The sequence below is a fragment of the Puntigrus tetrazona genome, chromosome 12 (assembly GCF_018831695.1).
Source record: "Puntigrus tetrazona isolate hp1 chromosome 12, ASM1883169v1, whole genome shotgun sequence".
NCBI lineage: Eukaryota > Metazoa > Chordata > Actinopteri > Cypriniformes > Cyprinidae > Puntigrus > Puntigrus tetrazona.
The window spans coordinates 6,159,245-6,302,493 of record NC_056710.1 but is presented as its reverse complement, the minus strand read 5'-3'; the positions used below and the strand labels follow the sequence as shown (position 1 = coordinate 6,302,493).

The window sequence follows — 143,249 nt, the reverse complement described above, 5'->3', positions numbered from 1 at the left end:
GTTGTTGCACATAAATGAACAAGCGCAAATCAAACACCATTAAGCAGGAAGAAAATATAAAATAATATGTAAAAGCAGTAGGCGCTATAATGATGGGCATTAACATGTGAATGTCGCCAGACCAGTACTGATCTATCATATCAAAATTTGGTAAAAATTAGGTATCACAATATTTCAGTAGTTTTAAATAACTTTAAATCAGCATGTACTAAATATCAAGTATAGACTATGATTATAACCTTCAAATATTGGCCTTTAGATGTATTCAGACCAGTAATCTTTCCAAATTTGAAGTTTATTTATGAATTGGACATTAAGTAAAACATGTCAACATAACCATTTCTGTGGCCAACTGGTGGGAATTTATCTTATCAAGGCTTTGTAGACTGATCAAATAAAATATTGATGTCATTAAATCTCAGAAAGGAGATTCATTACAGAGCAAAAAATACCTGGTACCAGGTGAATTAATATATGAACTGTGTGTATATATATATATATACATATATATAATGAATAACAAGCATGTAAGATCTCTCTTCAAATTAGAGTCTTATTAAACTTCTATGTTTCACTGAAACACTGAATTTTGACAAATGCTGTCAGTTGTATCCTTCAAAACTGTAGATCTTGCAATTAGCATTACAAAGGCCTTTAGTGTATGACCAAGTTTGGTGTTAAATCTGAATAAATCTCTAGGAGTTTATTTAAAGTATGAAACCGTGAGGTTATTCCATTTTTTCTAACATAAACACAGCAAAATGTTTTCATGTTCAGGGTTATGGTGTGGATATAAATTTTACTGTATTAAATTATTGAGAGTATATCATGTAGAATAAATTATATAAAACAATATTACCTAATCAAGAAATACCCATTAGTAGTTTATTTAAATGTTTTATTATTTTAATTAATTTAATGGCCAGTCTTTACAGTCTTAAAATATTTCTTAACCTATCAGTCAGAAAAAAACATTGCAGCTTGCAGTTCAAGCTATCAAGTGCCGTTGCACGTTAGGTTCCTTAATGTGTAACATGTCAACAAAGTTGGTAGGTATTATATGTAATCCCTCAGTGTGTTTCAATTCCATGACGTAGCTAACTCTGAAATTCATTTTCAGCACTTTCTGCTACCAGTTGTTGTGGTGCTATAGATTGCCTTCCCTGGGAGTCTATCATGCAATCCTGACAGCCACATCTAAGAAACAAACTCATGAGTTGAACAAAATCAGATATGTATATAGATGTTATTAGACACTTCCTGTTTTCTCATTTTCACCATTAATTTAATAATAAGGATGCATACATGCTACACAGGAAAGCTCCTCTAAAATACAAAGAATGATTTTTATCTGCAACATCCTTCCATGCAGTTCCCAAACGAATAGCTGATATGTCTTCCATATATACTAAAGAAAATGACAACAATAATTTTCTGTTGACATGTATAGATCACTTGATAAATATGCATATATTTAAAAACAGTAGAAGTGGCTAAGGCTTGTAAATCCATATTAAAGAGGTAGAGTACCACAAATTACAAACAGATAAAAAAGAAAGAGTTTTTAACAAGCATTTCCAATACATAATAAAAAGTACAACATCATACAAATTTTAACATGGACTACAGAACTTAAAGCATGTGTGTAGAATGCTTTCACCGTACCTATAAGACAAAATGTTTAGGTATTTAGCAGCTACAAGTCAGGCCATGCATTCAATGCTAGACCCTCACAGATGAATTTCAATTGCAACATGGAGCATCAAGATGAGTGTTGGAGTTGTGTATTGACATTATGCAACTTTGACCCATTCAGTTCAGCTTCCATCTGGTATAACAATTCTTCTAGGTCATGGCCTGGCCTCATAATATCTTAGACTGATTATGGGCGCCGGGAGATTTTGTAGGAATGAAGATTCTGACACACAAAAGATATGTGACTAAAGTAAATAACTTATGTAGCGAACATGTCTGAAGTCTTTGTTTGCCAGTTGTAATTATCTCACCTGTCCTTTCCTCTATAAATAAAGTTGTAGGAATTATGAAATGGTGCATTGCACTTCAATCTGCACCGCTTGGCCTGGTCCCCTTCTGTCTGTATCGCTGGTGGATGTGTACCCTTGGTTCAAGTAGCTGGAAACACAGCCCGATAAAACCACAAAAGTGAAATCAATCTGTTTATTCAAACAAATGCTCAAAAACATCAAGTCTATCTTCAACACATATAAAGGAGAAAAATAAGGTGCACGAAGCAATATAGCAAAACCAAAAGGAAAAACAGTAGAATGAGGGCCTTGTGAAGCCTTAAGATACATCTTTCTATCTAGCTGAAATGTCTCCATTGCCTTCAAAGGCGTCTCCGTCACCATTTAGGTCAGGTTCATACACACACACATAGTGAGAAGCGCAATGTTCCCTCAGTGACTTGCGATCCCAGGCACAGAGCAAGGAAGGAAATGAAATCTGCTTTTCTCCTGCTGCAACCAACAAGCGCCAATCAACCGCAAGCTAAAATCCAAAAACTTGTCTTATGTTTGTGCGCCTTAGGTTGATCCTTCCTGAAGCAAGGGGCGTTTGAGTGAAATAGTCTCCACATTTACTTGGTCCTTCGAGCCCGGATCCCAACAGGACAGAGCGGAGAGGAAGGGACGAAGAGGGAGCTGAGAGGAATAGTCTCTGTTGAGACAGGCAATAGCCGCCTGACAAATCCACCTGCGTGAATTCGAGAGAGCCGGTGAATGTTTATCTGGAAAAATCAACTCTCCGGGCGGCTGTCTGACGGGAGGCCGTTGGAGGACGCAACTCAACACACTGTTCAGGTGATATACGATGTGGCCTGCATGAACATTCAAGTGTGTGTGTGTGGCTACAGTATAATAGATACCAGCTCAGGTTCGTAACCATTGATTACCATGTTGAGGTGAAGGATCTGTATCGACTCCTGGAGACTCAGTGATTAAGTACTAGCTCAAGTGTACGGCCGGTGATTTACCTGTTTCCAGGTAAAGGATCTGTACCGACTCCTGGAGGCCTCAGTGATTAAGTACTAGCCTACAGTGTGCAATCGTGATTTCTGCTGTTTAGATCAAAGGATCTGTGCACGTCTAGACTCAGTGATTAAGTACTAACAGTGTACGTCAGTGATTTCACCTGTTTAGGTAAGGATCTGTGCCGACTCAGTAATTAGATTTGAATGAAGGATCTATCAAACCAATTGTCCTGGGACATTGGAGGCTAGAGATTAGAACCAGGGAGCTCTAGTGTGCATTCAAAGTTATTTTTAAACGTGCAGGAGTATGAATGGTATGAATGTGTTGTATGAATGTCATTGTGAATCATTAGAGATTTTATGAGGTGAATAAGTTTGTTATTGTTTGAGAATGCTGACTGATATTTCTCACTAGAAGAGTTTGTATTATTCAAACATGAAATTATATATTGGAGTTTTAGTCAAAATTGAAAAGTTGGTCTGTTCAGACAGCTGTATCTGAATTAAATTACAAAAACAAATAATAAATAAAATAAATTTGACTTATCCTTGCCAGAAAAAGGTTGATGTGTTGAAACTTGCAATTGATTGAGGCAGTGAAGTGGCAAGAGCAGCCGATAAAGACAAGCCCGAGAGTAGAAGAGAAGAAAGACAGAAACAAAAAATTGGTTGCAGTGCAGAGAAGAAGAAGACCCAGCAGATTATGTTTGGGAGACCAGCATTGTATCGGCAAGAAAGGTTAGGCGCAGAAAGAGCAGCCAAGGCCAGGAGATACTTCTGTAGCTCAGCAGGAGCCAGAGAGGCAGACAACAAAGCAGAAGTGCAGACACGAGAAAGAAAAAAAAAAAACATGGCCATCGAATGTTGAATTAGTCCCCCTTACTCTGAAAAATGCCGCATGCAAACAATCTCTCTGTTAGTGAGGAACGAATCAGGGCCCTGGTCAAGAGAGTCAGTGCATGTTACGATCTTTTCTTTCGTCGTTGAAAATCACTAATGTTATTAATCTTTTGGTTTCAATTATAGTACCCATTATGCTCCATAAATTTATCAATACTCCAGTCCTTACGTGATTTTAGTTATATTTAGCAAATGTAGCTGCCTGATCCCTCTAGTTAATGATTAAATTTGGATCATTAATTAACTATAATATTTCCTAGTTTTGACTTATCGTTAGATTGAGTCTGGGTGTAGAGACCTTGTTGCTTCAGAACAGACTCATGATACATCTGGGCTGTATTCCAGGTCTTAGTCGAGCTACCCGTGAATCGCCTTAATGCAGCCATCTCGATACTGGAACTCAAAAAGTGTAATTTTTATCGCGTTCCTAAGTAATAGCATGCTAAGCCAGTTTAGTAGCCAGACGTCAAGATCTCAAGCGGCGCTCCATCCATCGATCGTTGATATCACGAACTAGCACCTCTATGGCTCTCTCCGACCACCACGGAGAGAGGCTCCTGCCGGAATACTGATCACTGACCATTTCCCACAATCCCGTGCTAGCCAGGCTGATTAGAGCCACCAGGTATTCCGCATTACTCAGCCTTTGCAATGAACTCCTCGATCACTCATGCGAAGTCTTGTTTATCTACAGCAATTCGGCGTTATTCTTGTGTTGTTTACCTGTTTTACTGATGTAGATCTTAGCGCAGCATTGATCTACTCCGATCACAGCATTCTCTTGGATGAACTAAGAAAACTATGTTGTCATTGGAGAGCGCCTTAGCGTGTTTACATCATATCTATCTGACCAGCTATCAGTTTGTGGCATTAAATGAGAAATTGTCATATCGATCAAGTGAAATGTGGAGTTCCTCAGGAAGCAGTCACTAGTACCGTTACTTACTTCCAACCGGCCACATGTGTACCTCTGGGAGATATTGCTCAGGAGTCTTGGTGTTAGCTTTCACTGCTATGCTGATGATACTCAACTCTATATTTCAGCGCAGCCTGTTGATACACCAAATTGAGAATCTAACAGAATGCATAGTCGATATAAAAGCTGGATGATGAGTAACTTCTTAATGTTAAATTCTGGAAAAAAACAGAGGTGCTAATAATTGGACCTAAAAACCCCACATATAATAATCTAGAACACAGCCTATCATACGATGGCTGCTCTGTTAATTCTTCATCATCAGTTAGGAACCTGGGTGTGCTGTTTGACCGCAATCTTTCCTTTGAAAATCATGTTTCTAGCATCTGTAAAACTGCGTTTTCCATCTTAAAAATATATATCTAAATTCTGACCTATGCTTTCAACCTCTATGCAAAATATTGAATTCATGCGTTTATGACCTCAAAGTTAGATTATTGCAATGCTTTATTGGTGTGGTTGTTCTGCACAATAAACAAACTTCAGCTAGTCCAAACGCAGCAGCCAGAGTCACTTACTAGAACTAGGAAGTGTGGTCATATTAAGCCCAGTTCTGTCAACACTGCACTGGCTCCTATCAAACATCGAATAGATTTTAAATCCCTGTAATTACCTATAAAGCCCTGAATGGTTTTTGGCTCCTCAATACTTGAGCGAGCTCTTATCACGATATAGTCCTGCCTGCGTCCGCTCTGCGTTCTCAAAACTCTGGCCATTTGAGTAATACCTGAGTATCAAAAAATCAACTCTTGAGCGGCCAGATCATTTCCTATCTAGCACTAAACTCTGGAACAATCTCCTAACTCTGTTGAGAAGCAGACACGCTCTGCCAGTTTAAATCTAGATTAAGGCACATCTTTTAACAGCCTACACATGCCACACCACCTTACACCTTTATTATTCAAATCCGTTAAAGGATTTTTAGGCTACGTACTTAGATTTGCTGGAACCCGGAACACTACTCCTAAAATCTGATGTAGCCTTGTGACATCGTAAAAGAAATAACATCACGCTAATATTAGTCCTGTTTCTTTCTCAATCTGTTTTCACAGTTTGTATCAAGACTAGATAGTGGATCGCACCGCAGAGATTATGTTCATCAGAGACCAGAAAACTAGATGCGCCGTCGACAGATCACCAGATCCTGATGCACACACACACACGCACACACTAAGTCATTTTACACTATCTGACACAGCTGCGTTTAAGAATTGAACTGGAGGTTAAGTGCAGGTCGTCAGTCAGGAGGACGACCCCAACTGAGTCTAGTTTCTCCCAAAGGTTTTCTGCCTCCATTCTCTTTGCATGCATGTGGGTTTTGTTTCCTTACCGCTGTATAGCCTCTGGCTTTGGCAGGTTGGGGACACTTAACTTCTAGTGACTATCGTTGAATTGTGGACTACAGAACCCGTCTCTGCATTTAATAAGTGGTCACTCTGAGTCATTATACATCCCTGTCATTGCCACTGTACGGTGCTTTGATGCAACCTGTGTTGTTAAAGCGCTATATAAATAAAATGATTGATTGATTGATTGATGAGGCAAGTCACTAGAGGAATTCCTTGGAAATCACCATAAAATTGGATATTCTCGAAACGCGCGCGGCAAGTACCCGATTCCTCTCAATATCCTGTCCATTCCTGCACGAACCCGTACAGATCAGCTCAACTCACCTTGACATTTCTGGAGAGGAGACAGAAGAATGCGTGAGCAGTTATGTCTCTATTGTGGTCAAACGGCACTTCCGAGTTCTACTGCCTACCGTCCCCGCCAGCGTAACCTTAATACTCTTCCGGTGAAGGATGCCACACTCATCAGATGCTTTTGAATCAATATTTCAGTTGATGAATTAAACTATGGATTACTACAACAGCTCTTATTGATTCAGGGCTGGCTAGTAATTTTATTGACCAAACCTTTGCAGAATCTAACAAATCTCTCATTCCTGTGAGCAACAGCAGTAGCGTGGTGAATGGGCCAATAAACCGGACCTGAACTATTTCTTCCGTCGCAACCTCACTAACACTACAACAGAGCCCTCCATTGAATCCATACGCCTCTTGCAATCCTCTCTAAACATCACACCCTCATCCCATAGGACTACCCTGGCCAGGACTCACAGCCTATATCCTGGACTGATGCCCAAATAACACGCTGGTCTTATATTACTGCCATAGCCACTATCTTCAGCACCCGTGCACAATCTCCCTCCAAACCACTTCCGCTGTGGTGCATCATTTACCTGAACTTCCACTTTGAATATCAAGATTTGTGCCATTTTAGTGAAAAAGAACGCTAATTACCACCTCTGTCCATACGATTCATACATCGATCTCATGCCGGGTAGCGTTCCTCAGCGCGGTGTAAATCTTTCCTCTTTCTGGCGAATGGAGAGCAATGAGATCTCATCGAGGAGAGGAATTGGCCAAAGTTCATCCGTCCCACTCGTCACCAGCGTCTGCGGGTTTTCGCCGTCAGAAGAAGGATGGAAACCCGGCCTTGCATTGATTACGCAGTCTGAGCGAGGTCGCACTATCAAATACCGTTCATCCGCTGCTCTCGTGCACCAGCCTCTGGGAACAATCCGTGAGCTGGTTTTCCACTAAATTGGACCCTCAAGTGCATATAACCTAATCCGTATCAGAAGAGATGAATGAAGACTATTTCTCCCGCACATCTGAGCACTATAGATATCTTGTTATGCGTTAAGACGCAAACGATCCTTCTGTCTTTCAGGCATTTTGCAAATGAGAGTATTGAACATGTTGCACCAATTCCTCATTGTTTATATGGATGACATCTAGTGTACTCTGATAGCTTTGATTCTCATGTCACTCAGTCAGAGCAGTCCTTCAGCGGCAATTGACAATCAATATGCGTAAACCCTTCAAATGTAAGATTCCATGGGACCCTGGGTGGCTTATCATAGGAGTACATTATCCCAGTTCTGGCCAGGGTGTGATGGGCGAACACAAAGTCAAGCGGTGGAAGTGGGTGGCACGTGCCTTCACTATAGTCAAGAGAGTTACAGCGTTTTCTGGAAAGCCTTCTCTAATTTTTATAAGTAGATTTCTATCCACTGTTTGAAATATCTCAGCCCCACTTACTCACCTCTTTGGTTAAAAGAAATTCTCATAGCCTATAAATTGGTCACTGTATCCAGGCATTTGATCAGCTCAAAAGAAAGGTTCAAATCCGCTCAATACTTCATCACCCAGATCCCAGCAGGTTTGTAGTTGAGATGAGGCATCTAATGTGGGCATCGGCGCCATCCTGTCTCTCAGCGTCACGAACGTAGCCAAAGCTCTTCCCCTGTGCTTACTTCTCCCTGAAGCTCAACTCAGCCCGAGCGCCAACTCGACGTGGGGACAGAGAAGCTCGCTATGAAATCAGCCCTTCCCGAGGGTCGCCGGCACTGGCTAGAGGAACCAACTACCATTCACCATACTCACCGATCACCGTAGTCTCGAATACATCAATCATGAAAGCGTCTAAACTCGAGATGCGACCAGGTGGTCTCTGATGTCTCTCGGTTTTGATTTTAAAGTTACTTACACGCCCAGGTCAAAAAATACCAGCGGATGCTTTATCCAGGCAGTTGAGCATCCCTCAAGAGTTCTCTCATGAACCATCCGTCAGCCGCATTGTCCAGTCAGTGGGATATTATGGGCCGAGATCACAGAGGCTCAGCTTTCCGAACATTTCTTCGAGCACCTCGATGAACTTATGTGCCCCAAGCATTCGCGATAAGGTTTGCATTGGGTTCGCCAGTACCCTGGCGCCAGTCATCCAGGCATCACAGCCACCCTGCAGCTGAGGTGCTTAACAATTCTAATTGGCCCATATACGTTCAGACCTGTCCACTCGTCAGCAGTGTGAGACATGCAATATCATAGGGCCTCCCATCAACGCCCAGCAGGACTCCATGCAACCACTACCCCATGCAGACGACCTTGGTCTCACACATAGCTATAGATTTCATGGCTGATCTACCAGTCTCAACTCCTTTGCAGGTGCTCACGGTCGTAGATCAGTTCTCCAAGTCAGCACAGATTCCCTTTGATTGCGAAACTACCCAGCCTGAAACCATGAAGTCCTTCTACAACAGGTATTGCTTTATGGAACACCAGTATGATGTCTGTCGCGGCCCACAATTCACCTCTAGAGTCTGGTAGCTTTCTGATACAACTCAGCATCAACATAAGTCTAGCGAGTTATCTTACCCTCAATCCAGTCCAAGCGAACGTCTAGACCAAGAACTGTCCCTGCCAATTCCTCGAGAAGTTATGCCATAACTTAATAACATGACTGGGTAAACTCTTTGGTCTGGGCTGGTATGCCACAGAACTCTTTAAGGAAACAAATCACTGGGCTAACTCCCTTTCAATGTCGTTCTGGAGCACCAACCTCCTTTATTTCCCTGGTCTGGGAGAACCCTCCACACCACCGCAGTCAACTCGTAGTTCTAAAGTGAGGTCTGGAACTCCACCCGTCCATCTCTCAGGAGCTGTCAAAGGTTCCAAGCTCAGGCTGATCGTCATCGCGAGATACTGAGTACTCACCTGGTGGCCAAGTTTTGGCTATCAACCCGAGACCTCCGCCAGTCCAAAGGTACGTAGGTCCTTCAGGTGCATCAAACAAGTTACACCAGTTTCCCTGCCCGTCTTGACTTACCTGCTAATTACCGCATTGCCTCTACCTTCCCATGTCTCACTTAGCCAAACCGCGGTGGTCAGGAGGAGAGAGGGACCAGAGGAGGAGGATTGCTACCAGCGTGCCCCTCCGTAATCGCCGGCGGCGAAGCCTACCAGGATAGAAATCCTGGATTCGACACGAGACAGGAAATTGCAGTACCTCATCGACCTAGAAGCTGGACCCGGAAAGAGTCTTGGATGCCTGCCGAGACATTCGACCAGCTCTCACTACACTTTCCACCATGTCCCATCCCGACAAACCTCTGCTCCCCCAGACCCAGTGGGAATAAGGCGTGGAGTCACCCCCTACGCCGGGCCGCTCGCAGGTGGCTCTCTCACGAACAGCACCTGTGGCTCTCTCGACCACCACGGAGAGCTCTCACAGAATATGATCACTAAGACTGCATTTCCCACAGCCGTGCCTTAGGCTGATTCGAGCCTGGGTGTTCGCATTACTCAGCCTTCCTGTGAAACTCCCTCACGATCACTCCATCGAAGTCTTGTTTGTATCTACAGCAGCTTAATTCCGACGTTGTCTTGTGTTGTTTACCTACTATTGCCGACCTAGACCTTATTAGATTCCTGTAGATTGATATCACTGCCTACCGACCTTCTGCCTGTTATTATTGTTTTACATCTCTAAGTTACTCAACCTGTGTGTATGGGTTTGCTCTGTTGACCCTGCCTGCCCGACCTGGTAAAACTCCGATGCATAAATGGATCACCTGTCTTTGTGGCGTCATTACAGTTGATCCCAACTCACCCCTACTTATACATGGCAATGGAAAGCCTCAAGTGTATTAGCCTACCACTAGAAAAATTATTTCCAGACCAATATTATAAGTTAACCAAGATAAACATTTATTTTTGCCAGGCAGAACAGTTTCAAATTGGTATAGTTGATGACATTTACTGTAATTAAGCAGTACAATAACACAAATCAAAATAAAACAAACTTAAAAGGTCAGTATACCTGAGTCTTCTAAAATTACATAGTATGAGTATGTGAGACCTACACCACATTGCAGGCAATCTGGCTACTGAATCGTGCCTTACTGTGTTTTGTCACTTTCCTTATATAACAGACCAGACAAAGATGCAAATGTAATTGTAAAAACACTGGTGTTTAGGTTTCCCGATGCTCAGTGTCTCACATCTGGCTGGGCTGCGTTCAGTGACCAAAGGACACACCTTCTTCCCAACAGGAACTACAGTTCTACCAAGTTTAATCTTTCATAATGTAAGTGATTACTGTAGAGTCAAGAATCAATTTACCAATCCTTTTTGAGACCTTTCAAGTGGATAAACTGAAAGTGAAGACAATAGGTTCCATAAGACACATAGTCATAATACTTTCTTATTGAACTTTAAACCTGTTTGAAGTCTTTTGGGCAGGAAGGAGGAGGCAGAGGAGCAGAGGTGAGGTGTCTGCAAACACAGCAGAAGTGGTGTTACTCTCTTTTTGAAGTTCTTTGTTCCTTTGGATATCCTTCTCGAATCAGTCTTAATGGCCATTTACAGGTTTGATTCACCTCAACACATTGGTAAGAAAGTAGGGTGGAAGAGGGTGTAAAAAAGACCTCTTAGACTCATCACACTTTCCATCAGAGTTAGATTCTATTTTTTCCAGCCATCAGTGGCTAATCACAATCGGGTGTAGGGACTGATTGCAATAGATACCTTCATTAACCATCACCATGGTCAGCCAATGAAAGATGCATTGGGGACTTGGTCCACATATCCAAATACCACTGCATTGTTAGAGTATTTTAACCAGCGATACTTATGTATCATTTAGATAGCCCAGAAGTTGATAAAGTTGCAAGATTAAACTGCCAAATACAAATATGGCCAAGTTAGGGGTGATTTCACTGGTCTAGATAAGAAAATAATGATCCGTTAGCTCATGATGCATGACATTGCAGAAGGGCAATGTAACTTGTAGCAAATTAGAAGACACCCTTAGAACACGCCCCAGATTACTCTAAACAGCCCAGTATAAACAGAAAGATGGAGAAGAGAAAGATGTACAAGTAGAATACAGAGCACGTCTGAAACATTTTTGGAATTAACATTGGGCTCCCGGTATAAATGCAAATGATGCTGATGCATACCAACAGCAACCAGCATGGTCACTCCTTTCAGGATTTAGACCCCAGTTTGGCAGACTACGTAAAAAAATATAATATAAGCTGGTCCTGTTCAGTAAATAGCATAATAGTTATGCCAGACATGAACAAATTGTTGAAAAGTAAAAAAGAAAAAGCAGACAGGCCCATACTACTGCTTTACTGCATCACGCCTCTCTGAGGCATGACCTCGGCAGATGCAGACACATTCTGCAAGCTAATCAGAGTGGGGGCTTTCCACAGCTAAGGAGGATTGATTCAATCCACAGTGGTAAGTTGCTGATTATTCCAAACCATTTTAAATCAGACAGTGGAGCTGTAAAGACAAATTTATGACGTCAGTCTTGCACAGAGTCAGGGGCAGGAGCAAACCAGTAGCTTACTTTCTCTAAGAGGCTGGATCAGTGGGCCCATGCACTCCCACTTGCGTGAGAGCTGTATGTGCAGCAGCCTAGCAGTCAGACCTCAGCTCAAGTAGTGTTATTTCATCAACTCCCATTATTAGTCCCACCACTCCAGTCGAAGCTAGCACTATTAGCTGAAACAAAATGTCATTCCCTATGCCACCAAAGACATTTTAAGCCTGTCATATCTGTTTTAATGTCACAGCCACATCTCTATCAAAAGATGTACAGCATTAGGCTCCCATCTTCTCTGTTGCCAACTTATGACTGACTGCACCACACTGTTGTATTAGCTGGGAACAGAATTGCAAACCTGGGCTGACCAAGAAAGATGTTCCATTACTTCAAAGGGAGGGAACACTGTTTATCAGATGGTTCATGCTCTAAAAATAGTAGTGAAAATCAATGTGGTTATGCTGTTGTCTCAGAAAAGAGATAGTGACTGCAGGGGCTCCCTCACATTGCCTCAGCCCAGGCAGCCTTCGAGTTATAAGCGTTAACAAAAGCGTGCAAGAAAAGCGTCACAATCTACAGATGGCCAATATGCATTTCCTACCTTCATCATTTTTGCCCAGCACAATGAGCTGAGGGGGCATGAACACTGCTAGTGGTCAAACATAAAACATGCATAATATCTGGGTTATTGTGTGTAAATGTTTTCAGCATAGCACACTAAAAGTACTGACCAGTGTCACTTGCAGTACAAAGGCAGACAGAAGCAGCTAAACAAGCTGCACAGAAGAGAAGTTAGATATATGTAAATGCTCAAATTAACATCATTAGGGAAACTCATTAGACGTGTCAGTGATATCAGACGTACAAAAACAATGCATTTTAGACATAAAACATTTTAGTAAATCTTCTTTGGTCTGCTGTAGCCATAACTGCTGAACAACTGCAGACCCTCACAGAGTCCATTTCCCTAAGCCAGACTACTGTACTGGTTATCATGGATTTATTGGACTGACACCTTGCCAGCATGAAATCCACAAATGCTGTTTGGTGTACACAGTAGATCCATTCTCAAATGGGTTGAAATAGTGCCAAATAAACATGCTGATGCACTAACGGTGGCTAAAGCTGTGTAAAATGTCAGTCCCAGAACATGGGTACCTCAGAGACTGTACGGTGATAATGGATACATTTTGCCAGATGATGTAGTCACTCAGATCCATTAATTTGGCACATAGAGCTTAAAAACCATTGTTCTTATGCGCCCTGCTGTTGCCAGGTTGAGAAAGCAATGGAACAGATGACAGAAATTGCCTGAATGTGACTTTCAGTCCAAAATGTATATGTGGGATGCGCCCAATGACAAAGAGGCTAACACCTTTTTGAGAATACTGTATGGTAGATACATTTCTCGTTTGCCATATGTGATGATGTGTGTGAGAAACCACAGGCAACATGCGCTATGAGATGGATAAGACAAGATATTTGAAATTGATGTTGTGAGTGCTGGAAATGATCTGCCAGATATACCTCTATCCACAGATTCCTCAAAGATGAGCAGGCGACAACATCTGATCAAAGTTATCAAGCGAAAGGAACTAATTAAATCAGTAAAGTGGAAGGACCATTCACCGTTATCTTACCACACCACTGCAGTTAAGATCGCTGGGAGATCTGCGTTGATCCCACCAAAGCTAAATGTTCCTGGCTACTAACACCTTAGGAGGTGCCTGAGTGAGGTGGAGATTGGCAGTATCTCATTGGAACTACTATTCTTGTTTGATAGTTTTAATGACATTGTTGTCTCATATATCAATATGGTTTAGAAGAACTTCTGTGTGTGTAAGGTAAAGAGTTTGGCAACATGCTCACAAAGGACAGGACACTGTCAGAGCCAAACACAACCTTGAACCCTTGCCTGAACTCACTCTCCCAAGCGAATTCCATCTAAATGATATCTAATCAGGATCAAGCTCCCACAAGAAAGGAATGTGCCCCTGTTGTAGCTTATTTTATGGGGGTTGCTTTATCTTTATGTATAAATAAAGATGTGTGAGGGCTGTTTCAGAAGCCAAACTGAAGAGAGCTGAAACAGTTTACTTCCCTTACCAAACTGGGTAACTACACATTCAGAACAAATTCTAAATGTCTGTTATTAGAGTTGTCTTCGGGCAGGTAAAGAACGCCAAGGGCATCCAGACAACAGTATCAAGAACCATGACTGCAGAAGAAATCAGCTAATCACCACTCCCAGCTATGGCGCCCTTAATGAGGCGGGAGATGATGGGCTGGGTTCTGGATCTGGAGTGGGGCTGGTGTCATTGTCGCTCCAGCGCAACGGTCATTCTGACGGAGTACGCAACACCAGCACCACTTGATGTATGCCCGACGGCCGCTCTCTCGAGGAGCCGCTCCCGGACAGCTAGCCTGATTGGAGATGTTTAGTCCGCGATAAATTCCGCCTGAAGCTGTCGGAATGGCAGGAGTCGATTGGCGAGGAGCGAGGAAGTCAGCAGGAGAAGGTTCGGGTCATCTTGAGAATCCATGGCAAAATACAAAAAACAAAGGAGAAAGCAGTGGAGAAGCAGTTGGTCGGCATTAGTCTGCAGGAGCGTGTAAGTGTATTTGTTTGTAGTCCCTAATCTTATTATGTGGCCAGCAGTCTGCATTGCTGGATTTGGCTGTATTGTTTTACAAATGTCAGCGAAGTCATTGTCGTGTCACGTAGTTGTGTCGAGAAGTGTAAATGCAAGTTCGGTTATAAAAATAGTGTTACACGCGGCTTGTGTCGCATGTCCCCATGCGGTGAAGACCTCGTAAGATGTGAAGACCGGCGAGTGTAAAGACCAGTGACTCTACCTGTGCGGCTCCACAGGCACAGATACCAGCTAAACACTTGCATATACAGGTACCGTATTTTATTGCCGTTTCTATTTGAGCTTTCCCTATTCCTCTTTAAATTCTTCACTGTTGTGTCTCTATTTCACCTATATTACAATGTCTTTCAACATCCTAGCCTCATTACTAGCACTTCCTGTCGGCGTCATGGGAGCGCAACTAATAACATGCATGCTGTTCCTTACGTTACCACATCCACACTCTTTCTCCATGACCTTTGGAATTTACCAGTCTGCTCTTAAAAAGGGCCTGGCTTCATCTGTCATCACAGAACATTCCAATCTAAGTATTCTAGCACTTACAGCCTAGTTAAACAGGACACTGTCACTCAGCTGCCTCGCTATAACCATCACTCACTCATTCCCCTCGCACTGGGAGGGGTGGAGTCTAGTCTGCTCATATCAAGAATTGGAAGCACAATGATAAGACCCTCAATACAAACTCCTCTTTGAATCTGTATTACTGTCCACCCACCTTTTAAAAATTCACTGATTGATGTATACCCCCAGGGCACCTCGGTAACCGTTGTGGCTTGGTTTGTGCTGCTCTCTACTTTTCCAGGATAGCATTCCTCTGGTACTGCTAGGAGATTTCCAACATCCATGTAGATAAGAGTCTGGCCTGCGACCCACAGTCTATTGCGTCTTTCCAAGTCCTCAGCCGTGTATCCCCACCACTGTACGCACAAATCAGGTAATCAGTTGGACCTCATCTACACCAAAACTGCTCTACTCATCCATGCCCAGAGTAACACCTGCACATCTGGCCACTTCCCGTTGATCAACACCACCCCTAACCTCTTCAACACCAACAACAAACCTCCTCTAAGTCACTTTTGTGACGTCCTTATTACGCTCTAAATCGCCTATCTTTCCTCTAACGGTGTCCACTGTCACTCCCTCCTCCCCTAACCAGTTATCTTTGCTAGATGTTAACACCACTACAATACCCTCACTCCACGCTAACATCCTGCTGGACTCTTTCTGTCCTCTAACAACCAAACCTGCCCGACCAACTCCCTCTGCCCCTAGTTATCCCAGTGTTCTGCCTCGTAGACATGCGCTCCCAAACTAGAAACTGCAGAAAGAAAATGGTAGTAAAACCAAGGATCATCGGATCTGTTTTATCATTCTTCTCCTCATTTCTATTAATACTCTCCACTGCTAAACATAACTATTACCAAACAAGGTGCTGCTCCTCTGACTCTCTTTAAAACTGTTCTCTGCTCTTCTCACACACCTGTCCCCCACCATAAATCATCTAACCTCTAAGTGATTTGCTCGTTTTTCATTAACAAAACCCACTAAGATCAGCAATCAATTTCCTACCAACTCCTCTTACACATCAAACACAGCTACCCCAACACATTTCTCACTTTTCCCTCCTCTGACAGAGGTATCAAATCGTCCATTATACAGTGCTGTATGCCCTTTAGATCCCATCCCTACTAACATCTTTCAGACTATCACTCCCTCAAATCCTCCACACACTCTACCCATTTATCAACAGCTCTATCTACATGCCCTCAGCTTTTAGGAGGCCGTGTTGCCCACTCTCCTTAAAGCTGCACTTGACCCTGAGCTCATTAGAAATGACAGCCTGTATCCTCTCCTCCAGTCATGGCTAAGACACTGGGCGTGTCTTCTTAAAATCTCCTCCCATCTCTCACAAAACAATCTCACTGGACAGCAGCTCAATCCAGGTTTCGGCAGCGCCTCCCTAAAACCACTTCTATCTGTCATTGGGGCACTGAGAGGCAGTCAAGGCACAATCAAAATCTTCAGTGCTTATCCTGTTGGACCTGTCATGCTGCTTTGACACTGTAAAGCCACCAACATTCTCCTATCAACCCCTCAGGCAGATGGGTCATCTCTCGAACAATATCCAGGTGGTTTTGAGTCCTACCTCTAGTGTAGATCTTTCGGGAGTATCATGGAGGGCGATGTCTCAGAATCTCACATCACCTCCTGCTGGAGTGCCTCAGGAGGGCTCAGTACTTGGGCCACTGCTTTTTCCATCTACATGGCATCTGCTGGAGTTCTGTCATTTCAGAGCATACAGTTCTCATTATCACTGCTACATTGGCGACCATCCGCTCCATCTCCACTTTCAACCAGACTTGTCCACTGTTTCTGCCGTATTTCTTGGTGCACTAAACGATGTATCTCAGTCTGGACAGAGGATCATCACCTGCAGTTAAACCTCCCCCAAAAACAGAGCTCCTCGTTTTTGGCCCGATCCCAACATACAGCACAACCTATCTTTCAGCTAAACCGGCTGCTGTAATACTCCCGTCTAGATCAACGGAACCTTAGGTGATCATTGGCGACCATCTACTTTACTGAGCACATTTTCAAGAAACTGCTCCAATCCTTGTAGGTTGTGCTGTACAACGCATCAGGAACATCAGACCCGTGCTTATCAGAACCATATGCTACACAGATCCTTGCTCCAGCCACTGGTCACTGAGTAGACTTTTCCTCTTCAGATGGTCAGGAATGCGAAAGCGGCGAAGGGTGGTCTTCAGCGAACATCCAAGGAGGGCCCGCGTACACCCCTCTTCATTAGTTTACACTGGCTTCCTATAGATGCCCGCATCAAATTCAAATCCTGATGCAGGCCTGCAGGACAATCACTGAAACAAGCTCCCTCGTACTTACGCTTACTGGGTGAATCATGTATTTCCCTCCGGAAATTTACTAAGCTCTTTCAAACAGAAGGTATCTTGCAGTGCCTTCACAAAAAGGTGCAAAATCACTCTTAACGCTGCCTTCACCTGTGATCTGTTCCTCGCTAGTGGAACGATCTGCTCTAGGTTGCCACTAGGGCAGCACCAGTCACTAGCCAATCTTCAAAAGCCAACTCAAAACTCATCTCTTTTTACACATCGGCCCAACGGCCAGTGGCACTCTCTTCTTTGCTCCTGCTCCTTCCTATCAATTTTGTTTAAAAAAAAAAAAAAAAGCTCCAGCGCCTGGTTAGTAGGAACAAGACCCCACTCCAGAGCACTTGTCTTTTCTGCCCTTTTGCTTGATATTAATTTGCTTCTATGTGCCTACCTCATTTGTATCGTCGCTTTGGATAAAGGCGTCTGCTAAGCGACCTAAGCGACTAAATGAAATCCGCCATTTACTGTTTGGTCTGATCGTGCTGTCATACTATGATGGTTTTGCCGTTGAGAGAGCACTCAGAACTTCCGAAATAAGCCATGGAGTTAATCCAAACGGGCAAAAAATAAATATACAAGGCAGGCAGGACAAAAAAACATGTAAAGGGACATATCGACAGATCCACCACGAGAACTCAAAGCACAGGACTAAATACACAAGAAATTGGCTAAGAATTAACACGACACGGCTGAAGACAATAATACAATTAACATGCTAAGAAGGCCAGGGCACACAGGGCATAATGGCGCGAGACAAAAACAATAATAACAGAGTCAGAGGCGTGACAACACCAAAGGGATCGTCATAAATCCTGCTGTATTCCACAGACACCTAATACAGTTTTAAAAACAAATCGTAATAGTTTGTGTATCACGTCTCACCTGGACTGTGTTATTGTTTTACCTGTCTCGTGCCATGTGCTCTCACTGTGCCCTACCTTCCACTTCATGTTAATTGTATAATTGTCTTCACCTGCTCCTGTTAGGATTTAGTCAATCTCCTCGTGTATTTAGTCCTGTGTTTTTGGAGTTCACGGCGTGGTCCGATGCGCCGATGTCGCTTACGTGGTTTTGTCTGCCTGCCTGCCTGCCTGTTTATATATTTTGCCCATTGAGAAAGATTAAATCCGTTTAAGTTTATTTCTCTTCTCAGTGCTCCTTTGCGTCAAACCACCCTGACGTGACATTGTGTATTTACAGTCCTTGCGGTATTATAATACATGCTACAGTTCTTACAGTATTATAATACACTAACAGTGTGTCTTTAATACTTACAGATCACATATAACATTACCACAACTGAACCAGCAAATAAAGTTAATAATTCTTATAAATAGAAAAATTACAAAAACCATCTAGTAATTATAGCTGACTGTAGAGAAAAAAAACGTGGAAAATATTTGTAGGAACAAAACGGAATGCAAGTGACTAATAATTACATGAAAACAATGTCAATTACACATAAAATACATCAGGATTTTATGTAATCTATGATTCACAATTCTAATCTTTGAGAATTTCAACATAAAGTGGGAAATAAGTAAAGTATCTTACCTGTGTCTGTGTCTCAACACAAAACAAACTGCACAAAATGGCATTAATCAGAAGACAACAATGTGCGTTCTAACTGCATGTGCAGATATATGTCAACGTCAAGGTAATGCAGGAGCAACATAATTTTAATTTGTTCATGTAATGTCAATGAATTGTGTCAAAGAAAGAAAAAAAGAAAAAATACTAGTAGTTTCCACGCTGTTAGAGACGGAGACCATACTAGAGAGCTGGCCCATCTTACCCGATGGCAGGGCACCTGGCTGCCGCCAACACCATTCAGTGAATCAGGGACCGCTTTCACTGGCCCGGCCTGGAGCCAGAAGTCAAGTGATCAGAGCTCCTCCCCTAGTCCGCTAATGCTGCCACTGCCCATCATTGACAGTGCCCTTCAAGAGCACAGCATCGGGATGGACCATGTGGGAGCCACTGCCCAGTCTCCCGGAGATATGGAGACACATCCTGGTGGTTGCTGACTACGACACCTGGTACCCTGAAGCAGTCCCGCTCACGTAAAGCCAAGTCCATCGCCCATGAGTTGTTACTGCTGTTCCAGCTGAGTTGGCATCCCCAGGAGAGGTTGGCATCCCCTTTATATTCAGCTAAGGGCTGACCTCAGCCGGCTGCTGGGAGTGAAGCAGCTCCGGGACAACAGCGTACCACCCACATACTGTGCGTCCATAACACATGGGGATCTCAGCGATCCCCTATCTCCTATGTTCGCCATCTGGGAGGTGCCACAAGGCATCAACGGACCATTTGAGCAAAGCCCAGCAGTGCCACTATAATCGGGCGCCCAGCCCACAAAGTTCCATCCTAGGGCTGGTCATGGTCCTCGTCCCCAACTGCGGCCTGCATGTTCCTCGCCACCTGGCAGAGGCCCATACAAGCGTTATTGAGCGAGATTCCCTTTATACCACCTAATGCCTATGGCAGCCAGGCGAAGAAGAGCCGACAAGATCTACCACGTCAGTCTGCTCAAAAAGTGGGTCGTGACCATGGTTGCTGTGCTCCGCCACACTCCGAACCTGTGGTTGCTTGGACATCAACCACACATCCTGTCGGCTGCCTAGAAAGAGGAACTCCACTGTTCTCTCCTCCTTCGGGTGGACCAACAGGGGTGGAGCCACGACATCCGGACAACCCCAGGAGTCATTGTCCCGGCAGTGCCCTACCATGTCCCAGAGGCTCAATGGCAGGCTATAGAGGACGAGATCCAGCAAATGCTGAAGTTGGGGAGTGCGCAGCACCTGCCTTAGCAGCCCATGGTCACAGCCTCATTTTTGATGGAGTTTGATGATGAGAGCACTTTGAAACACCGATTCACCGCCTTCTCACCACTTCCCAGTATTGTTTGTCAAATAAATCCACCCTCTGGGTCTTTATTTTTGAGCTCTCCCTTATCGTGTAATTCTTCACCCCTGTCACAATAGATATATATTATATTATATTATTTTATATTATATAGAGCAGTGGTCATTAACATGCAGACTACAGCCTGAGACCCAGAAACTGTCCCATCACAGACCCCAGGCCTACAGCTTTTGTAGTCTCTACAGTAGTGATTGTGGGCTCGTCAGTTGGCAGACTCGGTCTAAATCTTCAAAGGCTTTTGACATAATAAATAAATATTTAACACTAATTTCTAAGTTTATATCAAGCACATCGAGGTCAGCTCCGTTTGACAGATGAACATTGAGGTGAAAATCTATGGTATTTTCAAAATTAGGAAAGTTGACTTCCTTAAAAGACTGGTTCCTTAAAATCACTTAAATATTACAAAATTGCTTATTATGGTTTCAGGAGGTCTTAAATGTAGGGAAAGGCAAGAGTGCAATAAAATTTAAAAAGCCTATTCATTGGTTGGAAGTGTCTACTTTTAATTGCAGTAAGTCATGTTGAAAATAAATATTCTGTAATAATTTCAGTATGAAAATAACACCATGTCAGTTTCTTTGTCTGACTTAATTATTTTTTAATAATGCCAAGCCCACTTCAAACTTTCTATGAAACCCTTCTCTGTGTTTACAAAATTGCATACTGTATGTATATACTGTATATATATATATATATATATATAACCATATATATATATATATATATATATATATATATATATATATATATATGTTATATATCACATACATACTATATCTAATATATACACTTATAATAGAAGCAGACTCACACGGGAGGTGGAGTAAAGTGATAACAAAGTTTATTTGCACAGATAAGCATGAAAAGGCAGAGGATCCGGGTGTGTATATATAGTCCTTTGAAGAGGTTTTAGCTGGACCGCTGTGATTGGGTGGTGACAGAACCTGGCAGACCCGTGTCAATGGATCCATGTTAGATGCCAGTGTTAATAAGACCAGACTCTCTCAGTAGTCTCACTATAGTCAGAGTATCCTTTTTTGCACCATCCGTGCTAATTCAACATTAACATTAATCCTTTATTCATAAAACATCATAACACCAGAATTTTAACAGTGATTTTGCTGTATGTATTTGCTGTGTTTTTGCCAATGTGTGACATTTAAGATTTTTGTTTGTGTGTCATTACAGATATCTTTTACAATTTTTTTCTTAAAAGATTTCTTATTAGACCAAATATAACTGCAGATGTAATAGTTATCATTCTGACTATTCAATGTATAATCATGACTCTTATGCATACTGTTAATTTAGTACTTATTATAAACATTTTTCTTTAAATTGCAGATATATTTGTAATTTGGCTTTTACTTAAAGTCAAGTAGTGCCAGTTGTATTAAATGCTAAAACGACTTACCATACATTTCGTCAAGCGAAGAGGGTGAAACAGTAGGGGAGCAGCAAACACTGCGTACCTGCTCTGTCAATCGGAATAAGTACAACTGTTAATAATATTAAGTCGAAAGTAAAAAGTTTGAATTCGCGGCGGTTTCCAGCAACTTCTTCATAACATTGTATGTGGCTGCTCTCTTTTTTACTTTTAACGGGCTTTATGTTTAGCTGAAGTTGGCGTGAGCGTCAAATATGGAATGGTGAGTCATGCGCTACTTTTCCACAAAACGTTGGCACGAGGACCTACAATAACGCAACACATTTCATTGGTAGACCAATAACTATTTATACAAAACACACTAATCAAAGGCTTGATATAGCCGAGACGACGCTTACATCGCGTAAAACAGTCTCATGAAACGTAATTTGGGAGATGCATGTCATGTTATGTTACATAAAGCATTTTAACAGACTTATGGGACTTTGAAAAGCCAAATAAAAGAAATTATTTTTGGCATTTAAAAATGAATAAGAACTGAAAAATACAATAAACTATTTTAATAAGTGAGGCTATGCAAACTATTGGAACTATTTTAAGTTAAGGACAGCGTTATTTGTCCACATTTAACTAGGCTGTTTACAAAGCTAAAAATAAATGGTCTTAATACAAGATGAAAATCTGTTTTGGCATTTCTAAATGATGACAGCAAAATGTTGCACCACTGACTGTAGAATTATCTTGCCGAGTCATCCAAAATGATCTCTTGTCGAGAACAGCAAAGAGTTAAAACCGTTGACCTGCCATTTATACCATGCATGTAAAAATTATAAATAATATTCGTCCAATTACTTACACTTTGACGTGAAAGAATCTGCAGTGACACATGCTTTAATATGCAAATAGGGAAAACTTACATCACACTGTCATACTAGGACATATATGGATATTTAAAAAAAAAAAAAACGATTAGCCTATTATTAATTAATTGCTATATATATTTACTGTATTTACATTAAAGTCATATTTAGTAAAAAATAAATAAAACAAGAAACCAAAATTTAAGAATGCAAAGTAAAATTATTTTGCACAAAATGTTTAAATTGGTTTCAAGATAACAATGATCACACATCAAAAACAATAAGTACAAATAAAATATTTAATAACACATATAAAAAAGTATGAATAAAAACTTTAATCACATTTAAAATTATACTGCACAATCCAATCAATCAATCAATCAATCAATCAATCATTTTTATTTATATGAAGCTTTTTTAACAACATAGGTTTGTATCAAAGCACTGTATGTGTATAAAGTTGAAGAATACAATGACAGGGATGTACATTGATGAGTAGTGAACAATTTATTATTAAATTACAGAAGAGTAATAATCACTAGAAGTTAAGTGTCCCCAACAAAGCAAGCCAGAGGCACGGACAAGGGAACAAAACCCCATCCATATATAATGGAGAAAAAAACTAACCTGAGAGAAACCAGACTCGAGTTGGGGCCAGTTAAGCCTCTGACCGGACACGCAGCACTTAACTGATTAAATTTTAAACGCAGCTGTGTCAGATAGTGTAAATGACTTAGTGTGTGTTTGTGTGTGCATCAGGATCTGGTGATCAGTCCACAGGCGCATCTAGGTGTTTCGTCTCTGAGTGAACATAATCTCTGGGTGCTGATCCATTATCTAGTCTGGATACAAACTGTGATTCTCAGATTGAAAGAAACAGGACTAATATTAGCGTAGATGCCATTCTTTTTACGATGTCACAAGTACATTGTATTTTAGGAGTGAGTGTTCCCGGTTCCAGCGAAATAATGCAGCCTAAAAAATCCTTTAACAATTTGAATAATAAAAGAGTGTGTCGGTGTAATTGTTATGTTTAGCTAGAGTTAAAAAGATGTGTCTTTAATCTAGAGTGTGTCTGCTTCCGAACAGAGTTAGGGAGATTGTTCCAGAGTTTAGGTGCTAGATAGGAGAAGGATCTGCCACGCCCTCCAGTTGATTTTGATATTCTAGGTATTGCTCAAATGGCCAGAAGTTTTGAGAATGCAGCGGACAGGCAGGACTATAATGTGATAAGAGCTCACTCAAGTATTGAGGAGCTAAATCATTCAGGGCTTTATAGGTAATTAATAAGATTTTAAAATATATCCTATGTTTGATAGGGAGCCAGTGCAGTGTTGACAGAACCGGGCTAATATGATCATACTTCCTAGTTCTAGTAAGGACTCTAGCTGCTTAGCGTTGCCGGACTATCTGAAGTTTGTTTATCAAGTAGTGCGAACAACCACCAATAAAAGCATTACAATAATCTAACCTTGGCGTCAGAAACACGTGAATTAATATTTCTGCATTAGAGGTTGAAAGCATAGGTCGTAATTTAGATTTTTAAGATGAAAAACGCAGTTTTACAGCTGCTGAAACAAGGTTTTCAAAGGAAAGATTGCTGTCAAACAGCACACTGAGGTTCCTAACTGATGATGAAGAAATTAACAGGCAGCCATCAAGTATTAGACTGCGTTCTAGAATATTATATGTGGGGTTTTAGGTCCAATTATTAGCACCTCTGTTTTTCAGGATTTAACATTAAGAGTTACTCATCATCCCAGCTTTTTATACATCGACTATGCATTCTGTTAGATTCTCAATTTGGTGTGTATTAGCAGGCTGCGCTGGAATATAAATCTGAGTATCATCAGCATAGCAGCTAAAGCTTACACCATGTCTCTGATAATGTCTTCCAGAGGTAACATGTATGGGTTGAAAAGTAACTGTCCTAGCACTGAGCCTTGAGGAACTCCATATTTCACTTTTAGGTGATATGATACCTCCTCATTTAGTGCTACAAACTGATAGCAGTCAGATAGATATGATTTAAACGATGCTAAGGCGCTTTCTCTAATGCCAACATAGTTTTCTAGTCTATACAAAGAGAATGTTGTGATCGATAGTATCGAATGCTGCGCTAAGATCTAATAGCACTAATAACGAGATAAAACCACAATCTGATGATGAGAGCTAGGTCATTGTAACTCTAAAAGAGCAGTAAATTCTTTAATGAAATCTGTATTGTGCCTGGTGGCCTGTATACAGTAGCCAGTACAAACATTACAGGGAATTTATCACTAGCACATGATTCTATAGATAATGTTATATACCTTTTCAAAACTTCAAATGAGTTATACTTAAAAGCCTGCCCTCTGAGAAGTACTAAGAATGTTTTTATAAATTGCAGCACCTCCCCCTTTACCTTTTAAACGTGGCTCATTTTTATAGCAATAATTTTGGGGTAGATTCATTTGAAGTAATGTATTCAACTGGTTTTAGCCAGTTTTCTGTCAAACAGAGCAAGGTTCTGATCTTTGATCAAATCCATATATATAAAGTGTTTTTGTGAAAGTGATCTAATATTCAGCGAGCCAAGTTTTATTGTTTGCTTATTTGTATTATAGGTCATTTTTTTGTTGAACATTAATTAAATTATTGCTTTTAATTTGGTTTGGACGTTTGTGTTGAGAATTAACTGCCTTCTGTGGCGTGAGGCAGCTGCAGACAGTCAGTTTAGCGGAGTCTGTCTGCTTCTGACCCTAGGCACTAGTTGGTCAAGTTGGAGCTCTAAGACTATATGCCATATTTCTAGATAGAAGAGTGCACCACCCAGGAGGGATAAGGACCATCTCTTTTCAACAGGTCAGGTCTGCCCCAGAAATTCATCAATTGTCTATAAAGCCTGTGTTGATTTCTCACGGGCACCACTTGGACGTCAGCCACTGGGACCCAGCAGTCTGCTGTAAATCTCATTACCCGTTAAGCGGGGAGGGGACCGAGAGCATATTACATTTATCCCGACATCGTACTTGCAAATTCCACACACCTCTTTAATATTATTTTTAGCATGATCTCCGACTGGTGAAGTCGAATATCATTAGTGCGGCGTGAATAACAATCTTCCCACGGATTTCGTTTAGCGTTAGCCAGCACTTTTAAATTTGAAAAGATGCTCCGGACGCTCTGGCTCCCGTAAGCATTGCACTATGGTGGCTGGTGTCTCTATTTTCCGCGTTCGCATACAATAGAATCGCCAATTACTGAGCACTTTGATCAGGTTTCTCAGTGGTTGTGTCACTGGGTGGGAGAAGCTGTTTGATGTTCTGATCGGAACAGAAGAGCAGTGTTCTGACCAGCGACTAGTGCGCCTCCTCGCAGTCACCCAATTGCCCTGCTGCACAGGCTGTAAAGCTGGAATCGAACAATGTTACATGATTCACTGTACTAAACCGCATCCAGAGCAGTATCTACAGCCCTCGCATTCTTACTGTCCTCAATTAACGCTTGGATCGTGTGTTCTAATTTCAAACCTGAAATATTAATAAAAATATAATCGACTTTTACACAAAATCATGTTACAGTTATTCTGGCTTGCCTATATCCAACAGATAATAAGTCTTGTTATGGTTATTACTGTTAGGAGAGGATAATAGTAAGCCTCTTTTCAGAATAAAGCTCTGTGCACAATCTGGAGACATAAACTCTGCTTAGTTCATGAAACAATAATTAGGCTAACTGATGTTTTATTAAAACACTTTGGTTGTAAAGTCTAACGTTTTGTGTGTTTGAAGACCAGGGAAAGAGTCTTAGCATTTGCCATCTGTTGTAGCCAATATAGACTAATTTTGTATGTTTTAAATATCCACAGCACTTATAAACTAAGATAACGCAAACTACTATTTAGTTTCATGGCATAATGCAGTATTTTTAAGTCGTCACCACGTTGCAACGCCATTGGTGCCCTCTCATATACGGGAAGAAAACCACGATGCATTGACTCCCTTCGGCAGAAATACAGAGTTTAACATCAGATTGCCATTATTTTTATTAAGTGTAGTAAGAACACGGGCAAAATGACAGTCTACTGACCCAGGCAGCGTCAAATTTAACTGGATGTGCTTTCATCCTCATCCGTTTTATCAAGGTAAGTGATCAAAATTGTTTTATTCTGTGGTATATATTCAAACCACATTACTAATAGTAACAGTTTTTATTATTATTACTGTCTTTATCTTACTTGTAGAAACAAATCAGCAAAGTGCAATAGGCCTAATGTTAACGTTATAGGTTGCTTGTTCATTAGCATTTAACATGTCATGAACATTTTGCGAAGTAATTAAATGTACTGACCAGTTCTTGAATTTTTATACAATTTATGAGAGACCGGTCTGTATTTAAAAATAGTTTTAAGGTTTTCTCAAAAGTTAATTGAAGTTAAGGCTACTTGGTTTACATAATACTTCAATCCATTTGAGAGCAGCTTCAATATTGTCTGTTTTACAACGGTAAGGTAATGATATTTTGTAGTTTAAAAATGATAACACAACTTGTGTGCTAAGACCTGCAGCAACATATTTGCAAATGTCACTTATGTGTGCGACTTCATAGCCTTCTGCCTAGTGTGGTGAAAAGTCTTATTAGTGAAGGAAGATGGTTACATTCCTTTTAAACACTGATAAATTTACAGTAAAGTCTACATTCCACACTTGTTGATTTTATTATCCTATGTATCAGAAATTACAGAAGTCACATTTGATAATATTCTACATCCTTCCAGTTGACTTGACAGATACAAGTCTTTGCTCTTTAGCCCAATGCCTTCATCTTTTCACTCAAGCCAATATGGCAAATAAATGGCACAGAAACCTTTGAGATTCTTTGGGATAAAATGCCTGAAGACTTTGTGAGAGGATATAGAGGACTAATACTCAGAGCTGATGTAAGTTTTATTTAGTATTATCTTATATGTTTAGTATTATTTGCTTTCTGCCTGCTATGATTGTACACACATTTTCGTTCTTTATTTGCATAAAATTTTGTACCATTGTTTACATATATCCTCCACCACAGCCAGATGAAGGCATCTGGACACCGACCTTCTTGCCAGTCCACGACTGATACTTAGTAAATGTCACATATGCAGGCATAAAGTTTAAGAATAGTTCACCCAAAAATAGAGTGTACACAGTGTAAGTCAGTGATTGGAGTATAATTTGATGAATATATATTATAATGATTTTTTTAATTAAACCCATCAATCTGCTTCAAAAGAACCATGTATGGGTTAGTTTTCTGATGCAGTACTTGCAGATATATCAAGATATATCAAATTTATGGCCATTATCCACCAGCATTGAAAAAGCTTGGAAGAGCCAGGTAAATGTTTAAAAAACTTTAACTGTGTTAGTCTGAAAGAAGAAGAAAAAGTCATATACACTTAGGATGGCTTTGGTGTGAGTACCTTATAGGGTAATTTTCATTTTTGAGTGAACTGTTCCTTTAAAAACAAGAGCGTTTTTTATGTTTTGGGGATTTTTGTTGTTTTTTTTGGCATTTCATTGCGACTGTATTGCATATTTTATGATAACCATTAGAAATAGACAATTAAATTGTATTTAGCCTTTTTTTTAAATGGGCAATCTAGATTTATTACCGTTTCAGGACATTAAACTTTTAGCTGTCTCTTTCAGTTGCTGGTGACAAAGTCACACTAAGCTGAATGATCCAGCATTGATATTTTCCCCACCTATTATGTCTTAAATTTGCAGTACCAAGAGAAGCTGCCCAAACATTGACTTTGTTAGGAGACATTTTGGACATTTTGTCAATCTTATCAGCATTGTTTAGGATTGTTTATATTAAACCAAAAGTTCAACCAAAAATGAAAATGTGATGTTTATCTGCTTAACACCAGGACATCCAAGATATAGGTGACTTTGTGTCTTCTGTAGAACACATACAAAGATTTTAAACTGAAACCATTGCAGTCTGTCAGTCTTATATAATGCAAGTCAATGGGATACAATCTTTGAGAGAAAAAAATGCACAGACAAATCCAAATGAAACCCTATGGCTCATGATAATACTTTGATGTTCTAAGACACGAAACAATAGTTTTGTACAATAAATTAGTATTTATATAATTTTTACCTCTGATATACCACAATGTCTGACTGACTCACAACATCCAGGCATGACGCATAAAAAACATACAAACTTACATATGCGTGCCCATACACAAGGAATCTATGTATATATATATCTATGTGCCCAGAGTGTGACACGCTTAGCGCTGGACGTTCTCACCAAGTCAGATATTGTGGTATTAAAAAAATACATCAGTGTATCATCACAAGCCACAGGGTTTAATTTGAATTTGTCTGTGTATGTTTTCTCCTCTCAAAGATTGTGCCCCTTGTCTGGCATTATATTAGTTCTGAATAGGGATAACTTTGTGAAAGGTATTTAATTATGAATATTGCAGACTGTAGTATTACAAACCAATCTACTCAAGTGGATAGTTGAAAAAGTCATTACTAATGTTCAAGTAGTTCCAAATTTGTATACATTTATTTGTTCTACTGAACAGAAAGGAGGATATTTGGAAGAATGTCAGTGTCCAGACAGATGTTCTCCACTATTCACTACTATAGTAGGAAAAGTAAAATTATGAAAGTCAATGGTGGGCAATCTATCTAGGTATTTTCCAAATATCTGTTCAGTTAAATAAAGACATTTTTACTAGTTTGGCATTGATAAGAATAATTATAAAATTGTAACAAAATTGTTGTCTACATTAATCTAAGATTCTTAGGCCCCTCAGATTGAAGCTGAACTAAAGATGGTGCAGATGCTGCCATAATGACAACAGTCTTAAATATAAAATAGGTTTTACGTTGATTAAAGTGCAATTATTCTTTATTTTACAGAAACCTAATATCTTATATTTTCTCTGTTTTACATTCTAGATGCTTCATTGGTGTGAACCTAAAGGAGAACAAAGAGAACCAACCAAGTAATGTCCAAGAAGACAGGGAAGCTTGTGCAGAAAAAAAGCAGCTACTGTGAATCCTCAGGTGGCCACTCTCCTCAAAAACTCATGGCCTTTGGGTGGGAGCTTTTATCTAGTCAGATTAAACAATGTTACAGTTCAGCAGATAGATCTGCATAGTGAAGCATAGATTACATTATTATAGTCACATTATTGAGTCCTTCAACAAAAATGTTTGTGATGTCACTGCATTGTATTCTGGAATAGGATGTTCATGTGATGACACATTATTATGTTCTGTTCAACCAAGCACTGGTGAAGCAGAATGTTAATAATTAGTTTAAACATTTTAATAGAAGTGTAATGTCTGAAAGATGATCTTTTGTTTGAGCCATTTGTTTGTAAAAATCTTTTCTAATTTTTCTTTCTTTTTCTAATCATTAGCTACTAGCAATGTTACAACATTAAAATGACAAATACTTTAAAAATAAAGGAGATTACAGTGGATGTGATAAAATAACAGTAAACAGCAGTCAAATAATTGGCAGTATTATACTGTACAGCTGTCACGTTCTCCGGACTTTTGTTATTGTTTCTGTCTCGTGCCATGTGCTCTCTGTGCCCTGCCTTCCCTCCATGTTAATTATTTCATTGTCTGCAGCTGTGTTAATTTAGTCATTTACCCTGTGTATTTAAGTCCTGTGTTTTCAGTTCCGTTGGTCCGATCGTCAATGGCCCCACCTGGTTTTGTCCTGCCTGCCTGTTCTGCCTGTCTTAGTATCTTTATTTTGCCGTTTTGGGATTAAATCCATTTAAGTTCATTTTAAGTCTCGCGTGCTTAGTCTCGCACAAAGCGTGCGAACGTGACAATCATCGATCGGACCTTAAAAGTTAGCGGCGTATTTTCCCGTTTTAGTTTTTTTGTTTGTCATGGATTCCCCTTGATGACCTAAACTTCCTCATCCTCCTGCTGGAGCAGGAGGATCGCTCTCTGAGGGTTATCATGATGGACTTCCTCGCCTCGCTAACTAACTACTCGCACTACCCGGACAGCTTCCTCTGCTCACTTTATTACCGAGGACTCGACAACTCCCCACGAGTGAAGCTGTCCGGGGCGGCCCTCGAGAGCATCGCCACATACATCAAGTGGAGTGCGGGATGACGGTTGCGCTGGAGGACAATGACACCAGCCCCACTCCAGATCCAGAACCCAGCCCACCATCTCCCCGCATTGCGGAGCTCAAGTCTGTACCCACCGATGACGCGCAGTCGCTGGAGTCTGGGGCGACCACAAAACCATCGCCGAGGGAGAGCGGCCGGACCGAGCCGACTGCGACAGACCAGGTGCGTGAGCCGACAACGAGAGCTTGCCGCGGGGAGACAGCCGACTGCAATGAGAGCGCGGAGTGGAGCTCGCCCACTGCACATCGGCTGAGGATGAGCTGATCATCCACCTGGGGCTGCTGGATCTACAAGAGAAGCTGGAAGATGTGGACTTGAACTTAGACTGGGCACCTCCTGTATCCTGAGTTCCTGTTCCCGTTCAGCTATCCCGTTAGCCGGCTGGTTCCGCCCAGCCGTCCCGTAAGCCCGCTGGTTCCACCAAGCCGTCCTGTATGCCTGCCTCAGAGCGCACCCTAGAGACTATTTCCCGCGCTCCCTCCAGGGGCCCAGCGCCACGCGCTCCCTCCAGTGCCCGCCACGCGTTTCCCACCCTCCACCCTGGTCATACCACGTCGATGGATCCCAGCAGCCCCTGTGCTCATCCTCAGCTCACCATCTGGAGCTCGCCACGGGTCTGCCGGTCTCCATCGCCGTCGAGTGAAGGATCCTCACCTCGCCGTCCTGCCTCCGAGTCCCGGACTCCATCTCGGTTCGTAGACCGTCAGCCCCCTCCTGGGGGCCGTCCTCCACCAGAACCTCCTCCCAAGATCCGGTATCCCCAATTCCTAGTCGTTTTTGTCACTCTTTGGTGCGAGGCGCACCTTCCGGGAGGAGGGGGTAATGTCACGTTCTCCGGCTTTTGTTATTGTTTCTGTCTTGTGCCATGTGCTCTCTGTGCCTGCCTTCCCTCCATGTTAATTATTTCATTGTCTGCAGCTGTGTATAGTTAATTTAGTCATTTACCCTGTGTATTTATGTCCTGTGTTTTCAGTTCCGTTAGTCCGATCGTCAATGTCCCTACCTGGTTTTGTCCTGCCTGCCTGTTCTGCCTGCCTTTGTATATTTATTTTGCCGTTTTGGGATTAAATCCATTTAAGTTCATTTTAAGTCTTGTGTGCTTAGTCTCGTGAAAGCGAGCGTGACAACAGCATATATTCTACAGCATGGTACTGTAATATTTTTTACAGTAATACACTGTTGCAGCAGATTACAGTAGGTAAACTGTAAAATTACAGCATTGTACAGGCCAATGTAGCTGCCAGTAGTTTACTGTAATTTTACAGTATTTTACAGTGTGTGTGTGTGTGTGTGTGTGTGTGTGTGTGTGTATATATATATATATATATATATATAATTTTTTTAAATAAAGAGAAGCAAATTAAAGAAAGGAGATGAAGGAGAGAAATAAAGAGAGGAAAAAAAAATGGGTGGGAGGGTTGATGGTGCTCATGATCCAGCTCATTTAGCTTTTCTGGTAGGGAGGACCCAGCATCAGTGCCAAGACCACAAACAAAAGTGGCGGAACTGGGGAGCATTAGATCTAGACTAAACAAAATCTGCATCAATTTCTCCCATCATTCTTGAAACGTGCTATCTTTGGTGAGGAACTGTGGTTTTGGATGATAACACTGTCATGATTTAGTTTCAGTAGGTTCCTTCTCAGGAACTCGAGTTGTGTCATACTACGCTTTGTGAATGCCCTTGCTTGACCACACTCCTAAATCCAGCTGGGTAATCTGTCCAATGGAAGGGCACAACATCATAGGCAGGTGACGTCAGAGACCAGGAAGCTTAAAAACATGTCATCCTTAAAAGCATCAGCCTCAAGTCATAAAGAACTGTGCTTGCAGGGATGCCGTAAGGGTGCTCTGGATCCTGAAAGGAGGATGATGGAAGGCATGCAGTATGATCGGCCTTGGTGCAATAGTGGGGACATTCGGGTGTAACCTGCTTGAGGGTACAGAAACCATTTCAGAATGGCGCCACCTGGAGGAGCTAGAGAGAACCAGATAGGACCTTGTGCATTCTCTCATGCCACAAAGAAAATTCCATTCCCTTGCCTTGGCCCCTGTCTCGACAGTAAGTCTACTCCCACATTCAGATAGCCAGGAATGTACAGTTCTCTCAGTGAGGAACTTGTTCTAGGACCATAGGATGATCTGATGTGACAGTTTGTACAATGGCAATGAGCGCAGACCCCCTTGGTGGTTGATGTAAGAGATTAGTGAGAGGCGTTAACAAGAAGCTCCCAGCACAAGGCCCTGATTCAAGAACCAATTTTTCCTCCACAGATCGAGACCTTGATCATGGGTCTATCCCTCTGGGAAATATTCCTTGTTCTTTTGCCACCACTGTAGGGTTCTCATGTACAGAAGGCCAAAAGGTATCACATTGGATGCATCTGCTATAAGACCCAGCAATATCTGAAACTGTTTGAGATTGAGTGATTGGCCTTCTCTCTCACTCTCTTGACTTACGTGAGGATCTAATCCATGCCTGCATTACGGTCGAATAACACACAAGCCTAGATAAATGGTCCTCTGTGCCTGAGAAAGCACACTTTGGCATTTTGTCTTACATGATCATTCTCATATAATAATTTGCTGCTTATTTATGATTATTATCAATCACCTACATGCACCTAATCACATTATCACCACAATGTCAAAAGCACTGTTGGCTTATTGTGGTCATTAGTTCCACTAGAGTATAGAAACAATGGCGGGGAAGAAATCTTTGTACGTCTGAAAGCCAAATTGCTAAACTCTGTTAGCACACCTTGCTTGCCACCGTTCTCTGCTTCTCACCTTCATCAATAGGTGTGTTGAACATGGCTGCAATGTAGTCAAACCCAGCTGCAAAAAGCATGGAATACAAACATGCAAAAGTGTTTAGCATTAGACATAAATTCAAACAGCTGCCAGTGACATACCTAATTTAGTTTTATGCACCTTTGTTATTAATATCTTCTCAAAAGGAAAAAGTCATAGTCTTAGTCACTGCAGCCTTTTGAACTGTAGTGTAGACCAGTGTTTCCTAACCAGTGTGCTCTGACAGGTTTTCGGGTATGCCTTGGAAAATTCTGAAAAAACATTTTGGAGTTAGTATAAACCTTGTTGGATATTGCCTTGTTTTTTCCTGTCGATAATCTCTGGTTTTGACCCTGCTTGTCTTTGGTTTTCAATTGTTTGCTGCCTGACCCAATCCCTGCTTGTTTTTGGATTCTGTTGTTGCCTTGCCTCTGACATTCTTTATGGCTGTGTTTTTGACGTCTGCCTGCTTTGACTATGCATTTGTTGAGTAAAAGCCTGCGAATGGATCCATACGCCTCAGACCCTTCATTCATAATAAAAACATATTTATTGATTGACTTCTTTTGTGGGGGAATAAATCAAGCACTCAAGACACAACTTGTTCATGAGGGTCCATGTGGGTCACTTGCACAGTTTGAGGAGTTTGCCTTAATGACTGTGGGGTCAGCATTCACACTGGGTAGGAAGAGGAGGAAGAGGATATCGCATCGGCCCCTGTAATGGTGGCTTTGCCAGCAGAGCCAGTTCACAAGATGACCACCACACCTGATCCCTCAGCCAAGATGACCGCCTTCCATGAACCACTGCACAAGATGTCTGCCTTCCTGATCCACTGCACAAGATGGCTGCCTGCCCTGAGCCAATGCACAAGATGGCCACCTGCCTGAGCAACTGCACAAGATGGTCGCCTGCCTGAGCCACTGCACAAGATGGCCGTCTACGGAGCCTTCTTCCATTGCGTAATATCCAGCCCCAGTTCTCAGCCACCATGATGCCTCTCCAGTATTTCCAGGCATTGTGGATGCTGCATTTGAGGACAACAGGGCATTCCAAGGGCGCTTGAGGCTGATATCCAGTCTGGCGGACCCACCAGTGATATCAGTGAGGGCAGCCGGTATCCCCGATACCAAGATTCAGCACATGTCATTCCTGAGACTGTTCACTGTGCTTCATCCACTGTACGTCTGGGCCACACACTGCTCAACCTCTCCACCAGTCAGCAAATCCACTCCACTACCCACTCAAGTCCACAAGCTTGCTCCAAAGGACTTTCTTGTCCACATGTCTATGCCTGACACCTTTTCTGACCCTGAGTCCGCCTCTGAGATATCTCCCGTCTGCCAGTCTGCTCCAGAGGTGTCAGTGAGTATCAGTCACAACAAAGCCCTCTGCCTGCCCAGTCTCAGCCACGGTCACAGAGTATGGGCCCACAGCGAATCCGGTCAAGGTCTTTGAGATTGCAGATGAACCTTCTCTCGGCTCAAATATTGCTAGAGAGATTGAGGAATCCTCGCCTTGCACAGCTATGGCTGTGAAGGCCGTCTGTGACTCATTGACCAACCCTGCTATGGCTATGGAAGCCGCCTATGCACTCTCACCTGTTCCTTCCCGGCTATAAGGGCCGCCTGTGAATCATCATCCAGTTCAGTCACAGCTATGGAGGCTGCCTGTGAGCCCTCATTCTGCCCAGTCAAGACTATGGAGGCTGCCTATGAACTTTCGTCTGGCCAAGTCATGGCTAGGGATGCCGTTTATGAAATGCTGCTCTGCCCAGTCATGGCTATGAAGGCCACCAGTGAACCTTCGTTTAGTCAAGTCACAGCTAAGGAGGCTGCATGTAAACTCTTGTCCCACAAAGCCACAGCTACGGAGGGCGTCTGTGAATATTCATTCAAGTCTCGGTCTTCGGGGCCACGAATACCCGGTCTATGTTGTCTGTCTCTGCATCTTTCACGCCTAGTCTCATATGCGGCCTGGTCAGTCCAGTCCGCACTGGAGGGTTTCAGTTCTGTCTGCTCTGCCTGTCTTTTGTGTCTCATTCCTTCTTAGGGCTATTCGCCAGATTCTCCCTGGTGGGCGTCCAACTCGCCTGATAGGCTCCTAGGAGGGGGGCTATGTTACGCTAAGTCAGCAGAGGGAGACCTTACCTCTGGATGATCTGTGATTGCTTCCTCTGCTGCTACTTCCTGTTTAGGGACTATAAATCGTGAAGCAAGCCATTCACCTACAGGTAGCATTGTAGTTAGTGTATAAACCTTGTTTGTTCTTGCCTTGTTTTTTCCTGTCGATATTCTCTGGTTTTGACCCTATCTGTCTTTGTTTTTTGATTGTTTGTTGCTTGACCCGACCCCTGCTTGTTTTTGGATTTTGTTGTTGCCTTGCCTCTGACATTCCGGTTTGCTGTGTTTTTGACATCTGCCTGCTTTGACCATGCCAGACCTCTTATGAACTCTATTTGTTTATGATTTTCAGAAATTAAGTGCCAATGTCAAATCATATACAAAGCCAAAATATCAACTCTGATGATGCAATGTTTAATTACTAATTAATTATCCTTTTTTATATTTTTTAATATCATACTTAGTGGTGCGTCATAAGATTTTTTTATATATCAAAAGACAAAGTACATATCACAAAAAAGTACAACTGTTTTACACATTGATAAAAATCAGAAATATTTCTTGAGCAGCAAATCAGCATATGATTTCTGAAGGATCATGAAACACTGGCAGTAAATAATAAACAATAAATTAACAACTAAGGTGTATCATAAAAACTATTATCGAAAAAGTGCAACTAGCAATCTCATTTACAAGTGCTGCTGCTGCAGCAGTTTCAAATTTTTATTCATTAAAATGCACTTTGTATGGCTAAATAAAAGAAAAAAATAAAGTTAATAAAAATTATAATTCAATAAATAAATTGGATAATCTGAGCTGGAGCGACAGAGGACCAAGGTGGAGCCGGGGGGATGAAGGAGCCTGACATAGCTGGAGGGATGGAGGGAGGAGGTGAAGCCGGAGGAGAAGCATCCCGAAACGAAAAATGGTCGACGATAGACCAATGCGGAGCCAAAGGGACGATGGAGCCTGGTGAAGCTGGTGGAGTTGCAGCAGAAGGCCCCATCCAGAGCCCTGAGGCTGCCTTCCTGTACATGCCTGGACACTTGTTCTAGGTGCACCAGGCAAAGTCTGACCATGGGCTAAATGTGCTGTTCACACAGAGTGTCCCATGGCTCCCTGCCTATCTCAGGACTAGGGAGTGAAGCCAGTATTGCAGTGGTCTCATGTGTAGCAATCAGAGCAACGTGACAGCGGCTGCGTACACCATATGCCCCAGTCTTTCAGAAACTGCTCTTTTGCGAAACACCCAGTCATCTTACCTTTACTCTTCTGTGTGAGGCTGCCTTTACAAATGATTGCGGCCCCACCCTAACTTTTTAAACCCCATAAATGTAATCCTCAGTACACTTCATTCACAAGCAGTTGTCAGGAGCTTAATCAAAAACCTGTAAATGCAATAAGACTAATCTGAGAAGGTATATCCAAAGGAACAAAAGGACTTCAAAAAGAGAGTAAACAACAACATCCCTCCCTGTTGCTTTTAAACATCAAAAGGTTTTTACAACTAAATTTGGGATCTCTTTGTTTGGACTGAGTATATAAGGAAAGTGACAAAACACAACAAGGCGCAATTCTGTAGCCAGATTGGCCTGTAGTGTGGTGTGTGTCCTCATACACCATACATACTATGTACTTTTCTAAAGACCAGGTATAATTACTTTTTAAGTTTGTTTTATTTTTGTTTTGTGTTATTTTTGTACTGCTGATCAGTTGTGCAAATGTTTATGAATTATACCAATTTGGAAACTGTTCTTGCCTGGCAAAATAAATATTAATCTTGGTTAACTTATAATATTGTCTGAAATAACTTTTCTAGTAGGTTAGTAACTTCTGAGGTTTACCGCATTGTTGGTGTGCTAGGGTGAGTCAGATCAATGATAAATGGATGGAGCCGGGGTCACGTTTTTGATATCTTGACTTCTGGCCACCAAACTGGCTTAGCATGCTATTACTTAGGAGCACGCATAAGCAATTACTCTTTTTGAGTCTATTGAGGAAATGGCTGCATTAAGGTAAGCAATCTGCGGGTAGCCTCTGACTAAGACCTGGACTAGCCCAGATGAGTCGTGAGTCTGTTCTGGCCAAACAAGGTCTCTAAGCGACCCAGACTCCTAACAAACGATAAGTCGAAACTAGGAAGTGTCATAGTTAATTAATGATACAAATTTAATCACAACTAGAGGATCAGCAGTTACATTTAAATAAATATAACTAAAATCACGAAAGATTGAGTCAGATAAAATTATGTATAAGGTCAGTACTACAATTGGAAACACAAAAGATTAATAAATATCAGTGATTTTCAAAGAGAGCGCAAGGAAAAGACCCGAACGCAGCGCATTAACCTTTGACCAGGGCCTCTGGATTCCGTTCTTCCGTTCTGGAACCACCCTACTACCTAGCAGTGTGGTGACATTTTAAAGCATTTCAGGTCTATTATAACCTGCCATTAACAGATTTTTCACTCCTTGCAATTAGTGTATTCTACCTAAATTCCATTAAGAACCTCCAATCCAGGTCTCTTGGAGGTTTAGGACTTACAAAAGTAAATTCAAGGTGGCACTTGGTGGCAAAGACGCTGCTTTAAGAGAAAAGTGGCTTCTCTGGTAATGCTAAACAAGGCAGCATCGTGCTCATATTTGTGGATTTATCAGACATTTTATAGGCAAGATGTCACCATAATAGTGTATAGTTACACTTTACTTGAAGGGGTTTGCATAAGACTGACATGACATTGTGTGTCATTTGCTAAGTTATGTCATTTTTAATGCAAATATGATATTATTTGTATTGTTATTTGTATTGTTTATATTTGGTTCTTGCAGTACTGTGGATCATTACACTGCAGGAATGCTGCTCAGCGGTGTAGGAGATGCTCTGGGTTACAGGAATCAACTGTGGGAATACAACCAATCTGGCCCTGCCATCCACCAGGTCAGCCATGCAACAATACAATAATTCTTACTGTTAAATCAATTTGTGAGTAATAATAATGTGCATGGTATTAAGATCAAAGATCTATTTTTATGTCATTGCTGCACATTTCATCGCATTTTGGCACTAAAACACAGGTTCAATACAATCCTGGTACATTTTTTATCATGTTGACATATGTATACAGCATATTGCTGTGTTTTCATTACGTTGCGTTTTAGACAGGATTTGTGCAACACTGTACCATGAAGCTGGTTATGCTAACATTCAACATTTTTAAAATCTCCAAACATATTAATATTATGTTAAGTCATAATATTAATATGTTTGAATAATATGATATTCTTTAAGCAAACCTTTAATTCATTTATTTCATTTAACCTTTAGTTCATTTATTTTTATGTGAGAGGAAATAGTGAGAGTAGGCCGGCCCTCAATACAAGGCACTCCTCACTGATCGAAAAAGCTTGGAGGCCCCCGACCCTCTTGATGGAATTGAATGCGGTCAGGAGTGCTGCCTGGAGACAGGAACTTAAGCTTAACTGACTCAAGCGGCTCAAAGGAATCCCTCCGAAGGCCAGCCAGGACAACAGACAGATCCCTGGAGGGCAATATGGGTGATCTAGGGGGATTTAATCTCCTGGCACTCCTCAGGAACTTCACGATGAGACTGTGTTTTCTGAAAGATGAGCTGTCCACTTCATTGTGATCTGCTGCGATAGCAGCAATATACACTTTCAAAATTGAGGGTGACAACCTATGCTCCAACTTCTCCTGCAGGAAGAAAGCACTACTCCAGTTGAACATCTTCAGGGGTCCTCTCTGTGAAAGGAACACCAATCAGCGAACAGACCCTACTTCAGTGTGTAGGCCTGCCTCGTAGAGGGTCCCTTGCCTGAGTGATAGTGTCCACCATCATTGGTGGTGGAGCACTCAAGTATGCCGAGTCCCGTTCAGAAGCCATACGTGAAGGTTGCCAGAGGGTGCCATACCCCTGAGAGAGGAGGTGATTTTGGTAAATCGAACCATGCTGCCATTTTCTTCATCCCGAAATATAAACAAAGGCTCATACAACAAGCCCCTGAAAGCAGGGTAGTGAAACGGTGGTCCAACCAATCAGAAGCCGCGTTACAAGATGCGCTGGATGACGTGGACTGGGACATGTTCCGCTGATGTCAGCGAGTTTGCGGAAGTAGCCATTAGCTTCATCAGTACACTAGTTGATGAAGTTACACACACCATCACAATAAAGACTTTCTCCAACCAGAAGCCATGGGTGGATAGTACCATCCGAGCAGCGGTGAACGCGCGTACAGCTGTTTATAATGCTGGGCTCGTGTCGGGAGACATGAGTGATTATAAAGCAGCTTGTTACACTCTCTGACACATGATGAGAGCCACAAAACACCGGTACAGAGAACGAGTGGAGTCTCACTCCCAACTGAACGACTCCCGACGCATGTGGAATAGATTAAGGATGATCAGCACTTTCGGATGCAAGACCTCTAATTTGGTGAGAGCCGACTCTTCACTTGCGAAGGATCTGAATACCTTTTATACACGCTTTAAGAGAGAGCGTACATGCACTAGCCTATCGGCTAATGAAATGAAAGTGTCATTGAAAGTGGAAGTGAAAGTGCCAGACGGCATCCCCGGTCGTGTTTTAAGGTGCTGCACTGATCAGCTGGCTGGCTTACTTACCTCCATTTTCAGCGAGTCACTCACTCAATCTGTTGTCCCAGCGTTCTTCAAAAAATCTGTCATAGTTCCTGTACTGAAGCCGTCTTGCCTGAATGACTACCAACCTGTTGCACTTACATCGATAGTCATGAAGGTCTTCAAGAGGCTCATTAAAAACAACATCTGCTCGGACAACTACAGTTTGCATACCGTCCCAACAGATCCACAGAGGACGTTGTATCTCACATTCTGCACTTCACTCTCACCCATGTTGATAAACCTGGAAACTACATCAGGCTGTTGTTTATAGACTAGAGCTCAGCCTTCAACACCATTAACCGTCAGAGACTGGCATCCAAACTCAGGAACCTTGGTCTGAATTCCTCTGTGACTGGGTTCTGAACTTTCTCTCGGACAAACCCCAGGTTGTGAAGGCCGGACAGACTATCTCCAACATCATCACCCTGAGTACAGGTGCTCCACAGGGATGTGTCCTAAGCCCCCTACTGTACTCTCTTTATACACATGACTGTGTCTCCTCTCACAGCTCCACCTCCATCATCAAGTTTGCAGACGATACAGTTGTACTGGGCCTCATATCTAACAACGAGGCAGCTTATCTTAAAAAAAATTAAATCTTGAATCTTGAATCTTCTTTAAGCAAACCTTTTTTTGTTCATTTATTTTGGAAACTGCACCAGTGTACTCATTGGTACGTAGGCAAGGTAGATTTATGCAAGGTACATTTATAGCTGAAGCTGAATTATGTATGAAGAATGTCTGCCATCTCCTTGCAGAGTGAAATGGAGTCAGTCGGCTGTGTGGACCAGCACACACCCCCACTAGCAGACTAAGAGGAGAATTCTGGATGTCACCAAAGTTATAAAAAGTACCTGACTACCTAACTATCTTGTCTCTACGTCCTTCCATGTGTCCCTCCTGAAACCGGTCCACTCGGATGCTGACCCCGGCCATAAGGCTCCAGAACTGCCCCCACCACTGGACATTGATGGGGCCCCAGCCTACCAAGTAAAGGAACTACTGGACTCTAGACAAAGAGGGGGTCAGCTTCAATATCTTGTGGACTGGGATGGATACGGACCTGAGGAGAGATCCTGGGTAGCCACCTGGGATATTCTTGTTCCAAGGAGCCAGACCCGATCAACCTACTCCATGACCATGAGGACGACCACAGGCACAACCACATAGAGCTCCAGAGGGGGGTATTCTGTAATGCCAAACCAGCAGAGGGAGCCCTCGTCTGAGTACTAGCAGTTCACAGGCTCCTCTGCTTCTTCTCTGAAGGGTTTTATAACCAGAATCTTTCCACATGTCTAATATTGCCAGTCAGACTGCCTTACCAAGCATTTCTCCTGATTACTGTAATTGTTTTCATGTGTATGACCACTGCCTGCATACCTAAATCATGTCTCTCAGATTCTGATTATCTGTCTTGTTTGCTGGATTGCATTGACAACCTGTTAGCAAAACTGCTTACTGTCTAATACCCTGAACCTGTTTGCTGTCTGGACTGTCTACCTGGTACTGACCCTTTAATTGTCTTATCATTGATGTCTATTGTCTTGCCCTCTAATAAACTTCCACAAATAGATTCTACTCCGTCTTCTGCATCATCATTACAACGGATGTTTGATAGAGAGCCAGTGCAGTGTTGACAGAACCAGGCTAATGCACTGCCAGTAGCTCTAGGCAGCTGATGTGTCAAAGCAGACAAGGTCCTGTTGCATGAAGCACCCCATCCTTTCATGGAGGCATCTGTGGTTACGACCATATCCCGTGACACTTGTTCTAAGGGCACTCCGGCTTATAGAAATGCAAGGTCTGTCCATGGGCTGAAAGTGCGATGACATGCATGCTTATCTTGAGACTCGGGAGTGTATCCAGTGGTCTCATATGAAGGAAACCGAGCAGCGTGACTGCAGCTTTGGAAGCAAGACAGGAGCATTCTGAGATGCCTAAAGTCTGGAGAATGCCACTGTACCTGGAAGGTCGCCAGGCGAATTTAATCGCATAGCCAAGCTGAATCGTCCAGATAAGCCAACACAAAGGTTTAAGCAGTGCCATCCATACATCCAAGCTTCTCATGAGTGGCACCGTCAGCGTCCGAAAAGGCAGTGCGTTCGGCCTGCACTTCAGCAGACTGTCCCTATGCCTTGCAGAGCTGGTTAGAGGAACATGGGCAAGAGTAGCATCCCCTAACTGTTTTCCCTTGGCCACTGGCAATGGTGGGTGCTGTGGGAGAGTGTGAGAAACCATGGACCCCAAAGTGGGGGTGACCTCAGTGACGAGCAGGCCAAGACGAAACCCGTGGCGGAGCGTGGCAGCTGGAGGATCACGCCAGGGGAGGATATGCTGAATTGCTGAATTACTGCAGAGTACTGCTTAGCGAAGTCCTTAACGGTGTCTCCTAATAGCCCAGCTTGGGAAATGGGAGCATCCAAGAAACAAATCTTTACGCATCTTGGGCCATTAAGGTGGATATTGGCGCCGTGACCTTAACAGCCCGTAAAGCAAGCTATATACAACCGGTGTTACCATATACAACAGGTGTACCTAAGTGAAGATGTACTCTGCTCCTGTTATTTTATTTACCTCGAGAATTCACTATCTACACTATTGGAGTTTACATTCCACCCGGCGCTAATGCTAAGGAGGTTTGGGGATTTTCATTAGTTAGTTATAATCATCAAAATGAAAAGAAATACACATTTGAAATAAATCAGTCTGTGTGTAATAAATTAATATAATATACAAGTTTCACTTTTTGAATGGAATTAGTGAAATAAATCAACTTTTTAATTTTATGACCAGCACCTCTTTATAGCGAGCCTCACTCTTGTTGTTGAGCCGTTTGACACAGTATTTCGCTCAATGAATGTGCTTCTGCTCGAATTCACTCTGAAGTTGAATTTGAAGTTGAAGGTGAAGTTTTTTCCCCCTTCAAATGTTCTGACCCTTCCCATATCTAAAGTTTAATTTGACTTCCACTACAATAGGTGGCAATAATATACTTAAGTTATTCGCTATGTATTTTTATAACATATTGATTAATTGTCCTATTTATATCCTGTGTGGGTTTAAACTAAAAATAAGTGTTTAATGTTTTTTTTCATTTACATATGATCGTCCAGAGTTTAGACACTGCCTTGTGCGTTGCACCTGAATCTTTAAGGTCAGTTTTCCATTATCCCAGTCTGGTATTCAACTTTAGAGATCCGCCACTGGTGTTACCACATGCAGCTTTTATTTCTGAACCAGCAAACTCTTCTGTTCCTGAAATGATTCCCCCTGTCTGTAGTGCTTCCCACAATGGGAATTGCTTTATGGTGTATTTGGGCTCCATTCACCACTACTGAAACTAGAGATGTTGGCGGCCACTATGATGTCTCTAGAGGTGGCGGCTGATGCTGCTGAACCTCCCTGAGCATTTCAATGCATGAAAAAGGCTGTTTCTGTCCATTTTTGGTAGTAAAGGCAGTTCTGTTAAGGTCAAAATGTCTCATCAGGGATTTTCAGTGTCCAAGTCCTGAGAGGGGAGATGGTGATCCATCCAAAAGAGTATTTAATTGTTGTACCCATGCATGATAATCCAATTTCCACCTATGATTCAAAGTTTAATTATTAGCCTATTCAGTCCATAGTAATGCCCTTGTTTTTGACCATGTCTTTTAACAAGTTTGCAAATGGATTTGTATGCCTCTCATCTCATCAGCTTGTAAGGAAGTGAATCAAAATCCGTAAATGCAATAAGACTGATCTGAGAAGGGATATCCAAAGGAACAAAAGGACTTCAAAAAGAGAGTAAACACCCCACCCCATCCCCTGTTGTGTTTATGACGCCCTCTTCACCTCTGCTCTTCCTGCTTCCCCTCCTTCTGCCCAAAAGACTTGGTTTAAAGTTCATTAAGAATAAGACATTATATGTCATGTGTCTTATGAACCTATTGTTCTTCACTTTCATGTTTGGTCTCATTTGAAAAGTCTCAGTGCGATTGGTAAATTGGTCTCAATTTCACAGTAATCACTTATATTATGGAAAAGATTAGAACTTGGTAAAACTGTGTTCTGTTGGGAAGGAGATGTGTCCTCCTTTTGGGTCTCTGAACGTGTTCCAGCCAGGTGTGACACTGGAGCACGGGAACCTAAACACCAAAAGGTTTTTATAACTACATTTGGTATCTCTTTGTATGGTCTGAGTATACAAGGAAAGTGACAAAACACAACAAGGCACGATTCAGTAGCCAGATCGGCCCGTAGTGTGGTGTGTGTACTCATACACTACACTATGTACTTTTTAAAGACCAGGTATTCTGACCTTTTAAGTTTGTTTTATTTTGTTTTGTGTTATTTTTGTACTGCTGATCAGTTGTGCAAATGTTTATCAATTATACCAATTTGGAAACTGTTCTTGCCTGGCAAAATAAATGTTAATCTTGGTTAACTTATAATATTGTCTGAAATAACTTTTCTAGTAGGTTAGTGACTTCTGAGGTTTTTCGCATTGTTGGCGTGCTAGGGTGAGTCAGATCAACGATCGATGGATGGAGCCATCTTGAGATCTTGACTTCTGGCCACCAAACTGGCTTAGCATGCTATTACTTAGGGAACGCATAAAAAATTACTCTTTTTGAGTCTATCGAGGAGATGGCTGCATTAAGGTAAGCGATCTACGGGGTAGCCTCTGATTAAGACCTGGACTAGCCTAGATGTGTTGTGAGTCTGTTCTGGCCAAACAAGGTCTCTAAGCGACCTAGTCTAAGTCGAAACTAGGAAATATTATAGTTAATTAATGATCCAAATTTAATCACAACTAGAGGCATCAGCAGTTACATTTAAGTAAATATAACTAAAATCACGAAAGATTGGAGTCAGATAAAATTATGTATAAGGTCAGTACTATAATTGGAAACCCAAAAGATTAATAAATATTAGTGATTTTTAACGAGACGCAAAGAAAAGACCAAACACGCATTGACCTTCGACCAGGGCCTCTGCATTCCGTTCTGCAGGAAAAGGGGGGCCCTTACAAGCTTTGTAAAACTCACCAGTTCTCTTGAGTGGAAAATTAACACAGAATTACACACAAAATTATGTCAAATTGTATGTTGACAAGCATTTTTGTAAACATTGATTTGATCGAGTCAATTACATCTTAAGTGAACGTAAACAGTAGGGTGGACCTGTATCAGTACATTGCATTCAGTCTTAAATGGATAGTGCCCTAATTTAGTTGCTATTGTCCAAGTCACTGATGTTATTCAAGCAACAAAAATAAAATCGCTCACTGTACTTGACTGAATTACTTAGTAAACTTGTTTACCATATTATAAATTCAATTTAGATTAATCTTTAGGACTACTAAGTACTAAGTTTAAGAATCATTTGTTTTGCTGCTGAACCAGGATTTAGTTTAACTTGCAAACTTGTGGTACTGTGGGGAGTGCAGGACCTGGGTTTGGGTGCAGAAATGCAGCTGCTCAAAGAATTTTTCTAAAGGACTCTTGGCCTATCCCAAGAATTTGATTGATCTTGGGATAGATTGATCCCTGATTGATCTGACTGCACTGTTTCTACCTGTTAACAGATATGATTTTTAACATTGGCTGTTGACATCTTAGGTGGACACTTAAATAACCATATTGTCTCTTTTTGTACATTGACCAAACATTTTTTTTATAAAGAATGCATAATATAACCATTGGTATTTCATTGAAAAGAAGACCATATTCTTGTTCTTTATGAAAAGTGGTTTTATTCAGTGTCACTGCAGTTAACTCAGTGTCTATCATGATTAAAACTTAATGTCAAATCTTTGAGAAATAAATGCAATGTGTTGTATAGAATTTAGCTTACTAGATTTAGTGGATTAAAAGTAGACTAAAACTAAAAACAATTCAGGAGACTAAAATATGACGCCCTAGTATGGGGCAGAGTAACAGGAGGCCTCCCGGGCAGATCAGGAGTCTCGGTTCCATTGCGAATTAGGCAGTCCAGGGTGCCATTGCGGTTTAAATGTCTCAGGGCACCATTTTTGGATTAGGCTGTTCAGGGTGCCAAAGTTGATTAGGCAGTCCAGAGTGCCATTTCCAATAAGGAGTCTCGGGAGCACAGAGTTCAAGAGGCCATGGCAGAACAGGGAGCTCGAAGACCACAATCCCTGCCCATAACCCACCTGCACCTTAAATATGCACAGACACAATTAGGGAGAACTGAAACAAATTAACTAATCAAACTATACAAGAAGAGGAAAATGACCAAATAAAGACAACCAAGAAGACAGACAAAACAAAAACAAAACCAACATATTCTGTAATGAGACCACCTTTTTAAGCGGAGTTAGTGTGAACTCACCATAATCTATTATGATATACTAGGAACTGCAAGAGCTAGGGGGGCTGAAAAACATCTCTGTGGAGCTTCCTGATTGGCCAGTTAGTGATGACACTGTGCTTCACTTGGCAACCGCTGAGGCCCTAGCAACAGGTTGGTCCATCCAGTTTGTGGGTTTGGTTAAGGGAAACACTGAATTTTATTTAACAGAATTATGTATAACAGATTTTTCTGTAATATTTTGCTGTGATAAATTTGTAGGAAAAGCAGGCTTGGAGCTACTGCATGAGGTTGCTTTCCGATACGTGGAGGGAATGAAGGACATGGAAGGGAGGAAGCCAGGACCTTCAAGTATTCTAGGTATGCATTATAAAACCCTCAAACAGGAAACAGTAGCAGAGGGAGAGCTGGTGGCTAGAACTCTGGTGTGGACAACAACGTCAGTTAGCCTGCATCTCTTGAGCGCTGATTGCACATGAGCACTGTCCCACAGCCTCTCAATATATTGGATCCGGTCGTTGACTGCAGGCACTAAAGATGGTTCACCAGACCACGGAAAAAGTGGAGCTTGGTAGCTAAGCACACATTGGAATGGAGTCAGGCTGGTTGAGGAGTGGGTGAATGAATTTTGTGCATACTCTGCCTAGGGTAAGAATTCTGCCCATCTATTTTGTTCTTGACTGCAGTAGGTGCGAATGTAATGACCAATCTCCTGGTTCACCCTTTCCACTTGGCCAGTGGACTGAGGGTGGTAACCAGAGGTTAGACTTACAGTAATGTCCGGTTGTCCATCTCATCCCAGGAATGTAGTTTATTTCACATTTGGCTTTTACCTTGCTGAAGACTTCTTGGAGATCTTTATACTCAGTGGGAGTGGATGGCATGGAAGTGACAGGAGGACTTTTAATAGATATGGTTAAACAGGGCTTTATCAAGTTGGTGTGCATGCAGTGAGTGGAGCAGAACTTGGACAAGTGAGAAAGTTTACAGTGAAACAATGTAATGGCAGGATCATGTATGGTCAACCAGGGATGTCCAAATATAACTTCATATTTGGGGGAATTTGCCACATACAAAGAGACGTCTCCTTGATGAAAAGTCAAATTTTAATGTCAATGGGCATGGTTTGTTGCTTGATGCTACTCTCAATGAGTTGGTTATTTACAGCGTTAATTTTGATTGGTGGAATGCACGGGATGGTGGTGAGTTTATATCTTCTTATCTCCTCGTTGATGAGGTGCAGGGCGGCTCCAGAGTCAATCAGCGCTGTCAATCAATCAATCAATCAATCAATCAATCAATCAATCAATCAATCAATCATTTTTATTTATATAGCACTTTTAACAACACAGGTTGCATCAAAGCACTATACAGTATAACGTAGAAGAATACAATGACAGAGATGTATAATGACGAGAGTGACCAATTTGTTATTAGATGCAGAGACGGTCTCTGTAATCAATTCAACGATAATCATTAGAAATTAAGTGTCCCCAACAAAGCAAACCAGAGGCGACAATGGCAAGGAAACAAAACCCCATCCATACAGAATGGAGAAAAAAAAACCTTGGGAGAAACCAGACTCAGTTGGGGTCAGTTCTCCTCTGACCGGACGCCCAGCACTTAACTTCCAGTTCAATTTTAAACGCAGCTGTGTCAGATAGTGTAAATGACTTAGTGTGCGTGTGAGTGTGCATCAGGATCTGGTGATCTGTCAACGGGCTCATCTAGGTTTTCTGGTCTCTGATGAACATAATCTCTGGGTGCTGATCCATCATCTAGTCTGGATACAAACTGAAAACAGATTGAGAAAGAGACAGGACTAATATTAGCGTAGATACCATTCTTTTCACGATGTCACAAGTACATTGTATTTTAGGAGTAATGTTCCCGGTTCCAGCAAATCTAAGTAATGCAGCCTAAAAATCCTTTAACGGATTTAAATAATAAATAGTATGTTGGGGTGTTATGTGTAGGCTAAGTTAAAAAGATGTGTCTTTAATCTAGATTTAAACTGGCAGAGTGTGTCTGCTTCCCGAGTTAGGGAGATTGTTCCAGAGTTTAGGTGCTAGATAGGAAAAGGATCTGCCGCCTGCAGTTGATTTTGATATTCTAGTTATTATCAAATGGCCAGAGTTTTGAGAACGCAGCGGACGGGCAGGACTATAATGTGATAAGAGCTCGCTCAAGTATTGAGGAACTAAACCATTCAGGGCTTTATAGGTAATTAATAAGATTTTAAAATCTATCCGATGTTTGATAGGGAGCCAGTGCAGTGTTGACAGAAAAGGGGCTAATATGATCATACGTTTTGGACTAACTGAAGTTTGTTTATCAAGTGTCCAGAACAACCACCCAATAAAGCATTACAATAATCTAACCTCGAGGTCATAAACGCATTAATTAATATTTCTGCATTACAGGTTGAAAGCATAGGTCGTAATTTAGATATATTTTTAAGATGGAAAAACGCAGTTTTACAGATGCTAGAAACATGATTGTCGAAGGAAAGACTGCTGTCAAGCAGCACACCTATGTTCCTAACTGATGATGAAGAATTAACAGAGCAGCCATCAAGTGTTAGACTGTGTTCTGGATTATTATATGTGGGGTTTTTAGGTCCAATTATTAGCACCTCTGTTTTTTCAGAATTTAGCATTAAGAAGTTACTCATAATCCAGTTTTTTTATATTGACTATGCATTCTGTTAGATTCTCAATTTGGTGTGTATCACCATGCTACGCTGAAATATAGAGCGGAGTATCATCAGCATAGCAGTGAAAGCTAACACCATGTCTCCTGATAATGTCTCCCAGAGGTAACATGAGCATAAGCACATAAGCACTGAGCCTTGAGGAACTCCATATTTCACTTTTGAGCGATATGATACCTCCTCATTTACTGCTACAAACTGATAGCGGTCAGATAGATATGATTTAAACCATGCTAAGGCGCTTCCTCTAATGCCAACATAGTTTTCTAGTTTATCCAAGAAAATGTTGTGATCGATAGTATCGAATGCTGCGCTAAGATCTAATAGCACTAATAACGAGATAAAACCACAATCTGATGATAGAAGCAGGTCATTAGTAACTCTAAAAAGAGCAGTAAATTCTTTAATGAAATCTGTGCTGTGCCCTGGTGGCCTGTATACAGTAGCCAGTACAAACATTACAGGGAATTTATCACTAGCACATGATTCTATAGATAATGTTATATGCAGCACCAAAACTTCAAATGAGTTATACTTAAAGCCTGCCCTCTGAGAAGTACTAAGAATGTTGTTATAAATTGTAGCAACACCTCCCCCTTTACCTTTTAAACGTGGCTTATTTTTATAGCAATAATTTTGGGGGGAGATTCATTTAGAGTAATGTATTCAACTGGTTTTAGCCAGTTTTCTGTCAAACAGAGCAAGGTTCTGATCTTTGATCAAATCATATATATAAAGTGTTTTTGTGGAAAGTGATCTAATATTCAGCGAGCCAAGTTTTATTGTTTGCTTATTTGTATTATAGGTCGTTTTTATTTGTTGAACATTAATTAAATTATTGCTTTTAATTTGGTTTGGACTCTGCATATTCGGGGAACAGACACAGTCTCTATAGTGTGATATCTAGGGTCTCTAAGAGTCTCTATGTGTTGAGAATTAACTGCCTTCTGTGACGTGAGACAGCTAGCAGACGGTCGGTTTAGCTGGTCTGTCTGCTTCCTGACCTGGACACTAGTTGGTCATGTTGGAGCTCTAAGACTATATGCCATATTTCTAGATAGAAGAGCGGCACCACCCCAGGAGGGATGAAGACCATCTCTTTTCAACAGGTCAGGTCTGCCCCAGAAACTCATCCAATTGTCTATAAAGCCTCTGTTGTTCTGTGGGCACCACTTAGACATCCAGCCATTGAGACCCAGCAGTCTGCTGTAAATCTCATCACTCCGGTAAGCAGGGAGGGGACTAGAGCATATTACATTGTCCGACATCGTGCTTGCAAATTCACACACCTCTTTAATATTATTTTTAGTGATCTCCGACTGGCAAAGTCGAACATCATTAGCGCCGACGTGAATAACAATACGAAATTTACGTTTAGCATTAGCCAGCACTTTTAAATTTGACTGGATGTCAGACGCTCTGGCTCCCGGTAAGCATTGGACTACGGTGGCTGGTGTCTCTATTTTCACGTTCCGTACAATAGAATCGCCAATTACTAGGGCACTTTGATCAGGTTTCTCAGTGGGTGCGTCACTGAGTGGGGAGAAGCTGTTTGATGTTCTAATCGGAACAGAAGAGCAGTGTTTTGACCCACGACTAGCGCACCTCACGGTCACCCAATTGCCCTGCTGCATGGGCTGTAAAGCTGGAACCGAACAATGTACATGATTCACTGTACTAGTCGCATCCAAAGCAGTATCTAAAGCCCTCGTATTCTTACTGTCCTCAATTAAAGATTGGATGCGTGTCTCTAATTCTAAAACCTTCTCTGTCAGCCTAGCTATTTCCCTGCATTTATCACACGTGAATCCCTGATTGCTAACAGAGAAGGATAAGCTATACATGTGGCAGGCGGTGCAAGTGACGATGCAAGGAGAAGCCATTTACTCACCGTAAGTTATGGAAGATTCACTTACCACTCTTGTTTTGACGAGCTTGTGAAAACGGAGCAAACGAGCGTGAGGAACAAATGAACAGGAGCAGAAAGAAGCCAATAATAGGCATTAAAACGCGGATGGGAACGAAAGTGAATCGGCTAACGAGTACTAACTCACCACTGAGTTTTAGATTAAAGTGAGCAAACTAACAGCAGTCGAATTAGTTAGATTAATTTGATAGATAGTATCAGCGGTATGTAGACAATTAAATTATATTTAATCACTAGAGAAGAGGTGATAAATTGAAGAGCGAAGCTACACGGAGCTACAAACAATATAACCTCTCAGCAGACAGGAGCAATCGAGCAGGACAGAAGTCAAAAGAAGTGGGCCTTCCTCAGTAATCAGCAAAACCGGAATAGTAAAAGATTTCCTCAGATATGTGGAGAGATGCTTAGCGCTCACCCAACTGAAGGAAGCAGTGGTTTGTGTGGGCATTTTAGTCATTTTGCGACGGTCTCTCTCCTCATCAGACAGACGAGCAAAACCAATTGGGTTCTGGTTGGCTAACAGATTGAACCTGGGATGACGGGGTGAGGTAATGTTGCATGCTATGGTAGATCGAGGGATCTTTCTTCATGGTGCTTGGTGTAGCGGGTTATCTATCTTGCTGGTCAGAGTGATGAAGTCAGACAATGATAATTCCTCTCCTTTGCGTGCTAATTCCGTCTTGAGCTCGGTGTTCAGACTCTGTCTGAAAACTGCCTTGAGTGCAATATCATTCCATTTGTTTTGTGCAGCGAGTATCCAAAAATCAATGGCATAGTCAGCAGTGGTACAGTTTCCCTGAGATAACTGCAATAGTTGAGTGGAAATGTCAGGAAACAGTAGCAGAGGGAGAGCTGGTGGCTAGAATTCTGGTGAGGGCTCCCTCTGCTGGCCTGGCATTACAATAACAAATACTAATAAATATTATACTAATACTACTATACTATTATACTATATATGCTATTATGTTAATAATATTTAATAAACAACAACAGCCATTAAAAAGTCACTAAGCAATTAAGACTACAAAGGCAGCCAAAACTGTTTTAAAAACGATAATAGATTGTATTCTTTGTGATTGGTAGTTTTGTTGAGGTTTATTTGTTCCTGTTCAAAAATAATAATTTTAAAAGCTGAAAACGTGCAGGACGTGCTTTAAGCACGAGAAATGGAGGTTCTCCAGGAACAGCTGTAGAGCGAGCAGCTCAGCTCTAAAGTGATCAGTGAAACGTGAGCCGGTGCACAACCGCTGTCAGTGGCGTTGTCTTCTGGGTGCTCGGTGCTCAGTGTGCAGTCAGTGAGTATGTCGGTGGCGAATCCTGGGGGAATTAGCTCCGTGTCGCGGTTCAAGGACTGGCTTCTAGAACGTAAACAAAAGAGACAACAGTCAGAGATAGCATGTGGGAGTGTGGTAGCTCACTGGAGCACGGGTCTGACGTGGCTTATCTGGCCACCGGCAAACGAGTTCCAGGTGCGGCGATTCCGGTGATCAGTGGCTTTTCCAGGTGCTCGTGGTTTATTCCCAGGGCAACGCTGATGGTAGCCCGGGAGGCCTGATGGTACCCCCCCAACCCCCCCAAGCACTGTCCTGGTCCTGGCGGAGAAAACAGATGACATCAAGGGGGAAACTGGGGGTGGGCGGGGAGTGACCCTCGACAGACCTGCAAAAGCTGACCACAGCCGGGAGAGTCCGTCAGCGTTCCCGTTGTCAGTTCCAGCGTGGTGTTTCACATCAAAGTGGAAGTCCTGGTGCGCGAGGAACCAGCGGGGTTCAACGTAGTAGGAGGTAGTAACGCAGCTCCAGGACTGCCCACCTGATGGCCAGGGCCTCCTTCTCCACCGTCGCGTAGTTCCTCTCGGCTGGGTTCAGCTTCCTGCTGATGAAAAGTACGGGATGCTCCTCACCTGCCTGGACCTGGGATAGGACGGCTCCCAGACCCACGTCGGAAGCATCCGTTTGCAGGAGGAAGGGGCAGCCGAAGTCCGGGGCTCACAGAACCGGGCTTGAAGTCAGGACTTCCTTGATCCGGGTGAAGGCCTCCTCCGCAGCGGGACTCCAGGGTATCCGCTCGGGCTGCCCCTTCCTGGTCAGGTCTGTCAAAGGGGCGGCTATAGAGGAGAAGTTGGGGATAAAGCAGTGGTAGTATCCGGCCAACCCCAGAAAGGCGCGTACCTGGGACTTCGTGGTTGGACAAGGAGCCTCCCGCTCGGCCGTGACCTTCTGTTCTTGGGGCTGGATTAGGCCCCGGCCAACGCGGTATCCCAGGTACTTGGCCTCGTGGAGCGCCAGGTGACATTTCCTGGGGTTGGCGGTGAGTCCGGCCCGTCGGAGATCCCGCAGCACCGCTCCGAGGTGTTCTTCCCAGGTCTCCGAGTGAACCACCACATCATCCAGATAGGCGGCGGCGTAGTGTTGGTGAGGCCGGAGGAGAATGTCCATGAGCCGTTGGGTCCGGTACTGCCAGTGGCCACTGGGGGTCGAGAAGGCAGTTTTGGGCTTTGCTTCGTCGGTTAGGGGGGACTTGCCAGTAGCCTTTGGTGAGGTCAAGCGTTGAGATGTACCGGGCCCTCCCCAGACGATCTAGCAGTTCGTCCACACAGGGCATCGGGTAGCCATCGAACTCGGAGACCTGGTTGAGCCGCCGGAAGTCGTTGCAGAAGCAGAGCGAGCCGTCAGGCTTGGGGACCAGGACTATCGGGCTGGACCACGGGCTGTTAGATGGCTCAATTACCCCCAACTTCAGCATTTGTTGGACTTCCTCCTCTATAGCCCGCCGACGAGTCTCAGGGATACGGTAGGGCCGCTGTTTTACAATGATGCCGGGGGGAGTTTTGATGTCGTGCTGTAGGATGTGGGTCTGCCCGGGCGATGGCGAGAACACATCCGAGAACTGACCGACCAGATGTTTGATGTCTGACTTCTGGGCGGGAGACAGCATGACGTTCATGTCGACGACCGGGGCTTCCTGGGTGGTGAGGGCCGCTAGGTTCTCCCTGGTCCCCACCCATTTCTTCAGCAAGTTGATATGGTAAATCTGCTCGGGGCGGCGTCGGTCGGGTTGCCTGACTTTATAATTTACTGGGCCCAGCCGTTCCAGTACAGTGTACGGTCCCTGCCACATGGCCAGAAACTTGCAGGCCTGGGTGGGGACCAGAACGTCTCAGGTTACGAATGTAACCATGGTTCCTCTAGGGAACGAGACGCTGCGTCACAAACGCTTTGGGAACGCCTTCAGCGTGCGCCGTTCTGAACCACGTGTAAAGTCTGTCCAATGGAGGGGAGCGACGTCATGGACGAGATGACGTCGCCGACCAGGAAGTATAAAGTGACGCTCTGCAATGCCGGCACCAGCCTCGTAGTGAAGTAAGCGCCGGCAGGGGTGCGGGAAGTATGGCATCGGGACGCAGCGTCTGCGTTCCTAGAGGAACCATGGTTACATTCGTAACCTGAGACGTTCCTCTTCAGGAACTCGAGCTGCGTCACAAACGCTTTGAGAACGAGATGCCCACGCCGCCATATTTCCAAGGCCCTGCCTGAAACGGGGTCCTCAGACCACCCATCAGGAAAGGACAGAGGAGCCAGGAGCAGCCCTTATGTCCAAGTTGTAAAACCGGGCAAAAGTGGAGGGCGTGGACCACCCATGCGTTGCAGATGTCCCCGAGGGGACACCGCTAAGATAGGCCTTAGAGGCCGCCATACCCTTGTAGAGTGCGCTCTGACCCGAGAGGGCATGGGAGTGCAGAGGCTTCATAGGCCAGGTGGATAGCCTCAACTATCCACCTGCTAACAGTCCGCTTAGCGGCAGCGCCACCCCTATTTGTCGGACCAAAACAAATAAGTAATTGGTCCGACCTCCGCAGAGACGCAGTCCTGCGCACATAAGTGTCCAGTGCTCGCACTGGACGCATGCAGTTGAACTTCCGCTGGTCTGGATCCTGGAAGGGGGGAGGACAGAAGGCCTGCAGTACGATCGGCTGTGGTGTAACAGAGGGCACTTTAGGTGTATAACCCACTCGTGGGTATAAAAAAGCCTTGGACATGCCTGGGGCAAAGTCCAGGTGAGTAGGGGCCACTGAGAGGGCCTGCAGATCTCCCACCCTCCGCAGAGAGGTGATGGCGAGGAGAAATGCTGTCTTAAAAGATAAGACCGGTAAGGGAACCTCTTCGAGGGGCTCGAAGGGTGCCTTACACAGAGCCTCTAACACCACAACCAAATCCCAGGGGGGAATTCTGGTCCGCACTGGAGGTCTCAGCCTCAGCACACCGTGGAGGAATCGTGTAACTAATGGGTGTTTGCCCACTGAGTGGCCACCAATAGGGTCATGATATGCAGATATAGCTGCCACGTAGACCTTTAGGGTGGAGTGGGATAACCCGGTGGAGAATCTCGCCTGAAGGAACTCCAGCACTGAACCTACTGGGCAGTTAACTGGGTTTAAGTGGCGATCTCCACACCAGGAAGTGAACATTTCCCACCTCCTGGCATACACGCCTCGTAGAGGAGCTCTGGATTGGAGGATGGTCTCAACAACCTCAGCTGAAAGACCAGAGGCTATGAGTTGTGCCCCCTCAGGGGCCACACCCACAGCTTCAACAACTCCGGGCGAGGTGAACTATTGTTCCCCGCCTGAGAGAGTAGATCCGGCCTCAGGGGGATCTCCCACGGATGACCGTCTACTAGGCCGATGAGGTCCGCAAACCATACTCGGCCCGGCCAGAACGGGGCTACCAACAGTAGTCTGACTCCGTCCTGGCGCACTCGCGCCAGAACCCGGGAGCAGGGCAATCGGGGAAATGCGTACAGGCGACGCCTCGGCCACGCCTGTGACATGGCATCCAGTCCCAGGGAGCTGGATGAACTAGAGAACCAGAGGAGGACATTGTGCATTCCTCGAGAAGCAAAGAGGTCCACCTCTGCCTGGTAAAATCTCGACCAGATCTGCTTCACCACGTCGGGTGAAGCATCCATTCCCGGCCTCAACCCCTGTCTCGACAGGGTGTCGGCTCCGTATTGAGATGCCCAGGGATGTAGATCGCTCTCAGCGAGCAGATTTTGTCCTGGGACCACACAAGGATCTGGTGCGCCAGCTTGTTCAAGAAGCGCGAACGAGACCTCCTGGTGGTTGATGTAAGAGACCACCGCTGTGTTGTCGGTGTGCACCAACACATGGTGACCTCTCAGGTCTGGGAGAAAGTGCTTCAAAGCACGAAATACCGCTAACATCTCTAGCAGATTGATATGCCACCCGTGGTGGTGATCGCTCCACAGACCGTGGGCGGGCGCCCGTTCAATACTGCGCCCCAACCGGTTAGGGATGCATCTGTCGCAAGGGAGGTCCGGCGACATAGAGCTCCTAACCTTGGGCCCTGATTCAGGAACCAAGGCTTCCTCCACAAGTCTAAGGCCCGACTGCACGGGCGTGACACTTTGATTTTGCGGAGTGGGTTTCCCCTCGGGAGAACCCCTTGGTCCTGAGCTACCACTGTAGGGGTCTCATGTACAGCAGGCCAAAGGGTATCACGTTGGGCGCAGCTGCCATCAGGCCCAACAGTCTCTGATACTGCTTGACAGTGAATGACTGGCCTTCCTGACTCTCTCGACTGACATGAGGATTGACTGCACACGGGCAGGAGACAAGCGTGCCCACATTGTGGTCGAATCCCACACCACGCCTAGGTATGTGGTCCTCTGAGCGGGGCGCAATACACTCTTCTTGGCGTTCAGTCTCAAACCCAGCTCCCCATGTGAGACAGAACAACATCTCGATGTTGAACTGCCATCTGCTCTGATTGAGCTAATATCAACCAATCGTCGATATAATTGAGTATGCGGATGCCCTGGAGTCTCAGTGGAGCCAGAGCTGCATCCATACACTTCGTAAATGTGCGGGGTGAGAGTGCTAGGCGAGCGGAAGTACTCGATATTGGTATGCTACGCCCAAAGCGAACCTTAGAAACTTCCTGTGTTGAGGAAGGATGGATATATGGAAGTATCGTCTTTCAGATCTATGTTGACAAACCAGTCCTCGGATCTGATTTGAGTCACCACATGCTTGATGGTAAGCATTTTGAACTTCAGTCTGCTGACTGAGCGGTTCAAGATCCTCAGATCTAGGATAGGACCCAACCCCCCGTCCTTCATGGGACAATGAAGTAGCGGCTGTAAAACCCAGATTCCACAGCATGAGGAGGGACCACCTCGATGGCCTCCTTCCTGAGCAGGGTCTTACTTCCTGTTCCATCACCAGAGCCTGCTGGGGGCCGACTACTGTCGGTGTGACTCCCCTGAATGTCGGTGGTGGAAACCCGAACTGAATTCGATAGCCTTTCTCTATCGTTAGTATGACCCATTGAGATACATTTGGCAGAAGTTTCCACGCTGCTAAATAATCTACTAAGGGAATCAGCCTCTCGAGGCTGACCTCTGGTGTGTGAGATACAGGTAACCCGGTGGCCTGAAACGGTTGACCGGCAGGCAGACAACGGGCTAGCTGTAAACGGACCCCGCGGGGAGGCGCGTTCCCGGCCGTGGCGCACCCTCGGGTGAATCCGGCTGGGGAAGCGTGCTGAAGCCTCCGCACTCTGGCACGAGGGCAGAGATAGCGGAGTTACTCCTGAGGGCCCTGAGGAGGAACGGGTGCCGTCTGACCAGGCATAACCTGATCCTCCCAGGAGAGGCAGCCCTCAGAAGCCCTGAACCACTCATATCAGGGCTTCTTGGCCGTGGACTTCCTGTCCAAAAGGCCCTCAGGTCTTTAGGCCCGAAGCCCCGGCCCAGAGCGCCGCCCGCCCCTGCTGTTTTTAGGGGAGCGAGAGGCGACGCTCTGTTTTTGCACATGCCTATGAGGAGCTGGCACGCGGTGGGGCATCTCTCGTCCCGATGCCCCTGAGATCGGCGTGGGAGGAAACTCTTGAGCGCGCCGCCGCCTGTTTACGGGCCTCCTGGTACCTATCGACGACCTCATTAACGGAGTCGCCGAATGAGCCAGAAGGCTGCAGGGGCGTCAATAGGCAGACCCTGTCCCGCTCTTTCATGTCGGACAGGGTCAGCCAGAGATGCCTCTCCGCGGCCACAAGGGATGACATAGACCGCCCTACAGCACGGGCGGTCTCCTTAGTGACGCGCGGAGGCAGAGGTCAGCCGTCCGGCGCGGTTCTGCGATGTCATCGGACCTGACCCCCTCTCCCTCATCAATCTCTTTCAGCAGGTCGGCTTGGTATGCCTGCAACACCGCCATAGTGTGCATGCAAGCCCCATCCAATCCTGCTGCCGCGTACCCCTTAGCCATCAAAGCCGACGTTGTTCTCAGCGGCCTTGATGGTAAGGTCGGAGCCTTCAAAGACGATGCCGCACCGGGGGACAGATAGGTCGCAAGAGACTGTTCTACCCGGGGCATCGCCTTATAGCCGCACTCCGCGACTCCCGCCACATTACCATAATGACTAGCAGCGGTGGGGGAGAAAACACGGGCGGAGTACGGCCTTCCCCAGGACCTCGACAGCTCACTGTGGAGGTCTGGGAAGAATGGAAGGCTCCGTCTCAGAGGTGGCTGCTTCGCTCTCAGAAATCTTTCATCCAATTTCATCCGATTTCTGAGGCTCAGCGTATCGCTCGGCGGGCCAATCGATGTTTAATTTGGCAACCGCACGAGTTACCACCTCTAAGAGCTCCTCATATTGTGGCGTGTGCAACGGCGCATCGTCCACCACGTCAACATTAACCTCCTCGGAGGAAGAGTGAGCGCGAGTTGACGTCTCCCCCGTGGCTGAAGAAGCCGGAGTACGGGCTTCGGACCCACGGGATTGAGCGCCCGATCTGGCGGACTCCGATGGAGAAAGGGACGAGCCCATCTCCATCTCCTCCGCCAGATCGAGTTGCGATCCCCAGGCGTCGCGTTCGTCGCTCCACCTCGGCGAAGCGGTCCCGCACCCTGGGGACGCTGGTGAAGTCTCCTCGTGAAAGAGAGACCTCCGGGGCGGAGTTTTTCGCAGCGGTAGCTGCAAACAATGCGGACAATCAGTCCCCTCGAGGGCTGACGCCGCGTGCTCCGCTCCCAGGCACGCCACGCACAAGCTGTGTGTGTCCCCACCCGTGATATAACGAGGGCAGGGATCAGCACACCGCTTGAAACGCGACGGAACACCAGCGTGTTTCGCCTTAGATTTGCTTTTTAAACTCTGATCATCAGCCATAGTATTTTCTTTTAAGCTAGACAAACAGACAGCAAATAGACAAACAATAACACGTAGCGCTTACTGAACGCAGAAAGCTGGTGCCAGCATCGCAGAGCGTCACTTTATACTTCCTGGTCGGCGACGTCATCTCGTCCATGACGTCGCTCCCCTCCATTGGACAGACTTTACACGTGGTTCAGAACGGCGCACGCTGAAGGCGTTCCCAAAGCGTTTGTGACGCAGCTCGAGTTCCTGAAGAGGAACCATGACCCTGTCGCCGACTTGGAATTCTCGCGGCTGGGCGGGGCGGTTGTAGTGGCGTTGCTGAGCTCTCTGGGCCTCCGTCATGTGCTCCCGCACCAGGGGCATCACCCGTTCTATCCGGTCCCGCATGGCCTGGACGTGTTCGACGACCGACCTCTGGGCCGCCGGCTGCTGCTGCTGTTCCCAGGCCTCCCTGGCGACATCCAGCAGGCCTCGGGGCTGACGGCCAAACAGCAGTTCAAAGGGTGTGAACCCAGTGGAGGCCTGGGGCACCTCTCGAATCCCAAAGAGGACGTAGGGGAGAAGTAAGTCCCAGTCTTGGCAATCCTCGGCCGCCACCCGCCGAAGCATCTGTTTGAGGGTCTGATTAAATCTTTCGACCAGGCCGTCGGTCTGGGGATGGTAGACAGAGGTGCGCAGCTGATGGATCTTCAGCAGCCGGCAGAGGTCGGCCATCACACGGGACATGAACGGGGTGCCTTGGTCGGTCAGAATCTCGCTGGGGATGCCGACACGGGTGGAGAGGAAGAGTTCTTGGGCAATGGCCTTGGCGGTAGCCCTTCGGAGGGGGATAGCTTCTGGATACCGGGTGGCGTAATCGACGATCACCAGGATGTGTTCCTAGCCGCGGGCAGACTTGCACCTCGATGATAGGAAGCAGTACAAGCGGACTGGGGGGGAGGAGGCCGGGCCGGACTTCCTCTCCCTCAAGGAAGCGCACTTGATCCCAGCAGTGTTTTAGCCTGTCATAGTCCCGTTGAGCCCAACCGAATGAGCCCCCTCCGGTGACCTGCTGAAACACATCAAAGAACACATTAGTGTTAAGAGGGGACTCACCATCTCTCCCGCTGTCGGAGGTTATAAGTGCAGTCTGGCGGCGGGCCCCTCTCTTCTTCACCGGCGGCTTGGATGGGTTGTTGGCCCGGGCACCGGTCCTGAAAGCCTCCGGGAAGCCCGGCCAGTCCCGCCTGAGGATCACCGGCAGGTCTTGGATGAGGCCTACCTCCAGGTTCCAGCTTCCGCCTGCTGTGGTTATTTTGACCCAGCGGGTCAAGACTTTCTTGGTATCCCCGTGGACACAGGTTATCGGCAGGCGTTTTCGGGGCGTGGTACGGGGAGGCAGCAGGCGGGACTGGACCAGGCTGACAACGCTGCCAGAGTCCAGGACGGCGTCCAACTTGCGCCCGTTTAAGACGATGGGGACGGCCGACGCTTCGCGGGGCACCTCCTGGTGTAACCCACAGCCCGCTAGCCAGGCCTGGGGGCCCCCGAGCTGGGGTGGTAGAAGCTTCTGTGGGCATGGGCTCGTTCTTTACTGCAGTGCCCGCCGCCCGCTCTACTGGCCGCCAGGTGCTCTCCGGCGCGTGCTGCTCCTGGGGTGCCCTCCGGGGAAAAGGTAACGCTCGCTCCCCGGCTTCCTTCTTGAGTGCCGCTTCAGCCAACTCGACCGCTTCCACTAACTCTGAGGACGTCCGGGGATTGCGCATGCCGACCGCCTGGTGGTAGGCTCGGGGAAGAGCCCGCAAGAGCCGGTCGATGACCACCCTCTCGACGATCTGGCCGGGGATCAGGTCCTGATCCAGCAGCCAATGTTGGGCCAGACGGGTGAGCTCGGCGACTTGAGCCCGGGCCGGCCGGCGTGGTTGGAACGCCTAGTCAAAGAACCCCTGGGCCGCGCAGATCGGAGATAGACTGACCCTTCCGAGGATCTCCCGTTTCAGGTCATCATAGCTGGTAGCCAGGTCGGCCGGCATGGCGTAGAAGCTGCGCTGCGCTTCTCCGGTTAGCAGTGGAGCCAGCGCGCGTGCCCAATCTCGGCGATCCCATCCTTCTGTGATGGCGACATTCTCAAACATCTGTAGAAAAATCTCTGGGTCGTCATGGCTGGTCATCTTCGGGAGGAGTTGTGCTGCTTGAACGCGGGGCTCGGGCACGGCGGGGTGCGGTCAAGCGGCGGCACGCTGGGCAGCGAGCTCCTGCTTGAGCTGCCCTTGTCGGTTCACCAGGTGTTCAACTAACTGCTGCTGTCGAAGGGACACATCTGCAAGTTGCTGTAGCAGCTCCTCCATCTCCTGGCCGGGTCGCGAGCGCTTAGCTGGAGGGGGACAAAGAGAAGAAAAAAAAAGATGAGTCGAGGTAGGGGCCCTTTAAACAAAATGGCGTCCGCAGCGTAATGTTTCTCTTTCTTCTCTTTGTTTTGTGTGTTTGTGAGTGCTTCAACATGCCAGCATTCTCCACCACTTGTCACGGGGCGGATGAAGCACAGCTCAAACAGAGGCGTTTGAACCCCGGAGGGCACGTTTATTCAATAATAAAGTGATCAGTGAAACGTGAGCCGGTGCACAACCGCTGTCAGTGGCGTTGTCTTCTGGGTGCTCGGTGCTCAGTGTGCAGTCAGTGAGTACGTCGGTGGCGAATCCTGGGGGAATTAGCTCCATGTCGCGGTTCAAGGACTGGCTTCTAGAACGTAAACAAAAGAGACAACAGTCAGAGATAGCATGTGGGAGTGTGGTAGCTCACTGGAGCATGGGCCTGACGTGGCTTATCTGGTCACCGGCAAACGAGCTCCAGGTGTGGCGAATCCGGTGATCAGTGGCTTTTCCAGGTGCTCGTGGTTTATTCCCAGGGCAACGCTGATGGTAGCTCGGGACGCCCGTCACAATAGCTAGTTAAAGAAACACTGAAAAAGTTACACTGCTCAATTTAAATACAGTCCATAAATACCATACAATTTATGCCATTCAGCATGAGGACCACCTCACTGTTAAATTATATTTTAAAATCAACTTAAATAGCCTAGCTGTATTTATAATGTTTATAGTTTTTATAAACATTTAGTTTTTAAATAGCTCTTTAAACAATACAGATTGTGTCAAAGCTCTGAACAGTATCAAAGAGGAGAATAGAGGGATCATAATGTGTAATGACAAGATTAAACACTTTTACATGTTTTTTTATTAAATGCAGAGACTGTCTGTATAATCAATTCAACGATATTTACTAGAAGCCAGAGGCAACAGTAGCACGGAACCACAACCCCATCCGTGAAAGAATGGTTGTCTTTGGTCAGACAACCAGTACTTAAATTCTAGTTAAAATGTAAATTTAGCTATGTCGGTCAGAGTGTGTGTGTGTGTGTGTGTGTGTGTGTTTGATTCCCATGATCTGTCCATGGGGCTCATCTAGGTGTATTGGTTTCAGATGAAGGTGCTGATCCACCATTTGATGTGGATATGAACTGAGAAACACAATAAGAAAGTAAGAGAATAATATTAGCGTTGAGGCCTTTTTTTTTATGATGTAACAAGTACATTGTATATTATGGAGAGTGTTCCCGGTTCTGGCTGATCTAATTTCTTCCGCCTAACAGTCCTTTAAAGTATTTTAGTAGAATAGTATTAGTGTGCTATGTGTGAGCTAGGTTAAAGAGATGGGTCTTTAATCTAGATTGTTCCAGAGTTTGGGTGCTAAATAGGAAAAGGATCTGCTGCCCGCAGTGTTTTTATAACACATATTGGACATATTAGTGCCACAGCTTTAGTGGGGACAGCTCTGCCATTCATCATTTAAACTGATCACTCAAATTTAGCTTAAATTCAATCAACCAAAAGTGTAAGGGTCCCCCTTTTCATGCAGAACGGAATCTCAGTCCGATGTCTACAGCCGAAGTCTTGTCAGAGCAGGCTGTGCTGGTTGAGGGTGTGTGGAGGCTGAGTGGTCACCTGAAAGAACAATATTAAAGCAAGCACTGTAGAAATCACATCAGTGATATGTCCAGTCTCTTTAAGTATCGGCATTCTGTGCCGCTGCAGTCTCTGGTCAGGTGTGTCCATCTGCACCGGCTGTGGTAATATTCAGCCTGCAGGATTACTTGATGTACCAGGTCCGTTGCGTTAATCAAACGTGAGTTGAAAGCATCCCTCTATTCTCGGGTTCATTTGACCCGCTGTAAAGCTTTCAGTCACCTTCCCCTAGAAGGTGTGTCGCGCAGAATTTTTCAGCAAAAAACGCAAAGCATCTAAACAACTCCTGAGTAATCAAGCAATAACCAAACATTGTGGTGTATGTTGTGGGATGTAAAGGGTTAAACAAAAGTTCACAAAGCAGCAACCATCTGTCAAGTGCGAGTGGTAAACCGGGTCTCCATTTCTCTTAATCAACTTATTTAATGGACAGGTCTCATGTGGTTTACAGATTATTTAATACCACTCAATTTTACAATTTGGATTTAGGTTCTTGGTCTGAGTGAATAAAAGGGAAGTAACAAAAAATCAATATAACCAGTATATTTACCGGTGGTATGTAAAATTAAAATAAAACACATAATATAGAAATACACAATTTCACAATTCTCATCATAAAATTGCCTATATCACTTGTTTCATTTCATTTTAATGCAAACCTTATAATTTAATTAGGTCAAAAACAGCAGAAAGAGATTTTAAATCTGTAATTCAGTTTCTTCAATCCTTCCCTGTGTATTTGATGTGCAGGCCAGTCACACTTGATAATAAATTTGATTGTTTACTTGTTTAAATGAATTTGTATAGTCATTAGACATGTGCCGCAATCTAGTGGGCCCCCTTGCCTGCAACAGTGCCAATGACCGGACATAAGTGTTTTGTCCTAGGAGACCAGTTGCATTGCTGAATAGGTCTCAATTTTAAAATTTGTGAGTCACTATTGTGTGACTGTGGCCATGCCTATGCACCTTACAATATTCACATACAGTAAGTTCATAAAACCATAAGACTGCACAAACGTTTTGAAATTAAATTAAAAAATTATATTTAATTTAACCTATATGTTTGTGTCACAAATGAGGGGTCTGAGGCGTGCGGATCCATGTGCAGGCTTTTATTAAACAAAGGCATGGTCAAAGCAGGCAGGCGTCAAACAGGGCAAAAAGGAGTATTAGAGGCAAGGCAATAACAAAATCCAAAAACAGGCGAAGGTCAGGTCAGGCAGCAAACAATCAGAACAACAGAAGACAGGCAGGGTCAAGACCAAGGAAACCAGAAACAGCAATCCAATAACGATCTAGACAATGAAACAGGAGAACAATGCAACCTGCAGGTGAGTGGCCTGCTGCAGTATTTATAGTTCTCAGACAGGAAGTAGCAGCAAGAGGGAGTGATCACAGATCACCCAGAGGTAAAAGCTCCCTCTGCTGGCTTGGTGACATAAGACCCCACCCCCCACCAGGTGGAGGGCAGAGGATGAGTGCAGGGGCTGCTGCGATCCATCGATGACGTGTGGCAAGGGTGGGAGGGTGGGATAACTTGAGGCGCGAGGCGCGGGCACTGGAGGCAGCGCACGGCAGGCGGCCATCTTGGGAAGCGGCGCTGGGCAGGCGGCCATCTTGGGAAGCGGCGCTGGGCAGGCGGCCATCTTGGGAAGCGCCGCTGGGCAGGCGGCCATCTTGGGAAGCGGCTCTGGGCAGGCGGCCATCTTGGGAAGCGGCTCTGGGCAGGTGGCCATCTTGGGCAGCGGCTCAGGGAAGGCGGGCATCTTGGGCAGCGGCTCAGGGAAGGCGGCCATTACAGGAGTTGAAGCGGTGTCCTCTTCCTCCGTAATACCCAGCATGAAAGCTGACCCCACAGTCACTAAAGCGAACTCTATAAACTGAGCAAGTGACTCATGTGGACCCTCTTAAACCAGTTTCGTCTTGAGTGGCTGATTTATTCCCTCATGAAACAACTCAATCAATAAACAGTCAGGTAAGTCAGAGAGGTAAGCCTTGTCCAAAAATTCTTGGGTGTAATCCTCAAGTGATGGGGTGCCCTGCTTGAGGGCCAATAAAGATATTGCGAGGCGCCTACCTGGCCATGGATTAGGTGAAAAGCCGTTGGATCCTGGTGTGAGGTTGCATTCTGTCACGAATGAGGGGTCTGAGGCGTGCGGATCCATGTGTAGGCTTTTATTAAACAAAGTCATGGTCAAAGCAGGCAGGCGTCAAACAGGAGTATCAGAGGCAAGGCAATAACAAAATCCAAAAACAGGCGAAGGTCAGGTCAGGCAGCAAACAATCAGAACAACAGAAGACAGGCAGTGTCAAAACCAAGGAAACCAGAAACAGCAATCCAATAACAATCTAGACAATGAAACAGGCGAACAATGCAACCTGCAGGTGAGTGGCCTGCTGCAGTATTTATCGTCCTCAGACAGGAAGTAGCAGCAGAGGGAGTGATCACCCAGAGGTAAGAGCTCCCTCTGCTGGCTTGGTGACAGTTTGAAATTATGTGTGATTTGATGAATTTGAATAATTTGGACCTGGAGGCTTTTATGCTTGTAAGGGTTCACCCACTGACCGGAATCCAGTGGCTGGTTGAAGGCTGTATGCGTGTAGACTCTTTCTGGCACTTCTGCAAAATCACTTTTGTTTCCCCAATTTTAGTACTGACCTTATATAATTTGATCTGACTCCAATTTCCGTGATTCTGACTGTATTAATTTTAATGTTACTGCTGATCCCTCTAGTTGCGATTGAATTTAGATTATTAATTGACTATAATACTTCTTAGTTTTGACTTTTCGTTTGTTAGGAATCTGGGTCGCTTAGAGACCTTGTTTGGCCAGAACAGACTCACGACACATCTGGGCTAGTCCAGGTCTTAGTCACCAGGTCTCAGGCTACCCCGTAGATCGCTTACCTTAATGCAGCCATCTCCTCGATAGACTCAAAAAGAGTAATTTTGTATGCGTTCCCTAAGTAATAGCATGCTAAGCCAGTTTGGTGGCCATAAGTCAAGATCTCAAAAATGTGCTCCATCCATCGATCGTTGATCTGACTCACCCTAGCACGCCAACAATGCGGAAAACCTCAGAAGTCACTAATCTACTAGAAAAGTTATTCCAGAAAATATTAGTTAATCAAGATTTACTTTTATTATGCCAGACAGTACTGTTTTCCAATTCATGAAATGTCATTACATTTACACAACTGATCAGCAGTAAACACACAAAAATAAAGAAAGCAAACTAAAAACAAACAGATAAAACCAATTATAAAAAGCTTAAATTAAAGGTCATTGTACCTGGCAATGAAGACACACAGAAGTTGTGCGGGAAGATCTGTTTACAGAAAGCTTCCTTGAGTGGTTTGCCCACTTTCTTTAAATACCCAGACTGATCAAAGAATCAACCATTTAGCACCCAAATGTGAAACTTCTCCCCAAACCATTCCCGTGCTCATCCTTGGAGCAAAGACAAATGGTTATCAAATGGTCATTATTGGGGCACACACTCACCAGGAGACCAGAAACCCTTTCACCAGTCACACCTGAACCATTTACATTAGCCTCCCTTCTGCATCTGTCACACTCAAGGGGAAGGAGAGGTTTACCTAAACAGGAACCAAAAACATGAGGGGTAGAAGGGGGAGCAACCAAATTGAGCCACATATTGTTTTTACTCTTTCCCGCAGATCTTCTCGCAAGATGAAAGAGAGTTTGATTACTTTACTGTAGACTGGAACTCTTGCTTGGTGAAATCCATCCTTACATGCTTAATACCAGGTAAATGTGTCATGCGATTACAATAACTATTACAGGTGTGTATGTTTGTGTGAAAATGTGTGTGTAGGAGATGGATGATGTTTAGCCTACCATAATTCATGTTGTGTAATTTAGATCCAGTGCTACACTGGGAGGTCATGGAATTATTTACTCAGTGTTATGATGTGTGAATGACCCCTTGTAGTGTCTCCACACCCGTCTCCTTGGTGTAAGTTGGTGAAGGTTTGGCCAGACATCCCTGTGGAATTTATTTCCCAGGGTTGACAACAGTCAATCTGAAAAACAAACAGACGAGAGAAACTGCAAAATTTTGAGCCTTTTTACAAATACCTTGAAGACTGGTGGGTCCTGGTTTTCCTGTAATGGCCATGGCTAAGCAGTTATTGCTGGTGGTTACAAGCTAAGATTGCTTACCATCAGAAGCAAATTAGTTTTAGTTTACAAAGACATATCACGGTCATGATCATGTTTTGAAACTACAAGGCTAAAATTAACAAAGTGTAAATGGTCAGATTTGTGTAAATTTGACCACTTCCATCTCTGCAGTCTGTAAAGACTTGTGACTTTCTGCCTGACTTTTACATTACACACAACTTTAATAATATATCCAGTAAAATGAGCTTCCTGATCAGATTTCATGTCTGCTGTCCTTCCCAGGGAGGAATGGTTTAGTTTGCTAGTACTTGCACCATTGTGTTTGTGGGTTTCTTTTCTTTGCAAGAAGCAAGACAAAACTCATACCTTCCCTTGTTACTGGGTGGCAGATCAATCAACTCCAACTTAAAGCATCATTTTAGTTGGTAAATTCTGGACACATTATTCTTTCTCATTGGAGATTCTTGCACTAATAGAAGATAAAGAAGTTCTTTCTCGTTAGTTTTATAATTCCTTTCATCTTCCTTTATTACCAATATCTCTCAGATTTCCTTACATGCACATTCCCTCTTTCTACATTCTTGATCCTTCTTCATACTCTTCTACAACTTTCTCTCCTCTTCTAAATTAGTGCCAAATCACCCTGAGACTACGATCATGCTTGGCCATTGCAATATAATATATTATAAGCTTGTTATAATATTAATTATATTACATTAAAATAATATGAATTAAAATAATTTTATTACTGGTCTCTGTTAAGCCTCTTGCAACTTGTTGAGAATGTCCGATTATCATTTCTCTGATCTTTTTTGAAGATACAGCCTTGGTTTGGCCCTATAGTTCCAGTAGTCTTGACATGTGCATTGTGTGCACAGGCCATACTGGAAACATAGGTCAAACTGCTGCTCTATTTGAAGATTTTTGCAACTACAATTTGAAATTTGGCACAATTTTCTTTAGTTTTGAGCTGCGATGTCACTAAGTGCATTCATTCAAGAATACAATGAGGTGTGAGAAAGTTTGGGGGCTGGGCAAACCCAGAGCAAATGCAAATGGAACGAACACATGATGTTTTGATTCCTTTTGATGCTGTTTGTCTGTCTGAAGACAGTTTAAAGGTCCAAACTATAAGCTGCATTTTTAAGACTAATCTTTGAAAAGATTTGTCAAGCTGAACATTGTAATTTAATTTGATTAATTTCTCCATTTCTCCCCCAGGAGAGATAGTGAAATCTTTTGAATGGGTTTAGCCCTGGTTACAAGGCAAATTTTCCCAGATTCAAGTTTCCTTAAAATTCAGCACTTTTCATTGCTTTGTCTTGCCCAACTTTCAAAACTTTCACATCTACAAGGTTCTTGCGAGAGATTAATTGTCATGATTATCATCCTTTCCTTGCACGTAAGTGTTTGCTTTTCAAATTGTTGCAAAGCCAATAAACACTAGTAAAAGGAAGCCACTGAATTTGTTGCAATGTTCAGCCCTCGGTTAAGTACTAGAATCAAAGTTGGATGATGTTCTTCCAACTTTGATAATCGCATCGAGAGACTTCATTCCTCATCTACTCTGCTGCTATCTTTTCCCTGTGAATTTGTGTGGTTTCGTCTAATTCTTAGCCCCACAGGATTTCTGCGGTCTCCGGTCTAACCATGAGTATTCCGACTCATTCTACAAATGTGTCTATATGGGGTGCGTGTACACTTTCCCTTCACATTTCTAAAAGGCAAAAATAATTGACTTACCACAGCAGCTCAAGAATAGGGAAGAAGCTCAAACTTCTTCTTGGAGCTCGCGCTGAAAAGACCTTCACCGACAGACAATAGGAGATCACTAGGGACTGTCCCCAACTGTAAGGGTCCCCCTTTTCCTGCAGAATGGAATCCAGAGGCCCTGGTCGAAGGTCAATGCGTGTCCGATCTTTCCTTTGCGTCTCCTCAAAAATCACTACTATTTATTAATCTTTTGGGTTCCCAATTATAGTACTGGCCTTATACACAATTTTATCTGACTCCAATCTTTTGTGATTTTATTTATATTTATTAAAAGGTAACTGCTGATCCCTCTAGTTGTGATTAAATTTGGATCATTAATTAACATTAATTAGCCAGAAGTCAAGATCTCAAGACGGCTCCATCCATCGATCGTTGATCTGACTCACCCTAGCACCCCAACAATGCGGAAAACCTCAGAAGTCACTAACCTACTAGAAAAGTTATTTCAGACAATATTATAAGTTAACCAAGATTAACATTTATTTTGCCAGGCAAGAATTTCCAGAGTTTCCAAGAGTTTCCAGATTGGTATAATTGATACACATTTGTACAACTGATAGTGGTGGTGTTGTTTACTCTCTTTTTGAAGTCCTTTTGTTCCTTTGGATATTCCTTCTCAGATAAGTCTTAATGCATATACCGGTTTTGATTCACCTCCTTACAGTCATAATGTGACATCCATACAATGTCCATACAAAGTCTAACCAATGTTTTAAACCAACATTTACTAACAATTTTACATCAAACATTGACATTTAGTCATGAGGTATAGTAACCAAAACCCAACGTCATCATAACATCATACATAATGTGATGTCCATACAATGTCAAAGTCTAACTTCAGTAGACATTGTTCTTTGGTTGGTTGTGGGTTGTGGGATTAACCTAAACCCAACATCTCAAACCAATATCATATTGATGTGACAGACTAAGTTTTAGTCATGAGATATGGTAACCAAAAACCAACATCATCTTAATGCAATAATTGTGATTTACACACAACTTTTATTCATAGAAATATTGCAATGCTATGTTGCCATATTCAAATTATACATTTTTTTGTTAATTGCCACACAACACTTAAATAAAGATTTTAAAATGCAGGCTAGTGTCACTTGTATGTATGTGTAATTATATATATATATATATATATATATATATATATATATATATATATATATATATATAAAGAAATTGTCTGCAGCATCTTGGAAGGCATGAGGGTGAGTAAAACACCCTGTATTGTTTCAGAAAATGTCTTGTTGATCGATACCAAATTTAATAAGTAAAATCAGTAAATCAGTAAAACAGTAAGCATTCCAAATACTTTATGTACCTAAGAGAGTACAAAGACCTGGTTCCCAGAACTGATGCTCCTGACAGCCCCTCTTTGGCTGATTCCTCTGAGGAAGGATCTTCTCACTCAGAGACGGGACACCCTTTGGCACCCACGTCCACACCTCTGGAAACTCCATGTCTGGTCCCTTGATGGGATGCGGAGGCTCTAGGTGACCTACCTCAAGGGGTAGTTGACACCATTTCTTCGGCTAGAGCGCCCTCCATGAGACAGGCCTACTCCTTGACATGGAGCCTGTTCGTTGAGTGGTGTTATTCTCAAAGAGAAGACCCCCGGGATTGCCCGATCAGAGTCGTGATTACTTTCTTGCAGCAAGGGTTGGAGTGAAGGCTGTCTCCCCCCACCCTTAAAGTCTATGTGGCTGCGATCGCTGCAAGTCACAACCCCATAGATGGGAGGTCTGTGGGTAAACATGACCTGATCATCAAGTTCCTGAGGGGGGCCAGGAGGTTTAATCCTCCACGACCCCCCACTGTACCCTCTTGGGACCTGTCTGTAGTGCTGACAGCACTGCAGCAGGCTCCATTTGAGCCTTTGCCAGCAGTTGAGCTGAAGTTCTTGTAAATGAAGATGCTGCTCCTGCTTGCATTGGCATCCATCAAGAGGGTTGAGGACCTTCAGGCCTTTTCGGTCGACGAATCATGCCTACAGTTTGGGCCTGCAGATTCCCAGGTAACACTGAGGCCACGGCCCGGTTACGTCCCCAAGGTTTCCACTACTCCATTCAGAGACCATGTGGTGAACCTTCAAGCTCTGCCCCTGGAGGAGGCAGACCCAACCCTAGCGTTGCTTTGTCCCGTCTGTGCACTAAGAGGCTACGTTGACCAGACACAAAGCTTCAGGACCTCAGACAGGCTCTTTGTTTGTCACGTGGCTGGCAGAAGGGGAATTCCGTCTCCAAATAGAGGATAGCATACTGGATAGTGGACGCCATTACCCTGGCCTACCAATCAATCAATCAATCAATCAATCATTTTTATTTATATAGTGCTTTTAACAACACAGGTTGCATCAAAGCACTGTACAGTATAATGTAGAAGAGTACAATGACAGGGATGTATAATGACGAGAGTGACCAATTTCTTATTAAATGCAGAGACGGTCTCTGTAATCAATTTGACGTTAAATCACTAGAAGTTAAGTGTCCCCAACCAAGTAAGCCAGAGGCGACAGCGGCAAGGAAACAAAACCCCATGCATACAGAATGGAGAAAAAAAAAACCTTGGGAGAAACCAGACTCAGTTGTGGTCAGTTCTCCTCTGACCAGACGCCCAGCACTTAACTTCCAGTTCAATTTTAAACGCAACTGTGTCAGATAGTGTAAATGACTCAGTGTGTGTGTATGCGTGTGTGCATCAGGATCTGGTGATCTGTCGATGGGCGCATCTAGGTTTTCTGGTCTCTGATGAACATAATCTCTGTGTGCTGATCCACCATCTAGTCTGGATACAAACTGTGAAAACAGATTGAGAAAGAGACAGGACTAATATTAGCGTAGATGCCATTCTTTTTACGATGTCACAAGTACATCGTATTTTAGGAGTAGTGTTCCCGGTTCCAGCAAATCTAAGTAATGCAGCCTAAAAATCCTTTAACGGATTTGAATAATAAAAAGTGTGTTGGTGTGTTATGTGTAGGCTAAGTTAAAAAGATGTGTCTTTAATCTAGATTTAAACTGGCAGAGTGAGTCTGCTTCCCGAACAGTGTTAGGGAGATTGTTCCAAAGTTTAGGTGCTAGATAGGAAAAGGATCTGCCGCCCGCAGTTGATTTTGATATTCTAGGTATTATCAAATGGCCAGAATTTTGAGAACGTAGTGCAGGACTATAATGTGATAAGAGCTCGCTCAAGTATTGAGGAGCTAAACCATTCAGGGCTTTATAGGTAATTAATAAGATTTTAAAATCTATCCGATGTTTGATAGGGAGCCAGTGCAGTGTTGACAGAACCGGGCTAATGTGATCATACTTCCTAGTTCTAGTAAGGACTCTGGCTGCTGCGTTTTGTACTAGCTGAAGTTTGTTTATTTATACCAAGCACAGGGTGTGCCCTGCCCCCTCAGGTTACAAGCATACTCAACAAGAAGTGTTGTGTCGTCCTGGACATTGGCTCGTGGTGCCTCGCTGACAGATATTTGTAGAGCTGCGGGCTGGGCGAGTCCTAACATGTTCACTAGATTCTACAGTGTACATGTGGAACCGGTATCCTCCTGTGTTCTCACCTCAAACAGGTAGAAGCACTGAGAGGCCCGGTTTCGGGTCGTCTTGTTAAACCGCTCCAGAGAGTCCATATAGTAGACCCTGTCGAGCTCCTCCATTCCCCTTGGCAGTCCTCTCGATGAATCCGAGACCTCCTACGGGAAGGCTGGACTTCCGCACGTCCCTGTTCACAAGAACGTGAGACGTTCCCCAGTGTTCCAGTCTTACAAAATGGGTAGTATTGACAAGAGTAGCTTGATTCTTGTGGTCCAGCCCCGGACTATGCCGATAGACTGAGGGGGCTTGTGAGTTCCAACAGGACACTGCAAGAGGCAGCGTCCATAGCGTTTTGGTAGGGATCCCAATTCGTCGTGACCGACTGAAAGGGAACGTCTAGGTTACGTATGTAACCCTCATTCCCTGAAGAAGGGAATGTAGACGTTACGTCATGGTGCGAAAACCTGAATATGCCCCTGCTGCTTATTTATACTCATGCTGTAATTAGTGGCAGCTGGATGCGATTAGTGCATGCAAATCTTAGATTAAATTAGCTCGTTTAGATACACTCGAAGTAGATTGGTCTCTAGAAGCAAGATCCCAATTTGTCGGTCATCCGACATGACGTCTCCGTTACCATCTTCAGGAAACGAGGGTTATATATGTAACCGAGACAGTACACTTCTCAACCATGGACATGTAACATTATGAACAATTACTAAAGTTTCAAAGATCAATACTCACCGGACTTCCATGAAACAAATCATGAAATGGTGCATCATCCTTTGAATTTAATCAGACTTTAAACACTTTTTTGCTTTCATGTTTCGCTTTTCTTTCCAGTTATCGTGGTAAGTCAGCATCTTCTAATATCACTTACCAAGAGAGGTCAACTGCTACTGCAACCATTTTGGTGCCACATATTCAAACAAAGAGAATAGAAATATTCTCTTTGTTTGAATATGTGGCACCAAAATGTTATATTTTTATACCCATGACAATAATTAAAAATAGTTTGTCAGTAAAACTTCGTGCCATTAGATAATCAAAATCTCAGTGAAAACTTTACCTTGCATCCTTTTGTAATGATGCTCCAAAAAGAGTCTGGAGGAAACAGATCTCCACTTTTTCACAACACAAGGGCAAATAAACAACAAATGTTTGAATAGCACAGTGTTTTCTTAACTTAAACACATATTTATCTGTAATGGCTAATAGTTTTTATGTTTTAAGAGCAGAAAAGTATGTTATTTGCAGTCTCTTAGGCTACTTTTGTACATTTTAAATATTCTGCACATGAGTGCTTCATTTGAGATTGAGCACATGACAAGGAATATACTCTTTAAACAATCTTTAATGATCCACAATGGAAGGAAGGCAGATAATCAGGAATCACATGCATACAAACCTGACAAGACACAGACAGGAACTTATAAAGGGCACAGGAAATTGCTTAATTAACAAGACACACCTAAACATAATGAAACAATCAACTTGGGCACTTTCAAAATATCAGATGCCTACCAAAGCTGACGCAGTGTTCCCTTTGTATTTAGGTTACATATTAGTCACTTTTATTCATATAGCGCTTTAAAAATACAGATAGTATTAAGCACAGAACGGTATCAAATTGGAGAATAAAGTGAAAGTAATATATAATGACTAAATTGAACACTATTTTTTTTTTACTTTTTTATTATATGCATAGATGATCTCTGTAATCAAATTGACCGTAATCACATGAAATTAAACAAGCCAGAGGCAACAGTGGCAAGAAACCAAAACCCAATTAGTGACAAAATAGAGAAAAAGTTTTGTGGGTGAAATCAGGCCAGTTCTCCTCTGGCCAAACGCCCAGCACTTAATTTACTGTTAAATTTTAAGCACAGCTATGTGTAAGGGTCTCCCTTTGCGTGGAGAATGGAATCCAGAGGCCCTGGTCGAAGGTTAATGTGCATTCGCTCTTTTCCTTGCGTCTCTTTAAAATCAATCATATATAAGTGTATAAGTATACTTATATATATTAATCTTTTGCGTTTCCAATTCTAATTCTGACCCTTCACATAATTTTATCTGACTCCAATCTTTCGTGATTTTAGTTATATTTATTTAAATGTAACTGCTGATCCCTCTAGTTGTGATTAAATTTGGATCATTAATTAACTATAATACTACCTAGTTTCGACTTATCGTTCGTTAGGAGTCTGGGTCGCTTAGAGACCTTGTTTGGCCAGAACAGACTCACGACACATCTGGGCTAGTCCAGGTCTTAGTCAGAGGCTTGTGTGCTTATAGTTTGTGTGTGTGCATCTGTGTGTGCGTAAAATATGCAGTTATGCATATAAGTTACTCAAGTTTTTAAAGATGATGCATGTACAGTATGTGCATGTAAAAAGTTAGTTTCTGTGCCATTTTGTGAAGACACAATGTCTCATCAGGAATTTCAATTTTCCATCAGGAATTTCCATTTCCAATTTGAAGATCCATCCAACAGAGTCTTTGCGTGTTTATCATTTTCTCCTTTAAGGTATTGCACAGTTGCGCCCAGGCACTGAAGGGGGTTACAGGGTGCCGTATAACCCAGAAGCCACAGGTTGTGGGGCAGCCATGAGGTCCATGTGCATTGGCCTTAGGTGAGAGTGAGGCATGCCTTCTTTTGTATTTTCATTGATATTTTGTAGCACTGTTGAGAATCTTAATTGTCATTGCTTCAAAGATATCCTTATCCTGATCAGCTGTCCTCACTGGTTGAGGTTGCTGTGGAGACTGGAAGAATGACTCATCCTCATCCAACCGGTTTCCTTGGGGCTGTTGCTTCAGCCTTGTTCACCACTTATGCAGTCCAGCGAAGACCAATCACAACCTGGGGTCTGGGTTTATTGGAGGAAGCTTGTCCTGTTGCAAAAACATTTGTTACGTCTGCAGGATATGCTGTTATGGAGACTGAGAGAGACTGGGACTACTTTACTGAAAAATGGAAATGGTAAGAAGTTATATTTAAGGCACAATGCATGAAGGTCCTTTTATCAATCAATCAATCGATCAATCATTTTTATTTATATAGCGCTTTTAACAACACAGGTTGCATCAAAGCACTGTACAGTATAAGGTAGAAGAATACAATGACAGGAATGTATAATGACGAGAGTGAACAATTTATTATTAAATGCAGAGACGGTCTCTGTAATCAGACGATAATCACTAGAAGTTAAGTGTTTTAAAGTCTTTGTCTGTTCAGATTAAGTTTGTTAGGTCTCGTCAATGTACATGCATGTCACCAGTCTACCTGTGTGTGGATTTACCAGTTTGTGAATTTATAAAATAAATTGGTAACCTTCATCTTTGAGCATATTCAAATTTTTTTTTGTTTGGTTATGGATAATTCCAAATTCTTCCTCCTTGTCCTGGTGGAACAGGGGAACAAATTCTCAAGAACCGTACAAAATGTACCCGCTACCTGGACAACTGCCTCTGTTCGTTCTACCACTCCAGTTTAAACTTTGTGAGCAGAGTGCACTTCTCCAGAAATGGTCCTAAGGAGATTTGCTCACTTTTTTTAGGTTGAGTACTAGTAATTTGTGGATTCCACTCACAGTGAACACTGTGAATTATGACACCAGTCCCACTTCTGACCTGGAGTCCAGCCTAACATCACCCCACTGCATGGAGCAACAGCCAAATCCCAAGGATCGACAGAGCTGAAGATCGCCCCAAAACCAGAGCATCGCATGGCATTTGACCAGACATAAGAATGCGATGGTGAATGAGACAGTAGAGAGCAAGGGCAAAAATAAATGCCATTCTTTTCCTGTTGGGGAAAAAACACACACTATCCCACAAAGCCCTGGCTGTCAGAAAGGTCCAAACCAACTTCCATCTCCCACATCCTCTCTTAAGTCATCTGCCATCTTCTGCCATTTTTTCCTGCATTCTGTCAGTCCCTCAGCTCACCATCATTGGTTTGGTTTCATATGTCTCTGCCTAGCTCTTTCCTCCACCTGAACCACTGCGTTTCTGCCACGATTTGCCTGCCTTTCTTCCTGCCCTTCTTCACATCCTCCTCCCTCCCTGCTTTTGTTCACACTGCTTTGGCTGTTAGGCCACTCATTTCAGTAAAATAAACATTCATAATTTAGTTTTACAACAAAAGTGTTTGTTTTTAAATAACCTCATTTGTTTTAGTAAACATTTCTCTTTGTGAGATTTAGTTAGAGGTGGCTAAGAAGCAGCTTTATGCTCAATTTAGTAACTTAGTCTGCATAAGGACACCAGTATGAAGGTATTTCTGTTTCTACTTGCCAATTGAAATGTGTGAGTGTCAGGTCTCTGGACTCTTTGTGTATTGTTTTTGTCTCGTGCCATGTGTTCTCTGTGCCCTACCTTCCCTTTGTGTTAATTGTATTATTGTCTTCAGCCGTGTCTTGTTAATTTAGTCCATTATTTTGTGTATTTAAGTTCTGTGTGTTTGTATTCCGTTGGTCCGAACGTCGAGGTTACATACTTGGTTTATGTCCTGTCTGCCTGCCTGTCTGCCTGCCTGCCTGTAATTATTATTATTTTGCCCGTTCGAAATTAAATCTGTTAAACTTGTCGTGTGCTCCTTGCATCAAAACTACAGACGTGACAGTACGTTTGGACCAAACAGAAAAGCGGCGTATTTCCCCTTTTGTTTTTTGTTTTTTTTTTTTGTCATGGATTCCCCTTATGACGACCCCAACTTCCTCATCCTCCTGCTGGAGCAGGAGGATCGCTCTCTCAAGGGTTATACAAAGGACTTCCTCGCACTCTCGAACGACTCGCACTACCCGGACAGCTTCCCCTGCTCATTTTATTTCCGAGGATTCAACAACTCCACACGAGTGAAGCTGTCCGGAGACGGCCCTCGAGAGAGAGCATCACCGCATACATTGAGTGGGTGCTGGTGTCATGCAATTCGCTGATGACTGTTCAGCCCGTGGACAACGACACCAGTCCCACTCCAGATCCAGAACCCGAGCCCAAGCCTGTGCCCACCGATGACGCAGTCGCAGAGTCTGGCATGACCATGGAACCATCGCCGAGGAGAGCGACAGAGCCGTGGAGCGCCACCGGACCCGAGCTGACTGCGACAGACCAGGTGCGTGAGCCGGCAACAGAGCTCGCCACAGTGGAGACAGCCGACTGCAACAAGAGCGAGGAGTGGAGCTCTGCCCACTGCACATCGGCTGAGGATGAGCTGATCATCCACCTGGGGCTGCTGGATCTACAAGAGGAGCTGGATGATGTGGATTTGGACTGTGCACCTCCCCTGTATCCAGAGTTCCTGTTCCCGTCCAGCCGTCCTGTTAGCCCGCTGGTCCCGTCCAGCCGTCCTGTTAGCCCACTGGTCCCGTCCAGCCATCCTGTTTGCCCGCTGGTCCCGTCCAGCTGTCCTGTTAGCCCACTGGTCTTGTGGGTTTTGTTAGCCCACCCGCGAAACCACGACCGTGACAGTAAGAACCTATTCATTTTTAATTGTAAGTTAAAATTTACACTCACAGCTCTGAATGAGAATGAAGAATGAAGACATTTTATTGGTCAATGTCTGATGAATAAACAAATCCAGTCATCACAATTTGCTCAGCAGAAAGAGTATCAGTTATTTGTAAAATAATGCAGATTTAGTTTTCATTGAATATCTTTAGCTTTCACTGGATTTTAAGACACTGCATTCATTGTGTCATTTAGATGTTATAGCTCAGTTCTATTTAGTTTTTGAGATTTTAGATATTTTTATAAATAATGAGCAATAATTATAATCCATTAATGACCATTTAAAATATAATAATATGCTTATTATTTACATTACAATTAGTGTAGTATTTAGGGTTAAAATGCTGAAAATATTTTTAATTTTCAGGGCAAAGAGACAAATTAGATGCATTTGGTGGTCAGAAAGATATTATTTATGTAATGTCATAATTTAACCACTAGATGCTGTTTAATAAATGCATGTATTTACTCTAGAGCACTGCCAGCTTATTTTTATTTATTTATTTTTAAATTTGGCATTGTAATATACATTTAGACATTATCCAACACTTGAGTTTTATAAGTTAATTTGTTTTTAAATTTTGCATTTAAAAAGGTAAATTACTGACACGGAATAATAAGGAATTTAACCCAATAAAAATGTTTTTATTGTATTTGTTTTTTATAGTATTTGTCTACCAGATTATACCTGAATGACACAATGAATGCCGTGCATTAAAATCATGTAAAAGGTAAGGATATTCAATGAAAACAGTCTGCAGTGTAACATAATTTTAATACATAATACATAATTTTTCTGCAGAGCATATCCTGATGGCCGGCGTTGTTCATTGGTGAGATACCAAACAATAATATGTCTTCATTCTTAGCCAAGCCCCACCCTGTCATGTCTGCATTTAGAAGTGCATAAGTGAGTTTTGAAACAGGAATATTGCAAAATGTGAAGCAAAATGAAAGCGCCGGGATTTGAAGTTGTACTGTCAGATTGTGGTTTCACAGTGAAACTAAAGTAAAATGCAAATGTGTTTTCCATTTGTGTCTGTCATTTTGTTTATGTGAATGACATTTTACAAATTTATAACTATTAATCTGCAACTCTTAAATTTAAAACACAGGTGAGAGAGATTCAGCTTTTCACTTCAGAGCTGTGAGTGTAAATTTTAGCTTACAAATACAAATATTAATATGTTCTCACATTCCAATAAGCAAGCTCTCATGTTTTGTAACAGAAATACCTTCATACTCCAGAGATATCAGCAATATTTCTGTAACTAAGCAAACCAAAAGGCTACTGTAGTGAGGAACCCAAACTTAATCAGTGACAGAAAGAAGTAAAAACTAGGCTCTCTCCGGGGGCCAGTTTTCCTCTGTAAAAATGTATAAGGAAATGATAGGGTTTCTTAATACAAATACCACATCTAAAGTACAATCTGGATTTCATTGTTGGTATAGTTGCACTACAGCAGTTGTAATGTTATGAATGATATTTATAATGCTTTAGAAACACAAAAGTTTTGTGCTCAAATCAACTTATGGTCACTCCACTTTTGATTTTGCAGCCCCAAATGACTGGAATGTATTACAAAAGTCACAGAAATTTGAGATGAAATATTCTGCTAGGTGCTCTGACTGTGTGCTGTGTGTACCTGTACTTCTATCAGAGAATAGTAATTCTGATTATAATTGGGAAATTACTGTTAGATGGCTAGGATAGAACTTAACCTTTGGAACATCTTGGTCACATATGTAACACTCATTCTATGAAGGAGGAAAGATATTACAATGAGAACAAAAAAGCCAATGAGAATTGGTGAGTGGATTTTGCATGCCAAGCTGTACATATGTGTATGTAAGATGGCAGAGTGCAGGAGTCCGTATGGGAAACACCACAACCTGAACTGCATGAGGAAATTAAAGACACAATGCTGACAGGCAAGCATGTCAGAACAAATGGCAATGAAGGACTAGAGTTCACAGAGGGGAACGGATCCCAAGGGAATGGCGTTGTCAGGCAACACCAAGCCAGTCTCCCGCAATTTACATGATGTTACAAAAGACACAGGCTCTATGCAGCCTGTGTGCCAGCGCCTATGAGGCAACACTCCAAAAGGACAGCATCTGCTATAACTTTTCCTGGTGAAGGGAGCGATTCAAAACCTGAAGATCCAGGAGTGGCTATAACCCACTGCTCTCCTTGGGTACGATTCATCTCCATTGGAGGGACAGGTACTATTGCTTCCACCACTATGATTCATTCCCCGAATCAGAGTGTGAGGAGGTATAGCAGTGTTCACAATCTGAACTTGGCACAATAGACCCAGAGATTAAGGAAATTGCACTCTTTCTAATAAGGTTGGCAGCAATGGGAGAAAGGCTGATAAATGGACTAGGGGTTACGGTGGGGGCTTCTCAGTGTCAGGGCTGCTTCTGAAGATGATAGCCCATGTGCTACCATCTTCGGAACAAAGCACTTTGAGTAATGACCTCAAACAAAGCCTGGAAATGCAGTACAGAAATCAGCCTTGAACTGTTCAGAAGTTCCTCTTTATTGAGATCTCACTGTGCGTGGCGCTGCAGTCATCAGGAAGTCTAATAAGGGCTCAGCACAGTTTATACCTTCAATGGGAGGGGTAAATAGAGGTGCAGTCAATTTACTCAAAGTAACAGTAACAGAATTTTCCCAGTCTTGATCTAATCAACATAAAAGTGTTGTTCAAATGCATAGGTGCTTCAATTATTGTAAAATGGCATTTACAAATGAGTGTAAAATGACATGTACAAATGATCGATTCTTAGATGTGACACAGCCCTAACAAAACCTGTTGGCTGTTGGCAAAAAAATTAAAAAATACTCACAAATGTTATAGCACAGATATTTTACACAAATTGGTGTAGAATTTATACCAAACAAATCTCTCTCAGAAAGGCTAGTAAGTTTACAAATACAAATTGCCAAGTAAAAGCCTATCCATACTTATAATTTTAATTTAAGTTTACTTGGTAATTCCAAGTAAATTTTATTGACTCTTTGTAAATTTTACTTAAGTAATGCTTACTATGGAAAAGTACACTGATTCACTAAAATTAAAAAACAATAAGTATACTCATGTACATTTTACTCAGTCAAAACTTACTTGTCACCAAGCCAGCAGAGGGAGCCCTTACCTCTGGGTGATCTGTGATCACTCCCTCTTCTTCTACTTCCTGTGTTGTTCCTTTTGTTTCCCAAGTCCTAGATTCTTTGGTTTTGACCCTGCCTGTTTTTTGATACTTTGATTGTTTGCTGCCTGACCCGACATCTGCCTGTTTTTGGATTCTGTTGTTGCCTTGCCTCTTATACTCCTGTTTGCTGTGTTTTGACGTCTGCCTGCTTTGACCATGTCTTTGTTCAATAAAAGCCTCAGACCCCTTAATCATGACAGAATGCAACCTCACACCAGGATCCAGCGGCTTTTCACCTGATCCATGGCCAGGTAGGCGCCTCGCAATATCTTTATTAACCCTCAAGCAGGGCACCTGAACACTTGAAGACTATACCCAGGAATATCTGGACCTGGCTTACCTCTCTGACTTTCCGGACTTTCCTGATTGAGTTCTTTCATGAGGGAATAAATCAGCCACTCAAATCACGACTTGTTCGGGAGGGTCCATGTGGGTCACTTGCACAGTTTGTGGAGTTTGCTTTAGTGACTGTGGGGTCAGCATTCACGCTGGGTATAGAGGAGAAAGAGGACACTGCATTGACTCCTGTAATGGCCGCCTTTCCAGAGCCGTTACCCAAGATTGCGGCCTTCCCTGCGCCACTTCCCAAGATGGCCGCCTGCCCTGCGCCGCTGCACAAGATGGCCGCCAGCCCTGCGCTGCTGCACAAGATGAACAGCAAGACAGCTGGAACCAGTATCTGCCCTGGGTTGAATACGCCCAAAATTCAGCCTCCACTTTTTCCCTGGTCAGATGAGCCCTCCATTGTCCCAGCGGTAGATTACTGGTTCTGAGAGAGCAAGAGGGTATGGGACTCAGCGAAAGAAAAACTACCAGAAGGACTTCCAACCTTCCAAGAGGGTGATAACCTCTTCTATTTGTTGTACAAATGGCAGAACATCAGGGAAGCAGGCCTTCCTAAGAAGGACACTACGGCAGACTACATCCTGACCAAGGAGAGGTGACACATGGAATGCTTGGAATGGCATGTACTGACCTAGGGATGGGGCAGTGAACATATGAATTATCTGTGTGGCTTACAGAGAAGATACGCATATAGAATCGCAGAGGAGAATCCGTTATATGGAACACTTAGCCTAGTATAGGGATTGACTGGAACTGGGCAAGCTATTCCGATACTGGGCCTGGTGTCAGAGTGCTCCACCAAGTCTGACTGCTGAGGGTCTCAAAGGAAACTCCACCAAGGTTCACAGACTGGGGAACTTACTGGAGGAGAAAAAACAACACCCACCGATTGTATCTTCGACACCACGGCTTGTTTCAGCTTCCCCTCTTTGTAGTAGCACTTTAAAGGTTGTAGTTATGAGACTGTCGGCTATATCCACGTGATGGGGAGGGGCACAGGATTAGTTAACCACCTGCCAAATTTCATTGGTGTTTTCTCTTATCAGAGCTAATCAGGGCTCCAAGCAAGACCCCAGTCTGTCATCATGACATAATTCATAGTGACTGACAGAACACAATGTTTAAAATTATTGGTGTAATGTTTAAAATTATTGGTGTAATTATTTTACTGGGTAGGATTTATGTAAAATATATGTTGTATTTACAACTATTTATGGGTTGAATTAAAACTAAAAGTTGCATCTGTATCAGATGAATGTTGTAAAGCCATTAACACGAGCACACCACATCAGACAACAGATTAGGTTGTATTGGTATTGTAAAAAACATGTCCCAAACCTGACCGCTTTTCAGAAGCATATAAAAGCCATAATAGGTACTGATATGTTTCTAAATTTTTAGTTTTCAGTCTTTAGGTTCTTTTTAGGTACAAGTAATATATTTTGTACATCCACAGCTCCAACGCATTTCAATGTTGTTGGAAGCAATCAAAACAGTGATGTCTTAAATCTCAACATTTAGCCTATAAATCAACCAATGAACCGTTTAGTGGTGTGACATGGACGTGTGTCTTCTAACCCATTGAACATTGATTACATCACAGTTGGAAACAAATAGGGGGAAGCTTTGGGTTCTGGTGTCTGGACACAAATCTTCCATAGTTGTTTACCTAAAACAAAAACATGGAAGCCAAATGCCCAAATAACCTTTTTCTGATGGGGATATAGACAGGGCAAAAGGGACAAATTGGTAACTAGGCATTAACATATACATCAACAAACATTGATCCTGTTGAAATGACAGAACACATGGGATTGCGCTGCCTTTTTACACAATCTGGAAAAACCCTAACTCTCGCAGGTGAAGTTAACAACAACATAAAAAACGCAGCCATAAACCTACTCAATCTATTTTATTCTTTTGATTTACACAACCTACCCCTGTGACAGGGCAGTCAGGGTGACAGAGGGGTCATAAATCCATTCATAAATCTGTCAGTGGTACACATTTGACATATGACAGCCTGGCAATCAACGCTGACAGGGGTCATAAATTAAGCCATAAATTAGGTCAAAAATCAAATCTGCTACGTGGTACCTGTTACTACTGTTATTTATTGTTTTTTCTTTATTTTATTTACATTTGTGTTTACTTACATGTTTGGTTGGTAAAATAAAAGTCAATTAAAATCGTTTTTCTTGTCTGGAATGAAGGTATTCTTGAGTCTATAAGGTAACAATATAGTAAGATAACCTTGTTTGAAATAGGTTTGGCTAAAACAAATTTTTGGGTCCGTCTATAGTACTAGGTAAATATACAATATTAACTGAGTTGAACTGAATTAAATTGCATTACTAAAACTAGACTAAAATACAATTTCATTAAATAAAATTAGACAAAAAATAATCATGGATCATCCTGACTAAAATGAGACCAAAATACTTTAAGAATTTTAGTTGACTGAAACTTGAAAAGAGCTTAAACTAAAACTAATAAACACTAATGACAGCTTCAAGATTAGACTAACACTAAAGTTAAAACAGGCCAAAAACAACATAGTAGCCACCAGATTCAGTCCATATCCCGATCAGATGGCACTATGGTACTATTAGCAACTAGAGATGGCCGCTACATCCCTGCATATCAGTGGAGACCAAGATGACTAGATGAGCTCCAGAGACATATTTCCAGTAAACACCTTGTCATTTAGATGGCCATCAGCACAAAACAACAGGAACACACAGGTTTGTGTGTTCGTCTTGCGTGTCTGAGTGCGCACACATACTCCTCCATTGCACAGTATCACAGCTTATGCCTATCAGAGTGCACATTTGCGGCTTGTTTGTGCTGCTTCATCTTGATGGTGATCCATTTGGTGTTGTTAGTTCATTATTCTTGTCTTGTTTCTCATCTAGTTCACCTCTGTGTCCAGCAGCTCACTCTGTGGATTCTAATCTCCTGGGATGTCTCACTTTGATGTTGCAAAAGTTCTCTGCCTGAAGTATTCTTAGAATTGTTCCTTTTCGCTGTGTTTCAGTAAACTCTGTTTGCACTTGCACTTGGAACTTGTGACAGAACAAGCTGAACATGATAGATTAATCAAGTATGGCAGATTTGAGAGATTGTTTTGTGAAGAGCAACACTCACATGGAGCAGCAAGAGGACCACATAATGGCCACTAGTCACGCTGTCCAGGCCCTGGTTGCTCAAGTTTCAGATTTAACCACACAATTTCTGCAATTAAAGATGGACACTGCCATGTTTCTACACCCACTCGCTACTAATCCACCTGCTCTTGGGGATCAGAATGCCCGTTATGCCAAACCTGGTTTATCACCTCTAGCATGCATACTCTGGTGAACTCAGCTATGTTGCTAATTTTTGACTAAATTTTCATTATACATCTCTCTTCAACCCTCCTCTTTCCCCACTGAGGAGTCTAAGGTGCATTTCATTCCAGGTTTTCTCAGACAAGCTCAAGAAGGTGTTTGCACTGTAACTGGTTACTCTATTTAATTCCGTACATTAGCAGAAGAATGGGGCAGGAATATTGAGGCGCAGTGCGACATGTTCTTATATGGGCTTTCAGAAATCACCTTTTTAGTCATGCAGTTATAACTACTTATAAATTATTTCTAATGCATAATTAAGTGAATTAATCACTTATCACCTTTATAAACTCTTTACAAATGAAACCTTTGTTACCCATTTTCTTCTTCCTTTCTTCCAAGGTATTTGGATCTAAGAGGACTATCTTTGGGGGCTGGGCCAGTTATTTGGCCTGACCAGTATGGGCCAGCAGAACGAGATGAGGCCTACAAGAGGTTCAGTCTGTCAGGTTGGGCTGGTCGAAGTGGTCATGATGCTCCAATGATAGCTCTGGATGCCCTCTTAGGAGCAGGCTTGAACTGGGAGGAACTCATGAGTCGAGCAGGATTTCATGGAGGTAATCTTACTAGATTTCAGAATAAACTATCTATCTATCTATCTATCTATCTATCTATCTATCTATCTATCTATCTATATATGTGACGAGTCCGCTGCCCCTCCCCTTTATTGTCATCATCACCCCGTCTTTTATTCGCCGCCCTTCACCAGGCTCCCGATGGGAGTGGGCATGCCTGAGAGGAGGGGCGTGGTGTTGGACAGGTCTGGCGGCGTGTGACGAGGCACACCTGAAGTGTATCGAGCCTCGTCACCGCCGTCGTTAAATACCGAGCACGCCTCTCCTCAAAAGAGACCGGTCTCCCGAGGACTCCGTCCCTTACCACGACGATGACACCAGTTTCCCCATTTATTTTGGACACTTTTCCCCTGGACACTTTATTTTGTATATTTTGTTTAATTAAAAGCCTCTCCGAGGCCTAACACCACGCCCACTATGTCTGCCGTTGGCTCCTCCAGCCACACTGGTGGAGAATGCGGGCAACGCGGAGCTTAGACGGCACAGTTGAGCAACATCTGATGACGTCATCCCCTCTTGCTCATACCCACGCCGGGACGGAGGAACGACGAAGTCTCGCTCCCAACCACCAGAAAGGGTAAGTGACGCTTGCTTTACTGTCATTTACCCGGTGGCTGGTTGAGCTTGTCGACTAATTCCCGGTTTCTCTGTCCCGGTGCGAGAGGGGAGTTGCCCGGAGAGGAATCCCTGCCCCGCCCACTTCGACCGCTGGAGCCTGGTTGAGGAAGGTAGCACTCCTGCGTGGGCAGTGACTGCTTGACGGGGTTGACGCTTGAGGAAGGGAATGTGACAAGTCGGCTGCCCCTCCCCTTTATTGTCATCATCACCTCGTCCTTTATTCGCCGCCCTTCACCAGGCTCCCGACTGGAGTGGGCATGTCCGAGAGGAGGGGCGTGGTATTGGACAGGTCTGGCGGCGTGTGACATGGCATACCTGAAGTGTATTAAATTAGTAAAGTTAAATACCGAGCGTGCCTCTCCTTGAGAGACGGTCTCTTCCCCTGTGCATACACGCTGGTGTCCTCGTGGGTCCAGGAAGGGAGCGTGAAGGGACTGTCGGACTCCTTAGTCCAGGCGATGACCCCTGACGGGTCAGGATGCCGGGCCAGGATGCCGGGCTGTTTATCCCTTCAAATCTGCCGACAGGAAAGAAGCGACAGAGAAGCCACGGGCAGAAGCCCTGGACCAGAGAGGGGAGTGCGTGCGGCCACCAGACTCCGCCCCTTACCTGGACCCTTCCCCCTGGAGCACTAACTGACCTGCACTTCCCCTGCAGGACAACAAGGACACCTGTTTATTTGGACACTTTTCCCCCTGGACACTTTATTTTTGTATGTTTTTGTTAATAAACGCCACTGCCAGTGTGTCTGTCGTTGGCTCCTCCCGCCACAATATATATATATATACAACCCCTGGCAAAAAGTATGGAATCACCAGTCTTGGACGAGCACTCATTCAGACATTTCATTATGTAGAACAAACTCAGATCACAAACATGAAACAATCATGAAGTCATTCCAAAGTGCAACTTCTTGGCATTCAGAAACACTAAAAGAAATGAAGAAAAAACATTGTGATAGTCAACAAATGCTACTTTTATAGAGCAAGCACAGGGAAAAAAATATGGAATCATTCAATTCTGAGGAAAAAAATATGGAATCATTCAATTCTGAGGAGAAAATAAGGATTCATTCAGTCAATTTCCTTTCCTTAATTGTGCACCTGTCTCAGATTAGATCTGCTCGTTAGTCTGCAGTTAAAAGCATTGCAGTTATCACACCTTGGAGGGCTGCTAGACCAAGTGGATTGGCAAGAGTCATGGCTCCAACAAGTGAGATGTCTCTTGAAACCAAAGAGAGGATTGTCAAACTTCTTGAAGAAGGTAACTCTTCACGCATGGTTGCCAAAGATGTGGGCTGTTCACAGTCAGCTGTATCTAAGATATGGACCAAGTACAAACAGCATGGGAAGGTTCTTAAAGCCAAGCGTACTGGTAGACCAAGGAAGACATCCAAGCGTCAAGACAGAAAACTGAAGGCCATATGTCTTGAAAACCAAAAATGCACAACAAAACAAATGAACAATAAATGGGAGGAAGCTGGAGTCAATGTATGTGACCGAACTGTGAGAAATCGCCTAAAGAAAAAGCTAAAAGAAAATCATCATTGACACCTAAACAGAAAAGAACAAGACTGCAATGGGCTAAGGAGAAGCAATCATAGACTGTGGATGACTGGATGAAGGTTATCTTCAGTGATGAGTCACAAATCTGTATTGGACAAGGTGATGATGCTGGAACTTTTGATTGGTGCCGTTCCAGTGACATTTACAAGGAAGACTGCCTAAAGAAAACATCCAAATTTCCACAGTCCTTGATGATATGGGGCTGCATGTCAGGCAAAGGCACTGGGGATAAATGCACAAGTTTACATTGACATTTTGGACAGTTTTCTTATCCCTTCAATAGAAAAGATGTTTGGGGATGATGAAATTATTTTCCAAGATGACAATGCATCGTGCCATAGAGCAAAAACTGTGAAAGCATTCCTTGGAGAAAGACGCATCCAGTCAATGTCATGGCCTGCAAATAGTCCAGATCTCAACCCAATTGAAAACCTGTGGTGGAAATTGAAAAAAATGGTCCACGGCAAGGCTCCGACCTGCAAAGCTGATCTGGCAGCTGCAATCAAAGAGAGTTGGCACCAGATTGATGAAGAATACTGCTTGTCACTCATCAAGTCCATGCCTCGGAGACTGCAAGCTGTTCTAAAAGCCAGAGGTGGTGCAACTAAATACTAGTGATATGATTTGACTGTTTTTTTGTTTGTCTGATTCCATATTTTTTTCCTCAGAATTGAATGATTCCATATTTTTTTCCCTGTGCTTGCTCTATAAAAGTAGCATTTGTTGACTATCACAATGTTTTTTCTTCATTTCTTTTAGTGTTTCTGAATGCCAAGGAATTGCACTTTGGAATGACTTCATGATTGTTTCATGTTTGTGATCTGAGTTTGTTCTACAGAATGAAATGTCTGAATGAGTGCTCGTCCAAGACTGGTGATTCCATACTTTTTGCCAGGGGTTGTATATATGTATGTATATATATATATATATATATAATTTTGTTCAGTTTATGATTTATAACTAGGATAGGATAACAATACAGGATACATTCTCATATATGTATTGCTATGTGCATTTTCACTGCAGTATTCTCATGCCCCTGGACCGTTTTGTTTGTGTTTTCACCAGTGTGTTCTAGTTTTGCCTTGATTGAGTCATTGTATTCAGGGTGTTAATTAATGTCATTATCTCCGCAATATAAGTTCCAGTGTGTTCAGTGTCTAATCATCTGGTCTACTTTGTCCCTTTCTCATGTGATATGTGTTTGCCTCTTCAGTGTATATTAATCTTTGTGTGGATTTATTAAAAAAGTTTAATTGTACTCATTCTCATACTTGCCTCGCAACACTGTTACGTGACAGAAGACAAGACCCATAAAGTTCATTTGAGTGGCATGTTTTCCCTGCCCTTTTGTTTTGCATGTTTTTTTGATCAGTTTTTATTTTTTTCATATGTCCTGTCCCTACCTCCTCAATACTCCTGATGGAGCAGGGGGATCGTTCTCTCGAGGACCACAAAGAGTATTTTGTGTTTCTGGTCAACCAAACATGCTACCCAGACAGCTTCCTCTGCTCATTGTAAGGATGAGACAGCCTCACTAGTGGGTGTTGGTTCATGGACAGTGACACCAGCCCACTCAGGATCCAGAGCCCAGCCCACCATCTGCCCACAATGCAGAGCTACAGCCTGAGCCCACCGATGATGGAGGGCTGGAATTTGTGGCGACCGATGAGCCATTGCCCTATGGTACAATGAGATGGCAAAGTGGAGCTCCACCTACTGCATAAAGGCTGAGGGTGAGCTTATCATATATCTGGGGCTGCTGTATCTAAAAGAGGAGCCATTTCACTTGAATAAGGATTTGGAGTATTATCTTGCCCCACCCCTGTCTCCTGAGTTCCTACTGGTCCCTGCTGGTTCCGTCCAGCCCAGATGGGGTTTCAGATCCTCCAATGCCTGCTCCTCATGAGCGCCTTCCAAAGGCGTGCTGGCAGAGCACCTCTGTGTCTCTGTGCTTGCTGAGTATCCTCCAGAGACTGTGCTCTCCCACCCTTTCCTCTCTCCACTAATGTCTCCCAGCAGCCCCTCTGCTTACCCTCAGCCCACCATCTGTTTGCTGGATTCACCACGGGTCTGCCAGTCTCCATCGGCATCCCTCTTCTTTATCTCAAGCTTCTGAGTGTAACAGATCTAGAAAACTGTTACTTGCTTTCTGTGTTGAATGAAAGGTGTTATTTTACTCCCTGCCATTAGAGGGCACTGGGAGCTATTACTGTGAAAGGTTCTCTAGGCCAGAGAATAAAAGGAATAGGGAAGTTTGAATGAGGAGCACATGGAAGCTGAGAGTGTTTGCTCTCTCTATGCTTTTATTTGGAAACCCTTGTTGAGGAATATTTTGTTCTACATCTCAATAGGGGTTTTGTGTGTCTGATTATGGGATTATGGGATCATCTACCCAGGTCATGGATCCTTTTCTACAATATTGGGATTTTCATCTGAGTACTTTTTGAGGATTGCTATTCCCTTTGGATAAAGTTTACTGGATGGACTTGGATTTATCCTTTTAACATCTATGCATTGATGAACTGAGGACATGTGCAGTAACACTGAGCTTTATTGTTGTGTGGACATTCAAATGTTTTTCTTCCAAATGTGACTGCTGCTCTGAGATATGGTCATGATTGTTGTGCGGTTTCAAACTGTATGTCTTTTGGAAATGTAAATACAATAAGATTGGTGGTGACAGATCCCTCCTCATTTTTTGTGTGACATTTTGCGAATAATCTTTGTTACAAGCCCCTCAACCCGTTAGCACCAAAATGGCACCATGTCCCTCCATTCCTCTGGCTCTGTGTTACGTGTTTGTGTTGTGCCATGTGTTTTTTCCCCTCTATCTGTTCTTTCGCACTTTAACTTCTTAGTTACCGGTCATTGGTTCCTGTCACCTGTCAATCTTCATCAGTGCTGACGTCACACATTCTGCAGTCTCCAATCACTCAAGACCACCTCAGATAAAAGAGCTCGCCAGACCACCCACACGCCCCCCCATTTTATTTGCTGTTGTACTCGCTACCTGCTGTGTTATCATTGTGTATTGCGTTTGTTTTGATGTTTGTTACTTGCCACCCTGTGTAGTGTTTTTCCATTCCCTTTCCCCTCATATTGTAAGTCATCACGCAAAGTGGACAGGTAAGAAAGTCACGTGACATACATTACAACACGTAGGAATCTGCCTTGTGTAGTACATTAGGTTAGGGGCGCGAGCCACCCCATGTACTCTTGTTTTGGCTAAGCGAGTGTAGTTTAGTTAGGGTGTCTCAGACGCTGAAGACATTTTCTTTTCATATAGTTTTGTTGGTAGATATCTTAGGGGAAATTAAGTAGCTGGAGACTTTTTGATTTATTTTTTTTGCTTTAGCACCACCCTCGTCTCTTCTTCCCGTTCCCTCTGTCTCGTGTATATGTAAATAGTGTACCTGTATATACATTTTCCTTTTTGTTCTGTCACATCTACATTTTTCATATCTAACAATCAACAACAAAAATAAAAGCACTATCTTGCACTTTAGTTTGCGGTGTTATCTTTGTCCGACACACTGTACGTACGTTCTTTAATGTCTTTTTAAATGTTATACCCCAGTACCCCTAGACCTACGTGGGATTGTAACACTCTGTCAGACTCGTTCTTCCCTCCGGCTCCATCTCAGTCCTCTGTCCCCGTTTCTGCATCTGTTGCCTGTGCCATCTGCTCTGCATAGGCCCTTCAGATCCTTAGCTTCACCCAGGCTCTTCTGCTCTCTTTCTCTGCTTCAGGCTCCTCCTCTACCTGTTCTGCCACCGTCAGTTGTTAACCATCTGCCGTCTCTGGATACTCTGGCTTTTTTCATGCCTTCACCCATCTGGCTCTGTCAGGCTCCACCGGATCCCCGTTTTACACATCAGTCGCCAGTGTCATCTTTCTTTTCCTATGGTGCGAGGTCATGCCTTCCAGAAGGGGAGCAAACAGTCACAAATGTTTTGTTTGTGTTTTCACCCACAATGTGCCTGAAATTCCACTGGATGGCACCCTTTCTGCTCCAGATCACCTTATTGTTAGAGACTTGTAGCACACCTGTTCTCAATCACTCTTAATGACCAACTTTATTTAAATGTCTGACTGCCTATTGTTCTTGTTCAGTCCTGATTTCTGTTGGAGTATGTTGTCGTCAGTCAGTTGTGGTTTTGTTTTTTTGTTCTTTTTTGTGTGTGTGTGCGCGCCACTTTTCCCCTGCCTTATGTTGAAGGGAAGTTTTTCTTTTGGGATTACATTGAGACCTTACAATCAAGAAGTGTTTTTGAGTTCCTTTGTGGCTGTTCCTGTACGACGACTCTAAGATTGTACTCTGGTTCTTGGAATTTATTTTGTTCATCGTGAGCAAAAGATACCTAAAGAGTCATACTCAAAACCTCTTGTTTGTTTCCTTCGCAACTGGATTTCACCTGCTCCAGTGGTCCAGTAGTAAGCGCCAAAGGTTAGCTCCCTGTGGACCTGGGTTCTATCCCCACTGGGGTCATAACAGTGACCTAGTTGTTTGTCCTCTTAATTATGTTTCAGTATCTAATTGTCTGCTCTACTTTTTCCCTCCCTGATGTGATGTGTGTTTGCCTCTTCAGTGTGTTTTGATCTACTTGTGCATTTATTAACATACTTTAATTGTACTCATTCTTTCATATTTACCTTGCAAAACTGTTACTTGACAAGTATTAAGATGCAAATTATATGTCTTGAAAGGTATGCTGTCCATTTCCTAAGTAGGGTTATTTGTTTGTTTTAAAATTGTATATAAACCATGTATTATTAAGAAAACATACAACTCACACTTTATTTTTTGGGGAAACCTGGGGATATTTAGAGGCAGAGTTTTGTTTGCATGTTGTTGCCACTATTTCTAATTATGGAACACATTGGATTATTATTACTATTATATAGATATGATTGGATTATTTAAAATATTATTTAAAATATTAAGATTACTGGGTACAGCACATGATGGGGTGGGCATATAAAGCGGAACACACAAAGTATGACAAAATAGCACAATTAAATATTTATTCAGCTTAAAATAATGAATATAATAATAATAATAATAATAGTAAATAATTAAATTATTTTCACATTTATATACCCAACCCACCCCATTCATTGTAATATTAACTACAAATGAATACTGTGAACATTTTAAACAAGACTATTGTAAGTGAAATAGGAAGGTGGCGTTAGAATACATTTCTTGCGGTTCTTTATTGGGCTCAAGACAAAGACAAATATCAAAGGGCAGGCAATGGTTCATCAACAATAAAGCAATCCAATCCGTGAACAAATTAAAGGGGATTAGAGGCAAGGCCAGGGTTAACAGGCAATGGGTCAAACAACAGGTATAGCAATCCAAATCAGGCGACAAGGCAGAAGGGCGAATCCAAGAATCAAAAAACAGGTTGACAGGCAAAAATCATACACACAGGAATCAGACAGAGTAGTAGAAAAGAACACTCAGTAAAGCAGTAGAACTGGCAATACTTCGCGAACTGGCAAACTGTGAGCTCTGGTTATATGCTGGCCAAACAGGAAATGGGAGCAGAGGGAGGGAGATGAGTCAGTACTCGGATGAGGGCTCCTGTGCTGTCGTGGTGTTACACACTATACAGCTGCTTGTCATAAAATTAGAATATTATTAAAAATTTGATTTTTTTTTTAACTAATTCCATTCAAAAAGTAACATTTGTATATTCATTCATTACACATAGACTGATATATTTAAAATGCTTATTTCTTTAAATTTTGATGATTATAATTGACAAATAATGAAAACCCCAAATTCAGTATCTAAGAAATATCAGTACAATATTGAAGACACCTGGTGCCACACTAATTATCTAATCAACTCAAAACACCTGTAAAGGCCTTTACATTATATGACCAGCACCTGTAGGTCTTTTGTGCAAGCATTATAACCGCCATGTTGTGTTTGTCATCATTAAATTACATATGTTATTCTATTAGTGTGTTATGTTATGCGTTTTCATTTAAATGTGTGAATTTTTTACACTGACTACCCCTTACTTAGATGCATATACATTTTATTTTGGTGAGAACAGGGAAGGGCCCAGAGAAAACGGTCAACCACTACATGTTACACTACATAACTGGCTGATGGAGTCCCCTCCAGCAGCCAATGCTGTGCGAGACAGGAGAGTTCGACAGCCTGGACCCGGGCTGGCAGTTGGGGGTTGTAACCCCAGTCATGGAAGTTTTGTGCCACACAGATGTGGGACAACCTGGGAGGGTAAAAAGAGAGTGGTGTTAGTCCTTGTATTCATGGAGGCGATGCTCGTCTTCTGGCGTGCATCATGTGGCTTATGTAACCGACTCTTGATGAGTCGCAGGTGTGACCGACCAGCCTGTGATGGTGCTCCTCATCCGTTACCAGGGTGACGCTGATTGTTCCTTTGAAAAAAAACCCATCCACTAAAGAATGGAGAAAAAAACCTTGGGAGAAACCAGACTCAGTTAATGCCAGTTCTCCTCTGGCCGGACATCCAGCACTTAATTTCCAGTTAAATTTTAAGTGCCTGTCTTACTTAGCCTAACATAGCCCTTTCATAGTCATTTTTATGTTACATTATCATAGCAAATGAGTTATGAACAGGACATTAAAAGGCACCCTACAGTGATATGGACCTGACACTGTATCAAGAGGCTCAATTCAGACATAAAAATAATGAACTCTTTATTATTAAAGATATTACTTTATATATTACTATATATTTTTGTATGAGTGTATTAACATTTAAACTATGTCTTTTGTGTAAATTCACTGATTTACAATATGTTTATATTTTAAATATACCTGTTTGCAGTTACATCTGTCCATCTGTCCTTAGTACATGTATAATTATTAGGGTAGCAAAATATTTTGCTCTGAATTTCATTTAGTCACTATTACTGCACTTTTATGTTTAATATGGTTTAATTTAACTTTTATCTAGTTTCTTAGTTTATTATACTTATCTCTACATAAAAATATACAATTGTAGCCCAGCTAATTACTTAACCAATGGCCTTACCAGCGTCATTCAGTGGCATGGTGGAGAATTGCATCAGCTTTCTCCTTTAATGCACATTGTTATTTGAGATGCAACCACAGCGTTTTACCATGGATAGAGGCAAAATAGCATTTATAATTTCACTGGTCATGCACTCCAGTAGGCCAGGACCATCTGGAAACAAGCTTCGCCTGCAACTTGAAACCTGGAGGGGTTTTTTTAGCACATTTTAGGGAGGTGTTTGATCAATCAACAAATTTCCTTTCTGTTCATGACCAGTTAAATCGGCTAAAACAGGGAAAATCCATAAATGAGTATGCAGTGAAACTTCACACCGTAGCTGCTGCAAGTGGATGAAATAAGGCAGCTCTCACCTATGCCTTTACTGTGGTATAGAGGGCTACCTCATGTCTCAATGCTCTGTACGTCCAGCGGTGAGCAGTCTGACCACCAGATTTGATGTTACCTTATTACTACATTTTCCTGTTTTAGAGATACCTGCCAAAAACGTCATTTCCAGGGACTTCATCAGCTGGTTTCACATCCCCACAAATCCCCTGCCAGAAAATTAATGTTCACTCCAGAGGATGTCTTTGCTGGTGCGATCAACTGCAGATATCATCCTAGGACGCCCTTGGCTAAAGCATCATAACCCCCACCTCTCCTGGACGTCTGGTAACATCCTCTCATGGAGTGACTCTTGTTTTGAATCTTGTCTATAACTCCCTGCTCGACCTTTTATAACTAGTAAATCAGCTAAGGCGTTCCTCCAAGCCACTACAATCAAGAGTTCTGAAGGGCAGCATGATGTTGACATCCCAGAGCTATATAGGGCATTCCAGAATACACTGTCAGGGCACTATGAATATTGAAATATGCCATATTGTCTAGCCAACTCTCCCTCTGTATTCTAGGCCTTCATGAATGAGGTGTTCCAGAAGTATCTGCATTGTTTTGTTATCATATACATCAACAACATCCCAATCTACTCCTGGAACGAGGTAGACCATTGTCTCCACATTGCGCAGGTCATCTAAAAACTATACCTCAAACTTGAAAAATGTGAATTTCACCGCTCCTCTATTCAGTTTCCTGGGCTACATCATCAACATAAATGGCTTACAAATGGACCAAAAGAAGGTTGATGCCATCCGTCACTGGCCTGATTTCTTGGCTTTCACTAACATATATTGAAAACTGTAGCACCTTGGCAGCTCCCTCACCTTCCTCCTGTGGAGAACTCCCACATCTCAGTCATGGACTCCAGCAGAAACAGAGGCTTTCCAACAGCTTAAGCTGGCATATAAGGCTCCAGCCTTAATCCACCCTAACCCAGACTTGCCCTTCATCGTAGAAGTTGATGCTTTCAAATGGGTGTGGGAGCAGTACTATCATAGCGGAAGGCTGTTCCAACAAGACTGCATCCATGCTCTTCTTCTCCAAGAAGTGGTCCCCGTCAGAGCAAAATTACAGTATCATTAATAGAGAACTCCTAGCCATGAAATTGGTGTTAGAAGAATGGCATCACTGGCTGAATGAATACAACCAACCATTTGTATTGATTACTGACCTAGAATATCTGCAAGAAGTCAAATACGTAAACCCTTGACAAGTCAGATCACACAATCAATCAATCAAATCAAACTAAAAATTATTTTACTAAGCAAAAGAGATGGTAACATAGACAAGAAACCAAAACCCCATTCATGACAGAATGGAGAAAAATAAAAACCTTGAGAGAAACCAGGCTCAGTTCGGGGCCAGTTCTCCTCTGGCTGGATGCCCAGCACTTAATTTCCAGTTAAATTTTAAGCGCAGCTAATTCAGGCTGCGCAAAAGACTTATAGTGCTTGTGTGCATGTCTGGTTTCGGTGATCTGTCCACAGGGCTCATCTAGGTGTTCTGGACTTCGATAAAGGTCATCTCTTGGTAAAGTTAGTTTTAGGTTTAATATTCGCCGGATATTCGCCTAGCCTGCTTTAGGGACCGTTCAACCCCATAGCAAATTCCTTGTAAGCAAACTCACTGAAAATATGGTAAGCTCCACTTATTTAAAAAAAATTCCACTAATATATGCATGTACAAAAAATTAATAAATAAAATACAGTAATTGTAAAAAAGAAAATAGTATTTTTTAAATTATATTTATATTATTTATATTATTATTATATATATAAATAATAAATTATTTATATTATATATATTATATAAATTATAATTATATTATTTTTTTATATTTTGCCAATATATTCATTACTGTACACAATTATTCTTAAAAAATAATTACTGTAATTTACAAAAATAATTGTTCATGTTATAAAAGTTGTAATAAATTCTTTCTACAGACTTTCTACAGGTAAATGTTTGCCAATTTCACCCGTACTGTACATACAGTAATTATTCTTAGAAAACAATTACTGTTCTTTATCGAAAAATTTTTTTTTCATGTTCCAAAAGCTGTAAAACACCAGGCTGACTTTCTACAGGGTAAAGTTTGTGTATATATTTTGTATATATTGTAAATACAACAGGTAATAACTAATGAAAAACAATTACTGTACTTTACCAAAAGGTTTTTTTCATGTTACATTTGTTGTAGTATTTCTCTTGTGGCCAGACTCGCTCTTACTGTACGTACAGTACATCTTTATTCTTGGATAACAGTTACTTTTATTCACAAAAAGGTTATGTAAGGTTATGTTCCAACAGTTATTAAAGGTGAAAATTTACCAATATTTCACTTACTGTACATACAGTACTTAATCTAAAAAAAAAAAAGTAGTACACCACATTCCTTGTGGTCAGACTGATGTACTACAAGGGAAATTTTGCAATATTCTTCTTACCGTACTTACAGTACATAATACATAATTTAATTAAATTTTAATTAACTCAAAATGGTTATGTTCCATTGGATGTACATTAGTTGTATATTTGACTGACTTACTACAGGTGAGTTTTGACAATATCACCCTTACTGTACATACAGTACATAAGTATTCTTAAAAAACAATACAGAAATTCAAAGGTTGAAGTACATTCCTAGTGACTGACTTTAAGACTTGCACTACAAGTAAAATTTTGACACAACATGTACTGTATACTCTGAATACTGTCTATTGGCCATTCTACTGAATTATTTTTGTTGCAGTAAATATATTAGGCACAAGTAGACAGTGAAACTGCTGTTGATTGTACAACTGTTTATGTGTAGTTCCTGTTTGCCCTTATTTGGTTCAGTTGCTGTTCCTATTAGTTAATCACTTTCATTGTTTTCAGATGTCACCCCCTGAGTTTCAGTTTGTCCTGTCTCACATTGTGTTAGAGGTTTCCATTGTAAGGAGCGAAATCAAAAAACTGCAATGCAACAACACAAGGATCAAAAGAACTTCAAAAAGAGAGTAAACAACACCCCTGTTTTTGTCATCTCTCCCTGTTGCTTTACGACACCCTCTTCACCTCTGCTCTTCCTGCTTCTGCCCAAAAGAGTTGGCTTAAGGTTCTTTAAGAATAAGGCATCATATGTCATGTGTCTTGAGAACCTATTGTTCTTCACTTTCATGTTTGGTCTCATTTGAAAGGTATCAGTGCGATTGGTAAATTGGTCTCAATTTCACAGTATTCACTTATATTATGGAAAAGATTAAGAACTTGGTAGAATTGTGTTCTGTGGAAAAGGGGGTGTGTCCTCCTTTTGAGTCTCTGAAAGTGTTCAAGCCAGGTGTGACCCTGGAGCATGGGAACCTAAACACCAAAACTCAATTTGGGTCCTCTTTGTCTGGTCTGAGTATATAAGGAAAGTGATAAAACATAACAATGCGCAATTCTGTAGCCAGATCAGCCCGTAGTGTGGTGTGTGTCTCCATACACCACACTATGTACTTTCTCAAGACCAGGCATAATGACCTTTTATGTTTGTTTTATTTTGCTTCGTTTTGTTTATGTACTGCTGAACAGTTCTGCAAATATTTATTAATTAAACCAATTTGTAAACTATTTTGGCAAAATAAACTGATAATATTGTCTGAAAAAATTTATTCTAGTAGGTTAGTGACTTCTGAGGTTTTCCGCATTGTTGGCGTGCTAGAGTGAGTCAGATCAATGAGCAATGGATGGAGCCAGGGGCACGTTTTTGAGTTCTTCTGGCCACCAAACTGGCTTAGCATGCTATTACTTAGGGAACACATAAAACAATTTAAGCTCTTCCCTGGTCCTCATCCCAGGATTGTTGGCTGCAGACCCCCATGCACCTATGACAAAGCCTGCCGGCCAAGTAACATTTGTCTACCCTGGTCCTGTACAGCCCTTCTTTGTCTCCTGAGTCTCTGCTGGTCCTGGTCAGCTCTGCTCCCTTAAAGCTCTCTCGAATGGCCGAGGTTATGGATACTGCTTCACCCTGGATTCACCGTAGATCCTATCCTTTACCTGTAGTAAGCAAGTAAGTCAGTCTGGCCATAAGGAACATACTAGAACCTTTGAAACCTTGAAAGTCCTTACTGAATTACTGTAATTACTGTAATTTAATAAAAAAAATTGTACATTGTATGTACAATATGGGTGATAATGGCAAACTATAATCTGCAATTAAAGTCAGTCAGTCTGGCCTCTATGAGTGTTCTACAGCTTTTGGAGCAGGAAAAAAAACATTTTGTTAAAATACAATAATAAATAATTTTGATGAAAATGTACAATAAGGAAAATATTGACAAAATTTCAGCTGTAGCAAGTCAGTCTGGCCAATAATAATGTACTAAATGAACAAATGGAACATGAAAAAATTATTTTGGTGAACTATAGAAACTTTTATTGAAATTATTGAAAATGTGAGATACTGGCAATATCTGACCTTTAGTAATCAGTCTTGTGTCTAAGAATGCACTACAATATTTGGAGTATGGAAAAAAAGTATTGGTTGAATATTTTATTCTAAAATATTTGTGTACTGTACATACAGAAAAAGTATTGGGCAGATTTCACCTGTAGTAAGTTATTAGTGTAACTAATGTACTACAGCCTTTATGAACAACTGTTTGGATACTTACAGTAGTTTATGAACAATCGTGTACTGTACAAATTTGAAATAATGTATTGAAAAAATATTGCCTGTAATAACCTATATTACAAGCTTTAGAGTTTGACAGAGTGCTATTTTATAAGTACAATATGCTTTGGCAGTTTTGAAATAATATTTGCAAGTCTATATTAAGTTTTTGCATGATGTTAAATCTAATTGTTGTAGAGGTGTCTTTGTAAGATTGTCAATTCTATAGAACAATGGCAATCAAAAGTGAATGTCTAGCGAATATCAAACCTAAAATTAACTTTACTGTGCTCACTTAGCTGACTGCTATGAACTGATTGCAGTAAGATTTGAACCATGCTAAGACACTAATGCCAACCAAGTTTATTAGTCTGTTTAAAAGAATTGTGTTGGATGAATAGACTCCTATATGGTTATAGTAGTGTGCCTCTGCTGGACTTCTGGGGACTTGAGGTCTTAATGATGGGCCTGCTGAAGTTGCTCGGCTGGTGAGCTGGGCTTTAATCCCGTAATGTAGCTGAGCACAAGAAATTCATTTAAAAGAATTGGCTGGTCTTATTTTATGGTTTCATGGCCAGATTGCATTTCAGAAAAAAAAAAAGTTCATCCATAGTTCCATACAATCCATAGTTTCAACTGTGAAGATGAATATATTACCTAAGGTCAACTTTCTTAGTGCAATGATTCCATTGCCACCTTTACAAAAATGGTGGAAAAGACTTGATTCTTTAATTTGCACTTTACATTGGAATGCCAAACTACCAAAGTTATAATTGTCTACATTGCAGCGTACTAAAATGGAGGAAGGTCTCTCCCTCCCTAATTTTGAACTATATCATAAAGCATTCCAATTGCGTGCAGCCAAGACATGGTTTAACACCATGATTTCCACACTGTGTAGAGAAACAGAAGCAGCAACTGTTAAACCATTTCAACTTGAAGATGTACTTTTCTCTGGACTTTCTTTAAAGTACTGCAAACAATTTTTTTGGCCCCATTATAACAAATACAATTAATACTTTTAGAGCAGTGGAGAAATTATTAAGCTATAATAATGATAAAAAATGATAAAAAATGGCACCTACAGACTCCTTTGTGGCATAATAAGAATATTAAAAGTGGGTCTGAACCATTCATATCAGAACAGTCAAAGCAGGGAATAAGGGCTCTTACTGATATATGGGATAAGGGTATTCTTAGTTTTCAAAATATAGTTGTATCATTTAACGTACCTGCGTCATCCTTTTTTTGTTCTTACAACTCAAAGCATATGGAGTCACCTGGGGCTCAGCTCTTAAAACACATCCAGTTCGTAGTTGGCTCTCTAATTTCTCTCAACAAAATGTAGTGTCATCTGTTTACTCTCGCCTCCTTGAAATTAAGGTAAAGCAACTACCGCTGCACACGATTTGGGTAAGGAAACTATCTGTTGACCAGATTGACTGGGAGACAGTATGGGAAAATATATTCTGTGCATCAGAGAATCCAAACCACCAATTAATCCATTTCAAATTTTTTCATAGATTGTACTGGACACCAAAGAAACTTTTTTCTTGTTAAATTCTCCAAAGTCCCCATTGTAACCCTTGTCCCTACCAACAAGTGGGAACATTTATGCATATGGTGTGGGAATGTGAGAATGTTTATGAGTTTTGGGAAAGGATAACGTCTGTACTGTCTGACATGATAGAAAAACGATATTCCACTGCAACCAGTCAAGCTTCTCCTAAATGATGATTCCAGCTTAGGCCTCACTGAACTACAAAGAAAGCTCTGGTTGACAGGACTAACATTGGCCAAAAAGATAATTGCAGGAAGATGGCTCCCTCCTCATACTTTATCTATGCGACACTGGCTATTTCTGATTCATGAAATAGCAATGTTAAAACTCTCAACAGCCAGAATCAATAAAGCTAGAGTCTCAACTCTTGGGGCATGGAAAGAAGTCGCAGATGTTTTGACAGAAAAAATTAAAAATGGTGGAAGTTAATTTGGGGTAGAATTTGAATTTATAATTTGAATTTGAATTTATAATATGATCTATGTGCTGTTTCATGTACCTTGAGTTTGTTCATGTCATGGACTATATTTTTTTTTTTATTGATTCATTTTACATATTTCTTACTGGTTATTTTACAATTGATTTTAGTTTATTATCATTTCTGTTTTCTGTTTTAATTTATTTTTGGTTTAAAATTTTTTGCAGGTGATTTGTTTTATTGATTGCAGTTTTATTGTCAAAGTGGCTTGGACTAAGGGAACCGCTGAGGGTGGGTGGGAGGGGTTCAGAGGATCAGTCTGTGTATGATCACTTTATCCAAAAGCAATAAAAAATTGATTGGTGACTTATGTGGTACCCCAGAAAAGACGTTTTCTGAACATGAAATTCACATTTTTCAGCTTTGATGTAGTTCATACGTGATGGACATGGTCAGATTCAGACTGGGAGTAAATGAGAATATCGTCGATATAAGCCACTACATAGCAGTCAATAACATCTTTGAAGATCTAGTTGATGAAGTATTGAAAGAGCTCTATTGAGTTGGCCAGGCCATACGGTCATCACCTGACATTCGTAGTGCCCCCTGCTGGTGAGAAATGCAGTTTTCTATTCATCAATTTCCTTTACACGAATCAGGTTATAGGCACTTCTCACGTCTAGCTTGGTGAAAATGGTAGCTTCCCGTAGTTGTTCAAGTGCAGATGGTACTAACGGGAACGGGTAGTGAATCCTCCATAGTCAATGCAGGGTCTCAAACCTCCAACTAACTTTCAGAAAGCCTTTACACAGATTGGCGGAACCATCATATTTATCTGGGAGAACAAAGCTTACTGTCTTGGGTGTGGGTGGTGGCAGCGCTCGGATGAAGTGTGTGAGATGTTCGTTCACTGCTTGTTGAGTTGTTCTTGATTGTTTTGAAGCAGATCCTGCTGCTAGGCGAATGCTGCTTGCTGATTCGAAACCCCCACTGAATTCTTGGTTGGCAAAGTATTCTGTAATGAGGACGAGGAGGCTGTGTTAGAATCCATATGTAAGGTTTTATTGGGCACAAACAAAAGACAGAAATCAGAAGGCAGGCAGAGAGTTGGCAATGTTAAAGCAGTCCGATTCGTTACCGAATTAGTGGGCAAGTCTGTAGGCATGGTAGGTAAGCAGGCAATGGGTCAACAAATAGTTCAATAAGGCAGGTTTAACTGGAAATACTTCTCGTAGAGCATGCCGTGTGCTCTGGCTTTATGCTGGCTAGACAGCAAGTGAGTGCAGAAGGAGTGGAGACGAGTCAGTACTCAGGAGAAGGCTCCCCCTGCTGGCTTGGTGTTACATTTTTTTCACATTTTATTTACATTTTGCTTCTACTTTTTTCCTCTTTTTTTATATTTATCTATATTTCTACTTTTGTTCCTCTAAATTTCACTTATTTCTCATAATTAATTACTTTTTTCTCAACATTTTAAGATAATAACTTTGTTTAATCTCAACACTTTCCTTCAACATTTTTTTCAAATGTTTAATCTCATATTATAATAACTTTAATCACAAAATGGTTTATATATATATATATATATATATATATATATGTGTGTGTGTGTGTGTGTGTGTGTGTGTGTGTGTATATATATACCTTTTTTACTTCAAAACAGGAGTAAGTCTATGGTGAGGCTTCCAGTTCTTTAGGCACTATATGTACAGACCAGTGTGTTCATAATTAAGATTAAGATAATAAAATAACATGATAAGACATTATAAGCAAAAAAAAACAAAAGATCCCCTTTTCTTGGAATCACAAAAAAGGCGGGCTAAATATTAAGTGGTTGTAGTCATTTACCCGGTGGCTGGTTGAGCATTCCGATATATATATCTAATTATGTGGTGTGTGTGCGTGTGTGTGTGTGTGTGTGTGTGTGTATATATATACTTAGTGTGTTCATAATTACAGGAGTAATAAAATATGGTGATTCTTTAGGCACTATATGTACAGACCAGTGTGTTCATAATTAAGATTAAGATAATAAAATAACATGATAAGACAAACAATTTTCAGTATCAAGCAAAAAAAAAAAAAAAAAGATATCTTTCTTAATTCACTTGTACACTGCTAATTTCTGTTGAACATAAGCCCATGCATACTTATTTTTTTTCCATTTTTTTACAGGAGACAGTGACAGTACTGCAGTGATCGCCTGCTGCTGTTGGGGTCTGCTGTATGGAATGGACAGAGTTCCATGGTGTAACTATAGAAACCTGGAGTACAGAGAACGACTGGAGACTGTGGCTCAAAATCTGTATACCCTTTCTCACTGATGAAGCAAAACTGTAAACAGAGAAAATACACAAAATAAATAAGTAATATAAGAATAAGGTGTCACGGTGTCACTATGCTGAATATTTTAGAGCAGTTAACATTTTTCATATATTACATACCCTTAAGGATCATTCACATCGACGACAATTAAATTGCTCTACGTTGTCAATGTCACTTGTAGGTGTACAGCAATCTGGTCACCTTAAAGGCACACATAATCATCAATGAGGTTGCTTTGTTGATGCAAATTACAGTCTATTCTCCTTTCGAATTAATGTAAATGTTCCATGAACTGTATATTCCTACATTAAAAATAACAAGTAATAAATATATAAAAAAATGTGGATGCATTCTTCAGGCATGGATTTTTTACTATACAAATAAATTTAATCTTGCTGAGCCAAAGATAATTAGTTTAAAACAGTAGAATATATTGCAGATCCCAATTTGAGCACTATGTATGAGTTATAATAAATATATTAACCGAATACTAACATGAATGTTGATGGAGTTCTTCCTTTTTCTCAGCTTTTATTTTAGCAGAAACCTGGAGATTCAAAACATCACTTGACTGAATAGTTGTTATCAGTGGTTATGGGGTTACAGATATGGTCCAGAAGGGACCTGTTACACCTGCTGGTAGGTTAAAAAGGCTGATATTGTTGAATCGCATGGTTATCATCACCAGACGCATGTATAAAGCTAAAGGTACCACTGGAGTACCAGCAGGGGCGATCGTTTCACCAATGAAAACAACTGCACATGGACCAAAGACCAACGAAAAAAACTTGTTTGTGTTTATAATGAGTGGTTCATTTAAAATGTATCTGTGGTGGGAAAGGGGTCATGTAAAAAAAAGTCCACATTTACCATTTTACCAAAATGTTGCTCGACCATATAATTGTGTAGCTAATGCACAGTAACCACAAAATAGCTTTTGAGAGATTGTTTCACTTTACTATAATTATAATTTTTCTTTTTCTTTATACAAAAAGTTTAAATTGGTTTATGCCCTAAGATCAGCGAACTTGAAACAGATGGGGTCAAGCAGAGATTTCTCACACTTGACTATTAGAAAAGGATTTAAGTACATGCCAGGCGATGGAAGACATGTTGGTTGCAGTCAGTGGACAGGTAGATTAAATATCAAGTCGGCTTCTAGAATGAACAAAACTGTTGTTATTTTTCTTACAGATGTTCAAATGGTTGATGATCTGACTGATTGTGTAATCACAATTAGTGAAACGTTCTTACCAGTACTGCCATTATCGAGTAGTATTAAATAGTACTATCGAATGTTCCACCCTTCATTACAAAGTTATTCAGGAAGTACTTAAAACATATGGCAAGATAACAGCGCCTATTAAGATGATCCTGTTTGGTCTCAAAAATACAGATTTCAAGTACGTCATGTATTTTCGACAATATACATACATGATAATAAATGAGCTGAAAAACCTGCTTAACTTGACCGTGTGCGGATAATTAGGACATGTAAAACAGACGTGTTCAATTAAATGACCAAGCCATCTCATTCAGAAATAATCAAACAAGATTTACTGAAGAAAATGAACATACTCCTGCAGTGAAAACTGCACTTGGAAATCAAATTGATGTAACATTAAAAAAGATTTAAAAATGATGTTAATAATGTGATCGAAAATCAAGTTGATGTTGGAGAAATATCTACGGCAACAGAAAACAAAGATGATAAATAATCAAAAAAAGAACAAATAATAACTGACGCCAGTGAAGTAAATGGTGGAAGTTAGAGTGCTGTAGAAAACTGTACTCAGATGTCCACTATGAGTTCCAGGATCGGTCGTAACACACCACCTTCAGCTAGAGGGACGAGCTCTGTTGCGTCCTTCGCTAGAAGAACCACAATCTTCTCTCACAAGACAGGGGCATCCACATTGTTCACTGATGTAAGTGGTGGTGCAGACTGGCCCGCCCACAACCCCTCATCCTCTCTGGAGAGCCAGAAATAGAGAAAATTGCTCTTTTGTTGAAGTTTTGGATACCACTGACCACAACGTCACCAGCCGATTCGCTGTAACGCCAGTCAATTTTGAAGTAGAATGGGAGCAAAACGTGTCACGTTTGGCTCCGAAGCAGAAAGCTGAATATGCGCTGCACTCACTACTCATTTATACTTACGCTGTAATCAGCGGCAGCTGAATGCAATTAGTTCATGACAGTCTTCATTGGCTCATTTAAATACACTCGAAATAGATTGGTCTTTTGAAGCGAGATCCCAGATCGTCGGTCAACCGACATGACTCAGAGTGACCGACTGAAAGGGAGCTGTGTTAGTAATTTTGTAATTTGCAATGGAAAGATTGTGCACAAAACAAAAATACGTTTAAAATTAACTTTTGAGTCCAAAACTAGAAATTGTCTAAAAACCTTTCTTCTGTATTAGAAATGCTTAAAACAGCATTCTCGCACTGAGAAACACATTTTTCAGCCCTTCTTAGCTTGTTTTGAGTTCCTTTGTTCAGAAGCACTAATACATAATTTCTGCTCACAAAAGTCAAAAACTAAGCAAATTGTGCATTTTTAACTCTAAAATGACATTTGGTGTCCAAAACTAGAATTAGTCCTTTGCTCTGTATTGAAAATGCCTTAAACAGCATTCTCGCACTGAGAAACACATTTTCCAGAACTTCTGAGTTTGTTTCGAGTTCCTTTGGTCAGAAACACTAATTCAGCATTTCTGCTCATATAAGTCAAAAACTAAGCAAATTGTGCATTTTGAGCTCTAAAATGACATTTTGTGTCCCAAACTAGAAAATGTCTAAAAAGCGGTGTTCTGTATTGGACATTCTTAAAACAGCATTCTTGTACTGAGAAACACATTTTCCAGCAATTCTGAGCTTGTTTTGAGTTATTTTGAGTTATTTATATTTCTTCTCATAAAAGTCAAAAAATAAGTAAATTGTGCATTTTGAGCTCAGAAATGACATTTTTTGCCCAAAACTAGAAACTGTCTAAAAAGCTTTATTCTGTTTTGGAAATGCTTAAAACAGCATTCTCGCACTGAGAACGTCTCGGTTACGTATGTAACCCTAGTTCCCTGAAGAAGGGAACGGATACGTCACGTCGGATGACCGACGAATTGGGATCTCGCTTCGAGAGACCAATCTACTTCGAGTGTATCTAAACAAGCCAATTGAAGATTGGCATGCGCTAATCGCATCCAGCTGCCGCTGATCACAGCGCGTGTATAAATAAGCAGCGGGTGCAGCGCATATTCAGGTTTTCGCTGAGGAGCCGAGCTAGTGACCCGGCCCCTTCAGCAGAGGTGCAGCACCGTGGCGACGGGACGTGACGTCTCCGTTCCCTTCTTCAGGGAACGAGGGTTACATACGTAACCGAGACGTTCCCTTTCAGTCGGTCACTCCGAGTCACGTCGGATGACCGACGAATTGGGATCCCTACCAAAACGCCATGGACGCTGCCTCTTCCAGTGTCCTGTGGGAGCCCACAAGCCCCCTCAGTCTATCGGCGTAGGCCGGGGCTCAACCACAAGAAGCCAGCTACTTTTGTAACACTACCCATTTGTAAGACTGGAACACTTGGGAACGCCCCCACGTTCTAGTGAACAGGGGCGTCACGGAAGTCCAGCCTTCCCGTAGGAGGTCTCGGAACGAATACGCATATGGACAGTATTTCAGTTTGCATATGGAAAATTGGAGGTGATTGAACCCTCTTAGACGGGCAGAAGGTCTGCCGGGGAAACACGGGGCTCTAAGGCTATGCCGTGGAAATACACACATAAAGTCCTCTTGGGGTACTTTACATGGCTCCCAGCCCTCACCGGTTCTCACGGATTCATCGAGAGGGCCTGGCGCTGGATGCTCCGCAACATCTGGCTGCCGAGGGGAATGGAGGAGCTCGACAGGGTCTACTGTATGGACGCTCTGGAGCGGTTAACAAGCCGACCCGAAACCGGGCCTCTCAGTGTTTCTACCCGTTTGAGGTGAGAACACAGGAGGATACCGGTTCCACACGTAGGCTATAGAATCTAGCAATCATGTTGGGGGTCGCCCAGCCCGCAGCTCTACAATCTGTCAGCGAGGTGCCACGAGCCACCGCCCAGGACGATGCAACACTTGCTGAGTGTGCCCGCAACCTGAGGGGGGGGCAGGGCATACCCTGTGCTTGGTAGGCTAGGGTAATGGCGTCCACTATCCAGTGAGCCATCCTCTGCTTGGAGGCGGCACTCCCCTTCTGCCGGCCTCTGTGACAAACGAGAGCTGGACTCAGGTCCTGAAGCTTTGTGTCCGGTCAACGTAGCATCTTAGTGCTCGGACGGGACAAGCAACGTCAGGGCTGGGTCTGCCTCTTCCAGGGGCAGCGCTTGAAGGTTCACCACCTGGTCTCTGAAGGGGGTAGTGGGAACCTTGGGCACGTAGCCGGGCCGTGGCCTCAGTGGTACCTGGGAATCCGCGAGCCCAAACTGTAGGCACGAATCGTCGACCGAAAAAGCCTGCAGGTCCCCTACCCTCTTGATGGAGGCCAATGCGAGCAGGAGCAATGTCTTCATAGATAAAAGAACTTTAGCACAACTGCTGGCAAGGGTTCAACGGAGCCTACTGCAGTGCTGTCAGCACTACAGACAGGTCCCAAGAGGGTACTGTTGGGAGCCGTGGAGGATTCAACCTCCTGGCTTCCCTCAGGAACCTGATAATCCGCCATGCTTACCCACAGACCTCCCATCTATGGGGTCATGATTTGCAGCGATTGCAGCCACGTAGACTTTAAGGGTGGAGGGAGACAGCCTTCGCTCCAACCCTTGCTGCAAGAAGATAAGCACGACTGATAGGGCAATTCCGGGGTCTTCACCTGAGAAGAACACCACTCGACGAACAGGCTCTACTTCAAGGCATAGGCCTGTCTCGTGGGACGGCACTCTAGCCGAAGAAATGGTGTCGACTACCCTTGAGGTAGGTCACCTAGAGCCTCCGCATCCCATCCAGGGACCAGACATGGAGTTTCCAGAGGTCTGGACGCGGGTGCCAAGGGGTGCCCCATCTCTGAGTCAGAAGATCCTTCCTCAGAGGGATCGGCCAAGGAGGGGCTGTCGCGAGGAGCACAAGTTCTGGGAACCAAGTCTTCACCAGTAGGGTGCTACTAGCAAGACCTGCTCTTTGTCCTCCCTGACCTTGCACAGTGTCTGTGCAAGAAGGCTCACTGGGGAAATACATACTTGCAAGGCCCCGCAGCCAGCTGTGTGCCAGTGGGCAATGGGAAGTCTCTGGAGAGGCAAACAGGTCTACCTGAGTGGCTCGGAAACGTTCCCAATCAGCTGAACCGCCCGGGGATGGAGTCTCCATTCTCCGGGTAGTGCAGCTCGCGACAGCTCGTCGGCTGCCTGGTTGCACACTCCTGGAATGTGAATGGCGAGAAGCGACCTCAGAACTTCCGACTCCATAGGAGGAGGAGGTGGTGGGCTAGTTGCGACATACGACGGGAGCGTAGACCACCTTGTTGGTTGATGTACGCAACGGTCAGTATGTTGTCTGTGCGGACTAGTACATGCTGGCCTCGAAGGCAGTTCTCGAGACTGCCTAGGGCGAGATGTACTGCCAGCAACTTTAGGCAGTTGATGTGCCATTGCAGTTGAGGGCCCGTCCAAACCCCTGACACTGCATGCCCGTTGTACGTGGCCCCTCAGCCGGTGGTGGAGGCATCCGTGAAACCACAGCATACCTGGAGACCTCGTCTGACCACGGGGTGAAGGTTTGGCGGCAGGCCGGTGTTATTTGAACCCGGTGAGTGCCACTTTGCCACGCCCACCTCGGGACTCGATCGTGTAGCCAATGTTGAAGCAGTCTCATATGGATTAGTCCCAGCGGCATCACTGTGGCCGCGGCTGCCATATGCCCCAGGAGCCTCTGAAAATATTTCAGTGGGACCGCCGTCCTGCTCTTGAACATATTGAAGCAGTTCAACACAACGAATTAGCACGCTCCTCTGTGAGGTGTGCCATCTGATCGATCGAATCCAGCTCCATCCCAAGAAAAGAGATCCTCTGCGTTGGGCAGAGTTTGCTCTTCTCCTGGTTGACCTGAAACCCCAACTGGCTGAGGTGCTGTAGCAACAGATCCCTGTGTTCGCACAACTGAGCCCGGGACTGAGCCAGTCATCCAGTTGGTTGAGAATGCGAACGCCTTACTCTCTCAGTGGAGCAAGGGCTGCTTCCGCGACTTGCATGAAGACGCGTGGCGGCAGGGAGAGCCCGAAGGGTAGGACTTGTACTGATATGCGCGACCTTCGAACGCAAACCTCAGGAATGGCCTGTGGCACGGAAGAATCGACACATGAAAGTATGTGTCCTTCAGGTCGATCGCTGCAACCAATCCTGGGGACGGACGCACTGAATAGGCGTTTCTGTGTCAACATCCTGAACGGGAGTGCTCGATTCAGGACTCACAGATCCAAGATTGGTCATAACCCACCGCCTTTCTTGGGCACTATGAAGTATGGGCTGTAAGCCCCGACCTCATATCGGCTGGAGGAAGCGGCTTTATCGTGCCTTCACTAGAAGGACAGCAATCTCCGCCCACAAGACAGGGGCACGCGCATTGTTCACTGACGTATAGCGGATCCCACTGAACTTGGGGGGACGCCGGATGAACTGAATCATATAGCCGAAGTCGAAGGGTTCGCAGGAGCCACCGGGATAGCCTGGGAAGATTCAACCAGGCATCCAGAGACCGAACTAGCGGCTCGAGCGGAACCACCGACGTGCAGGCGATGGGGCAGCGAGGGGGAGTGCAGGGACCTGGCTCGGGCGTCTCGTGGCCGGTCCGAAGCGGGGTCTGAGTGTGTGCAACTCTTACCTGCATCCCCGCAGAAGTGAGGCGGGTAGGCCGTTGGTTCGTCCTCCCAGTCTTCCCACTGCTGCATATCAGCCCAAGGAGAGCGCGAGTGGCGCGGAACTGGCCCGCTCAACTCCTCGCTCTCCCTGGGGACCCAGAGACAGAGGAAACCGCCCTTGTCGAGGTTTTAGGTAGCGGCAACATTCTCTGCCCGGCAGAGCAGCTCCCTCCATCCCCGGATCTGAGGGCCTCTTGCACCTGCGCTTTCCTCCAGGTTTGGCAGGAGCCTGGACAGGCTGGGTGGCTGCCCTGCTGCCAGCTCCACGGTGCTGCCTAGATGGGGGCTGCTGCATTGGCTGCACGGGAGCGGTGGCGGCAGCAGGGGGCACCCTCGGCGACGAGCTGGCTGAGGTAGGCCGTCGGCGGCTGGGTGAAGGCAGCAGCTGCACGCCGAGGCAGGATGTTTCTTACCTCAGTCTGCTTCTGGGCAGCGGAGAACTGCTGGGCAAAGTTCTCCACTGCGTCGCCGAAGTGGCCGGTCTGGGACATGGGGCATTCAAGGAACGTGTCTTGTCTACCTCGCGCATGTCGACCAGACACAGCCACAGATGGCGTTTCTGGACCACCGTGAGTGGCCATCGCACAACCCAGAGACCGCGTTGTGACCTTCTGCCGCTCGTGGCGCGAGGTCCATCACGATACAGAGTTCTTTCAGAACTTCCGGGTCATGACCACCCCTGTGCAGATCCTTCAGTGCCTTGGCCTGATGAACCTGCAACAACGCCAAAGCGTGTACTGCAGACGCAGCTTGTCCACAGGCCGCACAAGGCACTGCCGTTCAGAGCCGACGAGTACCTGCAGGCCCGGCACAGGATCACCGCACTAAGCGGAAACGGCATTGGGACACAGCTGCATCCCAACTGACCGCTCCACTGGGGGGGCGATCACCGTAACTCCCTGGCTGTGCCGCTGTCAAGGGTGGTGAAGGAGGAGGAGCCACTGGGGCAGTTTCTGGCAGTGAAAGGTGCTTTCCACATCCCAGTAAGCTCCTCATGCAGTTCCGAGAAGAAAGGTACCAGGGTGGGGCCCTGAGAACCAGCGCGAGCCACCCTTAAATACCAATCATCCAGCCTCGAGGGCCCGGGAAGCAGTGGAGGTTTCCACTTGATCCCGATCACCTCGGCGGCCTGGGCAAGCATAGCCACCATTTCTAGATCTGTATCCAGTACATTCAACGCCTGGTAGACGCAGAGCAACCGGATCTTCACTTCCAGAAATGTCTGGCTCACCTTCCGATGCAGCGATTGACTTCTGATCATCAGGGGGAGCCCAAGAGGGTACAGCTGATACCCCACGTGAGGGTCCAGACTGCCCCTTTTGCAGCTCCACTGGTTGCAGAGTTTAAGCTTTGTGTCACAATGAAATGGAGCCCACCTGTCTGCAGCCAGAATCAAGCAACCAAGTCGAGCAAACACAAGCTCCGCCTCCTTTTTTCAAGGCGACAGAGCCCGCCCATCACTCCGAGATGACCATCTCCCTGCGAGGAAATGATTCATCCACAACCGCCACCTCAGCGTGCTAAGCCCAGGCACACGAGGCAACGATTGTGACCATCACCTAACACCAGGTAACAACCGCATCCAGAAACACACGGTGTCGTGAGTCTGAAGCAAGACCCACGCTATCTTCCAAGACGCGTCGAGTTTGCCAGACGTACCGTCGTCTTTAAAAAGACGCACCCGCGAATGCTCTTTTAGTGCTGAGGCAACAGGGGATAGCCGTTTTGCGCACAAACAGGGGGGTAGTGCAGCCTGATTGTGGCAATCCACTCGACGCAGGAAAACGACCTCCGCTGAAACGCCGTACTCCAACACTCGTAGATCGTCTTTGGAGCGGAACAGTCACGCTCGGCTCGGCGAAAAGCTGAATATGCGCTGCACCCGCTGCTTATTTATACACGCGCTGTGATCAGCGGCAGCTGGATGCGATTAGCGCATGCCAATCTTCAATTGGCTTGTTTAGATACACTCGAAGTAGATTGGTCTCTCGAAGCGAGATCCCAATTCGTCGGTCATCCGACGTGACTCGGAGTGACCGACTGAAAGGGAAACACATTTTCCAGCACTTCTAAGCTTGTTTTGAGTTATTTTGGTCAGAAACACTAATTCAGCATTTCTGCTCATATAAGTCATAAACTATGCAAATTGTGCATTTTGAGCTATGAAATGACATTTTGTGTCCCAAACTAGAAAATGTCTAAAAAGCTTTGTTCTGCATTGGAAATGCTTCAAGCAGCATTCTCGCACTGAGAAACACTTTGCAGCACTTCTGAGATTGTTTTGAGTACCTTTAATCAAAACCACTAACAAAGCATTTCTGCTCATAAAACTCAAATATTAAGAAAATTATGCATTTTCAGCCCTAATAAAGACTTTTTTTTCCAAAACTAGAAACTGTCTAAAAAGCTTTGTTCTGTATTGGAAATACTTAAATCTGCATTCTCGCACAGAGAAACACATTTTCCAGCACTTCTAAGCTTGTTTTGAGTTCCTTTAGTCAAAAGCACTAACGAAGCATTTCTGCTCATAAAACTCAAATACTAAGCAAATTGTGCATTTTGAGCCCTAATAAAGATTTTCTTTGTTCAAAACTAGAAACTGTCTGAAAAGCTTTATTCTGCATTGGAAATGCTTAAAAAGTCTCAGGTTACGAATGTAACTATGGTTCCTCTAGGGAACGAGACGCTGCGTCACAAACGCTTTGGGAACGCCTTCGGCGGGAGCCGTTCTGAACCACGTGTGAAATCTGTCCAATGGAGAGGAGCGACGTCGTGGAGGAGATGACGTCGCCGACCAGGAAGTATAAAGTCACGCTCTGCGATGCCGGCACCAGCCTCTGTAGTGAAGTAAGCGCCGGCAGGGGTGCGGGAAGTATGGCATCGGGACGCAGCGTCTCGTTCCCTAGAGGAACCATGGTTACATTCGTAACCTGAGACGTTCCTCTTCAGGAACTCGAGCTGCGTCACAAACGCTTTGGGAACGAGATGCCCACGCCGCCATAATTCCAAGTCCCTGCCTGAAAAAGGGGGTCCTCAGACCACCCATCAGGATAAGACCGAGGAGCCAGGGGCGGCCCTCATGCCTAGGTTGTAGAACCGGGCAAAAGTGGAGGGCGTGGACCACCCCGCAGCGTTGCATATGTCCCCGAGGGGCACACCGCTAAGATAGGCCTTAGAGGCCGCCATACCCCTGGTTGAGTGCGCTCTGACCTCGAGAGGGCATGGGAGTGCAGAGGCCTCATAGGCCAGGTGGATAGCCTCAACTATCCACCTGCTAATAGTCCGCTTGGCAGCAGCGCCACCCCTATTCGTTGGACCAAAACAAATGAGTAATTGGTCCGACCTCCACAGAGACGCAGTTCTGTGCACATAAGTGTCCAGTGCTCGCCAGAACGGGGCTACCAGCAGTAGTCTGATTCCGTCCTGGCGCACTCTCGCCAGAACTCCTGGGAGCAGGGCAATCGGGGGAAATGCGTACAGGCGACGCCTCGGCCACGCCTGTGACATGGCATCCAGTCCCAGGGGAGCTGGATGAACTAGAGAGAACCAGAGGGGACATTGTGCATTCCCTTGAGAAGCAAAGAGGTCCACCTCTGCCTGGTAGAATCTCGACCAGATCTGCTTCACCATGTCGGGGTGAAGCATCCATTACCCCGGCCTCAACCCCTGTCTCGACAGAGTGTCGGCTCCCTTATTGAGATGCCCAGGGATGTAGGTCGCTCTCAGCGAGCAGATTTTGTCCTGGGACCACACAAGGATCTGCTTGTTCAAGGGGCGCGAACGCAGTCCTCCCTGGTGGTTGATATAAGAGACCACCGCTGTGTTGTCGGTGTGCACCAACACATGGTGACCTCTCAGGTCTGGGAGAAAGTGCTTCAAAGCACGAAATACAGCTAACATCTCTAGCAGATTGATATGCCACCCCTGGTGGTGATCGCTCCACAGACCGTGGGCCGGGCGCCCGTTCAACACTGCGCCCCAACTGGTTAGGGATGCATCCGTCGCAAGGGAGGTACGGCGACATAGAGCTCCTAACCTTGGGCCCTGATTCAGGAACCAAGGCTTCCTCCACAAGTCTAAGGCCCGAACTGCACGGCGTGACACTTTGATTTTGCGGAGTGAGTTTCCCCTCGGGGATAACCCCTTGGTCCTGAGCCACCACTGTAGGGGTCTCATGTACAGCAGGCCACAGGGTATCACGTTGGACGCAGCTGCCATCAGGCCCAGCAGTCTCTGATACTGCTTGACAGTGAGTGACTGGCCTTCCCTGACTCTCTTGACTGACATGAGGATCGACTGCACACGAGCAGGAGACAAACGTGCCCACATCGTGGTCGAATCCCACACCACGCCTAGGTATGTGGTCCTCTGAGCGAGACGCAATACGCTCTTCCTGGCGTTCAGTCTCAAACCCAACTCCCCCATGTGAGACAGAACAACATCTCGATGTTGAACTGCCATCTGCTCTGATTGAGCTAATATCAACCAATCGTCGATATAATTGAGTATGCGGATGGCCTGGAGTCTCAATGGAGCCAGAGCTGCATCCATACACTTCGTAAATGTGCGGGGTGAGAGTGCTAGGCCGAACGGAAGTACTCGATATTGGTATGCTACACCCCCGAAAGCGAACCTCAGAAACTTCCTGTGTTGAGGAAGGATGGATGTATGGAAGTATGCGTCTTTCAGATCTATGTTGACAAACCAGTCCTCGGATCTGATTTGAGTCACCACATGCTTGATGGTAAGCATTTTGAACTTCAGTCTGTTGACTGAGCGGTTCAAGACCCTCAGATCTAGAATAGGACGCAACCCCCCGTCCTTCTTTGGAACAATGAAGTAGCGGCTGTAAAACCCAGATTCCACAGCATGAGGAGGGACCACCTCGATGGCCACCTTTCTGAGCAGGGATCTTACTTCCTGTTCCATCACCAGAGCCTGCTGGGGGCCGACTACTGTCGGTGTGTAACTCCCTGAATGTCGGTGGTGGAAAACCGAACTGAATTCGATAGCCTTTCTCTATCGTTAGTATGACCCATTGAGATACATTTGGCAGAAGTTTCCACGCTGCTAAATAATCTACTAAGGGAATCAGCCTCTCGAGGCTGACCTCTGGTGTGTGAGATACAGGTAGCTCGGTGGCCTGAAGCGGTTGACCGGCAGGCAGACACCGGGCTGGCTGTAAATGGGACCCCCACAGGGGTGGCGCGTTCCCCGGCCGTGACGCACCCTCGGGTGAATCCGGCTGGGGAAACGTGCTGGAAGCCTCTGCGCTCTGGCACGAGGGCAGAGATAGCGGAGTTACTCCCTGAGGGCCCTGAGGAGGATCGGGTGCCGTCTGACCAGGCATAACCTGATCCTCCCCAGGAGGGGCAGCCCTCAGAAGCCCTGAACCACTCATATCAGGGCTTCTTGGCCGTGGACTTCCTGTCCAAAAAGGCCCTCAGGTCTTTGGGCCCGGAAGTCCCCGGCCCAGAGCACCACTTCGCCCCCTGCTGTTTTTAAGGGGGGGAACGAGAGGCGACGCTCTGTTTCTGCACTCGCCTGTATGAGGAGCTGGCACACGGTGGGGGCATCTCTCGTCCCGATGCCCCCTGAGATCGACGTGGGAGGAAACTCTTGAACGCCGCCGCCTGTTTACGGGCCTCCTGGTACCTATCGACGACCTCATTAACAGAGTCGCCGAATAGGCCAGAAGGCTGCAGGGGGGCGTCCAATAGGCAGACCCTGTCCCGCTCTTTCATATCGGACAGGGTCAGCCAGAGATGCCTCTCCGCAGCCACAAGGGATGACATAGACCGCCCCACAGCACGGGCGGTCTCCTTAGTGACGCGGAGGCAGAGGTCAGCCGTCCGACGCAGTTCTGCGATGTCATCGGACCTGACACCCTCTCCCTCATCGATCTCTTTCAGCAGGTCGGCTTGGTATGCCTGCAACACCGCCATAGTGTGCATGCAAGACCCGGCCAATCCTGCTGCCGTGTACCCCTTAGCCATCAAAGCCGACGTTGTTCTCAGCGGCTTCGATGGTAAGGTCGGAGCCTTCAAAGACGATGCCGCACCGGGGGACAGATAGGTAGCAAGAGACTGTTCTACCCGGGGCATCGCCTTATAGCCGCACTCCGCGACTCCCGCCACATTGCCATAATAACTAGCAGCGGTGGGGGAGAAAACACAAGCGGAGTACGGCCTTCCCCAGGACCTCGACAGCTCACTGTGGAGGTCTGGGAAGAACAGAAGGCTCCGTCTTAGAGGTGGCTGCTTCGCTCTCAGAAATCTCTCATCTAATTTAGACCTCTGAGGCTCAGCATATTGCTCGGCGGGCCAATCAATGTTAAGTTTGGCTACCGCACGAGTTACCACCTCCAAGAGCTCCTCATACTGCGGCGTGTGCAATGGCGCGTCGTCCACCACCTCAACATCAACCTCCTCGGAGCAAGAGTGAGCGCGAGTGGACGTCTCCCCCATGGCCGAAGAAGCCGGAGTTCGGGCTTCGGACACACGGGATTGAGCGCCCAATCTGGCGGACGCCGACGGAGAAAGGGACGAGCCAGTCTCCATCTCCTCCGCCAGATCGAGTTGCGATCCCCAGACGTGCGTTCGCCGCTCCGCCTCGGCGGAAGCGGGTCCCGCACCCCTGGGAACGCTGGTGAAGGCTCCCTCCTCAAAGAGAGCCCTCCGGGAGCGGAGTGTTCGGAGCGGTAGCTGCAAACAATGCGGGCAATCAGTCCCCTCGAGGGCTGACGCCGCGTGCTCCGCTCCCAGGCACGCCACGCACAAGCTGTGTGTGTCCCCACCCGTGATGTAGCAAGGACAGGGATCAGCACACCGCTTGAAACGCGCCGGATCACCACAATGCCTTCCTTTGCTTTTTCTTTTTAACCCCTGATTATCAGCCATGTCCATTTATCTAGACAGATAAAGACATTTTGTGTCAAAAACTAGAAACTGTCTAAAAAGCTTTGTTCTGTATTGGAAATACTTAAAACTGCATTCTCACACGGAGAAACACATTTTCCAACATTTCTAAGCTTGTTTTGAGTTCCTTTAGTCAAAAGCACTAACGAAGCATTTCTGCTCATAAAACTCAAATACTAAGCAAATTGTGCATTTTGAGCCCTAATAAAGACTTTTTTTGTCCAAAACTAGAAACTGTCTGAAAAGCTTTATTCTGCATTGGAAATGCTTAAAACTGCAGTTTCGCCCTGAGAAACACATTTTCCAGCACTTCTAAGCTTGTTTTGGAGTTTCTTTGGTCAGAAACACTAATTCAACATTTCAGCTCATGGAAGTCAAAAATAAGCAAATTGTGCATTTTGAGCTCTAAAATGACATTTTGTATCCAAAACCAGAAACGGTCTAAAAAGCTTTGCTTTCTTAGGCATTTCCAATACAGAACATTCTCGTACTGAGAAACACACTTTCCAGCACTTCTGAGCTTGTTTTGAGTCCCTTTAGTCAGAAGCAATAACAAAGTATTTCTGCTCATACAACTCAAATACTAAGCAAATTGTGCATTTTGAGCCCTAATAAAGACATTTTGTCTCCAAAACTAGAAGCTGTCTAAAAAGCTTTGTTCTGTATTGGAAATGATTAAAACTGCATTTTCGCAATGAGAAACTCATTTTCCAGTACTTCTAAGCTTGTTTTAAATTCCTTTGGTCAGAAATGCTAATTCAGCATTTCTGAACATGAAAGTCAAAAACAAAGCAAATTGTGTATTTTGAGTTCTGAAATGACATTTTGTGTCCCAAACTAGAAACTGTCTAAAAAGCTTTGTTCTGTATTGGAAATGCCTAAAAAAGCATTCTCGCACTGAGAAACGCACTTTCCAGGACTTCTGAGCTTGTTTTGTGTTCCTTTAGTCAAAAGCACTAACAAAGCATTTCTGCTCATAAAACTCAAATACTAAGCAAATTGTGCATTTTGAGCTCTGAAATGACATTTTGTGTCCCAAACTAGAAAATGTCTAAAAAGCAGTGTTCTGTATTGGAAATTCTTAAAACAGCATTCTCGTACTGAGAAACACATTTTCCATCACTTCTAAGCTTGTTTTGAGTTTCTTTGGTCAGAAACACTAATTCAGCATTTCTGCTCATGGAAGTCAAAAATAAGCAAATTGTGCATTTTGAGCTCTAAAATGACATTTTGTGTCCAAAACTAGAAACTGTCTGAAAAGCTTTGTTCTGTATTGGAAATGCTTAAAACTGTATTCTCTCACTGAGAAACTCATTTTCCAGCACTTCTAAGCTTGTTTTAATTTCCTTTGGTCAGAAATACTAATTAAACATATCTGCGCATAAAAATAAAAAACAAAGCAAATTGTGCATTTTGAGCTCTGAAATGACATTCTGTGTCCAAAACCAGAAACGGTCTAAAAAGCTTTGTTCTGTATTGTAAATGCTTAAATCTGCATTCTCGCACTGAGAAGCACATTTCACAGCACTTCTACGCTTATTTTGAGTTCTTTTCGTCATAAACAATAATTCAACATTTCTTTAAGCAAATTCATTAAGCAAATTGTGCATTTTGAGCCCTAAAAAGATATTATTTTCCAAAACTAGAAACTGTCTAAAAACCTTTGTTCTGCATTGGAAATGCTTAAAACTGCATTCTCGCACGGAGAAACACATTTCCAAGCACTTCTAAGCTTGTTTTGAGTTCCTTTGTTCAGAAAAACTAAATCAACATTTCTGCTCATAAAAGTCAAAAACGTCTCAGGTTACAACTGTAACCATTATTCCTCTAGGGAACGAGACGCTGCGTCACAAACGCTTTGGGAACGCTTCAGCGTGAGCCGCTCTGAACCACGTGTGAAATCTGTCCAATGGAGGGGCGTCATGGACGAGATGACGTCACCGACCAGGAAGTATAAAGTCACGCTCTGCGAAGCCGGCGCCAGCCTCTGTAGTGAAGTAAGCACCGACAGGGGTGCGGGAAGTATGGCATCGGGACGCAGTGTCTCGTTCCCTAGAGGAACCATGGTTACAGTTGTAACCTGAGACGTTCCTCTTCAGGAACTCGAGCTGCGTCACAAACGCTTTGGGAATGAGATGCCCACGCCGCCATAATTACAAGGCCCTGCCTGAAAAGAGGTCCTCAGACCACCCATCAGGATAAGACAGAGGAGCCAGGAGCGGGCCTCATGTCGAAATTATAGAAAGGGCAAAAGTGGAGGGCATGGACCACCCCGCAGCGTTGCAAATGTCCCCGAGGGGCACACTGCTAAGATAGGCCATGGAGGCCGCCATATCCCTTGTTAAGTGGGCTCTGACCCCAAGAGGGCACGGGAGTGTCGAGGCCTCATAGGTCTGGAAGGGGGGAGGACAGAAGGCCTGCAGTACGATTGGTTGCGGTGTAACAGAGGGCACTTTAGGTGTATAACCCACTCTTGGGTATGCAAAAGCCTTGGCCATGCCTGAGGCAAAGTCCAAGACGGAGAGGGCCTGCAGATCTCCCATCCTCCAAAGAGAGGTGATGGCGAGGAGAAATGCTGTCTTATAGGATAAGACAGGTAAGGGAACCTCTTCGAGGGGCTCAAAGGGAGCCTTATACAGAGCCTCTAACACCACAACCAAATCCCAGGGGGGAACTCTGGTCCGCACTGGAGGTCTCAGCCTCAGTACACCGTGGAGGAATCGTGTAACTAATGGGTGTCTGCCCACTGAGTGGCCACCAATAGGGTCATGATATGCAGATATGACTGGCAGGTAGACCTTTAGGGTGGAGTGGTGGAGAATGTCGCCTGGAGGAACTCCAGCACTGAGCCTACTGGGCAGTTAACTGAGTTTAAGTGGCGGTCTCCACACCAGGAAGTGAACATTTCCCACCTCCTGACATACACGCTCCTCGTAGAGGAGCTCTGGTTTGGTGGATGGTCTCAACAACCTCAGCTGAAAGACCAGAAGCTATGAGTTGTGCCCCCTCAGGGCCACACCCACAGCTTCAATAACTCCGGGCGAGGTGAACTATTGTTCCCCCCGCCTGAGAGAATAGCTCCGGCCTCAGGGGGGGGTTCCCCCGGCTGACCGTATACTAGGCCGATCAGGTCCGCAAACCCTACTCGGCCCGGCCAGAACGGTGCTACTAGCAGTAGTCTGATTCCGTCCCAGCGCACTCTCGCCAGAACTCCTGGGAGCCGGGCAATCAGGGGAAATGCATACAGGCGAAGCCTTTTTTTAGGCACGCCTGTGACATAGCATTCAGTTCCAGGGAGCTGGATGAACTAGAGAGAACCAGAGGGGACATTGTGCATTCCATCGAGAAGCAAAAAGGTCTCCTCCGCCTGGTAACATCTCAACCAGATCTGCTTCACCACCTCGGGGTGAAGCATCCATTCCCCCGGCCTCGACCCCTGTCTCGACAGGGTGTCGGCTCCCATATTAGGATGCCCAGGAATGTAAGTCGCTCTCAGCGAGCGGATCTTGTCCTGGGGCCACACAAGGATCTGGTGCGCCAGCTTGTTCAAGGCGCGAGCACGCAGACCTCCTGGTGGTTGATGTAAGAGACCACCGCTGTGTTGTCGGTGTGCCCGGTTGGTACACATGGTGACCTCTCAGGTCTGGGAGGAAGTGCTTCAGAGCACGAAATACAGCTAACATCCCTAGCTGAATGATATACCACCCCTGGTGGTGATAGCCACAGACCTTGGGCCGGGCGCTCGTTCAGCACTGCGCCCCAACCGGTTAGGAATGCATCCGTCGCAAGCGAGATGCGGCGACAAAGAGTTCCTAACACTGGGTCCTGATTCAGAAACCAAGGTTTCCTCCACAAGTCTAAGGCACGACATGATGCTTAATTTTGCGAAGTGGGTTTCCCCTCGGGGAAAACCCCTTGGTCCTCTGCGCTGGGTCCCGAAGCCCTGGGAACGCTGGTGAAGGCTCCCTCCTCAAAGAGAGCCCCCCCGGTAGCTGCAAACAATGCGGGCAATCACTCCCCTCGAGGGCTGACGCCGAGGCGGATCGGCGAACGCATCTCTGGGGATCAAAACCAGGAACGGTCTAAAAAGCTTTGTTCTGTATTGGAAATGCTTAAATCTGCATTCTCGCATGGAGAAACATATTTTCCAGCACTTCTAAGCTTTTTTTGAGTTCCTTTGTTCAGAAAAACTAAATCAACATTTCTGCTCATAAAAGTCAAAAACTAAGCAAATTGTGCATTTTGAGCTCTGAAATGACATTTTCTGTCCAAAACTAGGAACTGTCTAAAAAGCTTTGTTCAGTATTGGAAATGCCTTAAGAAGCATTCTTACTCTGAGAAACACATTTTCCAGCAGTTCTGAGATTGTATTGCGTTTTTTTAGTCAAAACCACTAACAAAGCATTTCTGCTCATGAAAATCAAAAACTAAGCAAATTGTGCATTTTGAGCCCTAATAAAGACATTTTGTGTCCAAAACTAGAAATTGTCTAAAAAGCTTTGTTCTGTATTGGAAATGCCTAAAAAGCATTCTCGCACTGAGAAACACACTTTCCAGCACTTCTGAGCTTGTTTTGAGTTCCTTTAGTCCAAAGCACTAACAAAGCATTTCTGCTCATAAAGCTCAAATACTAAGCAAATTGTGCATTTTGAGCCCTAATAAAGACATTATTTTCCAAAACTAGAAACTGTCTAAAAAGCTTTATTCTGCATTGGAAATGCTTAAAGCTGCATTCTCGCACTGAGAAAACACATTTTCAAGCACTTCTGAGTTTGTTTTGAGTTTCTTTGGTCAGAAACGTCTCAGGATACGAATGTAACCATGGTTCCTCTAGAGAACAAGATGCTGCGTCACAAACGTTTTGGGAACGCCTTCGGCGTGAGCCGTTCTGAACCACGTGTGAAATCTGTCCAATGGAGAGAGCGCGTCATGGGCCATGAGATAGCGTCGCCGACCAGGAAGTATAAAGTCACGCTCTGCGATGCCGCACCAGCCTCTGTAGTGAAGTAAGCGCCGCAGGGGTGCGGGAAGTATGGCATCGGGGCGCAGCGCCTCGTTCCCTAGAGGAACCATGGTTACATTCGTAACCTGAGACGTTCCTCTTCAGGAACTCGAGCTGCGTCACAAACGCTTTGGGAACGAGATGCCCACGCCGCCATAATTCCAAGGCCCTGCCTGAAAAGGGGTCCTCAGACCACCCATCAGAATAAGACAGAGGAGCCAGGAGCGGGCCTCATGTCGAAATTATAGAAAGGGCAAAGTGGAGGGCGTGGACCACCCCGCAGCGTTGCAAATGTCCCCGAGGGGCACACTGCTAAGGTAGGCCATGGAGGCCGCCATATCCCTTGTTGAGTGGGCCTTGAGCCCAGGAGGGCACGTGAGTGCCGAGGCCTCATAGGCCAGGTGGATAGCCTCGACTATCCACCTGCTGAGTTTGCTTAATAGCAGCACAACCCCTATCTGTCGGGCAAAACGGATAAGTAACTGGCCCGACCTCCGCAGAGACACAGTTCTGCACTACATGTCCAGTACTCGCACTGGACGCATTTGCAGTTGGACTTTAGCTGCCTGGAAGGGGTGAGGACAGGAGGCCTGCAGTACGATCGGTTGCGGTGTAACAGAGGGCACTTTAGGTGTATAACCCACTCTTGGGTATGCAAAAACCTTGGCCATGCCTGGGGCAAAGTCCAAGTAAGTAGGGGCCACGGAGAGGGCCTGCAGATCTCCCACCCTCCAAAGAGAGGTGATGGCGAGGAGAAATGCTGTCTTATCCTATAAGACAGGTAAGGGAACCTCTTCGAGGGGCTCGAAGGGTGCCTTACACAGAGCCTCTAACACCACAACCAAATCCCAGGGGGGAACTCTGGTCCGCACTGGAGGTCTCAGCCTCAGCACACCGTGGAGGAATCGTGTAACTAATGGGTGTCTGCCCACTGAGTGGCCTCCAATAGGGTCATGATATGCAGATATGACTGGCACGTAGACCTTAGGGTGGAGTGGTTAACCCGGTGGAGAATGTCGCCTGGAGGAACTCCAGCACTGAACCTACTGGGCAGTTAACTGGGTTCAAGTGGCGGTCTCCACACCAGGAAATGAACGTTCCTCACCTCCTGGCATACACGCTCCTCGTAGAGGGAGCTCTGGATTGGAGGATGGTCTCGACAACCTCAGCTGAAAGACCAGAGGCTATGAGTCGTGCCCCGTCAGGGGCCACACCCACAACTTCAGTAACTCAGGGCGAGGGTGAACTATTGTTCCCTCCGCCTGAGAGAGTAGATCTGGCCTCAGGGGGATCTCCCACGGATGACTGTCTACTAGGCCGATGAGGTCCGTGAACCATACTCGGCCCGGCCAGAACGGGGCTACGAGCAGTAGTCTGATTCCGTCCTGGCGCACTCTCACCAGAACTCCTGGGAGCAGGGCAATCGGAGGAAATGCGTACAGGCGACGTCTTAGCCACGCCTGTGACATGGCATCCAGTCCCAGGGGAGCTGGATGAACTAGAGAGAACCAGAGGGGACATTGTGCATTACCTCGAGAAGCAAAGAGGTCCACCTCTGCCTGGTACAATGCCGACCAGATCTGCTTCACCACATCGGGGTGAAGCATCCATTCCCGCGGCCTCAACCCCTGTCTCGACAGGGTGTCGGCTCCCGTATTGAGATGCCCAGGGATGTAGGTCGCTCTCGGCGAGCAGATTTTGTCCTGGGACCACACAAGGATCTGGTGCGCCAGCTTGTTCAAGGGGCGCGAACACAGACCTCCCTGGTGGTTGATATAAGAGACCACCGCTGTGTTGTCGGTGTGCACAGACCGTGGGCCAGGCGCTCGTTCAGCACTGCGCCCCAACCGGTTAGGAATGCATCTGTCGCAAGCAAGATGCGGCGACAAAGAGCTCCTAACACTGGGCCCTGATTCGGAAACCAAGGTTACTCCATGTAGGCATGACATGATGCTTGATTTTGCGGAGTGGGTTTCCCCTCGGGGAAAGCCCCTTGGTCCTGAGTCGCCACTGTAGGAGTCTCATGTACAGCAGGCCAAAAGGTATCACGTTGGACGCAGCTGCCATCAGCCCCAGCAGTTTTTGATACTGCTTGACAGTGATTAGTTTTTGATACTGCTTGACTTCCTCCTAAGGCCCGAACTGTACGGCGTGACACTTTCCCCTCGGGGAGAACCCCTTGGTCCTGAGCCACCACTGTAGGGGTCTCATGAGCAGCAGGCCAAAAGGTATCACGTTGGACGCAGCTGCCATCAGGCCCAGCAGTCTCTGATGCTGCTTGACAGTGAGTGACTGGCCTTCCCTGACTCTCTTGACTGACATGAGGATCGACTGCACACGAGCAGGAGACAAACGTGCCCACATCGTGGTCGAATCCCGCACCACGCCTAAGTATGTGGTCCTCTGAGCGGGACGCAATACACTCTTAATGGCGTTCAGTCTCAAACCCAACTCCCCCATGTGAGACAGAACAACATCTCGATGTTGAACTGCCATCTGCTCGGATTGAGCTAATATCAAGCAATCGTCAATATAATTGAGTATGCGGATGCCCTGGAGTCTCAATGGAGCCAGGGCTGCATCCATACACTTCGTAGATGTGCGGGGTGAGAGTGCTAGGCCGAACGGAAGTACTCGATATTGGTTTGCTACGCCCCCGAAGCGAACCTCAGAAACTTCCCGTGTTGAGGAAGGATGGATATGTGAAAGTATGCGTCCTTCAGATCTATGTTGACAAACCAGTCCTCGGATCTGATTAGAGTCACCACATGCTTGATTGGTAAGCATTTTGAACTTCAGTCTGTTGACTGAGCGGTTCAAGACCCTCAGATCTATGATAGGAAGCAACCCCCCCGTCCTTCTTCGGAACAATGAGGTAGCGGCTGTAAACCGAACTGAATTCAATAGCTTTTCTCTAATGTTCGTATGACCCATTGAGATACATTTGGCAGAAGTTTCCACGCTGCCAAATAATCTACTAAGGGAATCAGCCCCTCGTAGCTGACCTCTGGTATGTGAGATACGGGTAACTCGGTGGCCTGAAGCGGCTGACCGGCAGGCAGACACCGGGCTAGCTGTAAACGGGACCCCCGCGGGGGTGGCGCGCTCCCTGACCGTGACGCACCCTCGGGTGAATCCGGCTGGGGAAACGTGCTGGAAGCCTCCGCGCTCTGGCACGAGGGCAGAGATAGCGGAGTTACTCCCTGAGGGCCCTGAGGAGGAACGGGTGCCGTCTGACCAGGCGTAACCTGATCCTCCCCAGGAGGGGCAGCCCTCAGAAGCCCTGAACCACTCAGGGCTTCTTGGCCGTGGACTTTCTGTCCAAAAAGGCCCTCAGGTCTTTAGACCCGGAAGTCCCCGGCCCAGAGCGTCGCTTCGCCACCCTTGCTGTTTTTTTTTTTTTTTTTTGGGGGGGGGAACGAGAGGCGACGCTCTGTTTCTGCGCTCGCCTGTACGAGGAGCTGGCACGCGGTGGGGGCATCTCTCGTCCTGATGCCCCCTGAGATCGACCTCTTTCAGCATGTCGGCTTGGTATGCCTGCAACACCGCCATTGTGTGCATGCAAGACCCAGCCAGACCTGCTGCCGCAGTTTTAGCCACCAAAGCCGACGTTGTTCTCAGCGGCTTTGATGGTAAGGTCGGAGCCTTCCAAGACGATGCCATACCGGGGGACAGATAGGTAACAAGAGACTGTTCTACCCGGGGCATCGCCTTATAGCCGCACTCCGCGACTCCCGCCACATTGCTATAATAACTAACAGCGGTGGGGGGGGAAACGCAAGCGGAGTACGGCCCTCGCCAGGACCTCGACAGCTCACTGTGGAGGTCTGGGAAGAACGGAAGGCTCCGTCTTAGAGGTGGCTGCTTCGCTCTCAGAAATCTCTCCTCTAATTTAGACTTCTGAGGCTCAGCAAATTGCTCGTCGGGCCAATCGATATTAAGTCTAGCTACCTCACGAGTAACCACCTCCAAGAGCTCCTCATACTGGGGCGTGTGCAATGGCGCATCGTCCACCACATCAACATCAACCTCCTCGGAGGAAGAGTGAGTGCGAGTGGACATCTCCCCCGTGGCCGAAGAAGCCGAAGTTCGGGCTTCGGACACACGGGATCGAGCGCCCGATCTGGCGGATTCCGACGGAAAAAAGGTCGAGCCCGTCTCCGTCTCCTCCGCCAGATCGAGTTGCGATCCCCAGCCGTGCGTTCGCCGCTCCGCCTCGGCGGCAGCGGGTCCCGCACCTCTGGGAACGCAGGTGAAGGCTCCCTCCTTGAAGAGAGCCCTCCAGGAGCGGAGTGTTCGCAGTGCTCCGCTCCCAGGCACGCCACGCACAAGCTGTGTGTGTCCCCACCTGTGATATAACGAGGGCAGGGATCAGCACACCGCTTGAAACATGACGGATCACCCTTTTTTAGACAAACAAAATAACACGTAGCGCTTACTGAACAGCAGAAAGCTGGTGCCGGCATCGCAGAGCGTGACTTTATACTTCCTGGTCGGCGACGTCATCTCGTCCATGACGTCGCTCCTCTCCATTGGACAGATTTCACACGTGGTTCAGAACGGCTCATGCCGAAGGCGCTCCCAAAGCGTTTGTGACACAGCTTGAGTTCCTGAAGAGGAACACTAGTTCAGCATTTCTGCTCATGCAAGTCAAAAACTAAGCAAATTGTGCATTTTGAGCTCTGAAATGACATTTTGTGTGCAAAACCAGGAACGGCCTAAAAAGCTTTGTTCTTTATTGTAAATGCCTAAAAAAGCATTCTCGCACTGAGAGACAAGTGTTCCAGCACTTCTGGGCTTGTTTTGAGTTTTTTTAGTCAAAAACACTAACAAAGCATTTCTACTTTGGGAGGACAGAAGGCCTGCACATAAAAAGTAATTTTAGAGCTCAAAATACACAATTTGCTCATTTTTTTGGCTTCCAGGAGCAGAAATTATGTTTTTAGTCATTCTGAGCAAATTGACTCAAAACAAGCTTTAAAGTGCTGAAAAATGCGTTTCTCAGTGAGAAAACGCTATTTCATGCATTCTAGAAGCAAAATGAGCCTTTTAAGTGTGTTTATAGTTTTGGACACAAAAACCCATTTTAGAGCTCAAAATACACATTTTTCTAATTTTTTGGCTTGTAGGAGCAGAAATTATGTTTTTAGTAATGCTGAGCAAATTGACTTAAAACAAGCTTTAAAGTGCTGAAAAATGCGTTTCTCGGTGAGAAACCGCTATTTCATGCATTCTCAAAGCAAAATGAGCATTATAAGTTTGTTCATAGCTTTAGCCATAGAACGTCATTTTAGAGCTCAAAATACACAATTTCCTTAGTTTTTGGCTTCGAGGAGCAGAATTATGTTTTTAGTCATTCTGAGCAAATTGACTCAAAACAAGCTTTAAAGTGCTGAAAAATGTGTTTCTCAGTGAGAAAACGCTATTTCATGCATTCTAGAAGCAAAATGAGCCTTTTAAGTGTGTTTATAGTTTTGGACACAAAAACCCATTTTAGAGCTCAAAATACACATTTTTCTAATTTTTTGGCTTGTAGGAGCAGAAATTATGTTTTTAGTAATGCTGAGCAAATTGACTTAAAACAAGCTTTAAAGTGCTGAAAAATGCGTTTCTCGGTGAGAAACCGCTATTTCATGCATTCTCAAAGCAAAATGAGCCTTATAAGTTTGTTCATAGCTTTAGCCATAGAACGTCATTTTAGAGCTCAAAATACACAATTTCCTTAGTTTTTGGCTTCGAGGAGCAGAATTATGTTTTTAGTCATTTTGAGCAAATTGACTCAAAACAAGCTTTCAAGTGCTCAAAAATGCGTTTCTCATTGAGAAAGCGCTATTTCTTGCATTCTCAAAGCAGAATGAGCCTTATAAGTGTGTTTATAGTTTTAGACACAAAAATTCATTTTAGAGCTCAAAATGCACATTTTGCTTATTTTTGGCATCTGGGAGCAGAAATTGTGTTTTTAGTCATTCTGAGCAAATTGACTCAGAACAAGCTTTCAAGTGCTCAAAAATGCGTTTCTCAGCGAAAAAATGCTATTTCATGCATTCTCAAAGCAGAATGAGCCTTATAAGTGTGTTTATAGATTTGGACACAAAAACTCATTTTAGAGCTCAAAATACACATTTTGCTTATTTTTTGGTTTCTAGGAGCAGGAATCATGTTTTTAGTCATTCTGAGCAAATTGACTCAAAACAAACTTTCAAGCGCTCAAAAATCAATTTCTCATTGAGAAAACGCTATTTCTTGCATTCTCAAAGCAGAATGAGCCTTATAAGTGTGTTTATAGTTTTAGACACAAAAACTCATTTTAGAGCTCAAAATGCACATTTTGCTTATTTTTTGGTTTCTAGGAACAGAAATTATGTTTTTAGTCATTCTGAGTAAATTGACTCAAAACAAGCTTTAAAGTGCTGAAAATGCGTTTCTCAGTGAGAAAACGCTATTTCATGCATTCTCAATGCAGAATGAGCCTTATAATTATGTTCATAGATTTGGACACAAAAACTCATTTTAAAGCTCAAAATACACATTTTGCTTATTTTTTGATTTCTAGGAGCAGAAATCATGTTTTTAGTCATTTTGAGCAATTTGAATCAAAAAAGCTTTCAAGTGCTCAAAACTGCGTTTTTCAGTGAGAAAACGCTATTTCATGCATTCTCAAAGCAGAATAAGTTTTTTAAGTTTGTTCATAGCTTTAGTCATAAAACGTCATTTTAGAGCTCAAAATACACAATGTCCTTAGTTTTTGGCTTCGAGGAGCAGAATTATGTTTTTAGTCATTTTGAGCAAATTGACTCAAAACAAGCTTTCAAGTATTCAAACATGCGTTTCTCAGTGTGAAAAAGCTATTTCATGCATTCTCAATGCACAATGAGCCTTATGAGTGTGTTTATAGTTTTGGACACAAAAACTCATTTTAGAGCTCAAAATACACATTTTCCTTATTTTTTGGTTTCTTGGAGCAGAAATTATGTTTTTAGTCATTCTGAGCAAATTGACTCAAAACAAGCTTTCACATGCTGAAAAATGCGTTTCTCGGGGCGAAAACGCTATTTCATGCATTCTCAAAGTAGAATGAGCCTTATGAGTGAGTTCATAGATTTGGACACAAAAACTCATTTTAGAGCTCAAAATACACATTTTGCTTATTTTTTGGTTTCTAGGAGCAGAAATCATGTTTTTAGTCATTTTGAGCAATTTGACTCAAAACAAGCTTTCAAGTGCTCAAAAATGCGTTTCTCAGTGAGAAAACGCTATTTCATGCATTCTCAAAGAAGAATAAGTTTTTTAAGTGTGTTTATAGTTTTGGACACAAAAACTGATTTTAGAGCTCAAAATACACATTTTGCTTGTTTTTTGGTTTCTAGGAGCAGAAATCATCTTTTTAGTCATTCTTAGCAAATTGACTCAAAACAAGCTTTCAAGTGCTCAAAAATGCGTTTCTCAGTGAGAAAACGCTATTTCATGCATTCTCAATGCACAATGAGCCTTATAAGTGTGTTTATAGATTTGAACACAAAAAGTCATTTTAAAGCTCAAAATACACATTTTGCTTATTTTTTGATTTCTAGAAGCAGAAATTATGTTTTTAGTCATTCTGAGCAAATTGACTCAAAACAAGCTTTAAAGTGCTGAAAAATGCGTTTCTCAGCGAAAAAACGCTATTTCATGCATTCTCAAAGCAGAATGAGCCTTATAAGTCTGTTTATAGTTTTAGACACAAAAACTCATTTTAGAGCTCAAAATGCACATTTTGCTTATTTTTTGGCATCTTGGAGCAGAAATTGTGTTTTTAGTCATTTTGAGCAAATTGACTCAAAACAAACTTTCAAGCGCTCAAAAATGCGTTTCTCTTATAAAGCCCATAGGATTTCTAAGCACCACCTATGCAAATCTAGAGCACAGGGAGGGCTTGCCTTGCCTAATTTTCTCTATTATATTATTGGGCTGCGAACCTCAGGGCCTTGATCTCTTGGATAGATTTTTCTTCAACAAGGGATAACTGGTTGTTATTAGAACAGGAGGAATGTCTACCATATTCTATTAATGCGATACTTCTATCACCTAAAAGCATTTCAAGTTCACTCTACAATCATAGTCCTGTTATACATAACTCAATTTGAATTTGGAAGCAGTTAAAAACACATTTCGATTTCACCCAAATGTCATTTTTGCTATCAATTGCAGCTAACCCCTCTTTCTGTCCTTCGCTTCTAGACAGTGCATTTGAAGTTTGGAAAAATGCTGGGTTACAAAGTATAGGGGACTTATATTTCAATGGTAAATTTGCCTCCTTTCAACAGTTGTCCGAGCATTATAATATTCCATCTAATAATTTCTTCAGGTACCTCCAAATAAGAGACTTTGTGAAGTCTAACATCCCTAATTATGTTACAGCAGCACCCATGTGTTTAGACACATTTCTGGGAAATATTATTAGAAATGGTAGCTCAATTTCTTTGATTTACAGGGGTTTAGAACAGCTTAAACAGTCTCCTATGGAGAATATTAAACATGCATGGGAAGAAGAACTTGGACAAGAAATTCCAAATGAAATTTGGGAAGAAAGTCTTAAAGTGGTCCACGGATGTTCTATCAATGCAAGACATTGTCTCATTCAATTTAAGGTGCTCCATAGGCTTCACTACTCCAAGTCTAAACTGCATCAGATATTTCCGGACGTGTCTCCACTGTGTGATAAATGTAACAGTTTAATCTCCAACCTGTCTCATAGTTTTGTTTTATGTTTCAAATTACAGAATTTTTGGTGCAAAATATTTCAAGTCTTTTCAGAGACATTAAACATTTCTATTGACGTTGACCCAATATTAATTATATTTGGTGTTTCCGAAGTATTTTTCCAACTCACACGAGTACAACAACAGTTTGTTGCATATGGTCTAATTTCTGCTAAAAAACTTATCCTTTTGTTTTGGAAAAAAAAAGAAGTTCCTACTGTTAAATTATGGCTGGCAGAGCTGACAGGTACACTACACCTGGAGAGAATCCGGTATATCCTACAGGACAAGATTTTGTTGTTCGAGAAAATTTGGTCTCCCTTTATTTTCTTCCTACAAAAGTGTGATTGAGGTCTTATATATCCCGTCAGTACCTGCATTTACCACTAGATAGCACTTGGGGTTGGTGGGGTAGGGGAAGTAGTACTTATTGTCTTTTACTGTTAATATTGTTTCTATGGTATGTCTGTCTTTATATTTTGTATGTGTGTGTTAAAAATGTAATTACAAGAGAACGTTCATTGTACATTTGACCAATAAAAATATTTTAAACTGAAAAATGCGTTTCTCAGTGAGAAAACGCTATTTCATGCATTCTCAAAGCAGAATGAGCCTTATAAGTTTGTTCATAGCTTTAGCCATAAAACGTCATTTTAGAGCTCAAAATACACAATTTCCTTAGTTTTTGGCTTCGAGGAGCAGAATTATGTTTTTAGTCATTTTGAGCAAATTGACTCAAAACAAGGTTTCAAGTGCTCAAGAATGCGTTTCTCAGTGTGAAAACGCTATTTCATGCATTCTAGAAGCAAAATAGGACTTTTAAGTGTGTCTATAGTTTTGGACAGAAAAACTCATTTTAGAGCTCAAAATACACATTTTCCTCATTTTTTGGCATCTGGGAGCAGAAATTGTGTTTTTAGTCATTCTGAGCAAATTGACTCAAAACAAGCTTTCACGTGCTCAAAAATGCGTTTCTCAGTGTGAAAAAGCTATTTCATGCATTCTCAATGCACAATGAGCCTTATGAGTGTGTTTATAGTTTTGTACACAAAAACTCATTTTAGAGCTCAAAATACACATTTTGCTTATTTTTTGGTTTCTAAGAGCAGAAATCATGTTTTTAGTCATTTTGAGCAATTTGACTCAAAACAAGCTTTCAAGTGCTCAAAAATGCGTTTCTCAGTGAGAAAACGCTATTTCATGCATTCTCAATGCACAATGAGCCTTATAAGTTTTTTATAGTTTTGGACACAAAAACTCATTTTAGAGCTCAAAATACACATTTTGCTTATTTTTTGCATCTGTGCATAAATTGTGCATTTTGAGCTCTAAAATGACATTTTGTGTCCAAAACCAGAAACGGTCTAAAAGCTTTGCTTTTTAGGCATTTCAATACAGAACATTCTCGTACTGAGAAACACACTTTCCAGCACTTCTGAGCTTGTTTTGAGTCCCTTTAGTCAGAAGCAATAACAAAGTATTTCTGCTCATACAACTCAAATACTAAGCAAATTGTGCATTTTGAGCCCTAATAAAGACATTTTGTGTCCAAAATTAGAAGCTGTCTAAAAGCTTTGTTCTGTATTGACAATTCTTAAAACAGCATTCTCGTACTGAGAAACACATTTTCCATCACTTCTAAGCTTGTTTTGAGTTTCTTTGGTCAGAAACACTAATTCAGCATTTCTGCTCATGGCAGTCAAAAATAAGCAAATTGTGCATTTTGAGCTCTGAAATGACATTTTGTGTCCAAAACTAGAAACTGTCTAAAAAGCTTTGTTCGGTATTGGAAATGCCTAAAAAAGTATTCTCGCACTGAGAAACGCACTTTCCAGGACTTCTGAGCTTGTTTTGTGTTCCTTTAGTCAAAAGCACTAACAAAGCATTTCTGCTCATAAAACTCAAATACTAAGCAAATTGTGCATTTTGAGCTCTGAAATGACATTTTGTGTCCCAAACTAGAAAATGTCTAAAAAGCGGTGTTCTGTATTGGAAATTCTTAAAACAGCATTCTCGTACTGAGAAACACATTTTCCATCACTTCTAAGCTTGTTTTGAGTTTCTTTGGTCAGAAACACTAATTCAGCATTTCGGCTCATGGAAGTCAAAAATAAGCAAATTGTGCATTTTGAGCTCTGAAATTACATTTTGTGTCCAAAACTAGAAACTGTCTGAAAAGCTTTGTTCTGTATTGGAAATGCTTAAAACTGTATTCTCTCACTGAGAAACTCATTTTCCAGCACTTCTAAGCTTGTTTTAATTTCCTTTGGTCAGAAATACTAATTAAACATATCTGCGCATAAAAATAAAAAAACAAAGCAAATTGTGCATTTTGAGCTCTGAAATGACATTTTGTGTGCAAAACTAGAAACTGTCTAAAAGCTTTGTTCTGTATTGGAAATGCTCAAAAAGCGCTCTCGCACTGAGAAACACACTTTCCAGCACTTCTGAGCTTGTTTTGAGTTCCTTTAGTCAAAAGCACTTAACAAAGCATTTCTACTCATAAACCTCAAATACTAAGCAAATTGTGCATTTTGAGCCCTAATAAAGACATTTTGTGTCAAAAACTAGAAACTGTCTAAAAGCTTTGTTCTGTATTGGAAATGCTTAAAACTGCATTCTCGCACTGAGGAACACATTTTCCAGCACTTCTGAATTTGTTTTGAGTTTTTTTGGTCAGAAACACTAATTCAGCATTTCGGCTCATGGAAGTCAAAAACTAAGCAAATTGTACATTTTGAGCTCTGAAATGACATTCTGTGTCCAAAACCAGAAACGGTCTAAAAAGCTTTGTTCTGTATTGTAAATGCTTAAATCTGCATTCTCGCACTGAGAAGCACATTTCACAGCACTTCTACGCTAATTTTGAGTTCTTTTCACATAAACAATAATTCAACATTTCTTTAAGCAAATTCATTAAGCAAATTGTGCATTTTGAGCCCTAAAAAGATATTATTTTCCAAAACTAGAAACTGTCTAAAAACCTTTGTTCTGCATTGGAAATGCTTAAAACTGCATTCTCGCACGGAGAAACACATTTCCAAGCACTTCTAAGCTTGTTTTGAGTTCCTTTGTTCAGAAAAACTAAATCAACATTTCTGCTCATAAAAGTCAAAAACGTCTCAGGTTACAACTGTAACCATGGTTCCTCTAGGAACGAGGACGCTGCGTCACAAACGCTTTGGGAACGCCTTCAGCATGAGCCGCTCTGAACCACGTGTGAAATCTGTCCAATGGAGGGGAGCGACGTCATGGACGAGATGACGTCACCGACCAGGAAGTATAAAGTCACGCTCTGCGAAGCCGGCGCCAGCCTCTGTAGTGAAGTGTTACGCGGCAGGGGTGCGGGAAGTATGACATCGACGCAGCGCCTCGCTCCTAGAGGAACCATGGTTACAGTTGTAACCTGAGACGTTCCTCTTCAGGAACTCGAGCTGCGCCACAAACGCTTTGGGAACGATGATGCTCACGCCGCCATAATTACAAGGCCCTGCCTGAAAAGAGGTCCTCAGACCACCCATCAGGATAAGACAGAGGAGCCAGGAGCGGGCCTCATGTCGAAATTATAGAAAGGGCAAAAGTGGAGGGCATGGACCACCCCGCAGCGTTGCAAATGTCCCCGAGGGGCACACTGCTAAGATAGGCCATGGAGGCCGCCATATCCCTTGTTAAGTGGGCTCTGACCCCAAGAGGGCACGGGAGTGTCGAGGCCTCATAGGTCTGGAAGGGGAGGACAGAAGGCCTGCAGTACGATTGGTTGCGGTGTAACAGAGGGCACTTTAGGTGTATAACCCACTCTTGTGTATGCAAAAGCCTTGGCCATGCCTGAGGCAAAGTCCAAGACGGAGAGGGCCTGCAGATCTCCCATCCTCCAAAGAGAGGTGATGGCGAGGAGAAATGCTGTCTTATAGGATAAGACAGGTAAGGAACCTCTTCGAGGGGCTCAAAGGAGCCTTATACAGAGCCTCTAACACCACAACCAAATCCCAGGGGGGAACTCTGGTCCGCACTGGAGGTCTCAGCCTCAGTACACCGTGGAGGAATCGTGTAACTAATGGGTGTCTGCCCACTGAGTGGCCACCAATAGGGTCATGATATGCAGATATGACTGGCAGGTAGACCTTTAGGGTGGAGTGGTGGAGAATGTCGCCTGGAGGAACTCCAGCACTGAGCCTACTGGGCAGTTAACTGAGTTTAAGTGGCGGTCTCCACACCAGGAAGTGAACATTTCCCACCTCCTGACATACACGCTCCTCGTAGAGGGGAGCTCTGGTTTGGTGGATGGTCTCAACAACCTCAGCTGAAAGACCAGAAGCTATGAGTTGTGCCCCCTCAGGGCCACACCCACAGCTTCAATAACTCCGGGCGAGGGTGAACTATTGTTCCCCCCGCCTGAGAGAATAGCTCCGGCCTCAGGGGGGGGTTCCCCCGGCTGACCGTATACTAGGCCGATCAGGTCCGCAAACCCTACTCGGCCCGGCCAGAACGGTGCTACTAGCAGTAGTCTGATTCCGTCCCAGCGCACTCTCGCCAGAACTCCTGGGAGCCGGGCAATCAGGGGAAATGCTTACAGGCGAAGCCTTTTTTTTTTTAGGCACGCCTGTGACATAGCATCCAGTTCCAGGGAGCTGGATGAACTAGAGAGAACCAGAGGGGACATTGTGCATTCCATCGAGAAGCAAAAAGGTCTCCTCCGCCTGGTAACATCTCAACCAGATCTGCTTCACCACCTCGGGGTGAAGCATCCATTCCCCGGCCTCGACTCCCTGTCTCGACAGGGTGTCGGCTCCCATATTAAGATGCCCAGGAATGTAAGTCGCTCTCAGCGAGCGGATCTTGTCCTGGGGCCACACAAGGATCTGGTGCGCCAGCTTGTTCAAGGGGCGCGAACGCAGACCTCCCTGGTGGTTGATGTAAGAGACCACCGCTGTGTTGTCGGTGTGCCCGGGTGGTACACATGGTGACCTCTCAGGTCTGGGAGGAAGTGCTTCAGAGCACGAAATACAGCTAACATCCCTAGCTGAATGATATACCACCTCTGGTGGTGATAGCCACAGACCGTGGGCCGGATGCGGGATTTGCGGCGACAAAGAGTTCCTAACACTGGGCCCTGATTCAGAAACCAAGGTTTCCTCCACAAGTCTAAGGCACGACATGATGCTTGATTTTGCGAAGTGGGTTTCCCCTCGGGGAAAACCCCTTGGTCCTCTGCGCTGGGTCCCGAACCCCTGGGAACGCTGGTGAAGGCTCCCTCCTCAAAGAGAGCCCCCCCGGTAGCTGCAAACAATGCGGGCAATCACTCCCCTCGAGGGCTGACGCCGAGGCGGATCGGCGAACGCATCTCTGGGGATCAAAACCAGGAAAGGTCTAAAAAGCTTTGTTCTGTATTGCAAATGCTTAAATCTGCATTCTCGCATGGAGAAACATATTTTCCAGCACTTCTAAGCTTTTTTTGAGTTCCTTTGTTCAGAAAAACTAAATCAACATTTCTGCTCATAAAAGTCAAAAACTAAGCAAATTGTGCATTTTGAGCTCTGAAATGACATTTTCTGTCCAAAACTAGGAACTGTCTAAAAAGCTTTGTTCAGTATTGGAAATGCCTTAAGAAGCATTCTTACTCTGAGAAACACATTTTCCAGGAGTTCTGAGATTGTATTGCGTTTTTTTAGTCAAAACCACTAACAAAGCATTTCTGCTCATGAAAATCAAAAACTAAGCAAATTGTGCATTTGAGCCCTAATAAAGATATTTTGTGTCCAAAACTAGAAAATTGTCTAAAAGCTTTGTTCTGTATTGGAAATGCCTAAAAAGCATTCTCACGCACTGAGAAACACACTTTGTTTCCTTTAGTCCAAAGCACTAACAAAGCATTTCTGCTCATAAAGCTCAAATACTAAGCAAATTGTGCATTTTGAGCCCTAATGAAGACATTATTTTCCAAAACTAGAAACTGTCTGAAAAGCTTTATTCTGCATTGGAAATGCTTAAAGCTGCATTCTCACACTGAGAAAACACATTTTCAAGCACTTCTGAGTTTGTTTTGAGTTTCTTTGGTCAGAAACGTCTCAGGTTACGAATGTAACCATGGTTCCTCTAGGAGCGAGGCGACGCTGCGTCACAAACGCTTTGGGAACGCCTTCGGCGTGAGCCGTTCTGAACCACGTGTGAAATCTGTCCAATGGAGAGGAGCGACGTCATGGACGAGATGACGTCGCCGACCAGGAAGTATAAAGTCACGCTCTGCGATGCCGGCACCAGCCTCTGTAGTGAAGTAAGCGCCGGCAGGGGTGCGGGAAGTATGGCATCGGGACGCAGCGTCTCGTTCCCTAGAGGAACCATGGTTACATTCGTAACCTGAGACGTTCCTCTTCAGGAACTCGAGCTGCGTCACAAACGCTTTGGGAACGAGATGCCCACGCCGCCATAATTCCAAGGCCCTGCCTGAAAAGGGGTCCTCAGACCACCCATCAGAATAAGACAGAGGAGCCAGGAGCGGGCCTCATGTCGAAATTATAGAAAGGGCAAGTGGAGGGCGTGGACCACCCCGCAGCGTTGCAAATGTCCCCGAGGGGCACACTGCTAAGGTAGGCCATGGAGGCCGCCATATCCCTTGTTGAATGGGCCTTGAGCCCAGGAGGGCACGTGAGTGCCGAGGCCTCATAGGCCAGGTGGATAGCCTCGACTATCCACCTGCTGAAGTTTGCTTAATAGCAGCACAACCCCTATCTGTCGGGCCAAACGGATAAGTAACTGGCCCGACCTCCACAGAGACACACAGTTCTGCACTACATGTCCAGTACTCGCACTGGACGCATTTGCAGTTGGACTTTAGCTGCCTGGAAGGGGTGAGGACAGGAGGCCTGCAGTACGATCGGTTGCGGTGTAACAGAGGGCACTTTAGGTGTATAACCCACTCTTGGGTATGCAAAAAAAACCTTGGCCATGCCTGGGGCAAAGTCCAAGTAAGTAGGGTCCACGGAGAGGGCCTGCAGATCTCCCACCCTCCAAAGAGAGGTGATGGCGAGGAGAAATGCTGTCTTATCCTATAAGACAGGTAAGGGAACCTCTTCGAGGGGCTCGAAGGGTGCCTTAACACAGAGCCTCTAACACCACAACCAAATCCCAGGGGGGAACTCTGGTCCGCACTGGAGGTCTCAGCCTCAGCACACCGTGGAGGAATCGTGTAACTAATGGGTGTCTGCCCACTGAGTGGCCACCAATAGGGTCATGATATGCAGATATGACTGGCACGTAGACCTTAGGGTGGAGTGGTTGACCCGGTGGAGAATGTCGCCTGGAGGAACTCCAGCACTGAACCTACTGGGCAGTTAACTGGGTTCAAGTGGCAGTCTCCACACCAGGAAGTGAACATTCCTCACCTCCTGGCATACACGCTCCTCGTAGAGGGAGCTCTGGATTGGAGGATGGTCTCGACAACCTCAGCTGAAAGACCAGAGGCTATGAGTCGCACCCGACAGGCCACACCCCACAACTTCAGTAACTCCGGGCGAGGGTGAACTAATGTTCCCTCCGCCTGAGAGAGTAGATCTGGCCTCAGGGGGATCTCCCACGGATGACCGTCTACTAGGCCGATGAGGTCCGTGAACCATACTCGGCCCGGCCAGAACGGGGCTACGAGCAGTAGTCTGATTCCGTCCTGGCGCACTCTCACCAGAACTCCTGGGAGCAGGGCAATCAGAGGAAATGCGTACAGGCGACGTCTTAGCCACGCCTGTGACATGGCATCCAGTCCCAGGGGAGCTGGATGAACTAGAGAGAACCAGAGGGGACATTGTGCATTCCCTCGAGAAGCAAAGAGGTCCAACTCTGCCTGGTACAATGCCGACCAGATCTGCTTCACCACATCGGGGTGAAGCATCCATTCCCCCGGCCTCAACCCCTGTCTCGACAGGGTGTCGGCTCCCGTATTGAGATGCCCAGGGATGTAGGTCGCTCTCGGCGAGCAGATTTTGTCCTGGGACCACACAAGGATCTGGTGCGCCAGCTTGTTCAAGGGGCGCGAACACAGACCTCCCTGGTGGTTGATATAAGAGACCACCGCTGTGTTGTCGGTGTGCACCAACACATGGTGACCTCTCCGGTCTGGGAGGAGGTGCTTCAAAGCACGAAATACAGCTAACATCCCTAGCTGCATGATATACCACCCCTGGTGGTGATAGCCACAGACCGTGGGCCGGGCGCTCGTTCAGCACTGCGCCCCAACCGGTTAGGAATGCATCTGTCGCAAGCAAGATGCGGCGACAAAGAGCTCCTAACCTGGGCCCTGATTCGGAAACCAAGGTTACTCCATGTAGGCATGACATGATGCTTGATTTTGCGGAGTGGGTTTCCCCTCGGGGAAAGCCCCTTGGTCCTGAGTCGCCACTGTAGGAGTCTCATGTACAGCAGGCCAAAAGGTATCACGTTGGACGCAGCTGCCATCAGCCCCAGCAGTTTTTGATACTGCTTGACAGTGATTGCCTCCCTGACTCTCTCGACTGACGTGAGGATCGACTGCACACGAGCAGGAGATAATTGTGCCCGCATCGTGGTCGAATCCCATACCACGCCTGGGTATATGGCCCTCTGATCGGGACGCAATACCTCTTCTTGGCGTTCAGTCTCAAACCCCACTCCCCCATGTGGGACAGAACAACATCTCGATGTTGAACTGCCATCTGCTCTGATTGAGCTAATATCAACCAATCGTCGATATAGTTGAGTATACGGATGCGCTGGAGTCGCAGTGGAGCCAGAGCTGCATTCATACACTTTCGTAATTGTGCGGGGTGAGAACTTTTAACCACACACTGATCTGGTGCGCCAGCTTGTTCAAGGGGCGCGAACACAGTCCTCCCAGGTGGTTGATGTAAGAGACCACTGCTGTGTTGTTGGTGTGCACCAACACATGGTGACCTCTCAGAGCACGAAATACAGCTAACATCTGTCGCAGATTGATATGCCACCTCTGGTGGTGATCGCTCCACAGACCGTGGGCCGGGCGCCCGTGAACACTGCGCCCCAACCGGTTAGGGATGCATCTGTCGCAAGGGAAGTCCGCGACATAGAGCTCCTAACCTTGGGCCCTGATTCAGGAACCAAGGCTTCCTCCACAAGTCTAAGCCGGAACTGCATGGCGTGACACTTTGATTTTGCGGGAGTGGGTTTCCCTCGGGAGAACCCCTGGTCCTGAGCCACCACTGTAGGGGTCTCATGTACAGCAGGCCAACGGGTATCACGTTGGACACAGCTGCCATTAGGCCCAGCAGTCTCTGATACTGCTTGACAGTGAATGACTGGCCTTCCCTGACTCTCTCGACTGACATGAGGATCGACTGCACACGAGCAGGAGACAAACATGCCCACATCGTGGTCGAGTCCCGCACCACGCCTAGGTATATGGTCCTCTGAGCGGGACGCAATACACTCTTGTTGGCGTTCAGTCTCAAACCCAACTCCCCCATGTGAGACAGAACAACATCCCGATGCTGAACTGCCATCTGCTCGGATTGAGCTAATATCGAGCAATCGTCGATATAATTAAGTATGCGGATGCCCTGGAATCTCAATGGAGCCAGAGCTGCATCCATATACTCCATACATGTGCGGGGTGAGAGTGCTAGGCCGAACGGAAGTACTCGATATTGGTTTGCTACGCCCGGAAAGCGAACCTCAGAAACTTCCATATATGAAAGTATGCGTCCTCCAGATCTATGTTGACAAACCAGTCCTCGGATCTGATTTGAGTCACCATATGCTTGATGGTAAGCATTTTGAACTTCAGTCTGTGACTGAGCGGTTCAAGACCCTTAGATCTAAGATAGGACGCCACCCGTCCTTCTTCGGAACAATGAGGTAGCTGTAAAACCGAACTGAATTCGATAGCCTTCCTCTATCATTTGTATGACCCCTGAGATACATTTGGCAGAAGTTTCCACGCTGCTAAATAATCTACTAAGGGAATCAGCCTCTCGAAGCTGACCTCTGGTATATGAGATACGGGTGACTCGGTGGCCTGAAGCGGCTGACCGGCAGGCAGACACCGGGCTAGGTGTAAACGGGACCCCCGCAGGGGTAGCGCGCTCCCTGGCCGTGATGCACCCTCGGGTGGATCCAGCTGGGGAAACGTGTTGGAAGCCTCCGCGCTCTGGCACGAGGGCAGAGATAGCGGAGTTACTCCCTGAGGGCACTGAGGAGGAACGGGGCCGCCTAACCAGGCATAACCTGATCCTCCCCAGGAGGGGCAGCCCTCAGAAGCCCTGGAGCACTCATCTCAGGGCTTCTTGGCCGCGGACTTCCTGTCCAGAAAGGCCCTCAGGTCTTTAGACCTGGAAGTCCCCGGCCCAGAGCGTCGCTTCGCCCCCTGCTGTTTTTTAGGGGGGGGAACGAGAGGCGACGCTCTGTTTCTGCGCTCGCCTGTATGAGGAGCTGGCACGCGGTGGGGCATCTCTCGTCCTGATGCCCCCTGAGATCGACGTGGGAGGACGCTTTTGAACGCCGCCGCCTGTTTACGGGCCTCCTGGTGCCTATCGACGACCTCGTTGACAGAGTCGCCGAATAGGCCAGAAGGCTGCAGGGGGGCGTCCAATAGGCAGACCCTGTCCCGCACTTTTATATCGGACAGGGTCAGCCAGAGATGCCTCTCAGCGGCCACAAGGGATGACATAGACCGCCCCAAAGCACGTGCAGTCTCCCTTGTGACGCGGAGGCAGAGGTCAGCAGTCCGACGCAGTTCTGCGATGTCATCGGCCCTGACCCCCTCTCCCTCATCGACCTCTTTCAGCAGGTCGGCTTGGTATGCCTGCAACACCGCCATTGTGTGCATGCAAGACCCAGCCAGACCTGCTGCCGCGTACCCCTTAGCCACCAAAGCCGACGTTGTTCTCAGCGGCTTCGATGGTAAGGTCGGAGCCTTCAAAGACGATGCCAAACCGGGGGACAGATAGGTAGCAAGCGACTGTTCTACCCGGGGCATCGCCTTATAGCCGCACTCC

General features: G+C 44.2%; 1 protein-coding gene across 5 annotated transcripts; it reads left to right on the top strand.

Annotated features, from left to right (window-relative positions):
- Positions 1–22,145: 22,145 nt before the first annotated feature.
- LOC122355417 (protein ADP-ribosylarginine hydrolase-like) lies at positions 22,146–105,012 on the top strand. Of its 5 annotated transcripts, none has more exons than XM_043253675.1 (8): positions 22,146–22,187; positions 38,684–38,792; positions 46,868–46,976; positions 47,085–47,183; positions 75,645–75,750; positions 75,834–76,100; positions 85,927–86,141; positions 104,561–105,012. In XM_043253675.1, exons 1-8 carry the CDS (start codon positions 22,180–22,182, stop codon positions 104,707–104,709), a joined length of 1,062 nt encoding a protein of 353 aa, XP_043109610.1. In that variant the 5' UTR covers positions 22,146–22,179; the 3' UTR covers positions 104,710–105,012. The 5 variants fall into 5 exon arrangements, with proteins under 5 accessions (XP_043109610.1, XP_043109613.1, XP_043109614.1 ...); XM_043253678.1 differs by lacking the exon at positions 104,561–105,012 and adding an exon at positions 86,294–87,562; XM_043253676.1 differs by lacking the exon at positions 22,146–22,187 and adding an exon at positions 29,817–29,843.
- Positions 105,013–143,249: the final 38,237 nt, after the last annotated feature.

What these genes read in the sequence shown, in the direction of transcription:
- LOC122355417 (XM_043253675.1), top strand. An exon ending in CGCTGAGGCCCTAGCAACAG is followed by an intron (nt 46,977 to 47,084) that starts GTTGGTCCATCC and finishes ATAAATTTGTAG; the next exon opens with GAAAAGCAGGCTTGGAGCTA. An exon ending in TCGAGCAGGATTTCATGGAG is followed by an intron (nt 86,142 to 104,560) that starts GTAATCTTACTA and finishes ATTTTTTTACAG; the next exon opens with GAGACAGTGACAGTACTGCA.